The sequence below is a fragment of the Xenopus laevis genome, chromosome 8L, assembly GCF_017654675.1.
Source record: "Xenopus laevis strain J_2021 chromosome 8L, Xenopus_laevis_v10.1, whole genome shotgun sequence".
NCBI lineage: Eukaryota > Metazoa > Chordata > Amphibia > Anura > Pipidae > Xenopus > Xenopus laevis.
Genome location: NC_054385.1, coordinates 120,663,676 through 120,807,854, shown reverse-complemented (window position 1 = coordinate 120,807,854; position 144,179 = coordinate 120,663,676). Strand labels below are relative to the sequence as shown.

Genomic DNA, 144,179 nt, shown 5'->3' with positions numbered 1-144,179 from the left:
CCGCCCTACCAGGTCCAGTAGCAGGGAAAGTGGCACTATCCAGGGCAGGCAGGTCCTCAGGCCCGGAGGCCAGGGCAGGCAGGTCCTCAGGCCCGGAGGCCAGGGCAAACAGGTCCTCAGGCCCGGAGGCCAGGGCAAACAGGTCCTCAGGCCCGGAGGCCAGGGCAAACAGGTCCTCAGGCCCGGAGGCCAGGGCAAACAGGTCCTCAGGCCCGGAGGCCAGGGCAAACAGGTCCTCAGGCCCGGAGGCCAGGGCAAACAGGTCCTCAGGCCCGGAGGCCAGGGCAAACAGGTCCTCAGGCCCGGAGGCCAGGGCAAACAGGTCCTCAGGCCCGGAGGCCAGGGCAAACAGGTCCTCAGGCCCGGAGGCCAGGGCAAACAGGTCCTCAGGCCCGGAGGCCAGGGCAAACAGGTCCTCAGGCCCGGAGGCCAGGGCAAACAGGTCCTCAGGCCCGGAGGCCAGGGCAAACAGGTCCTCAGGCCCGGAGGCCAGGGCAAACCGTACAGAAACTGGCTCGGGAAGAAGCAGTCTTCTGCGAGCTGACACGGGAACGGAGTCTGGCTGGGCTGCTGGCACGGAGACTGGAACCGTCTGGGCTGCAGGCACGGAGACTGGAACCGTCTGGGCTGCAGGCACGGAGACTGGAACCGTCTGGGCTGCAGGCACGGAGACTGGAACCGTCTGGGCTGCAGGCACGGAGACTGGAACCGTCTGGGCTGCAGGCACGGAGACTGGAACCGTCTGGGCTGCAGGCACGGAGACTGGAACCGTCTGGGCTGCAGGCACGGAGACTGGAACCGTCTGGGCTGCAGGCACGGAGACTGGAACCGTCTGGGCTGCAGGCACGGAGACTGGAACCGTCTGGGCTGCAGGCACGGAGACTGGAACCGGCTGGGCTGCAGGCACGGAGGCTGGAACCGGCTGGGCTGCAGGCACGGAGGCTGGAACCGGCTGGGCTGCAGGCACGGAGGCTGGAACCGGCTGGGCTGCAGGCACGGAGGCTGGAACCGGCTGGGCTGCAGGCACGGAGGCTGGAACCGGCTGGGCTGCAGGCAGCTTTCGGGGAGCAGGCACAGGCAGCTTTCGGGGAGCCGGCACAGGCAGCTTTCGGGGAGCCGGCACAGGCAGCTTTCGGGGAGCCGGCACAGGCAGCTTTCGGGGAGCCGGCACAGGCAGCTTTCGGGGAGCCGGCACAGGCAGCTTTCGGGGAGCCGGCACAGGCAGCTTTCGGGGAGCCGGCACAGGAACAAGGTCTGGCTGGGAAGCCGGCACAGGAACAAGGACTGGCTGGGAAGCCGGCACAGGAGCAAGGACTGGCTGGGAAGCCGGCACAGGAGCAAGGACTGGCTGGGAAGCCGGCACAGGAGCAAGGACTGGCTGGGAAGCCGGCACAGGAGCAAGGACTGGCTGGGAAGCCGGCACAGGAGCAAGGACTGGCTGGGAAGCCGGCACAGGAGCAAGGACTGGCTGGGAAGCCGGCACAGGAGCAAGGACTGGCTGGGAAGCCGGCACAGGAGCAAGGACTGGCTGGGAAGCCGGCACAGGAGCAAGGACTGGCTGGGAAGCCGGCACAGGAGCGAGGACTGGCTGGGAAGCCGGCACAGGAGAGAGGACTGACTGGAGAGCCGGCACCAAAGCTGGAGACTGGAGAGCCGGCACCAAAGCTGGAGACTGGAGAGCCGGCACCAAAGCTGGAGACTGGAGAGCCGGCACCAAAGCTGGAGACTGGAGAGCCGGCACCAAAGCTGGAGACTGGAGAGCCGGCACCAAAGCTGGAGACTGGAGAGCCGGCACCAAAGCTGGAGACTGGAGAGCCGGCACCAAAGCTGGAGACTGGAGAGCCGGCACCAAAGCTGGAGACTGGAGAGCCGGCACCAAAGCTGGAGACTGGAGAGCCGGCACCAAAGCTGGAGACTGGAGAGCCGGCACCAAAGCTGGAGACTGGAGAGCCGGCACCAAAGCTGGAGACTGGAGAGCCGGCACCAAAGCTGGAGACTGGAGAGCCGGCACCAAAGCTGGAGACTGGAGAGCCGGCACCAAAGCTGGAGACTGGAGAGCCGGCACCAAAGCTGGAGGCTGGCGAGCCGGCACAGGAGCAGGTGACTGAAGAGCCGGCACACGAGCTGGAGACTGGAGAGGGTGCTGGGAAACTGTAGAAAAACTAATAAACTGGGGTTCAGGTCTGAGAGAAAAAGAGGGTGACCTGGGTTTGGCAGCTGCCACAGGAGCAGAAGGTTGTGGAGGAGACAAGGGCCCAAAAACTGGAAGTGGCCGATCTGACACAGGCCAGATAGCGGTTTGTAGTTCATCTTCATCCGAGTCTAGATCCTCCCAGTCCTCATCGAAGGCTGAATCCTCCCACTCATCATCGGAGACAAAATCCTGCCAGACATCATCAGTGAAATGGATGGCGTCTTCTGCCTTACCCTCTCCATCCCAAGGGAGTTGCAGTTTAACAACAGAGTCAGAAGGCATGGAGGGCTTTCCCAAAGGCTTCCTGTAGTTGGGCTGAGTCATTCTGTAACGTTCACAACTAGGAACTGTTGTGACCGAGGATAGCCACTCCAAGGGGAGTGGATATGGTGGACGCCCAGGGGTGTAGCCATAGGTAATAGTAGGCAAAAACATGATGGTGATGAAGTTATAGCAGGTTTATTGCAGACGGAACACAGAAACACAAAAGGCAGGAACAAGCAGAATGGCTGATCGAGGAATCCACATGGTGAGGGAAAAAAGGGGAACACAGGAACAAAAGTACTCACTCAGGAAACAAGGTAACAAGGTTTTCAGGAACAAGACAAACAAGGTTTTCAAGGTTCAGGTTCAGATTCAGGTTCAGGTTCAGGTTCAGATTCAGATTCAGATTCAGATTCAGATTCAGATTCAGATTCAAAATAGCAGGTCAGGAACAAACAGGATACAATCAATGACTCAGCACTGAGCAAAGCTCAGGGCGGGGTTTATAAAGGGAAGGTGATTAGGAAATGGGAAACACATGAGGGTAAACGAGGTGGGTGGAAAACACTGTGAACAGGCATATAACAGAAAACAATACACTCAATAGTTCAGAATCAGACCTGAGAGCCCCCAGTGGCTCAACAGGTAAGTGCTGCAAATAAGCAGAACAGCACTATCAGAGTTCAAGTCCCGGGCTGATCCTGACAGTATCCCTTTTTGCTGACGACTTATTGTTGACTGTCACACAACCCTTAACTACGTTGCCCAACCTTCTTCATATTATTCAGGAATTTTCTAAGGCCTCGGGGCTACGATTGAATCAGGATAACAGCGAATTTCTGCCCTGTGGCGTTCCCAAGCATACCAGCAAACTTGTTGAACTTAATTTTGGGTTTCAACTGAGAGAACACTACTTATCTTATCTAGGCATACGCCTCACTGCCAACCTGGAAACAATGTATAAACATAATTACCCTCAATTGTATAGGAAATTGTTGCACGAGTTACAGGAGTGGAGGTCTAAACAGATTTCTTGGATAGGGAGAATAAATTGTATTAAAATGATGACTTTGCCTAGGTTGTTATACTACTTTAGAACTCTGCCCATTGCTCTTGTGAGAAGGGATCTGCTCAGTTTCCAACAGAAAATTATGGCCTTTATTTGGGGGAATAAGAGACCGAGGATTAATAGACATATTATGTACCTTCATAAAACTAGTGGTGGTTTGGGGGTCCCAAACTTGCTTCATTACTATAGGGCAGCACGCTTTGCCCAGATCCCCCCCATACATGGAGGACCTCAAGCTCCTTTGTGGGTACTCATGGAGTCTGATATGATACACCCTTATTCATTGCAGAGCTTACTCTGGAATCCGAGCTCGGATATTAAAGTATGTAGAACTGTTTCCCCATTGACTTATACTATGCTGCAGTTATGGAACATTCTTAAATTCAAATATCGTCTTGCATCAAACCCTTCGGCATTGGTGCCATTGCACGGAAACATCTTTTTTCCCCCGAGCCGATCCGAGTCGGCCTTTACCTGGTGGAAAGACAGGGGGGTCCTTACCGCCTACCAGCTCACTGATGGATCTAAACCGCTGCCCATGGAGTCACTTATTCAGAAATATCAGGCGCCGCCAACTGAGACATACCGGGCAATGCAACTGTCACATTTTGCTTCACACTTCTGGCCCAAGAGTTTGGTCTCTAGAACATTTCTAGAGGTCATTTGCATGACTTCCCCAATGTGTAGACGAGTCCTATCAACCATTTACAGCCAGCTGAATCATGCTGTTACACCGGCCAAACTTCAGCACATGCTGGATTGGGAAACCGACTTGGGGACGACGTTTTCCCCGGAAGTATGGCTCAAAAGCTACTTAAGAATTTTCAAGGGGAGCTATAATGTCACCATAGTGGAAACCTCGCTTAAACTCTTTCATAGATCGTAGTATGTTCCAGAACGACTTCATCGTATATACCCCACCGTTTCACCTCAATGCTTCAGGAACTGTCCCGCTAGAGGGACGATATGGCATACCTGGTGGAGCTATCCTGTGACACAAGCCCTATGGCAGCAGATATCTCGGATATTGACTACACTCTTTTATACTCCCATTGATCCATGCCCAGAGGTTATGCTTCTTGGTCATAAACTGGAAGGTATGAATCCTTCGGCACAGCACCTGACTCAACATATCTGTATGGCGGCTAGGATTCATATTGCGGCACAGTGGAAATCACCCTACCTTTCCATAACTAAAGTCTTGGACAAGATTGAGTTCATCCATTCCAATGAACGTTTGAGATACCAAATTGATGGCCAACTGGAGAAATACACTGAGATCTGGGACACTTGGATTCTTCATAAGGAGTCGTTCCTATCCCTTTGAGTTAAAATGGGGCAATGGGCAGAGTTCACTCTACTTGAGTATGTGCTTAATTGATGTTCGAGGCATATGGCAACAACTTGCTCTAGAGATACCGAATGTGACATGTTTAATGGTATTTTTCAGATAGCCAGTGGATCATTTTACTTATGGCTCATTTCCTTTTCATGTTTATTTTTTATTCTTTTTTCTCTTTTTTTTTCTCTCCTTATTTTGTTTTTCTATACCTTTTCCCCTGTTAAGCAATATTTTGTACTATGCATCCATGTGTTGTGCACTGTGCTGTTTTCTATACAGTCCTTCGGGAAAAGTGAAATTTGACTTCAATAAAAAGAAAGTTGACAAAAAAAAAATATTGTTCAGATGAAGAATAACCTTTATCTTTGCAGGGGAGTCTGTGGCATTATAAAAAATATAATTTTTAATACTACATCTGTAAATATCTGAAACTATCAAAACAAGGATGACGAGGGCACTAACCACTAATTTTGAAACTAAACCTTATTCGTTAGACAGTGACATCTAGTGGTCCCATTTCAATCTGCACCTGCTGTGATTCTAATATATTATCTCTGGAATTATACAGCTGCAGATCTGTTGTTTTTTTAGTCAAGTGAAAACCATTCCCAGAACCCATTGGAGGAGCTAATTTCTGTTCATCTGAGCTAAATAACACACGTGCAGTTGCCAATAAGAAAAAAACATCACATCTTTGCTTTCATTTCCTAATATCAGTATCCCTGTGTTTTTCACATGCTAAAAAAGGGCATCCGACCCTTTCCTGAACTACCTGATGTATCTGCCGGCACAACAGTTTCTCATTATTAGGATTTATTGTTATAACTTAGAGAGATTTAAACTAATATATCAAATGGGGTTTAAAGAACAAGAGATATAGAATGGCAGGGGAGGGTCAGACAAGTCTGGAAACTATTGTCAATCTTCCTGTTTGCCGTGTTTATCTCAAGAAATAATAATAATATAAAAAAAAACAATAGGCAAAAAGCATATTCAGCACAAGCCCTATTCATTGCACTCATGTTGAACAAGCAGGTATACTGTCCCTTTAACAAATATAACTATTTAACAGATTTAATTATTTCAGTTTAGGAAGTAGAAATTCTAAACTGTAATTTTATTTCTATGGTTTTATGCACTTGTCTTGGGTGTGCGGATGCTCCCTCTAGTGGTAAATAGGGATAAAGCAAGGAGAAGCTGATCTCTGCTCCCTGTCACGGCTGTATTTCCACTGAGAAACAGATTTAAAATGATGTGGCTTTTCTAAGCATTTGTTCAATTCCTTAAATGATTCAAGATGAGTCTTAATTAAACATTAGGAATGCAAATAAATACAACTGATCAGACTCGTACAATAATTGCTGTAGTAAGCATGTAGTGTATCTGCTTGAATGCAAGTCATGCCGAAAACAGTATGTTGGACGTACAGTCTGTCCGCTCAAGGATAGAATTAGGGAGCCCATAAACGCTATGGAAAATGTGACTTAAGATCCCCCATTGGTAAACATTTCAATTTGTGCTGTAAACAGGGTTTTTTAGATTTAGGAGTTAAGGTCATTGAGGAAATCCCATCTCCCACTATCCACACTCAAAACCTTTTACAGAGGGACTATCGAGAGCTTCCTGATCAGCTGTATCACTGTCTGGGCCGGGAACTGCACTGTCATGGAGCGCAAGACCCTACAGAGGATAGTGAAGACAGCAGAGAAGATCATAGCTGTCTCTCTTCCTTCCATCACGGACATTTACACCACACCAGCATTATGGCTGATCCAACACACCCCTCACACTCACTGTTCACACTCCTGCCATCTGGAAAAAGGTACAGAAGCATTAGGGCCCTCACTACCAAACTGTGTAACAGTTTCTTCCCCCAAGCCATAAGGCTCCTGAATACTCAGGGACCGGACAGATCTCTCTCATACACACACTCCATCTGACCTTACTATATACCGCAACGTTACACAGCCACTGTACGCCATTGTATAAATAAATAGCCACTGGATACAATTGTTCTCTATGAGCACATCTGCACTTTATCATGTTCTTTATCATGTTCTTGCTACTGTCATATCACAATGATACACCCATAGTGATGGGCGAATTTATTCGACAGGCGCGAATTTGCGGTGAAAAAATTTGCAAAAAAATGTCAAAAACGAGACGTTTTGCGCAGATTCGCCCATCACTATACACCCATCATGTCTGACGTTTAGCATTATTTACTTAACATATTACATCTGCACTGTGCTGTCCTGTCTTGCACAAGTTGTATATTTTTGCACTTTTTGTCTGTTGTCCGGTACAACTATGTTGTGTGTAGCACCAGGGTCCTAGAGGAACGTTGTTTCGTTTCACTGTGTACTGTACAAATGTATATGGATGAAATGACAATAAACTCACTCTTGACTCTTGACTTGACTCTTGAAAAGGTACATACCCCTTTGAGAGGGAGAGATATGTTACGCTTATTAAACCCCCGTGAAGCATTCAGGATACTTACCTTGAATACCACATGGACTGAACACCAGATTTGATATTTCTCCTTCTGTATAAATTGATTGATTTTTGGTATATATTTCTCTGGTTTATTATTTCACGTTGGATAGTGATTGGATACTTTGTAGTTTTCCTTCAACCTTTTTATTTGGCACATTCTTCATTGTATCATTTTTGTAGGTATATAGGTATGCAATAGTATTCATGTGATTCAATGTATAATTTATTATCAGAAGTTCACCACTAGAGGTCATGTTTAGCCCTACGTATTTATAGCGACACTCTCATCAGTGTTCCTTTATGCTTATGATTAAAGATCGATTTGTACGATTTTCAGACCGTGTGTAGAGAGTCCCGACATTTTTCGTCCCATGGAGATCGGTCATTTGGTTGATAGGACAAGTTAAAAGATTTTTAACCTGCCGATAATTTCTCTGCGTGTATTGCCGATCGTACGATTTTCAGTGGGAGACTGTCACCAGCTTTGTCGGACATAAACTATCGTACGATTGCTGTCAGGGGCAGAACATCGTGTGATCTGTTCTTTTACTACTTTATTTGATCTGAATGGTTAGTGGCAGGTCGGGAGATGGGGAAGTCCGATCGTTCCGAGTATTCGAATGATCGGATATTTGCATCTATGGCCAAGTTAAGGGTGGCTGTGCGTGAAACGCGTCAGGCAACCATGCTGCGTGTCTTTTTTTAGTTGATCGGAATGGTTAGTGGCAGGTCGGGAGATGGGGAAGTCCGATCGTTCCGAGTATTCGAATGATCGGATCTTTGCATCTATGGCCAAGTTAAGGGTGGCTGTGCGTGAAACGCGTCAGGCAACCATGCTGAGTGTCTTTTAAATATGGATGAATAAAGATTTACGCTTTAAAATGACCCCGTGTGCGGAACTCCACCTTTTGTTCTTTTAATTAAACATTGACTTAACTGACATTATGATTTGGTATGTCAGCCAGGTTACCGGCACCACGTATGTGTAAGGGCAAAAAGTAAAAACAGCTATAACCTATAGGCAAAAATTTTGTCTGCCAGAATTTTGATACAAAATATATTAGAACATTCATTTAAATGTTTTTCATTTCTGGGAGATAATTCTTATAAAAGTCTTTGCATATGTAAAGGGGAACTATCACGAAAATTTTAATATAATCTAAGCTTAATCACATTGAAATAAGAAACTTTCTAAATACAATCAATTAAATAGTCTGTAAGTTTCTGAAATAATAATAAATAATAATATCTTCGCTATCCCTCTCTCAGCATCTGTTTCTCTTCATTATGTCTTCATGCAGCAGTTGGGTGTCAGATATTCATTGACAGTTAGATCCAATATATCTTATAGGGGGGCTCCTTTCCTAGCAGATGTATTAGAGCTCACTCAAATAACTGATTTCAGTACAAACACAATCTAACAAAATAACTGCCTTTTGCACAAATTCTGCATGTAGAGAGACATGATGTCTGGTGATTTTAAGTGAGCTCTAATACGTCTTCTAGGCATAAGGAGCCCCCCTATAAGATATATTGGATCTAACTGTCAATGAATATCCAACTTTCAACTTCTGCATGAAAGCAGAATGAAGAAAACCAGATGCTGAGAGAGGAATAGTGAAGATAAACTTGATTATTTCAGAAATGGTGCAGCATTTTTTATTGATTATACTTAGAAAACGGCTTATTTCAGCATGCTGAAGCTAATATTAAATTTACATTTTTGCAACAGTTTAAAATGTTGTAGAATAGAAAGGAATAGCCTGTTGTGTACTTTTTCTCTGTATATTTACCCATATGGATATTGCCGTATTGTTTCCGTTTCCTGGGAAAGAAGAAACGAAACTCTAATAGCAAACAAGCAGGCCCTGGTGCATTTGTGTTCAGTTTAAATTAGTCTAACTAAAAAAATTAATTGATGTAAATATCAGGTTAAAGGTATATAATAAGTGACTACCAACTGCATCACAGAGTATTTAATGTTTTTGATGTGGTCAGAACCAACTGTCTTTAGCAGTATATCACAATGTACCATCAAAGTACAGTACAGCTTGTCATCACAGCCTAAATAATGGACCATATTTGCACCTAGGGCTGATCCAACATAGGGAGGCTTATTTATCAAAATCAGACTTTGTGAATTTCTCACCAATGCCCTTATTTAAAAAAAAACTTGTATCTCGAAAATCGACCAAAACCTTTAAAAAAAAACGTGAGTGCATCTTAATCAAATTTTACTCTTTATTGTCAGTACATCTACCAACTTTAAATAATATGAGAAACTAGAATTGACAAATATTGCCCAGGACAACTCCCACTGACTCATATAATTCCAATAACTTATTAACTAACTCATTACCTCCATATAATTCCCACCTCCCCACTAACTCACCAGATTTTAGATGCCACATTTTTACATTTGAGGTTTTTGTGCTTAACAGATTATGTGAGTTCTAGCACAGGTAAAACCAAAATTTGAACATTAATGGTAAATGAGACCTCATTGTAACACTCTTTCTCATAGTCTATGTTAGCACTGCTGCCATGTAGGGTTGAGGTTGAGAACTGAGGGTTTTATGGGCTTCTCTTCAAGCTCCAAATACATACAGGCATGTTAATTGCCTACTGATAAAAAGGATCCGTGTGTGTGTGTGTGTATGTGTGTGTGTGTGTGTGTGTGTGTGTGTGTGTGTGTGTGTGTGTGTGTGTGTGTGTGTGTGTGTGTGTGTGTGTGTGTGTGTGTGTGTGTGTGTGTGTGTGTGTGTGTGTGTGTGTGTGTGTGTGTGTGTGTGTGTGTGTGTGTGTGTGTGTGTGTGTGTGTGTGTGTGTGTGTGTGTGTGTGTGTGTGTGAAAAAAGTTGCACAAAAGTTGGGCTGTTACGTTAAAAATAAATGAATGTAAAATGGATGAGGGTGCTATTCTAAGCACTTTTGCAATGTACATTAATTATTTGTTTTTTTTATACCAAGATATTAAGGGATACAAGTACTGTTAATATGAAAGAATTTTGTTACAACAGCGCCACCTGCTGGTCATTTTCTGACCAGTCTGACCACCAAGTAGTCAAGGAAGTTGTCATGAGAAAGAAAGAGGATGTTCTTCTGCTTAGGAAAGATTTGAGAAAGGTTTCTAATTGTTTTCCTAAGCAGAAGAACATCAGAGCAGTCTATTTCTTTCTCCTGACAACTTCCTTGACTACTTGGTGGTCAGACTGGTGGGACACTGACCAGCAGGTGGCGTTGTTGTAACAAAATTGCTGAAATTTCAAACTGGAGAGCTGCAAATTAAAAAGCTAGATAACTCTAAAACCACAAAGAATAAAATATGCAAAAATAATTGTCTTGGAATATTACTTTGTACGTTAATGTAAAGGTGAACAACTCCTTTAAGGCCACACACACAAAGACACATAGGAAAGAGAACAAAGTATGATCCAGATACAATACACCAGGACTTTAAGAATATGGAAAGCAGAGCAAAGGGCAAAAGTTCTAAACAAACAGTCAAAACTACAGTAAATGACAATGACAGAGATCAGTGGCGCAGAACTTTTAACGTAACAAACATTCTTCCAAAAGAGAGCTGGTATATAGATTCAGGAGCAACAAGTCACATGACAAACGACAGATACATCTTTAGAGAATTTGATCCAAATAACAAAGAAACTGTTTATGTTGCAAGGGATTGCGCATGGACTTCTTATATGTCACAATGCTACGGACGCAGATTGTCTATATCAATGAAGGATTTGCTGTATGTTCCTTACTTTTAACCGTGAGGCAGTTGGGATCCAAAGGACTCATCACAAAATTCCAAGGTGACAAATGCACTATATAGAATGGAGAAAAGGTAGTAGCAACAGCCAGAGTGGACAAGCTTCTATATCTAGTGATGGGCCAATTAGTTTGTCAGGTACAAATTTATACACAGTTATATGTGTGGTCCTATGAGAGCGCCCACACCAGGAGGTAACAGACACATAGTGGAAAAAAATTCACTAAAGGGCGAGCCAGAAAACAATCCGCCACACTTGTGCCACTTCGCCAGACGAAGTTTCGCTAGTGTTAATTTGTCAGCCCAACTATTTCATAGTGATCTTTCGCTAGTGTTTATTTCTGCCTAGCGAAACTTCCCGCTTTGAATAGGGCGGGTACATATAGGTCATACATATGTCTTTATTAGAGATATTGGTGCAAATGCTTGAATTGGCCACTTATTATTACACATGTCCAAGGAAGCAAAATAAAGACAAAAGAGATCCTCTAATGCCTGTAATGAAGACTAACCCTGGTGGTCTAGTGGTGCGGTGGGGACGCCCGCCACGCCACTCCTCTTCTCCTGTGCGCGGCGCACACTTCCGTGATTTGTAGGCGCATGCGCGCTGGCGTGATGACATCAGCGCGCAATGTCGCGAAATTTAAAATTATTAAAGGGACATTCCTACTGTTTCTCACTGCCCCTGATAGGATTTGTTTCCTGGTGGTTTCCTGAGCCTTGTGCTAGTACCTGTTTTGCCTGAATTCTGTTCTGAACTTCTGTGTTTGACCCAGCCTGGCTTTTGACTTCTCTGACCTCTGAAAACCTGACCCTTGCCTGAAACTTTGATTCCGCCTGTCCCTCCTGATTGACTTCCTGGTTTGACTCCTGCCTGTTGTTTGATTCCGATTCTGCCTCATCTCATCTGATTGATTACCCAGTTTTGACCCTTGCCTGCCTGACGATCCTTGCTATCTACCTGCCTCGATCCTGCCTGTCTGATCACAAATTTGCCTATTCCTGCTTGTACCGTGACCTTTGGCCTTAAAGACCCCATCTACAGTCGTGCCCCTCTGCCTATCCAGAACCCTCATCTTGCACCTCTCGTTTAAGTCCAGGTGGCATCCAAGTAAGCCGAGGGCTCCTCCCGAGTCCCAAAGGTGGTCACTGGTGAAGCACGAGCTGAGACCAGGGTGCCTGGTGTTTGTTCTGGTGTTGGGTGCTGACTGTGACAATGCCCTAGACATGAGCCCAGCCTAAAACAAATGTGCCATGCTCCTCAAATGGTTAAACAAAATTGTTAAAACAAAAATTTTGAAGGCAATCCTGCTTTAAAAAAATGAAGAAACGCCAGTATTTTTTACAACGTTTCCTGTATACAGGATATGATGTCACTGACATAAGATTGAGGACGATGTAGCTTCATCTTATCATTTCGGCAGGTCTAAGGGGTGAAGGAAACTCTGTCGAGAGAGGTAACGTCCTGTAAAATTTGCACTTTAGTGAATTTGTGGAGTAACAATCGTCTGCCTGAGCGAAAATTCGCCTGGTGATAGGGCGCAAAACTGCACTAGTGACGGTGTCTTTCACTAGCGAATTGTTGTCTTTACCTGTTAGTAAATTGGCAATGTCCCTGCTGATGAGATTTCTGGCAAATTTTCACTAGAGACTTCGCCTATATATTAAATCTGCCCCAATGACTTTTACAAATGACCACTCAAGATACACAATCGCATATCTAATGAAAAACAAATCAGAAGTGTTTGAGAAACTACAGGATTATTTGACAAAGGTAAGTAACAAATTTCAGAGAAAACCACTTGTGTTTAGCAGTGAAAATGGAGGTGATTCACAAGACACAAAGTAGAGAAATTCTTAAAAAAAACTTGGGATAGAGCATCAGAAGTCAATTCCATATTCACCAGAAGAGAATGTGGTAGCTCAAAGGAAAACTAGAAACCTAAAAGAAATGATCACAGTAATATAAAAAAAATATTGGGGTGAAGCAACAATGACAGTTACTTATCTACAAAACAGATTGTATTCCAAAACTGTCATGAAAACATCATATGAACTCTGGCATGGGGAAAAACCAGGTGTGAAACACAACAGAGTTTTTGGGTGCAAAGCATTTGTTTAGGTTATTTTATGTGACATTATCATCTGTGCCCACAAAAGAATTAGAAAGGTTTTCAGTGCCTCCTTCTTTAGGTGCAGGAATACAGTACAATCTTGGTTACTGATGTGACAATGATGAGTACGGAAGAGCACTGGGGCCAGCAAAAAAAAAAAAAATTATGGTGAATTATGACTTTTAAAAGTCATAATTATGACTTTAAATCTCATAATTATGACTTTAAAAAGTCGAAATTATGACTTTTAACTCATAATTATGACTTTAAAAAGTCGAAACTATGACTTTAAATCTCATAATTATGACTTTAAAAAGTCGAAATTATGACTTTAAATCTCATAATTACGGAAGTACGGAAGAGTACGGAAGAGCACTTGGGCCAGCAAAAAAAATAAATAAATAAATTATGGTGAATTATGACTTTTAAAAGTCATAATTATGAGATTAAAAGTCATAATTTCGACTTTTTAAAGTCACAATTATGAGATTTAAAGTCATAATTATGAGATTTAAAAGTCATAATTATGAGATTAAAAGTCATAATTTTGACTTTTTAAAATCATAATTATCAGAATAAAAATCATCCACAACACACTTTACGAAGCATTCCAAACAGCCAAAAACTAAAGCTGTGATTCAGTTTCCTCACTGAATGGATGGCCAGAATCTATAAGGCTAATCCTTGCTGAGACAGACCATTTACTGAACATAAGACCAATTCTTTGCTAATTCTGCTAAAGTGACCTTATAAATAACCATAACAGTTTGACACCAGCTTCAAGGTGTTTGGCAGGTAAAACAAGGGGTTAATATGTAATAAAAGTTTGTGCCAGGTCTAGTAACCCATAGCAACAATGAGTGCATACTTATTGATTACCTGTTTTAATTCAAATTGGTTTAGTATTAGACTGGGCTCAAACTTTGTGATTCTTTACCCCAAAAGTCACTGGAAGCAAATGTATTATCTACATTAATGTATGTCTATTCATTACTCTTTAGGATGAAATTATGTATTCACAGCTGGATTTACGTCACTTTCCTGACAGCACAAATGAAACAGCAGAAAGGCCAAGAGATGAGCAAGATCTTCGAGGTCCATATAATAAGTTATTCATAGACTACATATTCTCCCACTTGTGGTTTACCTCATACCAGATCCAAGAAATTAAGTTATTTTATAAACAATTTACATCTCAGTTTTGAATTCACCCATTGTTATAACAACATGTGTACTGGTTTTACCTTAACGGGATTCTGTCATGATTTTCATTATATCGTTTTTATACCTAAATTACAGTGTACATTGCAGATAATTCACTCTACCACATAAAATGTAATTCCTGAACCAGCAAGTGTATTTTTTTTAGTTGTAAAATTGGTGCATTGGCAGCCATCTCCTCTCTCTTCTGGGAGGCTATTGTTTCATCCCAAGGCAATAATCAAAGCCAGAATCACTACTATGCTCTGCTGCTCTTCACTTGAGATCAGCACTATGTCATTAGATCCACCACTGAGTATTAGGCTGCCTCTAGCTCTACCTCTCTCAGTCGGCCGGCTCCCTTCCCCCGCTCAGTCAGCTGATTGTATATGGGTGTTTGTGCTAACCACACTTGCTTTTTAGGCAAAGTTTTACAGGGCACCTTTGTTCTTGCTGTGTGATTCTATGTAGAAGGAGTGGGGGACTCTACCAAGTAAATATTTCCCTTACTAACCTAAAGGCATACTAATCTGGATAAAATGATTCTGATCTGATCCCAGGAATGTGAGTAATTTCTTTAAAACCACATACGAGCACTCCAAGCTGTACGGAGACAAATTGTGATATATTGTATTGATGTGGCTTCTGTACCCCTTGTATTACAGCAGAGATGTAGGAGACTGTTTATAGAAGCTGGCACAGCTCTAAACCTTCCCTTCTCACATCTGTGTTTAGAATTCTGATAGGGATTCAGTATAAAGTCAGACAACTGTTAACCTTAGGAGTTTATATGCTCTATATGTTTCAGTTATATGCCGGCCAGATCCCTCTGTGCTTCCAGTTTGCTCCCTCCTCTGTCAGTCGGGCCGGCCGGCTCCCTCCTCTACGTAGTTCTCACAGTTAGGCCCGGACACAAGTGGGGGGGGGTGTCAGGCCGGGTTGCCTAGGGCGCTTGGCTGGCCTGGCCCGGCCCGGCCCTGTAGTCTGGCAAGGTCCTACCACTGCTGGGACGAATAAAACGTAAAATACATTATCATATATCCACTATTTTTGATCCATGCAAACTCTTTCATTATTATGCTGTATAATAGTACCGAAACTACAATATAATATATTAATATATAATATTAGAACATAAAGAGAAACTGATATTTCACAAAATATGCTCAGAAGATGAGGACATGAACTGCTTTTTCCCCTGACATCACATCCCTGTCTTTCATCCCCCCCCCCCGGCTTTTCCCTGCCTTAACTCATTCCTTCTCACCCAATCACAGCAACATCTGATTCTATTCTGTACCACTTGCTGGTCGGTTTCCAACCACCAAGTAGTCAAGGAAGTTGTCAGGTGAAAGAAAGAGGCTGCTCTGATGTTCTTCTGCTTAGGAAAGGTTTGAGAAAGGTTTCTAATGCAGACGAAAATCAGAGCAGCCTCTTTCTTTCTCCTGACAACTTCCTTGACCACTTTATGGTCAGACTGGTGGGAAACTGATCAGTAGGTTGTGCTGTTATAACAAAATTAATTCATATAAACTACATGTATCCCTTCATATCATGGAACTAAAAAAATAAATAAATAATGAATTTACATTGCAAAAATTCTTAAAAATGTTTTTTGTGTGTAGTTATTCTGAAGTGCTCTTGTTTTCTCCACTTTTGGGGTCTATTACTAGGTGAAAATGAGACACTATACTCTGAAAGTCCGAATGTTTTGATGTCTAAAGGTCAAATTCAAAGTGAGGATTAATAAATTGATATTAAACCCAAGGTCTGCAGTGGGTTCTAGGCCCAGCGGAGCCCAGTGGATTACCTATAATCAATCCTGAGAGCTTGTGGGAAGATTCATATGGCAAAACTTTAAAAGAAATTCCAAAAACGAATCCCAAAACCCTGAAGAAAAAAAGGAGAAATACTAGCAAACAGAAAGAGAAAAAAGTTCCCTAATGTGACTCACATTTACTGTAAATAAAAGTTAGAGATAAGGGTCAGCTATAGTAATATAGCAAATCAGTTATATCAATATAAATAACAATTGAACAATTAAACAATTGTTGTTATTACAACTGCACCAGCTGCTGCTCAGTTTCCAACCACTTTAAGGAAAATGTCAGGAGAAAGAAAGAGACTACTCTGATGTTCTTCTGCTTAGGAAAGTTTTGAGAAAGGTTTCTAATTGTTTTCCCTAAGCAGAAGAACATCAGAGCAGTATTGCCGATCGTACGATTTTCAATGGGAGACTGTCACCAGCTTGGTCGGATATAAACTTTCCAACGATTGCTGTCAGGGGCAGAACATCGGCTGATCTATTCTCTACTTCTTTATTTGGTCTGAATGGTTAGTGGCAGGTCAGGAGATGAGGACATACGATCGTTCGTCTGATATTGAGGTAAATCTTTGCGTCTATGGCCAGTTTTACTAACCGAACTAATGATATCAATAACATGGACTCTCCCATAACCCAGTGTAGGCCAAGGCCTGACCAGCTTCACTCAGTCCATATTTCATTTATGTTATGAAGATATGGTTTCAGAGGCCTTACCTTCTTATTCTTCTTATTTTTTTTCTTCTTCTTTTTGCTTTGAAAAAGATTATGGATTGCTTCAGGCATCTCCACTTGTTGTGTGGCTTTAGCTACTTTCTTCGTGATCAGTGGTTTTCTGATCTTTTTCCCCCCTGCTTCAGGGGTTTTCACTTGTGATGTAGGTAAATTGTTGTTTAATGGTTCCTTCAATGAGAACAATTCAGTATGGCAAATCAGTTATATCAATATAAATAACAATTAAACAATTAAACAATTGTTGTTATTACAACTGCACCAGCTGCTGCTCAGTTTCCAACCACTTCAAGGAAATTGTCAGAAGAAAGAAAGAGACTGCTCTGATGTTCTTCTGCTTAGGAAAGTTTTGAGAAAGGTTTCTAATTGTTTTCCTAAGCAGAAGAACATCAGAGCAGTCTCTTTTTTTCTCATGCCAACTTCCTTGACTACTTGGTGTTCATAATGGTCAGAAAATGACCAGCAGGTGGAGCTGTTGTAACAAAATTAATTCATATAAACTACATGTATCCCTTCATATCATGGAATTTAAAAAATAAATAAATAATGAATATACATTGCAAAAGTTCTAAGAATTTGTTGTTTAGTTATATTGAAATGCTCTTGGATTCACCACTTTTTGGGTTTATTACTAGGTGCAAATGAGGCACTATACTCTGAAAGTCTGAATTTTTTTAATGTCTATGGCTATTTCAGCTTCTATTTTTCAAATATCTGACATTATAACAGCAGCAAACTAAGTAGAACTATAAAGATAAAAGCCTTTGATTATGCTGACCTTATTTATTTTTTATAAAAAAGATTAAATAATTTCCCGACATGTGATGAATGGCAAAAACTTTGCCCAGATATAGTTACCCATATAAACGAATACGATTGTTTGCTTTTAATCAGGAGTAAATTGCTACTTGCTGATTGGTTGCTATAGGTGAATAGACCTTCAGTAAACTGTGTGCCTTTAATTACATAACCCCATGAGCTTGTAGAACAAAACCATATTTAGTTTAAAAACACAAAAATGCAGACTGATTGTATATTGTTTTTACAATACAGTTATGGGACCCATTATTCAGAATGCTCTAGACCTGTGGATTAGTGACGGGTGAATAAATTCGGCAGGCGGGCAATTTGTGGTGAATTTACGCGTTTCATCACCATCGAAAAAATTCAGGAAACTGACGTGAAACTTCACCCGTGAAAAATCTGACGCATCGAAAAAAATTTGGGTGCACTGCACAATAGTCACGTGCATAAACATTGTCGCTCATCAAAATTATCCGGATGTCCATTTACTTTAATGCATTTGGCCAAAAAGGCGTGCGTATAACAATTGCTGCGGATGTCGAAATTGAAGTGGGTCAAAATTATTTTGACGCCCTTTGACTATTTTGACGCCCTTTGCATTTTGCGAATCTTTCGCGGTTTCACGAATTTCGCAGGAAATTCCCAAATTTTCCGGCAAAGCGAAACAGGACAAATTCACCCATCACTACTGGGCATTACCAGATAATGGATCTTTCTGAAATTAAGATCTTCACACCTTAAGTTTACTAGAGAATCATGTTAACAAATAAACGCAATCGGCTGGTTTTGCTTCGAATAAGGATTAATTATATCTTAGTTGGGATCAAGTACAAGCTACTGATTTATTATTACAGAGAAAAAGGAAATCATTTTTAAAAAGTTTAGATTTTTGGGCAAAAATGGGAGATGGACTTTCCGTAATTCAGAGCTTTCTGGATAACTGTTTTCAGGAAAATAGAATACAACCAGGGTCGAACTGGCCCGGAGGGACACCGGGAAAAAACATGGTGGGCCCCGATCTTCACGGGTCCCACCGGGCCAGATCCCCTCCCCAGATATTCAAATTCTGCAAAAAAACAGCAGTCCAGGTGGGACCCGTGCCCCCAGTCTGACCCTAAATACTACTGTCTATATCAATGTTAACTTTAAGAACTGTAACCCCCTGAGAACTCCACTGGCACCCAGGCATGGCACAGTAATGCAATTTCCATTCAGAACAGGCTCCGCTAAAATGTAACAATGTATAACAGATAAGATAACTAGGCCCTTTGTAGGTCACTATCTCTTTAAGCAGAAATAATTGAATAGAGATTCATAAATGTTCAGCACAAAAAGAACATAAACATAGAAAATTATGGCATAAAATAATTAGCAGAAATATTTACTTGCAGATAACATCCCATTGGCTCATCTAGTCAGACAGGGCCACGTTTTGCCCAACTGCATAGACGCCATTCGTGGCAATGCCGTGGTTGTTGTCACAATTTCAAAACAATGATTTCAAACTTATTTAAAGGAGATTTCTCACTTCTTAAAAGGAAACATATATAATTTCAATAGAACCTTTCAGAAGGATTATGTAAAACACACAGGAGTCAGAGACACAGCTATATATTCCAAGCAATAGAAATTAGAAAACTGTTGGTTGTATGTGCCTGATGTGTAATGTCCTACAGCGGCTGAAGATAAAGCTTTTCATTCAACAGGTTTCATATTTGCCCTGACTGGGATCCTTCTGCTATTTCTTGTGCTCTTGGTTGGATTATATCTTAATAAAAATAAAGCTGTTTATTAGTTAATGTTCATCTGCCAATAAAAAAAAATGTTATGATATTGTCATTATTCTGAACCAAATAATAATACATATTATTAATAATAATAATAATAATTTATATTAATTAATAATAATAATTATGGTTTGGATAGTTATAGTATATTGACCACTTTGGTACGCAGGCAGCAAGTCACTGATTTTAGAGAGTCTAAATAGTGATTGTCTAATAGTTCAGTGCAACTTTTATTAAGAACTTTTTAACACTGGGAACATGGCCTCCTATGAGCCTATGAGTAAGTGCCCCAATAGGCACGAAACGCGTTAGGTTTTTATGCCCTAATAAAATTTTCTAATTTTTTAACTAACTGCTTCTTTATTATTGGAGGTCCTCACTCTGTTTTGGAGTTAGGCAGCACTCAATCCAAGAGGGGTGGGTGGGTGAAGGCACCCACTAAATTACATGTCATTTTTGATCTGGCGCCCAGTACACTGAGCAGCATTCCCCAGAACACAAGTGCTTGGTAAATCAACACTAAACAAAATACTAAAATCACAGCCACAAATTTATCTTATTTACTATTTTGACTTGGAAAAAAAATCAGATCACGAAAAGTGAGACTTTTTCAGAGTGTTGCGCATCAAACTGACAAATTGGATCGAGGAAAAACCCGAAAAGTAAGACTTTTTTAGATTGTTGCATGACAAACTCGCATTTATCGCATTTGACGCCTGAAATGCTCAGATTCTCAGATTGTAGTCTGAAACACAGTGCAGACCACAATATACATGAACCCGGCAGGTTTGAGATGGAGTAATTTATGATTTGGACTTTTGGACCTAATATAGTATAATACTAGTGATGGGCGAATTTATTCGCCAGGCGCAAATTCGCGGCGAATTTGCGCGATTCGCCGCCAGCGAAACGCCCGCGGAAATTCGCGTCAAAAATTTGCCGGCACCCAAAAATTTTTCAGCAAAGCGAAACGGCGCAAATTCGCCCATCACTATATAATACATTTTGAAAAATGTAAGGTTTTTTTCCAACAAAATTTTCAAGATAACACAACTCGGCCAGCGGGAAACAGGGAAAAAATGGGAAAAACCCGGTGGGCCCTGGCTCTTGTGGACCCCGCCGGGCCTGACCCGCTCCCTGGATCATCACATGTGTGCAAAAATGCGTGGCAGAGGGCAGGGGTCTGGAGGGGGGCCTGGGACAGCAGTACCGGTGGGCCCCGGGCCCCCCCAGTCTGACCCTGCTTTTGCCCTTGAGCCCCTCAAATCATTTAATTCTTTACATATGTTTTGTCAGAGACAGTTGAAATTCAGAAGGCCACAGTGGTATCATAACAAGTGAAGCAGTAACAGTTAAAGTGGAATCTGTAATTTCTCTTAAGTACAGGGGGAAGTGCCTAGATGTTTGGTGGCACCTCTCTCACACCACAGAAGGAGTGTCTAATAAAGTGTCTAAAGGATGATCTTGTATCTAGCAAGTGGAAGCAGAATACTGCCGACATCAAGCAGAAGAATATGTTTAACTGCACCCCACAGATAAAACTTCTATGTTTAATCCAACTTTTAAAAGGTAAGAAAAAATAAAGATCGATAGACAGACAGATAGATAGATAGATAGATAGATAGATAGATAGATAGATAGATGGTCGATAGACGATAGATAGACAGACAGATATAGATAGATAGATAGATAGATAGATAGATAGATAGATAGATAGATAGATAGATAGATGATAGATAGATGATAGATAGATAGATAGATAGATAGATAGATAGATAGATAGATAGATAGATAGATGAAAGCTAGAAAGCTAGAATGATAGATAGATAGATAGATAGATAGAAAGATAGATAGATGATAGATGATAGATGATAGATAGATAGATAGATTATAGATAGAAAGATGAAAGCTAGAAAGCTAGAATGATAGATAGATAGATAGATAGATAGATAGATAGATAGATAGATAGATAGATAGATAGATAAAAGATAGAAAGATAGATAGATAGATAGATGACAATTAAAAAGATAGATGATTGATGACAGATAGATAGATAGATAGATAGATAGATAGATAGATAGATAGATAGATAGATAGATAGATAGATAGATTATAGATAGATAGATAGATAGATAGATAAAAGATAGAAAGATAGATAGATAGATAGATAGATAGATAGATAGATAGATAGATAGATAGATAGATGAAAGATAGAAAGATAGAACGATAGATAGATAGATAGATAGATAGATAGATAGATTATAGATAGATAGATAGATTATAGATAGATAGATAGATGAAAGATAGAAAGATAGAACGATAGATAGATAGATAGATAGATAGATAGATAGATAGATAGATAGATGAAAGCTAGAAAGCTAGAATGATAGATAGATAGATTATAGATAGATAGATAGATAGATAGATAGATAGATAGATGAAAGATAGAACAATAGATAGATAGAAAGAAAGATAGATAGATAGATAGATAGATAGATGATAGATAGATAGATAGATAGATAGATAGATAGATAGATAGATAGATAGATAGATAGATGAAATATAAAAAGATAGATGATCGATGATAGATAGATAGATAGATAGAGTCAGATAGATGGATAGAGATATATAGATTATAGATAGATTGTTGGAAGTTAAATACAGTATATGAACATTTTAACTGAAATTGTAATATTTCACTAAAATACTGCAGTACTGTTATAATGTTACAGACCAGTTATATTTTTTCTGACATAAATTGATGTTAAATGACACATTAGTTTAGGGAAATAAGAAATTACATTTGATGACATTTTTATTTCAATCCATTGAGTGATACCAGTGTCTGTAACAAGGAAACAAGCCAATGCTTTATAGGGAGAAATTCATCATAAATGTTTTAATCATGTGAAGCCAGACCTTACATACATGAATGCTGAACTTTTGCAAATCAAGGAAGCTCCACGAATGGCTCAATTGTAATTATTTATTTAGTATGTGTAGATTATATATTGTAACTTTATCAAAGATAGTTTTTTCACTCCTGGTTTTCACGACTGGTAAAATACTGATACATTCCAAACACAAACAAATAGGAGCTGAAATGTGTCCGTTCTGTCGAGAAGCTCCTTCCTTATCTCTTATAATGATCAACATGTGTTTGTTATCTCTATGCACTTATCTGTTATTGTGACATGTGCTGGCACTTTATAAAGGTATGTTAATTCTAATACTATGGGTGAAATGTAATAAAATTCACAAAGAGAACAAATTTGTTTTATTACATACACAGCACATCTCAAACTATAACATTTGCAGACACTCTCCTACTGTCATGTGCGGAGGAAAATGTTCATGAAGGCAAAATTGTTCACTTTGCAAACATTTATTCATATTGTGAATGGATTATGAACGATTTTTGTGTTAGCAACCAATATTACATTCCCCCATATATATATTATGCCTTTTCAAAAGTATGTAGACCCTTGACTGAGTCTCTCTTTTTTTTTTTTAATTACTGCTCAGTTAGTTTGTTTACTGTGATAGAGAAACACAAAATTATTTCATAGTTTAATGATAAATAAAAATCTTATGAAAGTATACGTTGTTCAGTCCCTATCGGTTAATATTATGTAGAGTCAGCTTTTGGAGATGCAACATCTTAAAATATCTTTATAAGTTGTGTCTTTGCACAGACCTTAATGTTCAAATAGTTGGACACTAGTGACGGGCAAATTTGTGCCATTTTGCTTCGCCACGAATTTCGTGAATTTCCCGCGAAATGACAAAACATTCGGGAAACCGCGATTTTGATGCCGGTGACAATTCGCCTGCATCATAATGAGTGCCAGCGTCAAAGTTGCCGCCAGCACCCATTAAAGTCAATGGGCATCAGTTATCGTTACCGTCATCAAACCCGTCGCCGGCTTCGAAAACCCGTTGACGCCAGCGTTGGAACGTTCCGACGCTGCAAATATTCACCAGGTAATTATTGCAGCAAATTCGTGAAACACGGAAATTCGCTGCAAATTCGAGTCTGGCGAATAATTTCGCCCATCAATATTGGACACATTCTTTGTTGGAAGTCATTGCAGGATTGGCCGTATGTTTGCCATTATTGTTCTCATAATAAAAATATTTTGTCCAAAACAGGTTATTTCTGTATTTTAGACCATGCAGTCTTCCTTCTTTTTTATCAAGATTATTCCCAGACGATAACAGTAGTCCTAAAGGTTGATGCTACCAGTGTTACACTTCATTGTAGGTCTGGGTCAACCATATCAAGATCTCTGCATAACAATCATGATGGAAAAGCAATTATTTTTAAAAAGACACATAACTTTTTAAAAATAAATAAAAAGAGAAAGAAAGAAAGTTTTTTGCCAAAGTTTTATGTTTGTTGTTGTTATTATTATTATTATGATTATTATTATATCCTCTTGTACTGAAGATGAAGGCATTGTACTCTACATGATGTACCCTGGCTGGTACATGTTTCCCCAAGGAAGAAATCTGCCCCAGGCTAATATTATGCAATTTTATAACTTTGTTGTGCTTAACAAATTGCTATCTCCCTTTAAATATAAATTTCTTTGACATTTAAGCTAAAGCAGTTCACTCCAAAAATGGAAAACCCATATACAGCAATACAGGTATACGGCAACAGATGTTTGAAGAGATAGCAACATCATTCTGGATTTTCTTTTCCCTATGGGTCAACTGTACAGGTATGGGATCTATTATCTGTAAACCCATTATCCAGAAAGCTCTAAATTGCAGAATGGTGTCTCCCATAGACTCCATTTTATCCAAATAATCCACATTTTTTATAAAGTTTTCCTTTTTCCCTGTAATAATAAAACAGGACCTTGTACTTAATCCAAACTAAGATATAATTAATCCTTATTGGAAGCAACACCATCTTATTGGGTTTATTTAATGTTTACATGATTTTCTAGTAAACTTAAGGTATGGAGATCCAAATTACAGAAAAATCTGTCATCTGGAAAAACTCAGGTTCCGAGCATTCTGCATAACAGGTCCCATACATGTATATCAGACAAGAACTTATTGTAGTTAGATAAATATATAAAGGTTTGCTGAAATGTGATGAGTATAGCCAATGACAGGCTGCTAATTTATATGATAGTGTTATATGTACAGACCTGTAACTGACTATGGATTCAGAAGTATACCACAAATATAATGTAAAAATTGCTCAGTTCCCCTTTCTTTCAGCGCCCCCCTACTTTTCTTTCTAAATAGAATAATAAATTACAAAAAGCTCTTGCAAAATATTTTAAATGTTAAAGGACACCTATCACACCCAAAATCAAACACATACAGTATTAACAATCTGACCAGTACAACAGAAACACGTTTAATCAAACTACATATATAGTTTTTTGAAAAAAGCTGCAGGTTTTAAAAAATCCCTTACTTTGTCAAATGGGTTCTTTCACTGAGGGAGGCCATACTGAGACTATAACAGAGACTATAATATGCAAATTTAAGGAGCATGCTCAGATTGTAACACTGCTTTGAGTATTCTACCCAGAATGCCTTGTTTTAATAAACTCCTCCACTAGAAGTATCAGGATATTTCCCTATCTTGTCCCCTGCTGGTGATGTCATTATGCAAATGAAGGGCACACACTAACTTCCAGCAGGTGGCAGCACTACTGAACAGCAGCTAACACACAGGTTTGGCTGAAAAAATAGCTTAGAAGGGTTGATAAGCAAGCAAGGAATTTCAACTGAGCATGTGCGAGATTTTAGAGCTGCAGTTGGCTGGGAAGATATAGGTAGGAGGAGCCAGTGAAATCCAAGATGGCTGCCTCAGCTAGAACTGCAGGGGAGATAGGGGAGATCTTGCAGAAGGAATAGTGAGCTGATCATTTACATTATACAAACAATTCTAACTGTTTTAAAAATCGGATTGCCCCTTGGGCAAGCAGGAGGTACAATATTGGAGCCGATGCCAAGAAGGTATAATAGGCAAGACAGTGTGAGGTTATTCTCTGTTAGAGATTAATGTGGGTGTGAAACACAGGAACAAGCCTGGGAAGCCTGAGCTCCACCAAGGAGAGTCAGTAAGAGTCATGGGTATGATATCCAGGATTAGGGGCCTGAGTGTGTAGTCCTAGGGGTATGTTCCACTCCAGAGCCCTGAAACCTTGGAGTGATATTTGCAATCTGATGATCCATTTTGCTGTTATTCACTTCTGCAGAATATTTGTGGGTTCATATCTTAAGAATTCTGCTACCTCATCTGTGTTGCTTCTAAGTGATTCATCTATTTACTTGCCAAATACAAAGTCAATGTTATTGTTAAGAACCACAGGAGCCCATTTATTATTACAGTTCAGCACAACCTACCTCCAACATACATGAAGGCTCACACCTGTATATTAATAGTCACATTTATACTTTGAATATTTAATTGTTAAAGTTAATCCCTGCTGTCCCTGAAGCAACTGCCTCCATTTAACTATAGACTTATATTAATGTCATACTAAGGGATAAATGCTTATATTATATTCTAATGCTCTTCTCTAGGTCACACCACTATCCCCTCCTCACTCAATGCTTGAGGGTTATGGTTATATCCTCAGGGCACTTTGAGATTTATCTGAGATTCTCCACTCATAGTAAGAAATAAGGGCACCCTGTAAAGATGACAGAGACAATTTGGTTGACAGTGGCAAATACGTATCTATCAGTTGCCTTGATGGATATGGTTCTTTGAATAGTTTAATCACAAGCAGCTTTGCCCCCACTAGTGTGCGACAGTTGCCCTACAAGGGACAGACACATTTAGGGGTCAAAAATATGGCGAGAAGATAGTATAAATGTCCTACAACTTGAATAACTTTAGTTTAGAAATATCTCATGACCTTGAAATATCAAAGACACTTCCCATATAGTATTGCATTTCTCTCTGCCTTTGAAATGAAAACATTGATTATAATATCAACATTTTGTGTAATCAGTAAGTCAGATAAGTCCTGATACAAACTGTGCATGATTAAATGAAGCAACAAACATTCTATTTTGCAGTATTGGAATCTCAGATGGTTCTACAGCAGCCTCAGGACATTGTGTTTGTTGATGTGGGAGGAACAGTGAGGATCTCCTGTGTGGCCAATCGAACCCTGGATACAGGAGGTGGAGTTTCCTGGTACAGAAGGACATTGAAAGTGGGAGAGGCGCCTGAGAGAATAGTGTTTTGCACAAATCAGTCTGACAGACATAAGTGCAAACTCTCATCTGATAAACATAAAACAGATCTGGAGATACACAATGTGCAGAGAAATGATTCAGGAGTATATTACTGTGCATCTAATTATGGGAGAATGATCTTTGCTAATGGAACAACTCTTATTGCTGGAGGTAAGTAGAGATGTCGCGAACTGTTCGCCGGCGAACTTGTTCGCGCGAACATCGGGTGTTCGCGCTCGCCGGAAGTTCGCGAACGTCGCGCGACGTTCGCCATTTTGGGTTCGCCATTGTTGGCGCTTTTTTTTGCCCTCTCACCCCAGACCAGCAGGTACATGGCAGCCAATCAGGAAGCTCTCCCCTGGACCACTCCCCTTCCCTATAAAAACCGAAGCCCTGCAGCGTTTTTTCACTCTGCCTGTGTGTGCTGAAGAGATAGTGTAGGGAGAGAGCTGCTGCCTGTTAGTGATTTCAGGGACAGTTGAAAGTTTGCTGGCTAGTAATCGTTTTGATACTGCTCTGTTATTGGAGGGACAGAAGTCTGCAGGGGTTTGAGGGACATTTAAGCTTAGGTAGCTTTGCTGGCTAGTAATCTACCTTCTACTGCAGTGCTCTGTATGTAGCTGCAGTGGGCAGCTGTCCTGCTTCTGATCTCATCTGCTGACTGCTGCAATAACAGTAGTCCTTGTAAGGACTGCTTTTATTTATTTTTTTGTTGTTTTACTACTACTACTACTACTACTACTACTATAAGAGCCCAGTGCTATTAGTCTAGCAGTGTTGGGGAGTGGGACTGGTGTGCTAATCTGCTGCTCCTAGTAGTTCAGCAGCACCAACTTTAATTTTTTTTTTTAATATTCATTTTTTTTTATTTTACTTTTTTTTATTTTACTACCGCTGTAGTAGTGTATAAGTTGACCTTTTAGGCATTATTTGCCCTGTAGGCATTATTTGCACACTGTTTTCTTCAACCCGCCATCGAGCTGTGTGACCTTGTTCACATTCTGTCTAAATATCCATAATATTACCGTCTCCAGAAAAAACACCGGAGTCACTTTTTTCAAGCAGCCATAATATATTTTACGTAATCCGTATCCACCGCTGTAGTAGTGTATACGTTGACCTTGTAGGCATTGTTTGCCCAGTTTTTTTGGCCACAGCCACTGAAGCACAGAGGCCAGAAAAAATATGCCATATAAATGCTGAAAATAGTCATTTTTTGCCATACGTTGACTCAACGTATATGGCAAAAAATGACTATTTTCAGCATTTATGTGGCATATTTTTTCTGGCAACTGTGCTTCAGTGGCTGCAACCAAAAAAACTGGGCAAACAATGTCTACAAGGTCAACGTATGGCGAAAAATTACTATTTTCAGCATTTATATGGCATATTTTTTCTGGCAACTGTGCTTCAGTGGCTGCGTCCAAAAAAACTGGGCAAACAATGTCTACAAGGTCAACGTATGGCGAAAAATGACTATTTTCAGCATTTATATGGCATATTTTTTCTGGCAACTGTGCTTCAGTGGCTGCGTCCAAAAAAACTGGGCAAACAATGCCTACAAGGTCAACGTATGGCAGTTGTTTAAAGAGAACAGTAGATTACTAGCCAGCAAAGCTACCTAAGCTAAAATGTCCCTCAAATCCCTGCAGACTTCTGTCCCTCCAATACAGAGCAGTATCAAGCAGATTACTAGCCAGCAAACTTACTATCATCTGTCCCTGAAATCACTAACAGCTCTCCCCCTACACTATCTCTTCCAAGCACACACAGGCAGATTTTTCAGATACATTTTTGCCCTTGATCCCCCTCTGGCATGCCACTGTCCAGGTCGTTGCACCCTTTAAACAACTTTAAAATCATTTTTCTGGCCAGAAATGTCTTTTCTAGATGTTAAAGTTCGCCTTCCCATTGAAGTCTATGGGGTTCGCGAACCGTTCGCGAACCGCTCGCATTTTTGCGCAAGTTCGCGAATATGTTCGCGAACTTTTTTTCCGACGTTCGCTACATCCCTAGAGGTAAGACTCATTTTACTTGTGCTTCAATATGAATTGTTGTTGTTGATATGCAGTTTTCATTTCTTTTTTTTTCTTTTTAGACAGTTCCACATCCGATAGTTCAGTTCACCTACTGGGACCTTCCCATGTCCTTTTACCCAAAAAATCAGTCCAGTTGGTCTGTGTCATACAAGAGGCTCAGCACATGGTCCATGTAGTTTGGAACATCTCTGGGACTAAACACTCAGGGAGAATGATTGCTATGGAACATACTGGTGGGACCTGGACATTTCTTAACTACATCACAGTTCCCCAAGACAAATGGAACCAAGGGGAGGATTTGATTTGCAACGTTTGGTTTAATTCCACTTCAATCAGTGTGCCAAGAAAAATAACTGGAAACGGTAGTAATGAAATCCTATCGGTTTACTAACCATTCTTTATTATATTATTAAAATTCCTCCTTGTGTTCATCTAATAATAAATATAGTACTAATTTATTTTTTACTTCCATTTTCTTTAGCTATTGCTAATTTAGTTTAAGCCTTGCTTAAGCTACCGTTGCCTTGTAGGTGTTGCATGGCAATATCACCATCTAAACTCCCCCTTTTGTGTTGGAGAATAGTGATGGACTAATCTGTCCTGTTTTGCTTTTCTGAAAATCCATGAAACGGCAAGAATTTGCAACAACCATTAAAGTCAATTGGTGTTTTTTGTGCAACTTTTTATAAACTCTGCACCTTTGTTTTAAATACATAGGGGTGAAGTGACTAACCCCGGTTGAAAATTTGCCAGCGTGATGTCATTTCGGGACTTTGCCGATTTACTAACGGGTGCTGGCGTAAATTCGTAAACGAAGGAGATAGACTCTAGTGCTACTGCGCACTCTAACATCAGGCGAATTTTCGCTCTGGCGAATGGACCTTACTACGCAAATTCACTAAGATGTGGATTTTACTGAATATTACCTCTTGCGCCAGACTTGCCTTCACCACCTTCACCACCTCAGACAAGGCGAAGTGCAATAGAGTAGATAGCAGTTCCTCAAAAAAAAAAATTTCTGTCCCAAAAAACGCTGGCGACTTTTCAGTCTTTCAGGGTGAAAGGCTGCAAAAGATCGTAAATTTTTTTTTAGGGTACCAGGCTTCCCCCTACATTCCCTAACATATGGCACATAATCTATGCACTGGGCTCATGTGTAGGGCAATATAACAACTCTATTTCCTTGTATTAAGGTTCCCTGGGCTTGTGTAGTATAATGTTTTAGCTACAACATAGACATCCATTGAAATTCCACTTCCCGCCTTATGTGAGTGAAGCCCCATAAACATTTATGGGCGTTTTTTTTTTTTGGCTGCAAAACCTTGCAAAAAATGTTGTCCATCACTATTGGAGAGGATTCCTAATGAATTCATTCCTTACTCTCTTTATTTAATGTAGGAATCTGTTGCCTAAACCAGGAAACTATGTAGCAGAAGTTTTCCTTGTACTCCACATTGTGTCAGCATAAATAAAACACTGAAACATATCTCGTAGGTGTTATAAAGGTTACAATTTAAGGTACATGGGTATGGTATTCAAAACTATCCATAATCTAGAAAATGCAATGTTTTCCTTGTTCTGCTTCTGTTTCCTGAAAGTTTCCAGAGCACATGGCCAATATGCCAGTAAGTGTTCCTTCTATATCAGATCTGTGCTGACGGGAGTTATCCTGCTGCTGTTGGCTCTGGCTGTACATCTCTCCTGGACGTGTCCTTGATCAGGTAATAGGGAAATCTATAGTGATGTGCCTGTTTGAGACTCTTTCATCCTAATTTAAAATGTAGTACCCAATGGAAATACAGCAAATTGGCAATAAGTGTATTATTATTGCTGCAATCATGTGTAAAGTACCAACGTATTCTGCAGTACTGAGCTTAAAGTAGAAGCAAACCCAAAAGTTAAAAAAAACCCTACCCCCCTACCCTACATAGACCCCGCCACAGCCTAAGTGTTACCCTGGGCAAATGCCCCTAATGTTTTACTTACCCCTCGGTGCTGATTCTGTGCAGCAGAGTTAACAGGCGCCATCTTCTTCTTTTCGGTAATCTTCTGAATGAGACTGGCGGAGCAGTGCATGCACAGTTGGAGCAATTGTCTGTTTCGGGACAACTGCTCATGCGTCGACACTCCCAAAAATTGCAGAAGCGCCGGTCTCATTCTGAAGATTACCGAAGCGGTTGAAGATGTCGCCCGTGAACTCTGATGCCTGAATTTGCACCAAGGGGTGAGTAAAGAGTTAGGGGCATTGCCCGGGTTAACACTTAGGCTGGAGGGAGGAGGAAGGGTGGTCTATGTAGAGTAGGGGGTAGAGGTTCTTTAACTTTTGGGTTTACTTCTCCTTTAAGGGGACATTACAACTGACATACAGACAAACTGAGCCATTGGGTGTAATGAGGGCTCTGTTTGTAACGATAACAAAATGACAGTTGATGCAGGGACTGTCACTAAATTTAGGCTTTAGGAACCATGTGGCCACAGGAATTAGATTTCCCTCTAGATCTGTACAATTCTCCAGAAACTGAGAAAAAGGGTTTCTGAATATTTCTGAGAATTCTGAGAATTGTCAAAACCAAGCAGACTTTCTGCTTTGGAAAAGCCACTACTATGTGGCTGGTCCAAAGGCATCCTGGGATGTCAGTGAGGGCCTTGAAAAAATTAACTAAACACTGAATTGCCTGACCAGCGGTTTTACTACTGTGTGTCAGGCCCTACTGTAAAAACATCTTCAGAGGGCCTGACACACTGCATTCCCCAACCCGCCCACCCGTCTGCTGCGCCCCACTCACCTTTTTGCTTTGCCCCGCTCACTCCCACCCAGCACCCTAGCAGCCTGCATACCCCTTCAATCGGCCAAAGGTGAGATAGTGGCTGGGGAGGGGGGGTTCCACGTAACTGTAGAAGAAGCAAAACCTGCAGTCTGGGCTCCCCTGTTCCCTGGGCCTCCCTGTGACTGTGGGGCCTGCTTCCTCTATAGTTATGCCAGGGCCGAGTTGTATTTTTTCCATGAAAATTTTCAAGGGTATTTTCAAGTCAAAAAAATAGATTTTTCTGTAAAAATAATTTTTTGGCGTTTTTTCTAGAATTTTTCAAGGTTTATTATACCCCGACCCTGGAAATAGCTCAGATCTGAAATACACCATCTTAACCTGCCGGGTTCATGTAGAAGCCAATGGCAGACGTCCCTTGAACCATTTGAAGATGTTAATAGCCTTCATGATGTTCGAGGTTTTTTCTGAGGGTTTTGCTTGAAAACTCAAACAGTTTGGATTTTCAGGTGGTTAACCCCGAACTCACTGCTTCCAGTTTCTTCTGAAATTGGAAACCATTCGAGATGTGAGTTCATGCGAGGGCTAAATAAGGTCACATAACTTTAAAATTTAACTTTTGATAAATAACTCCTTTACTATATAAGCAACTGTAATAATCTCTTAACTCTTTAGCACTGTGTTCTATAGTGTTATTACTGAGGGACAGCCCAATTTCCCTTATCATTTTATTGCCTTATCACAGCCCTCCTATTAACCATCATGTGAACATTCTTTCAAAGATCTGTATAATAATGAAGAAAAGTTAACAGGCACCTCATTATTATAAAATTGTATTTTTTACATTTGATATTGTTTTCGATTTATTCTTTAATAATCACCTTTCTTTTTTTTTCAGGGTGAAACCATATCCTCTGGATCTGCACCAATTCAATGACTTTCCAGTAACTTTCATCTGAATTAAAATGTTAAAATGTCAATAATGTTTCTTTAGTTGAGCATAAAATAGAAATACAGCATAAAAGGTCATTCACGTTTCACAACTGGGCAAAGTGCAAAAAAAGGCTGCAAACGACTGCTCTTGAAGAATGGCAATAGAAATCTGAGCTCCGTTTCAGAGGCATCGCTCTTTCCAAAAGGGACTGGAACAATGTTACACCACCCGTCTCTTGTTTTCCCTCCTGACTCCAAGATGGACCAAACCAGTCCCTGGATCAACTTTGTACTAAGAGATCATTTCAATAACCCTTCTAAAAGCTTTGTTGTTCTGTTTTGGACTTTTTTTTATTATAATAATATTCCTTTTAAACAATGTAGGCCCAAACTGCACCATGTATTTCTATTTTGTGTGTGTATACCATACATTAACTATGCTCAAAAGAAAAATAACCTTGCATAGAATAAAAGTTCTGATTGCAAATATGTTTCCTTTATCACCATTTATTACATCCCTCCCACAAGAGCAGGGTAATAGGAGTCTATGCAAACAAAGTCTGGCCCATCTCTTGTGTTCTTTATACACTTTCCTGTGACCATGGCATCACACTTCTCTGTATTATTTTGCATGAGGCGGACGAACGTTGGGTTAGGGAAAAATTCAGATAAAACATGCCAAGACATGACGATTCATCTAAAAAAGTATGAGGATCTCTCCTAAAACACATGCACAGACAAGGATTTTATATACTTTGCTATTGATTTTTTACCAAACTGTGTGACCTCCTGTTCTTGCGTGGGCCCCAAGGCAGATCAACCCCTGATAGATCAACCCAAGGAACTTCAACCCCTGTTAGATCTGACCAATTCTGGCAAGTGATATCATATGTAGGGCTCATTATTCCATACAGAAATCCACAATACTTAGACAACATAAGCATTGCATCTGGTTCAGTAGCACTTTGCATAGGCGATAAATGTATTAGGGCTCAAATACAAACTCAATGTTGTGAAATGTCAAAAAAATTGATGCAACCCACCACTTTTTTGCAACCTGCACCCTGCCTCCCTCCCTTGATGAACTGCTGCAGGTATTCAAAAGGGACAGGTGGGGAGAGGCTCATACAGTTTTCTCTGTGTGTCTAATGTGTATAATATTTTAACTACTCATTAATTTACACATGCATTAATTAAGATTAGTATTTTTTTTTAATATTTTGATATTGTTTTCAAATCTGTATTTTTTTAACAAGTAGACATTTAACATCTAATTGTATGTGACTGATATGTAATATCCTACAGCGGATGAAGATGAAAGATTTTATGCAACAAGTTTCATACTCGCCCTGAATGGGATCCTCCTGCGAGTTTCAATACTTTCAGTTCATCTGTACTGTGTGTCACGACCGGCACCCAATACCAGAACAAGTGCCAAGTACCCTGGTCTCGGCTCGGCTTCACCAGTAGTGTGACCACCTTTGGGCTTTGGCAGGAGCCCTCAGCTTACTTGGGTGCCACCTGGACTTAACGAGAGGTACAAGGCGAGATGTTCTGTTAGCAAAGTCTTTTGGACCAAAGGTCACGGTACAAAAGGATTAGGCAGAAGGATGGTCAGACAGGCTGGGTCGAGGCAGGCGGATATCAGAATCGTCAGGCAGGCAAGGGTCAAACTGGTTTGTCAATCAAGGGGTTAAGCTGGAAGAGTTGTCATAGCCTCGTAGGCAGGCAGGGATCAGGATACAGAATGCAGAGTAGTCAGGAAACAGGCAGGAGTCAAAACCAGATAATCAAACAGACAGGATACAGATCAGATGCAGAAGGCTCAGGAACCACTAGAAACTAAGTTCTATCACGGGCATCTGTCTGCAGTCAGAATGGGCCTTTTATAGGGGACAGAATTCACACCAAAAACGTGCCCATTCGCGACAAAATGCGCTGGCGCAAACACGCCAGTGTGTTTGCGCCGCGTGCGCCCTAAGGCAGGCAAGATGGCGCTGGAAGAGGTCCCCGCCGCCCCACTAGACCACCAGGGCAGGTAGGTTTTCTTACACTGTGTCTGGGTGAGACCAGGTAACAATAATTGGATTGTGTTATTTTATATAAAGTTGTGTAGTAGCAAATGTTCATTTGGCTCTGAAGAAATTATTATATATTATTTCACACCAAATTCAATTAAGTCACCAATTTTTTTGCAAAGTCTCTAGTGTTTTCAGAGAGAGATTGTTCCACTTCCATGTTCAGAGATAAGTCTGTGATGGGCGTCTGTTTTCAAAGTTGATGAAACCCGCTTTTAGCACCCAGAGGTTAATTACATGAATAACAATGGAAGCAGACATGCAGGTACATTTGATTCCTACGTTTTTCAAACATAAATTACACAATAAATATAAATACATTTTATTATGATGTTTTATGCACATTTCAACTATTCTTTTGGGTGAGGTTATAAAGTCACATTTGGATCCACTGTCATTTTCTCAAAGGAGAAAGTGACTACAGTTTACTTAACAGAAAGATCAACAGAATGATAAAGAACTGTATTTATCTGCAAGATCTGTAAATTTTATATATTAAAACAAAATATAATTTGCCCCCATTTTGGTCTAATAACTACTGTTACAAATTAGATTATTGAAGAAGTTATTCACATTTATCTGTTTGAGTTCTGACTTTGACATGTGATTGTAACAACATGAGATTTTAAACAGATGCTCTTGATTTTATGGATCTACTAACACAACTGTGGCCTGTCGAGTATCTATGGTTTGTATTATTTCTTTGCATACGAAAACATTTGAGAGTAAAGTCATTGTAACAGTAAGCAGTTTAAAGAGAAGGTGCAGATGGTAAAAGCCCATGATGTTAATGGCCATAACTGAAGTTTTCTTGGAAGAAAACCTTGATGCACATCTCTCATCAATGGCTTAGATTGGAGGATAATCACAGAATCGAAAAATTGACTTATTGGTCAAGATCCCAAGGAGGTGACACATTTACATTGATATCACTGCTATTAAACAATCTATATCAAAAAGAATATGTTGCAAATGAAATCTGAATTGAACTAGGTTACAAACAAGTGAGTCTGAATACATATTTGGACAGTTGGAGTTCCAGGCTTCTACTTGAGTTCAACAGGGAGGACACTGTTCTCCTGGACAGTATTTTTGGCTGGGAGTGGGAGTGTGGAGTCCTTTGCAGCTTCTGATGACCCTTCCTCTAACATGGGCACCAAGACCAGACTCTTTCTGGGTTCATCCCTTTTTCAGGTGTTTCTTGGGGCTCCCAGTATCACCCACTCTCTAGTAAATCAACTCCCAACCCCCATTGGTGACTGGGCCATGTGGTGTCACTGGTAAGAGGAATTAAGGCAAAGAAGTTAGAGTGCCTGGAAGGACTGCAGGATAACTCTTGATAAACCCTTGATAAAGGGCATTAATGCCATTAGGCAGTTAAATATGTGGGGGTTGCAGCAAAAATAATATATTCTCCATCTTTCTCCTGGGGAAAGGCGTAGAGACAAAATAACCTTATTAGCACTGTCATCTATTGTACTGTTTAGGCCACGGATGCCTACCAACTTCCCAGGAAGCAGGTTTGGAATATTCCCACAAGGATCACTCAGATCCTTATAGGGATAGTGTCATGGAAAAACATCTTTTTTCCCAAAACACATCAGTTAATAGTGCTGCTCCAGCAGAATTCTGCACTCAAATACATTTCTCAAAAGAGCGAACAGATTTTTTTATATTCATTTTTGAAATCTGACATGGGGCTAGACATTTTGTCAGTTTCCCAGCTGCCCCAGTCATGTGACTTGTCAGGCCCGGATTTGTGGCAAGGCCACATAGGCCCGGGCCTAGGGCGGCGCAATTTCAGGGGCGGCCCAGCCGCATTGGTAACTAGCACTAGAGACTCACGTCTGTCTCCAGTGCTGTTCCCAAGTGTTAAGATGTGGGCATGCGCGCGCGCACACTGAGGGGGAAGAGGACGGCACCTGGAAGGGGAGGGACATCGCTGGACAGGGGGAAGCGGAAGTGGAGGCGACAGTGCTGGACAGGGGAAGCGAAGGGGGCGGCACAGTGCTGTTCCCGAGTATTAAGCTATGCGAATGCGCACGCACAGAAAGCGGAAGGCCCTGGAAGGCAAGGGGACATCGCTGGACAGGGGGAAAGCGGAAGTGGATGTAACAGTGCTGGACAGGGGAAGCGAAGGGGACAGCACCGGCAGGGGCGATGAGTAGAACCGGCCTAGGGGCGGCAATTTTGTAAATCCGGGTCTGTGACTTGTGCCTGCGCTTTAGGATAGAATTACTTTCTGGCAGGCTGTTATTTTACTTAATTAACTGAATCATGGCACCAAGGAAGAGAACGAGTGTCTTCTTGCTTGCATTTCCCAATTATCATTCTATCTATAGCTCAGTGTGACTTGGCATTTACTATTAAAGGACCAGTAACATAAAAAAAATTAATTTTTTTAAAGTATTAAAAATATAATGCAGTGTTGTTCTGCACTGGTAAAACTGATGTGTTTGCTTAAGAAACACTACTATTGTTTATATAAATAAGCTGCTGTGTAGCAATGGGGGCAGCCATTCAAAGGAGAAAAGGCTCAAGTTACACAGCAGATACACTCTCTAGAACATGATGCTCTCTGTTATCCATTATTTATCCTGTGCCATATAGCCGTTTTTCAAGTTACACCATTGCTACTCAGCAGCTTATCTATATAAACTATAGTAGTGTTTCTGAAGCAAACAGATCAGTTTTACCAGTGCAGGGAACACTGCATTATATTTTCATTACTTTAAAACACTTTCAGTTTTTGGTGTTACTGTTCCTTTAAGTGCTGTTCTTAGATCTACCGGGCAATTGTTATCTTGTGTTAGGGAGCTGCTATCTCGTTACTTTCCCATTGTTCTGTTGTTAGGCTGCTGGGGGGGGAAGGGGATGATATCACTCCAACTTGCAGTACAGCAGTAAAGAGTGATTGAAGTTCATCAGAGCACAAGTCATATGACTGGAGGCAGCTGGGAAATTGACAATATGTCTAGCCCCATGTCAGATTTCAAAATTAAATATAAAAAAATCTGTTTGCTCTTTTGAAAAATGTATTTCAGTGCAGAATTCTGCTGGAGCAGCACTATTAACTGATGTCTTTTGAAAAAAAAAACATGTTTTCCCATGACAGTATCCCTTTAAGAAAAGACTTGCATGCCAAAGGAGACTAGAGGAAAGGCTGATTTGTATCTTATCCTGCCTGAGACAGTACATTTATAGAGAGTGGTTTACAGAATTGTACAGTAATCAATTAATATTCGATTTCATCTATGTATACAGCTAGACTGTTGAAGCACGGCAAAGACTGATGAAATGTAAAGATTACGTACAAAAGAAAAGATGGGCGTGGCTATTAAGCTTTTTTTTTTAAAGCTGCTCCCCTAGTAGATGCACATCTAGATTTCATCCGACAAACACAGAGATGTGTCTTATCAGCTTCCTTCTCTTCTCTCAAGGTAAGAAAACCTGAACCAACTTTATTTAATATTCTTGTTTGCATTATTTAGAAGCCCAGTGGTTTTTCTCCTCAAGTTTTTATTTTCATTGTAACCCCTGAAAACCCCCAACTCCTAAACAAACGTCATAATAATAACATAAACCAAAGCAAAAAAAAAAAAAAAGAAGTAAAGAGGTAAAGGGAATGGAATTTGGGTTAGTGTGTGTAGATAAACAAATGATTAGGCCAGTATAGATATTCCCTGTACTACACTGTTCAGCCTCTACTTTGCCGTACAGATAAATACTATACAAGGCCAGTATGGCTATTCCCCCATAATAAACACAATTTATTTGAAAAGATTAAATGGATCATGACCCTTCAAATGTTTAATCCTACAGATCCCTACAATATATACTGTATAAGATTCTGTAGATTCTGTGTGTAATCACTAATAATAAACTTTTATTTCAGCTTGAATGGCTGCCCTCATGGGCTTTAAAGCAACTTTTTTTTTTTTACAGCATATTAACTATGGTAGAGTTTTTGAAGCAAACACACATTATATTTTAATTACTCTTTAGGGTAAGGCCACACGAGGAGATTCGGGGAGATTTTGTCGCCCCAAATCTCCTTGTGTGGACTGGCCCTTAATGTTTTGGTGTTAATGAAAATGACTTGTTTAAAAATCAGTTGACATTTAAGGCGAAGGTGGAAACTCAGCTGCAATGGTTTGGGGCAGATTTATTGAGGATCAAATTTAAAATTTTAATTTTTACATTAGAATTTGGAGTTTATTTTAGTGTAATTCTTCTAGGGAATAGTATAAATTTGATTCGATTTTAAAAAAAAATTGAATTTTGAAAGTTATCATGTACTGTCCCTTTTTAAGAATTCAAATTTGACTATTTGCCATCTAAAACCTGCCGAATTGGTGTTTTGGGCTATGTAGGACCTCCTACAATCAATTTTAAAAATAAACATTTTTGGTGTGAAAAAACTCGAATCGAATTAGATCGAATTCGATTCGAGTTTGCAGGTCGATCCTATTCATTTTTTAATAAATTTCGATTAGTAATTTTTTTTTTTTGAATTTCGAGTTTATGGAAGTTTTTAGAAACTCCCATAAACTCAAAATTCGACCCTTGCTAAATCTGCCCCTTAATGTATGAATTGCTGGCGCAATATAAATCTTAGAGTTTCTTAATATGTAGCGGTATTTCAATGAAATATATCCAGAAAAACAGGTTTGAATTTTTGTGGTGGTGTATGTATAAATGATACAGAGAATCATTTTATCCTTTTTGTTTTTCAGCTGTGGCTGTTCAGATGACTCTTTACCCAGTTGAGGACATTGTATTTACTAAAGTGAATGGCACTGCCAAGATCTCTTGTTCTTCTGATAAAGAATTAAATAACATCAGTAGATTTCTGTGGTATAGAAAGACTTTTGCATTGGGAGAACCTCTAAAGACAGTTGTGTCGTGCACGGGCAACAATAATCCACATAAATACTTATGTAACTCTGATGCAAACAGAACATCACTAGAGATATTTAATGGGCAAAAACATGACTCAGGGATATATTACTGTTCTTCATTCGATGCTATCGCTGAAAAGGGGATACGTTTAATTGTGGGAGGTGAGTTTAATGCCTTTTCTGCTCACACATGTCAATGCTTATCTGATATCTTTAAGGAGACCATGTTGATTTTAGCAGGATTGTAAATTCACAGTGTTTATTTATTAAAAATGTTGACCCCTTCTTTAATTATAAATACGTGTTTGCCCTGTTTTGCTCATCTTGTTGCCAATCTCCTTGGTTTGCAGGAGATCCACTGATTGTGCTGCTCATTAGGGCTCGGAGCACAACCATTTGCAAATAAAGTAGCTGTGTATTTACATTGGAAGAGCCAGCAGAGAAGTGTGTAAGAAGGTGCTCTGTAAAATGAGCTTGGTGCAAGTATAAGTAATAAATAATAATTAGTGATGGGCGAATTTATTCAGCAGGCGCAAATTCGCGGCGAATTTGCGCGATTCGCCGCCAGCGAATAAATTCGCCGCCAGCGAATAAATTCGCGAAACGCCCGTGAAAATTCGCGGCAAAAATTCGCCGGCGTCAAAATTTTTTTTCTTGAAAAAACGGACGCCGGCGTCAAAAACGGGCGCCGGTGCCGTTTCGCGAATGTTTCGTGAATTTCGCGAATTTTTTGGCGAAGCGAAACGGCGCAAATTCGCCCATCACTAATAATAATATCAAAGGCTATTGTCATAATATCAAAGGCTATTGTGATACTAAACTCTATAGTTAGTATAGGTATGGGTATATAGAATTTAATTAAAAGTAGGGATGGGTGCGAGTATGGATGCTGGGTTTTCATTTGCAGGGGTTGAACCTGATGGACTTTGTCTTTTTTCAATTTAACTATGTAACTATGTAAATAGAGATATACACAGGGGATCATCAAGGTGTTATTGGGGCAGATATTATGTATTTTATAATTTAGGTAGGAATTAGGAAGATGAAGGGTCTGAGCTTTAAATAGGAGGAGTAGGAAGTGTACAGCTAGGAAGCAGGCAACCTCCCACCCTCCTGCCATAAACAGTACATGGGTAAGGAAGGGATAATGACCATGGGAGAGAACCTGTTCCAGCACAGTGATGTGATGGGGCTGCCTTACTGAGTAGCTGAAAAAGGGAAAAAAACAGCTTATTTCAGAAATGGCACAGCAGCTTTCTCCTTAAATGGAACCTACGCAGGCTAAAGCTGTTCCTACATCAGTACACTTGATCCCTACTCTGGGATGCACCCAGGATTCTAATACGATCTCGTACACCTAGGGGTATATTTATCAAAGAGTGAAGTTAGAGATCACCACAGCCCTCTAGAGTGAAATTCCGCCTCTCTCCATTCATTTCTATGGGATTTTTAAAGGGGTATTTATTAATGGGTGAAAGTGAAAGTTCACCCTTTCATAAATACGCTATTTAAAAATCCCATAGAAATGAATGGAGTGAGGCGGAATTTCACTGTAGTGGACTGTGGTGATCTCTAACTTCACTCTTTGATGAATATACCCCCTAGTGTGAACTATGACAGAGTTTATCCTAAACCTTAGATAAGGGGCCACTTAGCTGGCCAAACCTTAGGGGATTGCCTAACAAAGGGCAACTATTTTATCAGTCCCCTACACAAAGATTTTAAGTTTTATTTGATTTAGGATTATCTGGTAGTGATGGGCAAATCTGACCCATTTCGCGAAATGGCAGAAATTCACTGAAATGCCTTATAGTCTATGAGCAACAACATTTTTTTTTACGTAATAATCTTTTTCACCCATTGGAGTCTATGGGTGTAATTTTTATCACTAAGATCTGTGATATATTATTGTTTTGCAGAGCTGAGACTAAGGGTAGGCAGCAGAGGTGCCTTTCTAGGATTGAGTACAGGGTGGGGAGACCAACATTGAGTTCCCTTAAACATTCACACTTGAGCTGGCTATACACATAGCAATACAATTGTACACATTGTCTTATCAATCTCTCATGACATTTCTCAACATTTTAGATGGTTCTACTTCTCATCCCACTGTCCATCTTCTGGCTCCAAACCCAATTCCTCTTGATTGCCAAACCATTCATCTGTCCTGCGTTGTTCCTAGTGTGTATCAAAGGATCCATTTGATTTGGAACATTTCTGGGACTCATCATAAGGGCAACGTTATTGCTATGGAAGATCCTACAGGGACTTGGAACTTTGTTAACCACATCACAGTTGACAGAACACATTGGCACAATGGGAAATTGGCTTGTGAAGTTCACTTTAATTCCACTGTTATCAGTGCTCACCTTGTCATTGAAGGTAAAACATATTAGATTTATGATTATAATTGGAAAGGGAGAGTGAGAGAGAGTGAGAACGAAAGATACAGTATGGTAATGAGAGAGAGAGAGAGAGAGAACATTTGAATTTTTGGAAAGTGATTGCTTGTATTTAAATTATTTGGTTTTAATGTTATTTCATTTTTTTCTCTCTTCTTCTGATTTATAAAATAAAACCACTACATTTGGCAGAAGATGTTCGTTATCTCTGACTCGAGTCTTGATTGTCATTCTCATGTTATTTACAATAATTGCTGCCCATCTCTTATGGACATTTAAATGACCTGATACTTCTTGCTAACAGGCCCCTTGCACTTGTTCATATCCTTTCTTATCATTTAGCTTTTTGATTAGAAGAATGGATATGACAACTATATTAATATATACACAATAAAGTCTCTGATGCTTACAAGTAGATACTTCCAGCTGACATAGGAAAACAAATTCTTTGGAAGACAATGAGAGACCAGCTGGACTACAGAAGTAAGTAAATTAAAGGTGTCATATCAATACCACATGGGAATATACGGTTACTTTAGTATAAAGACAATTTTTGTGCTTCTCCTTGAACATCAGTGTCTGTGGTTTCATTTTGTTTGTCAGATGTGAGAGTTCCAGGAGGTATTTAAGTAGAAATGACAAGGGGCTGAGAGAAATATGTGTGATATGACCACACTATATAAATCTCCCCTGTGCTGACCACTTGAGGCCCATCTCCTGCTCACCCTTTCCTGTGTCACTGGCTTTTTCTCTGATGGTTACGTGAGCCAGGCCGGTACAGCTACTAAACTTTAGCTTATTTGTGTAAAAAAAAAATCTGGAAGATGACTGTACTGTTGCGATGAGAGACCCAAATGTTTTTTGACAAATAAAGAGATATGGTAGGTGTCATCCATCAAAGAATAGATTCTTTATTTTAAATATGTTTTAGTCATACAGCAAAATATAAGTAACAAATAAGTAACGGGTAAAGGTTGGGGAGGCCCATTTATCAACAGTTTTAGAGGTTTTTGAAACCATGAATAAACTCACTTTCTCTAACACCACGAATGTCATGGTCTCCAGAAAAAGATCCAAATTTAAAAAGCACGAAAAAAAAATTCAAATACCTCTAAAATATCTACAAATCTAAGCTTTTCGGACAATTATAGTGAAAAAAAAATCAGAAAACCTCTTAAAGCCCAAATTGATAAAAAAAAGGTCCAATAGGAACTCCCATTCACTTCTATAGGACCTCAACAACTGTTACCTGGTGAATAGTGATGGGCGAATTTATTCGCCTGGCGCGAATTTGCAGCCAATTTGCGCGATTCGCCGCCAGCGAATAAATTCCCGAAACGCCTGTGAAAATTCGCGGAAAGAAAATCGCCGGCTTCAAAAATTTTTTCCCGAAAAAACGGACGCCGGCATCAAAAACTAGACGACGGCGCCGTTTCGCGAATTTCGCGCATCACTACTGGTGAATTTTTGTATTACAGTTTTTTGGATTTTTACACTTAAATCAAAATTTTTTTCAATTACAAATTTTTAAAGATTCATGAAAAAAAAAGAAATTTGAATGTTAGCAAATAGTCCCATTAATCACAAGTAAAAAAAACTGTTGTGAAATGTTCACATATTTCTTATGCTTTTCCGGTGTTGCTTTTAAATTACTAAGTTGCAGGTCTTTGCCATAAATTTTTCATCTATTGGCATTTTTCATTGATTAGCAACTGTAACTACTTGTAGAAAGCAGAAGGACATGAGTTCTTTTTAGCTCAACGAGTTTTGGGACAAAAACAGTGGATTGGATTGGGGGGGAGTGGAAAAATACTTTTATGAGTTATGTTCGGAAAGTTGCATAATGTCTGGAAATGTGAAAAAAGTCTACCAATGGAAGAAGAATGTTATTTTATTAACCTGAAATACAATATGAAGTTTAATAAATGTGCCCCTTAGTAGAACTGAGGTCCATACATAAATGCCCTGTGTTGAGAGCATAGTTGAGCTTCGTGTTAAGCTTTCTGCCATTTTCCTTCCTAGACAAGAGCTGCTACAAAATACACAGTTGCTTAAAATACACAGTTTAGCCAACAAAAAAATCTGCCACTAGATGTTGCCTTTCTCCCATTGATGCAATTTAAATCAGATTTAGATCCTAACATACAACATTTATAACCCATAGCAACCAATCAGCAAGTACCATTTATTGGTCACCTGTTTAAAATCAAATATCTTATTGGTTACTATGGGTTTCCTGAGCAAACTTAGTGCATTGTATTACATATGGGGAATGGAGTGGTATTTAGCCTTTGAATGATGTTGTTCTGTGCTTTAGTTCTCCAATTGGAAATGTAAACTATTGCTAGGGCCTCACTTACTCTAGCAACCAGGCAGTTGTTTTAATGACAGAATGGAAGATTTGAGTAGAAAGGTAAGTGATACAAATCAAAACCATAAAATTAGCTTCAGGATAAATGCTTTCCTTTTACTGATTTCAGCAACCAAGCAGAAGAGATACAGAAGGAAAACCTGTCTCCTTTTTTGACAAAATGATAATATATAATAACAAGGTGTCTAAAGAGTCATAAGATGTAACATACAGTATGTTATACACGGATAAGTGGAATGAAAATCCTTCGATCGAACGATTAAAATCCTTCGATCGTTCGAATCGAACGATTTTAGCGGGTGTTCGAAGTTCGCAAACTGTCCGCGAACGTTCGCATTTTTTGCCGGTGTTCGTGAACGGCGTTCGCGAACACCAAATCGGCAGTTCGCTACATCCCTACTAGGGACAAATTCCCTAACCTGCGAAAATTTGCCAGCGACGCCTTCGCACACATCGCTACACTTCACCAGGCGAAAATTCGCTCAGACAATGCTAATTTACTAAAATGCAAAGTTGCGTCCAGGACACCGAATGCTGGCGAATTTTCACTAGCGTTACGTCGGCAATCAAAGTGAAGATGCGCTAGTATTCAATTATGCGAAGCGCAACTTCATTAGAGGTCTTCACTTTGCGCACGGCAGGAAATTATAACGTTTAATGGACGTATATGTTGCAGCAAATACATTACATTAAACAAGTCCAGGGAACCTTAATAAAGAAAATAGAGTTGTTATATTGCCCTACACAGGAGCCCAGTGTATAGTTTATGTTCCATATGTTAGGAAATGTATGGGGGAACCCGGTTACACAAAAAAATGTAAGGACTTTTGCAGGCTATCACTCTGAAAAAAGGAAAAGACACCAGCAGTTTTTGGGACTTTTGCACTAAAATTTGAGGAAGTCCTATACACTCCATTGCACTTCACCTGGTCTGAGCTGGTGAAGGCAAGTTTGGCAAGTGAAGTATTGGAAGGCACACTCGGAAGTTGCTGGCTTAATGGTAGGGTAGATTCGCACAAATGTGTAGGTTAAAATCCACATTTATTAGATGCAATTTAAAAACATATATCACTTCAAAAATAATGGAAGGATAAGGCAGGGGAGTGCATGGCTCTACGCGTTTCATGACTACACTGGTCACTTCTGACAAAGTGACCAGTGTAGTCACGAAACGCGTAGAGCCATGCACTTCGCCCTTTAGCAAATCTGCCCCTTAGGCTGGAGGGAGGAGGGAGGGGGTCTATGTAGGGTAGGGGGGTAGGGTTTTTTTAACTTTAGGGTTGAATTCTCCTTTAAGATTTGCTTCTTATCTAGCAACCAATCAGCAAGTAGCATTTACTTGGCAGCTGTTTAATCGGATTGGCTGCTTTGGTTTACTAGATGTGGGAAAACTTAAAGAAAACATTCAGTGTATAAATTAACCTGGGTAAATAGATAGGCTGTGCAAAATATTTTTTTTTTCCAATATAGTTAGTAAACCAAAAATGTCATCTATTACAGGCTGGAGGGTCCTTATGTCTAAAGTAATAGGCAGAACCCAACTTCCTACTTATCTGTCACCAGTCAGTAACCAATCAGTGACTTGAAGGGGGCATATGGGACATTTTCTTCTATTCATCCAAAGATAGTTCAGCTCTGGTGTAGGGGATCGGGCCTGGATCACAGTTCTTGATCAAACTCATCCCACAGATGTTCAGTTGGGTTGAGGTTATGGCTCTGTGCGGGCCAGTCAAGTTCTCCGACTCCATCCCCTCTGAATTGCTTGGGTCATTACTGTCCTGAAAGAGGAAAGAGCTTTCCTGAAAGTAGGAATGTCAAGAATGTCATTATACTTTTAAACATTAAAGTTTGAATGTTTTATGAGACAAGGGGCCCTAGCCTACTGCTTGTCAGGCCTGTTAAGCTGGACATGTATGGTCAGATTTGGTTGGAAAGTTTGACAGATTCTGCGTATGAATGGCCAGACGTAGAGTGCTCCGACAGATAATCCTTTTGGACTCTATGGTGAAAAAATGTTGTTGGTTGGTCAAAAGGAAGGAAAGAGCTGATTCGTTCTATTAAGGCCAGTTCTTCTCACAAAATCTGTAAGTTCAGCCCATGGGCCTATCGGTCCGATAACATGTAGGTCGGCATAGGCGGATTTTAATTAAGGCTTGGGAAGGCTAAGCCTTCCCAAACCTTTGGCCATTGTAAATGTACCCTACCTTGTCTGAAATATTGTGCTGGAGAAGGTTCTGACTAAAAATCAAAAGCGATTAATGTAGCACGGGCACTGGCAAAGTTCCGTGGGAAGGATGTGATAGAGAAGTGATGAGTAAGACAGTAATAATCAAGCCTGATATACTCCACCTTGCTGTCTCAGGAGTTGTTCCTTGGTTCCTAGGCTCAGAATCTATTGCTCTTCCCTGCCCTGCTTCCAAGAACAATTGCCCGGCCAGCAGAGGGAGGGGTTACACGGAGCTAAATCTACAGTGCAGAGAAACTGAAGCTCAGAGCAGCAGAAGGTGTGGAATATTACCTATTAATAATAATCATCCTGCTATTCATGCATTAAATGTGGCTGCATTTCTTCATATATGATTTTGTTGTATATGTTTGCGGATTTCTAGAATACCAAATACTAATACAGACACAAGTCTAAGGTTGAGACAATGAGTCTTTTGTGGCTGTAAGAGTTAATCTTGCTAGGAAGGGAGTGTGGGGAGGCAGGAATATGAATTCTACTGGGATTTATGGGGGAATGTTTTAGTTGGAGGGGTTATTTTGGAGGCTTAAAAAGTTTTGGAAATGCAGCAAATGAAGTGTGCTGAAGTGATGTGAGGGCTGGGCCTGCTGGTCCCTGTGGGACAGAAAAAAACGTAACTGGGAGCTGAGTGTAGTCTAATATTAAAGGGCACCTGTTGGGAAATAATATTATAGCCCAAGGTACGGGCTAAGAGAGCCCACACTCCGTTTGAGGGCATTTGTTTTTTTTAAATTCCCCCCCCCCACCAGCGCAAGGCCACCAGCAGCAGGAGGGAGCTCCTGGTACGAGCAGCAGGGCTGCCATTAGAAATCACGGAGCCCCATACAACAATACAACACACTGGCGCCCAAGCCAGATCCTGCCCCAAGATCACACAGACATCTGCGCTAAAAAAGTAACCCCCCCCCCCCACACACACACAATAAAAAGCTATTGATGGTCAGGGCCCCCTTATAAGTTAAAAAAAAAAACATTGGTGCCAGGGCCCCCCTTACAAGGTAAAAAAAAATTGGGGCCCCAACAAATATTTTTTTTAAAAAAAAAAACAAAACATTGGTGCTAGGGCCCCCCTTACAAGTTAAAAAAAATTGGAGCCCCAAAATTGGTGGCAGGGGCCTATAGAATATTAAAATAATACATTGGTGGCAAGGGGATTAAAAAAAAACCACACAAATTGTTCAGTAGAATTGAACTTGTGGCTTCGCCTGCTTTCGTGACTTCGGGTCTTTTCGCCGCTTCAGGAGTTCAGCTTCGGCTGGTTTCGTGGCTTTGTGTCCTTCGGCTGTTTGACTTTTCGGCACTTCCGCATTTCGGCTGTTAGGTACTTAGAAAATGGCCGCATGACTTTGGCGCTCTCAAGGGGGGGGCAAGTGTCCCGGGCATGAAGGTGTGCCCAGCACTGCTGCAGTTTTGAAAGAGCTGGGCCCCCCTTCATGCCCGGGCACTTGTCCCCCCCCTGATGGTGGCCCTTACAATCGGGCCATGTTGGGGAACATGCATGTGCATAATGAGCGAACTTACTCATTATGCATGTGACTCTTTATGTGCATGCTCTATGTACGACATGGTCGCTTACACTGTGAGCTCCCTCCCGTTGCGGGTGTCCATCGCTGGCAGAGGGCAATTTTTTTTAAAAAAAATTAGTAACCCCCCAACCGGAGTGCAGGCTCTATTAGCCCGCACCTTTGGTTGGGGATAATATTTTTGCCCAACAGGTGCCCTTTAAGTGCTCAAACAGAGGGAAAGCTATGAGACTAAATGAAGATGAAAAAGTATATTTTGTATTGTAAAAATGTATTTTATATCACCTTGCCGTGCTACAAAGTGCATCTTTCTTTTAAAAGGGTTTAAAAAATGTTGTTGTACTTTTAAAGTTAACACCATTTATGCGTGACACAAAATTATAAAATAATTGTTGTTAAGTCTATTGTTGACTTATTGCATATAGATACTTAATTATTTTTTAGCCTCCCCAAACAAAAAAATCACCATCCGCCTATGTAGGTCGGGCACATGTAGGTTCATGTTTATTCACAGAACATGCAAGGCATTGTAACCTAGTACGTTAGGTTGAAAAAAGACACATGCCCATCAAGTTCAACCTTTTAACTCTATTTTAATCTGCCTAGCTGCTAGTTGATCGAAAAAAAGGCAAAAAACCCATTTGAAGCCATTTGTGTGAAATGGAATCCAGACTGGAGGAGAGGTGACTAGTGTTACAGTGTTACAATGTTAGTAAGGGAAAGGAGAGGCAACACGAATAGCTTTCACTTGCAATTATATTTACTTGCTTGCAAATTCTCTCATTATTTTTTCAGTATTATTCTGATCTTGGCAATATTAATAGAAGACAAACTTTACATTTTTTTATCTATACTGAAATTGCCCAGGGCTTCATGAATTCCATCTTATTCCAATAAGCACCTGTACTTACACTGTCAAGTGAGACTAAATATTGTACAAATTAAATTATTCAAAGCACAGAATAATGTACCTGCATAGGAAATGGTCACCCACAAACAGAACCGTTTAGTCAATCATTATAATTCTTCATATTTTTGTTTTCTCTTTGGTTACCTTGCAAGGTTTGTGGGTTTTCTTGTTTCCGTTAAGGGAATGGAAATTATTATTTGACAAAACATCCTGTCTGCTAAATGGCCACCGGCATATTCTAACATTACAAATACAGCATATAGATTATCAGAAGGGGAAGGGAGGCCAAAGAATTTCAGTATGTATGGGGCAGCAGAAGAAGGTTTTATTGGATAAACATTTAGGGGCAAATTCATCAAGGGTCGAATTTCGAGGGGTTAAATCCCTCGAAATTCGACTGGGGAATAGAATCGAATAGAATCGAATAGGCAATTCGGGCGAATTTACGCGCTGGCGAATAGTCGAATTGGCGAATATTCGCCAGGCGAATAGGCGCTCGATCGAATATTCGCTCAAAGGATTTTCATTCGATCGAATGCCTTTTTATTCGATCAAAAACTTGGAAAACAAGCCTATGGGACTTTCCCATAGGCTTTTAAAGCAATTCGGTAGGTTTTAGGTGGCGAAGTAGGCAGTCGAAGTATTTTTAAAAGAGACAGTACTTTGACTATCGAATGGGCGAATAGTCGCAGCGTTTTTGCGCTCGTTCCAGTACTTCGACTATCGAATGGCGAATAGTCGCAGCGTTTTTGCGCTCGATCTATTCGAATCATTCTACTCAGGCGAATTTACGCCAATTCGATAATCGAGGAGCACAAAAAACGACTTGAAATTCGAAGTTTTTTTACTTCGAATCCTTCACTCGAAGTTAGTGAATCGGTCCCTTATTGTTTATGTGCAATGTTAAGTAACTTGCCTGTAAAAAGTGCTAAGCCTCAATGACCCATCTATTATCAGAGAGAAGCAAGATGGGTTCATCGATTAGGGACGTCAGCATCCCAAGGCCTAAATTGAGAATTTGATAAAGTAAAATTTAGTGATAGTGTATTGCTATTAATTGAGGTCTGTTTTTAATTGTATTTCTCAGGACATTTTCCAGATAACGGATCTTTCACAATGATTAGAAAATAATTAAAAAATTTAATAAACCCAATAGGCTGGTTTTGCTTCCAATAAGAACGTATGATATCTTTGTTTCAATCAAGTACAAGGTACTCTTTAATACACAGAAAAAAAGGAAATCATTTTTAAAAATCTGCATTATTTTGATAAAATGGAGCCTATGGTAGGCGGCCTTTCCGTAATTCAGAGCCTTCTGGATAACGGGTTTCAGGATAAACAATCCCATACCCGCATCATGTATCAATATTAGAGATGGGCGAATCGGGCGCCGACAATTAACGTACGCCCATTGACTTAATTGTGCATCAAATTGTCCTTTCGTGAATTTTTAGCGAATTATGCTGGAAATTCGTGATTTTTTTGGCAAAGCAAAATGGGACAAATTAGCCCATCACTAATCATTATTTGGTTTCAGCAAATGACCCTCATTTGGTAGCCTGCCTTTCGTTAGAACATTGTGTATAGTGAAATGTTAGCAAATTTGCACGATTCACCGCTGGCGAATAAATTCATGAAATGGCCGCGAAAATTCGCTGGCTAAGATCCGCCGCCTAAAAAAAATGGACGCCGCCGCATTTTCGCAAAAAAAACGGACGCCGGCGTCAAAAATGGACTCCAGCATCAAAAACGTGACGCCGGCACCATTTCGGAAATTTTTCACAGTTTCGCAAATTTTGCAGGAAATTCGCTAATTTTCCTGCAAAGCAAAACTGTGCAAATTCGCCCATCACTAATTGAGTGCATCAGTAGTTCATCTAACTGTGTCCACCTATGCATTTCCAGGAATAGTTGTGAAATACAATGTGTGAAGTGACCATAGTATTACGATGGCTAGTTTTCTCCTGCAACTATAAAACACAAGGACACTAAATAGACATTGATTGCCAAGGGCCATAATGCATTTGTAGTGATGGATTTGCTACACAACATGCAAAAGGGCAAAACATTTGTTGTAGAGGGGAAAGAGTCTGTTTGTGTGTGCCAAATGCTTCAAATAAACCTGATCTATATGTACATGGCTGCATTTAAATTTAAATATCCAATATTTTAAAGAAAAAAAGGACATTTTACATTTACAATTTAAACAATTGTTTCTCCTACTCAGTGTAACTGATTGAGTCACACCTTGGATTAACTGGACTTGGATTTTTACTAGTACTGTAGGTGTTCTTATATGTATCACTAGGTAGATGCTAGGGAGCATTTTTTGCAATACGGCTGTCAGGGAGCTTGTAGCTCTTTACCTTCCCATTGTTCTGCTGATGGGCGGCTGGAGGAAAGGGAGGGTTGGTATCACTCTAACTTGCAAAGCAGTAGTAAAGAGTGACTGAAGTTTATCAAAGCACAAGTCACATGGCTATGAGCACCTGGAATACTAACAACATGTATAGCCCCATGTCAGATTTCAAAATGAAACATTTAAAAAAACATGTTTTAAAAAAACAGATTTCATTGCAGGATTCTGCTGAAGGAGTGCTAGTGGCTGATGCATTTTGTAAAAAAAATGTTTTCCAATGACAGAATCCCTTTAAACATATTCCAGTACACAGAGATTCATGCGTAATTACAAATTGCTTCTCATGCTTAGTGCACAGCCTTTTGTCGTTTCCAGATTTTAAAAGACCATGAAAATGGAGAAGAAGGTCAATTTATCTGACAGAGCACACACCCAAAAATGTAAACAACAGAGCCTTCTGCTGGTCATTTTCCAGTCAGTCTGACCAACAAGTAGTCAAGGAAGTTGTCAGGAGAAAGAAAGTAGGGATGCACTGAATTCAGGATTAGGTTAGGGATTCGGCCTTTTTCACCAGGATTCGGATTTGGCCGAATCCTTCTGCACAGCTGAACCGAATCCTCATTTGCATATGCAAATTAGGGGCGGGGAGGGAAATTGAGTGACTTTTTGTCACAAAACAAGGAAGTTAAAGATGTTTACCCCTTCCCACCCCTAATTCCAATATGCAAATTAGGATTCAGATTCAGTTTGATATTCTTCCGAATCTTTCACAAAGGATTTGGCCAAATCCAAAATATTGGATTCAGTTCATCCCTAAAAGAAAGAGGCTTCTCTGATGTTCTTCTGCTTAGGAAAGATTTAAGAAAGGTTTCTAATTGTTTTCCTAAGCAGAAGAACATCAGAGCAGTCTCTTTCTTACTTCTGACAGCTTCCTTGACTACTTGGTGGTCAGACTGGTGGGAAACTGACCAGCAGGTGGCGCTGTTGTAACAAAATTAATTCATATTAACAGTACATGTATCCCTTAATATCTTGGAATTAAAAATAAATAATGAATGTACAATAACACCCTCATCAATTTTACATTCACTTATTTTTAAAGTTTACCTATCCTTTAGTAAATCTGCCCCTTAGTGTAAGTCCTATGCATTAACTACATCGTTTGCAACCCAAAACCCTGTATAGAATATACTACATATATCTCTTTTAAAGTATAATGTTAGGCTAATAAAAAGCAAATGAAAAGAGGCCATGATGTAGCCCGGCCCCCTCTGATAGAGTAGAAGGAGGAACTTCAGTCTCATTTCAAGTTCTGGTCGTCTAAGGAGCAGAATACTGAACAGCAAGTGAACTGTGGTATAGATGATGCTCCTTATTTCTTATAATCTAAAGATGAACTTGATCAATTTGCTGATATTATCAACAGGTACGTCTTATTGTAGGCTTATTATGGCTAGCAGTATACAATATAATTCAGATAACTGTGTATTTCTACTCTGATCATTAAAACTAAGAAAACCCTGCATATGTTACTATAACCGATCTGGGCTTTATTGGTCACATTGTACAATTTTTCTGTGCAGTTTGTGGGATTTACATTGTGTGTATGCATTTAGTTGGGTTTTGTGTAATTACTTACATTGCTGAGATGTTCTTGTAAACGGAACGTGACCTTTACAGAGACTTTCAACTAATAATATAAACAGTTAGCGCAAAGTCTGTAGACCAAAGGTGTTAAACCCATGGTTCTACATCGGCCAAGAATTATATAGACCAATTACAACTTTCCAAAGACTTGAGAAGAGAACCTGCTTACATCAGAGAAAGGAGGTTGTATCTTTCGCTGTTACAGTGAGTTAGGGAGGCTGAAGCAGTTGAACTGCAAGATACTGTGGATAGTTTCAAGAACGGGCTGGATATCTCTTTAGCTTGTGTTGATCCTAGGACTAGTTTGATGGATATTTTATGGTAAGGAAGCATTTTCTCCCCTACATTTCACAGCACATTTAAGACAGCCCCAGAGGTTGTATTGTTCTTTTCCATCCTTTGCATGAGCTGTAAGGTAACTAGGAGTTATATTAACTTAATAGTGTCTTTTTTTAATGACTGTGTAAGCACAACTTTTTACCAAAAGACAAATCCTCCAGTTTTTGCCCCATATCTAGTTAACCGTTGCCTCCAATGTGTTTAAAGCTACTGTTGTCTTTCTGGCAATAACAGACTTTATATGAATAGGGTGTATTTATGTATTTAGCACTAAACTTGTTTGTCAACTAGGGCTTTGTGTCCAAAAATGTTACAAACTAGAGGTTTGGAAACTATTTGTGTTTGTGGCAATACTCTCTTTATAATGAAAGCATTAGCAGTGACACTGATTGTTTTAAGTTTCAGCGTTAGTTGCCCAATTCGCCCCGCACCAACCTCAGGAATTCCTGTTTGTTCCTGTTGGAGGGAAAGCCAAAATCTCTTGTGTTTCGAATGGAACGTTGTTAAGAATTTCCTGGTACCGAAGAACATGGAGGGTTGGAGAAAACCCTGAGCTTGTTCTCGACTGGGGAGAAGTGAATAAAGGACATAAATATCATCACAGAGAGGATAACAGCAGCCTGGAAATATATGATGTGCAGGAGGAGGATTCTGGGATCTACTATTGTGCAGATCTACATATGTCACTGTCACTGATCTTCTCTAAAGGGACAACTCTCATTGCTGGAGGTGAGGAATTCTGTTCTTTAGCTCAGTCACATTACAAGTGTAAGGCTATAATAAATTGGAGTGGCACCTTTTCTATAAGCTTTACCATATATCTGCCCAGATAAGAGTGAGCCCTCACAACTGAGTTATTTATCCTTTGATATGTAAAATGTATTATATTGTAAACCTCAATATCTACAGAACAATTTGATTTCTGCAGTGTTCCTGTGTATGCCTTATAGGAATGATTGACATTACTGATCTAATGTTCTTTTCACCTCTTTTTGAATAACTCCTACTGCAGTAACTTTGACCAATCCGTCATCCAGCATTACTGAAACAAACTTTGCTTTGATAAGAGGTGATATGCCTTTATAATACTAATAATATTAATACAATAATTGTTCTAGAGAATTATTTGCCCTTTTAGGGCCTTTGCCATATAGTAAAACCAAAGAGCTGAAATTTAACAATATTCAATTTCATTTATTGTCTAAATTCTTCATCTCTGTTACCATCTCTATTTATTACAGACAGCTTCACTGCAAACACTTCAGTCCACCTGATGGTTCCTCCTTCTGCTTCTCTTCCAAACACCTCAGTGCAACTGGCCTGTGTGGCTTCAGCTGTTCAGCATATGGTGCATATTACGTGGAACATCTCAGGGACTTGCCAGAAGGGCAGGATCATTGCTATGGAAGAACCTGGTGGCACATTGACTTTCCTCAGTTATATCACAATTCCCAGAGACACTTGGTACCAGGGGATGAGTTTGTCTTGTCAAGTGAAGTTTAATTCCTCTCCCACTGCTGTCCATAGACAGGCTACAGGACTAGGTAATACAATTTGTAACGTTGAAAGCCCATTCAGGCATATGAATTCATGGAAAATATAGGTGTTTGCTTTACATATTTTTCTAACAGTACTGACGTGGCCAAAATACCATATAATATACTCTAAAGTAGACCACCAATGGAATAAGAATATTAAGACTTTATATTGAACTAAAATATTCCTATACTGTTCATCACTAACATCAGTCCATGCCTAAATGAAGCTTACAATCTAAGGTATCCACTACATCCACTAGGGTCAATTTTGTCATTAGTGTGGAAGGACACAGTACCTGAAGTAAACCAGTGGGATAGCACTCAACGTGATTTGTTTTCCGAAGACGCCTGAAGTTGCCTCACAAGAAAACTTTGGGCAACTTAGAAAAATGAATCACGCCGAGTGCCATCCCGCCGATGATTTGCATTTGAGCCGGCGGGAAGGCAGGGGAGGCAGTTTTGGGAGGTAAGTCATCTTAAGAAGAGGAGATTTGTCGCCAACGGACTAATCTCCCTGAATTTGCCTGTGTGCCCTGACCCTAAGTCTATATATAGCCTACCTAACTGTTAGTTGATTCAGAGGAAGGCAAAAAAAAACGCAATTTGCCTCAGAGAGGGAAAATACCATTATTTAAAGGAACCACACTCTCAGCCTGCATCTTTTTACTATTAATATACCTGAAAAACTTTTTGGGGTTAGTCTTAGCTTCTGCCACAATGCACGTCTCATTTTTAATCTTTTCCTTGTGGATTGCTATTTTACAACATTTATGATAGTGTTTATATTTGTTAAATGCAGCTTCTGTCCCCACAGACTTGTAGTTTTTGTTAATGCCTTTTTCTTTATTCTTATTAACTTCTTTAATTTTATATTACGCCACATAGGGTGTTTCTTGGGGCTGGACTCTGTGTGAAAAGCTCCACCCATAAGGCTTCAGCCCCTCTGATGTTTTCTAACAGCACCTCCTCCTTTATATTAGCTTTTAAACCCTGCCTAACAAACAGACATACCTTTCCTTCTTTTGTATTGCCTCTGTTCCTCAGAAACAAAGTATAGCAGCTGATATTACCTGCCCAGTTAGTGCCCTGCCTGGAATCAAAGTTTGGACCCCATGATCGTGCCACCAACACAACAACTAAATATATAGTAAAGTAAAACAGTTAGAATTATTAATAATTATCTGGTAGTACTAGATGGGTAGTGTACTGTTACTGGGGTAGTTTTACATCTCAAAGTCAAGATGAATGGTCATATTGTATATTATAATCTGATGAGATTTCAAAAGAAGCCTCTTCCTCTCCTCATTGTGTCACACATTCTTCCTGCCAGATACACTGCAGCAGCCTCCATACTAATTCTTAGGTAATAGTCTCGTTAGCTGACAGATCTATCAAGCACTTCCCTCTCTTATTCAGAATTCTACAGTTTCACCACAGTTACCATAAGATATCCAGACAGCTGACAGACTAATGTCTGGTTCTATTATTACAACATGAGCATAAAACAGTTGCAGTACAATGGCTGCCCTATTTACAACATAAGAGATAGAAGAAAAAGTAATTTACAAATGGCGGACTGACAAGCACCACCATCTTTTTGCTCTTTGCTCCCTGCTATGACCACCCACAAGCACAGGTCTTTGTTCTTCAGAATGATGCCCCTTAGTGCTCTAGAACTTGTATCCGGGGACACGAGTAAATTAACCATAAATAGTTTTTTGTCACTTACCATATAACTTAAGATATTTTTCAATTCTAAATATACCAGAATTCATTTTTATGGTGTACCCATTAATTCATTAGCAACCTTTTGTCAATTTATGATATTGTTTTCAAATTTGTGTGCATGTTTATTATATGTGCAGTTGTCTATCATGTAATTGAAAGTCACTGATGTGTAATGTCTTACAGATGCTGAAGATGAAGGTTCTCATTCAACATGTTTCATACTTGCCTTGACTGTCTGTCTTCTATTGTTTCTGCTGCTTTCAACACATCTCTACTGGGTCTGGAGGAGACCAGGTAACTGTTATTGTCACAGACCCACTGCAACCCGATCAGGAAATATTTACTGGCCAGCTGTTTAAGACAAAGATCCAATTTATTGCTATAGGTTACTAGATTTGGGAAAATGTTGTACCTTTTTATCCTTGTTGAGATACAGTAGATATCAACTGAAGTGCATCTTAATGATTTTGGCAACTGGAAACATCACAGATTGCTCAAATGGCTTAAAAACTGATGATTAACTCACTTTTATTTCATAGATTTGCTCAGAATTATAAATTGTGAATAAAGTTGAGAGATAAGTTGTCATTACGAGTAGGGTAGGAGGTTGGGCAATTTTTAATAAATGTGCCCTTTTGTTTTTATGCATAAAACTTGCTCTGCAACTTGATCTTTTTTTTTTCAGTAAATGCAAGAAATGCTCCATGGAGAAGAGAAGCAAACCCACAGGTATATTTAATAAGCCCTATTCTGCTACTGCTACTGTCTCCGCTACAGAGAGCAGGTACACTAAGGGGCATATTTATTATGCTGTGAAAATCAAAAGTCGCTGAAAAAACTTTGTAAAAAGCAGTTTAAAATAAACGGCAAGTTTATGAAGGTTTACACTATGCGAATGCCAAGATTTGCTGTCGTTATTTTACATTTCTTCCAGGGGAAATCACTCGAAGAAAAAACGTGTAACAATTTTATGCCGTTTTTCACACCATTTTTTACATGTTGAAGCCTGACGATGTTTGGTGTATTATCCAGCTGTTTTATACACAGCATAATAAATATGCCCCTATGATTTGGAGTTCCTCCACCCAGAGTCAGGGCAAACTGGGCCGTGATACCCCCCAGGAACTTCTGTGATCCACAATCACACACAGAGGAAAGGTTGATGGGTTTATTTGCAGTGCAATGTGATATACTGTATACAGCCCAACATCCAGCGGCAACTTTACATAATATATTGGTTTTATCTCTGAGCTGCTGGGGGGGGGGGGGGATTCCCATTTATGTGGCTGTTGCTTCAGAGTCCTCAGAAGAACTCACTTTGGTAAATAGAGCTTGATTTTCTGCCACTGAGGGTTCCCTAATGACTTTAATCCAAGTAATATCTGGGAGCTTGCAGCAACTTGCTTTCACTCTGCCGCTTCTCTCTCTTAGCACTTCCTGCGCAACACTTCCTTCCTGTTAGCTCACAGGGGTTAGGACTCCTCCCCTTCCTTGCACAGAACAACATAGAGGAGAGACAATTACACACAACTACCCTAAAATTATATATATATATATATATACAGTACCAGCAATCAAACCAATGTTTCCAGTAGTGCACGATCAAAGGCAGGCATGTATATAACACGATGGATCAGCACACACTGTAATTTTGTGAAGCAATAGTGTTTATTTCATACAAAACACATTTTAATCCGACGTTTCGGTCCCAATTGAAAAAGGTCCCCAGGTGGGACCGAAACGTCGGATTAAAATGCTATATATTGTATATATATATACTGTACTTCACTTTATCTTGCACCTGGGTATAGAGCTGAATCTGCTACCCTTTTGGGTGATGATACGATGTTTCAACTGCATTTTAACTATTCTTTAGGATGAGATTTTATATTCACATCTGGATCCACGGTCATTTCCCCAGAGAAGGCAGTAACTACGGTGTATCAGGATGATGAAGAATCTTATTTAACGGCAACTTTACTCAATAAAGGATTGATTTCTCCAGTTGTGGTTGTCTAATTACTGCTGCACATTATTTCATTGTAGAAATAATAATTACATGTTGCCAATGCATCTCCGAAGAAGAATAAGGGAGATTTAATATGATGCAGAACTGTATATAACTGGCAAATACAGTAGATACAGTAGTGTTAAGAAAGGTTCGGATGTCTTTTTAGCAAGAAAGGAATGACTAGGTTACTGGTATTAATACTGTGCCAATGCAGATGCGGTACTGGTTATATAGCTACCATAAAGATTCTCTTCTGATGCAAAGGAAGCTTTAGATGGGGGTGTTTGGCCTTCATGGGGGTCCACAGATAGGGGCAAAGCGGGTAAAATTACCAATGAGAACTTGCAATAAGCTAATGAAAGATTTACATCTTGTCAGGTCAGCACCCCTTCAAATAATGGCCAGTCCCAATGCCTATTCTACTGCTCAGAGCAGCAGTCCGGATTTAGCTCTGCCACTTCCCTCTGTGAGATGCTCCCTGCTCCTCAACTGTGTCAGGAATGAGAGAATTAGGGTAGAGAATCTCCTTCTGCTGAATCAGATTCTTTCCCAGAACAGATGAGTGTGAATCGGTTGTGTTTAGCTTAGAGTGTACAGTAAATGCCAGTGTATGTGTGTGTCAATGCGTGTGTGTGTGTGTATCTATGTCTGTGTGTAAAATGAACTGTTAGTGTTAGGTGTGACAAACCCTGTGTGTGTTATGGAGACTATAAATGAACCTGTGTATAGTTGTGTAACTACATTCATTATTGAATCTTATAGGTACAGGTTGGCTGTGGGTTTTGCCTACAACCATTCTCCCTGTGCATTTGCCACAAAGCACATTAACCCCTACAGTTCCTTGTCCTGCTGCTCCATTGTGTCCCCCACCTATCCATGGCCTCACTCTACCCCCACACTCCCCTCTCTGTCTCTAATAACCCTCTGCCTCACTCTATATATTTGTATAGATAGAAATATCTATAATATTATAAAATATATTTTTGCACCTCACCCCCCTCTTCTGCTCCTGTCCTGTATTCACCTCATTGTTTCTTTTTGGATGACTCTTATCTTTTAACCCTTCTGCCACACTGGGAACAAAGCAGATTTCCCCTAGATTGAAATAGAATTATAAACATAGATTTTATACTAGTGACATTTTGTTGTGCACAAACTCTTCCTGCTATTGTTACGCTATTTTATGTACAGTAGAAACCCCATTTTCCATTTTTCAGGGGACCGGAAAAAATGGCATAAATTCAGGGAAATGTATTATGCATTACATATGGTGGGACCACTAAAAATGAAATAACATATGGAAAACCTTAAAATTAGGGTAAGTAAAATGGAGGCTTCAGTGTATTTATCCAGCTGCAACTAGAACTCTTGAAGAAATAACATTCTACAAAGAATTTAGGTTGATGCCCACTTGAATGGGGAAATAGGAAAGCAGTACCTGGGTTGAATGGGTAAATATAGGCAGATGCCCTGATCAAATTCATTGTTCTGAGCCAAAGAGATTGTATGTTCCCACAAAATTAAGTCTGGGGATAACATCAGTAGTCATTTAAGGAACAGCTTTAATGAAAAAGCTTAAAGAGATATGGACACGAGTAATTAAACTCTTTTTTACATCTATCATAATATTGCCATTGAAAGCTACTTATAACTTTGCCATAAAGTATTTGCACAATATTTGTACATAACAAATTGTCTAATTCTGGGCAGTGTCATTCTGTGGCTACTAAAGCAAATAAAGTTCTGTCTTGTATAAAAAGGGCATTAACTTAAGAGATGAAAACATAATTCTGCCTCTTTATAGGTCCCTGGTGAGGCCTCATCTGGAGTATGCAGTTCAGTTTTGGACTCCAGTCCTTAAGAGGGACATAAATGAGCTGGAGAGAGTGCAGAGACTAAGTGCAACTAAACTGGTTAGAGGGAGGGAAGACTTAAATTATGAGGGGAGACTGTCAAGGTTGGGGTTGTTTTCTCTGGAAAAAAGGCTCTTGCGAGGGGACATGATTACACTTTACAAGTACATTAGAGGACATTATAGACAAATAGCAGGGGACCTTTTTACCCATAAAGTGGATCACCGTACCAGAGGCCTCCCCTTTAGACTAGAAGAAAAGAACTTTCATTTGAAGCAACGTAGGGGGTTCTTCACAGTCAGGACAGTGAGGTTGTGGAATGCACTGCCGGGTGATGTTGTGATGCTGATTCAGTTAATGACTATAAGAGGGACTTGGATGATTTCTTGGACAGACATAATATCAAAGGCTATTGTGATACTAAGCTCTATAGTTAGTATAGATATGGGTATATAGAATGTATGTGAGAGTAGGGAGGGGTGTGTGTATGGATGCTGGGTTTTCATTTGGAGGGGTTGAACTTGATGGACTTTGTCTTTTTTCGACCCAATTTAATTATGTAACTATGTAACTATGTGATTACCTGTCTGATGCCTCTTGTTCCTGTATGGGGGGGGCACATTTGTGCAGCAGGAGTCCGTTAGCAGTAGAAACTTTAACTGACAGACTGAGATGGGACAGTCAGGTTGGCAAAACAGGCATGTTTAGAAACTTCAACTAACAATTACTTACAAAAACAAACCTCTCAGCAAAAAACGATCAACATGACATATAGGTAACTTTTAATGTACATTCATATTTTAAAAAGTAATTTTTTTAGTGTCAGTATCACTTTAAGTAAACAAATAATATAATGGGGGAAATATAGAATTAGAATGCAGAAATATGAATGATAATTGCACCATTGTTGGCCTCTTAGGTGAGATATACAATAAGTCTAAAAGTTTAAAGAGAAGTGCTAAAAGTCCATGAAGTCAGTGACCACAACTGATGTTTTAGGTTGGTCTGAGGTTAATCTTGCAATGGAAAAAATGATTTGCTGGTCAGGACCCCATGCAGGTGACAAATTAAGGGGAACCCAGATTTTACAGCAACTAAACAATATTTTTTAAATATTAATTGTCATATGTCATAAAAGTCTCTGCCTGTTTGAGAGCTTTGAATTACATTTTATTTCAGACTGTATCCAACACGAATATGTGTACAGCCAACAAATTTGCACATTTTTTAGGGTTTTCGGTTGAGAATTTCTCGACAATGACAAACTCAGGAGGTTTCTATTGAGATAGAAATTATTGACTCCATTTCGGAGTTCCCAGCCCTTTATAAAAGCACTTGGTTTATGGCCTTTTACTTGAACGTGTTTACAGCAATGCAATGTTCCCAAAGTGAAATGAATTTTAAAATATAAACATACACTTTTGGGGTAGATGTATTTCTGGCACTCCTTTCTAGAATCAGGATTATACCATCCTTGCTCACCTGAAACGTCTCCAACTGGGAGCGGCTGCAGGGAATCCTTTATAGCTTCCAATGACCTTGCTTTTGATTTGCTCAGCAAGACAATGATTCTCATGTGTCCTCAACCTTTTTTTTTCCAACAATAATCAGTTTGCTTGGGATTGCTGTGAAAAAATTCCTGTCATCTCATGAATGGATTAGGTAAGGGGGACCAAACAGTTCCTAAGCCCCTTGGAGCAGGTTGGACTATTCTCACAGGGATCCCTCAGATCATTTTGCATATATTTACATGCCAAAAGTAATTGACTGTAAAGGGAAAACAGGCCAGGTCTAGGTGTTTATTGTACTATTGATATAGGAGTAGAGATCTTGTAATAGTCAGAGCTAGGTTCAGGAACTTATCAGATGGACATGGATAGAGAAGATCAGCATAGAAACATGGATCAAGAGTGAGTAAGTGTTTGGAAGAAGTACACAATGGAACTATATGGGACACAGAAATGACAGGGAAATGACAGGTTAGGTCTAGGTATTTATTGTACTATTGATTTAGGGATAGATCTTGTATTAGAGTTAGGTTCCTAAATTTTAGGCAAAGTTAACTATCATGATTGTACTAGGCCTTGTTGAATGTTATGTTAGAAAAAATGTGATAGTTATATATCTTAAGGGTACCTCATCACTAGTTGTGAAATACTGGCATCTACAACATGGAGCTGGCCACTGCTCCTGTATAAATTATAGCAAAAAGGGAAAGTTGTGCTCACCACTAAACAATTTTAAACCATAATGTGGAGGTGTAAAACAGGTCCAGCTCCATGTTATAGCTCCAATCATTTCCCAACTACAATCAGGTAATCCAAGTGATGACCACTGAAAGTACAACCATTTGGGGTTTTAACCTAAAAGAGCAAAGCTGCGGGTAAAATGTATAATAGAGCAGTAGGATTCTTAATGAATCAGATGAAAGTGAGTGTAGACCTGGCCAGACTGGAGTTGATTTTTTACATAGTTAAATATATGGCAAAAGATAGACAAACAATCCCTGTTTTGTTTAAAGGGGAGGGCATTTTTTAGTAGCTTAATGCAAAAAATGTGTTCATTTCTTCAGCTCCAGCTTGATAATAGACAAGTGCAATGGATGGCTTTTCTTTGTATGAATTTTGTGGTCAAACCCTTGTTGCACCACATCTAATGGTTTAAAAATGGTGAGCACAACTTTCCTCATTTCCGAACATGACATTTTATTACACTTAACCATAATACCCTCTAACATGTACTCTCTAGGACTTCTCTGTGAAGAAAATTATAATTACCCTTGTGCAGTACCAGTAGGTTAGTGAGGGTTCATGTCAACTAACCCAAGTTTGCATATCACCTTGCTACTTTTAACATTTCTACCTAAGTAGGATCAGGCAGTTAACAAGTTCATGATTTTTTTTGCCCAAATTATATTATGTGACTGCTCAAACGAAGGCACTAAGGGGGAAATGAACAGGCGAAAATTCGCCAGCGACGGCTTCGCCGCCTTTGCCACACTTTGCCACACTTCGCCAGGCGCAACTTTGCATAGACAACGCAAATTCACTAAGTTGCAAAGTTTCGTCGCCAGCACCGAATGCTGGCGAAGTTGCGCTAGCATTACTACACCAGGCATAGCAAAGTTGCGCTAGCCTTAGATAATTTGCCTAAGCCTATCACCCTGTAAATATTGCACCTTGTCTGTTCTGAGGTGGTGAAGGCAAGTCTGGTGATAGAGGTAACGTTCAGTAAAATCAAAAACTTAGTGAATTTGCGTAGTAACGTTCTTTCGCCAATGTTCGTCACTTCGACCTTCAGTAAATTTGCCCCTTTGAATGAAGGAAATGAACTGGCTTGTGTAATGATGGAACATATAGCAGATGATCTTTAAAAAAATAAATGATGTAAAAATGATTATCAAAACTTTGACATATCTGGGAGAAAAAGGGGTTCTGGTGGATTTTTGGTTCTCTAAGGAAAAAGTAGTGTGTCTAATAAATAAGTACCAATGAATTGAAGGGAAAGTGAAGCTTTGAGTAAGAGTTCTAAAATCTGTGCCCCTTTAATGACAGATAACTTGAGTCCAGGCAATGGTTGTGCTGGGTTAAATATCCAGCTCAAGGTATAGGGATATAGATAGGGGCAACATGCAAAAACCAGGCCACATAAATGTATCCTGATGATTCATAGCCTGTTCCTGTAAGAAATCTGCTTCTCAAGTATATGCAAATAATTTGTAAATTTGTAAAACCTCCCTGTCCAATTACCAAACCACAGCAAAAATCTGCTATATTTCATCACACTTACCCACCATCACTAAGGTGTTTTTGTTCAAAATATGAAATTAAGCTTCCTCTCTAATAATATCTTTAATGCTCCATTAGTCCAAATACTGACTGATGTTTCTCTGCCTGGTTAAACTTTGGTATAATTTTTCATCTTGGTAGTGCTCCTTTTGTGTGGCTTATGCATTTACCTCCTGGTTATGAATTTAAAGCAGAAGGTAATACTTCTTGCCACTGTAACCCTATCTTGGCCACCACCTATATTATATGATATACATCATCAATATCTTACCATCCACAGGTCCTGAATCCCTTTTGCTAAATGAAAGGGCATTGGAAATTTCTTTCCATGGCAGTGCCTCCATCTAGGGGGATCCTGGGATACACCTACAGGTGGCCCCACTAGGAACAAATGATTAACCAAACCTCACACAGGCCTCACACAGATGGGTTAGGCATCTGCAGCGACTCAATTCTCAGGCAGGGCTCCCAAACTATCCTATTTGAGCATGACAAACCTGCTTTATGCTTCAGGGTACAGCTCCTAACACTATCCGAAGTGTGAGCACATCCGAGCTTCAGACCCTCCTGGTCAAGCTCTCCAGGCTTTGGGGTCCGTACCCCAAGCTCTCCAAAGGCTTCTCATATCCTTAAGCCCCTACATCTTTGCTCAATTCATGCAGATTGGAAAAAAGAGACCGACCACATGGTAGCTCAGCACAACAGTGACACCTTCTGGCCAAATCCGGAATCATCCAGGGCACACAAAAGACTCACTCCCCCTTAGATCTTATTCTAAAGCTCTTCTAGGACTTGGAGAATAACAAAAAGAGACAGAATCTAAACTTGGAATCAACTGACTCCACCCAACAAATAAGGTTGCTGGGAAGGGATGGCCTGCTAGCTGCTCTACTAGCCCACTGGAAAGACCACAGAACCACAAACCTAAAAGTTCCTGGTTTGAATCCCAGCAGAGCTTTTCCTTATCTCCCTCCCTCACAATGTGACTTCCAGGCACCTAAACACAACTTTTTATAGCAATTAACTGTGCCATGGGCAGAGCCACCCTCACGTGTGTCCAACTGAGAGGTAAAGCTGCGTGCAGAGCCACCCTCATGAATGCTCAGCAGTCAGACAGGATCACAAGCAGAGCCACTCTCATTAGTACCCAGGGTTCAGGCAGGAACAGAGACAGAGCCATCCTCGTGGGTGCCCGACTGGCGCTTGGGTCAGCCAAAAGTGCTCCAATAGTAGCTAATGCTCAAACAATGACTGTTAGAGGGCTGGCCTATATATGTAGGTCAGAGTCAGCCCTGATTGGTTGACTCCACCCAACTAAAAAGGTTGCTCGGAAGGGATGGTAAATACTAGGTGAAAGATAGTGAGCAAGCTTACTAGCTGCTCACCTTACCTACTGGAAAGGACACAGAGGCAGAAATATTCCTGGATTGGATCCCAGCAGAACCTTACCAGCAGCTTCAGCATACAGTATGTTGCAGTCTGTAGCTAGGCCATGTCTTGAAACTTTCATTTAAACACCTGCTCTATAATTCTTGTGAGTATTTTATTAATGCACTTCTTGTCAGTACAAATTAAAATTAAAGTGGTTACTCAAAGTATTATAATCAGTGCTGCAGTAAAAGATAGCAAATAGACAGTATCAGTAGTTCCATTACAGTGCAGGGGGAGTGTCTAGATGTTTGGTAGCATCTCTCTCGCAGTCCAAAAGGAGTGTCTAACAGAGGATGATCTTGTATCGGGTCAATCTATATCAGAACACTCCAAACAACATCCAGTCTGAAGAATATGATTATCTGCAATACACAGATGAAGCTACTCTGCTTAATCCTACTATTTAAAGGTAAGATAAACCTGAAATGAAAAGAGAAGGATAGGAAGATAGGTGGACAGATAATTTATTACACATTAAACATATTATGTTGGCTTTGGAAATGTTAATATTTCAATAACAGATTCAAAATATGGTTATTTCTATATATACTTAGCTCTTACATAGATTAAGGTGAAATTGCAAATTAGGCTTGTTTCAGTTGTAAGAGAAAGGCTACAGGGATTTCTAGAGATACATTTTGAAGATTTACCATTGAATATTGCCAATTGCCAGCAAAGAGAAGACAAGTCAATGCTTTATAAGTAGAAATTATACATTTTGAATGTCTTAAATTGTCATATTCTGTAATAATGTTTGTGTTAATGCACCTCGAAGAAGCTTCACAAATTAGAATTATTTTTTATATGTTAACTAAAATCATATTCTTTTTATGATTGCCAAATAATTTGAGAGAGCTGGACAATAATCACTATTTTATTCACTTGGTCATAGGCTTCTGTTTTATCTGTTCCTTTAGCTGAAGATCTGGGGCTTTCTATTTTGTTGTTTTATGACCAATAAATATAAAATGAGCTGTAGCACATAGAGTGACTGTACTGGCACCAAAAACTTCTCAAATTTCAGAAGCACAGGCAGGCACATTGGAAAACATTTGTAGGGATGGGCGAATTTTTTTGCCTTGTTTCGCCGCGAAAATGACGCCCATAAACTTGCATTTGTAAATAAATGAAGAAAGAGATTTATTTAGAGATAACCTTTCATGTGGGAAAAAATAGTCTTATACATTTTATGTCTGAACATGGGCAGAATCACAGGTTTTTGATGGTGACCATGTTGAGGTAGAAAATACTTAAGACTATTTTTTCCTGTCTGCTCTTCTGACATTTGGCATAAAGGTTTTGCTGCCAGTAGCTTGAGTCACTTGTACTGTATAATTATTTACAGTATATATTTATATACATATATATAAATTATCTTCAGACCAGCACTCCCTTTAAAAACTTAGTAATTTATTGTTGCATAGTATCAAATACCCGACATTCCAGTCCACATTTGGACCTTTTTCAAGGATCCTTGAAAAAGGTCCAAATGTGGACCGAAACGTCGGGTATTTGATACTATGCAACAATAAATTGGTCTGAAGATAATTGATGCATACAAAATTACCGTACACCCCGCCATAAACAGCAGCTTTGGAGTGCGGATACTCATTGGAAAGTATATATATATATATATATATATATATATATATATATATATATATATATATATATATATATATATAATATATATATATATATATATATATATATATATATATATAGATATCCATTGGTAGAAAGCAGCGCACACTGGAATTTTTAAAAGTTTAATTTATTTATCAAATTTTAAAAAATATTTTACATGTAGCGATACATGTAAAAAAAATTTAAAATTTGATAAATAAATTAAACTTTTAAAAATTCCAGTTGCGCTGCTTTCTACCAATGGATATCTGAATAATTGACACGGCAGCAGCACCTGGTACTTGATTATTCGAAGGTGTGCGAGAGACTTATTTTGTTTTTTATATATATATATATATATTTATCTGATCTGTTTTAATGTAACCAAATAAAATTATACTTTTATTAAATCCCAGTGTGCACTCATGCTTCTCGGACTTATATATATATATATAAATATATATATATATATATATATATATATATATATATATATATATATATATATATATATATATATACACACACAGGTATGAGAACCATTATTCGGAAACCCACCGTTATTCAGAAAGCTCTGAATTACGGAAAGGCCATCTCCCATAAACTCCATTTAATCCAAATAATGCAATTTTTTTTTCTGTTTAATAATAAAACAGTAGCTTGTACTTGATCCCAACTAAGATATAATTAATCCTTATTGGAAGCAAAACCAGCCTATTGGGTTTATTTAATGTTTACATTATTTTTAATTAGACTTAAGGAATGAATATCCAAATTACAGAAAAATCCGTTATACAGAAAACCCCAGGTTCCAGGCATTCTGGATAACATGTCCCATACCTGTGTATATATATGTATATATATATATATATATATATATATATATATATATATATATATATATATATATATATATATATACATATACAGAATAATAACCAGGCAACCACATGAGTATCCTCACTCCAAGGCTCAAGGCCCGATATACTGTATCTTTAAAGGTGGGGTGCTCAGTCATAACGTGTATATACAAAGTATCTTCCAACTGGCACACCCTTATAAAAACGTTGTCTTTTTATTAATATAGCATTGTATCAGAGTATGAAAATAATAAAATAACACAGCGTTGTGGACAACCTGTAAATGATATCCTTAATTAGTGCTTTTCGTTGTCAATGATGTAGACAAAAATGAAGACTTTTAGAAGTCTATATAGTAACATAGTAAGTTAGGTTGAAAAAAGACACACTTCCATCAAGTTCAACCTTTTAAGTCTTTATATAACCTGCCTAACTGCCAGTTGATCCAGAGGAAGGCAAAAAACCCCATTTGAAGCCTCTCCAATTTGCCTCAGAGGGGGAAAAATTCCTTCCTGACTCCAAAATGGCAATGGGACCAGTCCCTGGATCAACTTGTACTATGAGCTATCTCCCATATCCCTGTATTCCCTCACTTGCTAAACACTATCCAACCCCTTCTTAAAGCTATCTAATGTATCAGCCTGTACCACTGATTCAGGGAGAGAATTCCACATCTTCACAGCTCTCACTGTAAAAAACCCCTTCCCAATATTAAGGCGGAACCTCTTTTCTTCTAATCGGAATGGGCGACCTTGCGTCAGCTGGAAAGACCTACTGGTAAATAAAGCATTAGAGAGATTATTATATGATCCCCTTATATATTTATACATAGTTATCATATCACCCCTTAAGCTCCTCTTCTCCAGCGTGAACATCCCCAATTTGGCCAGTCTTTCCTCATAGCTAAGATTTTCAATACCTTTTACCAGCTTAGTTGCCCTTCTCTGTATCCTCTCTAATACAATAATAATAAGTCTATGGGCAACATTTTTGTTGCTGTGATTTTTTTTTAAGCAAGATATATTAGAGTCTATGGGTGATTTTTTCTTCCTCCAAAAATCAGTGGGCATTTACATAAGATCAGATGATGAACTGCAATGTTTGGGCATGAGAGACCCACCAGTTGTGTCATATTATAAAGTGGTGGTTCACCTTTGGGTAAACTTTTGTATGTATGTATGTTATAGAATGGCTAATTCTAAGCAACTTTTCAATTGGTCTTCATTATTTATTTTTTATAGTTTTTTAATTATTTGCTTCTTTATCTGACTCTTTCCAGGTTTCAAATGGGGTCACTGACCCCATCTACAAACAAATGCTCTGTAAGGCTACACATGTATTGTTATTGCTACTTTTCATTTCTCTCATATTCAAATTCCAGTGTACCAAGCAACCGGATTGCTGCAATTGCAAACTGGAGAGCTGCTGAATAAAAATTACTTAAAAACCACAAATAATAAAAAATGAAACCAAATGCAAATTGTATCAGAATATCACTCTCTACATCATACTAAAAGTTAACTTAAAGGTGAACAGCCTGTCATGGGAAAAAAAATTTTTTCAAAATGAATCAGTGTAACGTTCTGTTACCTGGGATCCCGTAGGAAGATGGCTGGTCCACGGAGGACTGGTGGTAAAGGGAACTCCTCTACTCCTCTGGCTTTCTTTTTTTTTTAACAATTCTTTTATTGAAACAATTGTACATGCAACCAACATCACTGTTACAAACACAATTTTTTGTACCGTTTTGTACACGTACCATGCAAGCATTTTGTTACAAAATAAAACATAAACTAAAAAACAATTACACGGTGTCATTGTCATTCTATAAATTCTTGCCTTATTCCTGCATTTGATTGTGATTTCTTTGCCATAGCTTTAGAATTAGACCCATGCAGTTCCATCACAGCACATCAAGTTAACCATAAGTGTAACTGTAACAAGTATCGAAAACTGCCATTGTTTCCCGTCATGACTCAATTTAAACACATAACTCCTCTGGCTTTCTGCGGCGGAGACAGCAAAGGAGCCAAGCGTGTTACCAAAGCGTAGTACAAGGGATCAGGCAAGAAGGTAGTCAAGTTCAGGCAAGGTCAGTTCCAGAAGTCAGAGAAGCGAGGTACCAAAGGATCAAACAAAAGCGTAGTCGAGTTTCAGGCAGAGGTCGGTTTCAGGCAGCAAAGGAAAACAGGCAGAGGGTCAAACAGGAACACGGACAACCAGGACTTGAGCGGAACAGTAGAAACTGAAGCCAGCTTGGGCAATGAGAGAAGGAAGAGGAAGGTATTTAAGGGAGCAGGAACCAATCAGGAGCAGGTTGAGGAAGGACAGGCACATTAACAGCCAATAGGAGAATAGACGCACCATTATGAGGTCATTACACCTAAGTGTTTTGGCGGGAGCGTCCGTGCGCCTAAACTAAAGCACGCCGGCGTTCATGCGCCGGCGCCTAAGTTGATGCGCGCCAGCGTTTAGGCGCTGGCACAAGGCGGATGTTACAATCAGTTAATAGTGCTGCTCCAGCAGAATTCTGCACTGAAATCCATTTCTCAAAAAAGTAAACAGTCACATGACTTGGGGCAGCTGGGAAATTGACAATATGTCTAGCCCCATGTCAGATTTCAAATTTTAATATAAAAAAATCTGTTTGCTCTATTGAGAAATGGATTTCAGTGCAGAATTCTGCTGGAGCAGCACTATTAACTGATTCATTTTGAAAAAAAAATTTCCCATGACAGTATCCCTTTAAATAATTTAAACTAGGATCTAATGAACATAAAATATGAAATAGTGAACTAATTTGCTGGCACAGCAGAATATTGTATTGCAGGCTATTCTTATTTTGTGTAACCAGTGCATAGTGAAGCATGATGAGCCCTGATACAAACTGTAGTAATAAACATTCTATTTTGCAGTGTTGGAATCTCAGTTGGTTCTACAGCAGCCTCAGGACGTTGTGTTTGTTGATGTGGGAGGAACAGTGAGGATCTCCTGTGTGTCCAGTGAATCTCTGGAGTCTGGAACTGGAGTTTCCTGGTACAAAAGAACATGGAGAGTTGGAGAGGCGCCTGAGGGAATAGTGTCATGTTTAAATCAGTCTGACAGACATAAGTGCAAACTCTCATCTGATAAACATAAAACAGATCTGGAGATACACAATGTGCAGAGAAATGATTCAGGAGTATATTACTGTGCATCTGAGTATGGGAGAATGATCTTTGCTAATGGAACAACTCTTATTGCTGGAGGTAAGACTCATTCAATGTGTGCTTCATTTGAATTGTTATTGAGATGCATTTTTCATTTCTTTTTTTTCTTTTTTAGACAGTTCCACATCCAATAGTTCAGTTCACCTACTGGGCCCTTCCCATGTCCTTTTACCCAACAAATCAGTCCAGTTGGTCTGTATCATACAAGAGGCTCAGCACATGGTCCATGTAGTTTGGAACATCTCTGGGACTAAACACTCAGGGAGAATGATTGCTATGGAACATACTGGTGGGACCTGGACATTTCTTAACTACATCACAGTTCCCCAAGACAAATGGAACCAAGGGGAGGATTTGATTTGCAACGTTTGTTTTAATTCCACTCCAATCAGTGTGCCAAGAAAAATAACTGAAACAGGTAAGATTCTCAACAGGTCACTTATTAGGATATAAAAGATGTTAGTTATGTTTTATTCAGAACTTATATTTCTCCTTTAAAGTAGAATTAAAGCATAACCAAAGAAGTAGCTAGACATGTTGTACATTATGTTTTGTGCTTCTGTACCAGCCCAAGGCAACCCCAGTCCTTTAGCAGTAAAGATCTGTGTCTCAAAAGATGCCCCAGTAGCTCCCCATCTTCTTTTCTGCTGATTCACTGCACATGCTCTGTGCTGCTGTCACTTACTGAGCTTAGGGACCCACTCACAATATACAGTACACATAGAATAGAAATGTCACAATATAAGGCTGATTAGTAATTAGTACAGATAATTACTAGATGGCAGCACAGAAACCAGTGCAATTAGCATCAGAATTTAATAATCAGCAAACCTGTAGCATCAGCTTATATTACAGGGGAAGCTCATTTTCTGCTGGATAATTAGTGACGAGCCCTAAGCTTAGCTTCTCAACAGCCAATCAGAGCCCACTGAGCATGTGAGTGTCACAGACACTTTCCAAGATGGTGACCCCCTGTGACAAGTTTGAAGTCCTGGATCATTGCTGCTATTGACAAGCTGAAACTTTAGCCTCGTGCAATAAGCTCAGTATATAAAATATGGCATTTTTAGCCATATTCATTTTGAGGGTTTAGTTCTCCTTTAACACTAAATTGTTTATTTTGTGTTTAATATCATATATGATTGTAATGGAATTGTTTGTTTCAACTGAATGTATTGTGTGGACTAATCTGCCATCAATTGAGTTAATGATATGATTTCTGCCTGGACAGCAAAAGAATCATTTACATCTGCCTGTTCTTCCTTTCTGATCCCTTCTCTGACTGTTGGTCTGTTGCTTCTTTTGATCCTCCCAATACAACTTTTCTGGAGACAAATATGGCAAGGTAAAAAGGGTGTATATTGTATTTTATCCATTAAAGTGGACCCGTCACCCAGACATAAAAATCTTTATAATAAAAGTCCTTTTCAAATTAATTATGAAATCCAATTTCTTTTTTTATTAAAGCATTCATAGCTGTTGTAAACTCATTTAAAAATCTCAGCTGTCAATCAAATATTGTCTGCCCCTCCTCTATGCCAGTGGCATAGAGGCGGGGCAAGCAATTACTTTCACTTTCTATTCAGCACTTCCTACATGTCACTGCTCTCCCCACATTCCCCCGTTCTCTTTACCATTTAATTGTGTAGCCAGGACATGGGGATGGACATTAGGTCCCCCATTCTGGTGCACAAACAAGATTCTGAGATGATATAAGACTTGTCTTAATAACAGTGTCCACAAAATGGCTCCTGCCTGATTGTTATAACTATGAATTCCCAGACTGATGGAAACAAGATTCAAATAATTTATACAGTGTAATTAAAGTTCATTTTGCTTGACTAACATGATAAAATAGGATTTGAAATAATTTTTTTGGGTGACGGGTCCCCTTTAAGTTTAGATTTAAATTATACAAAATAGCATCAATCGTGACTCTTCACAGTTTAAAATGAACCATTTATAATTAAAAAAAATAATTTTCCATGCAATTGTCAATTCTTCTATTTAACTGTAGATTTATTAGGATCTTTTACAATTAACCAAAGCTCGTTTATAGATAGATATATTTATACAAATTATACAAACCCCAAAGAGGTACATTTTAATCTTAAAATTACAGTTATTTTTAAATAAACCAGGCCTTTTACCTACTATTAGTGATGGGCGAATTTATTCTTCAGGCGCGAATTCACGGGGAATTCCTGCGATTCGCTGCCAGCGAATAAATTTGTGAAACCGCCGCAAATGTGCAATGGCGTCCGAAAACGGACGTCGCCGTCAAAAACTAGACTCTGGCACCGTTTCACAAACTTTTCGTGGACTTCATGGGAAATTCGCAAATTATTCGGTGAAGCGAAACACCACAGATTCGACCATCACTACTTACTATCTGCTCCAAGTACAAGTCAATGGTGCCATTACAAAGAAGGTGCTATACAACTATAAAAACTTTTAAAAATTACATGTAGACATTTGGACATTTTTTTCATATTTTTCATGTTATTTCATAAATTAGGGGCAGATTTATCAATGGTTCGAAGTGAAAATTAGAATTAAAAAGATTCGAATTCAAGACAATTTTTGTGTACTTTGACTAGGGAATAGTCCAAATTCGAAAATCGAATATCAAAATGTATCATTTTCTGTCTCTTTAAAACTTCGATTTCGACCATTCACCATCTAAAACCTGCGAAATTGGTTTTCAGCCTATGGGAATTCGGCTAAATACGGACCTATTTGATTAAAAGCGGACCTACTCGACCAAAAAAAAACTTCAACTTAATTTTGGTTGGTCTTTTTGGATTTGAATTTCAAAGTTTTTCAAATTTGAAATTCGACCCTTGATGAATATGCCCCTTATATTTGACTGTACCACCTTGAACAATAAGTAAAAATTTTTACCAGCTTGAGCTTCTTTATTCTTCTGTTTCCCATAGAAAATATTATGGGTAAACTAATACTGTAGTTTTTCAAATTTGAAATTCAACCCTTGATAAATCTGCCCCTTAGTATCAAACCTCCTTAAAAAGGAATTGAACTCATAAATGAATTAATGTAAACTTACTTTGGTTGCTTCCGTGAGAATGTTGGCAAGTTATGTTCATATTCTAGTTTTAGAGGCTTTTGCAGTTTACTTTATGAAGAGCTTGGTTCAATCCTAGGTCAGACCCTAGGGTTAAGTGACTGTGCTAATAGAACAAAGTCTGCTAAGGGTAAAATAGAAAATATTTTCGAAACTACCATAAAAAGAAAATGTACGTAACTTTCAAAAGTGCTTGGAGATCCATTCTGAGTAAGTTTGCATTAATTTGTTTTTGCATTTAAAAGTAAACTTTAAAAACATCATTAAATACAACAATACAGTATTTGGTGCTAAACAAACTGGGTACTGTCATAGCCATGGAAATGCACTTCCAAATAAGATAGGGGCCTTTTTATCATACTGTATAAAAGATTGGAGATAAACATCACCGGTGACGTCGCCCTTAGCAACCAATCAGCAATTAGATTTCAACAGTCACCTACAAGTTAGAAAACAAAAACAAATCTGATTGATTGCTATGGGCAACATCTCGGGTGATGTTTATCTCCTTAAATAATAAAAAGGATTACATTTGCCCAGGAGCAGTAACCCATAGCAAACAATAAGATGTTTTCTTTTCAACAGGTGACAAGTAAATCCTACCTGCTGATTGGTTGCTATGGGTTACTGCCCCATGGCAAACTTTTATTGTCTTTTATTACATAACCCCGTTAGTCTAATAATAGTGCAATTTGGCCTCAAGTGGGAATAACTGAGCTGATCCAATTTAAAAGTAAGCAGTTGATCACTAAGCAGAAGTACAATCCCAGACTTGCTTCATGGATTGTTTTGCTCATTTATTAAATTATAAAGTAATATTCTGAATTTAAAATAATTAAATAACTGTGTGCCCAGCCTAAAAAAATAAAAAGACACTATACAATACTGTATTGATAAAATAGCATCTTTTTTTTTAATTTCAGGGATCAAAGGAAATAAATCTAATAGGAAAAACATTGACATTGAAGAGGAAAGAGATTCTCAGGTACTGATACATATTTCCAGAATAGTGCACTCAATGAGCCATTATTGTACCCTGGAAAAGCCTAGCAGATATAAAGCCCACAGAAAGAGAACGTTGTGCCTTTTTCTGCAAGCAATCAAGGCTTCTATATTTGCTTTTCCATGTTTTGTAGCCGGTTACTTGTTTCAAATATTAACATTATAGAAAAACTGAGGAATGACAGTTTGTAAGTTACACAAACATAAAATCTTAGATTCACCAAGGTATACATAGTTACATAGTTACATAGTTACATAGTTACATAGCTAAATTTGGTTGAAAAAAGACCAAAGTCCATCAAGTTCAACCCCTCCAAATGAACTGAAACCCAGCATCCATACCCACCCACACTAACACTGACCCCTCCATACCTTCACATAAATTCTATATACCCATATCTATACGAACTATAGAGTTTAGTATCAGAATAGCCTTTGATATTATGTCTGTCCAAGAAATCATCCAAGTCCCTCTTATAGTCATTAACTGAATCAGCATCACAACATCACCCGGCAGTGCATTCCACAACCTCACTGTCCTGACTGTGAAGAACCCCCTACGTTGCTTCAAATGAAAGTTCTTTTCTTCTAGTCTAAAGGGGAGGCCTCTGGTACGTTGATCCACTTTATGGGTAAAAAGGTCCCCTGCTATTTGTCTATAATGTCCTCTAATGTACTTGTAAAGTCTAATCATGTCCCCTCGCAAGCACCTTTTTTCCAGAGAAAACAACCCCAACCTTGACAGAATACCCCAGGGATCCCCAACCTTTTGAACCTGTGAGCAACATTCAGAAGGAGTTGGGGAGCAACACAAGCATGGAAAATATTCTTGGGGTGCCAAATAAGGGCTGTGATTGGGTGTTTGGTAGCCCCTATGTGGATTGCCAACCTACATTGAGGCTCTGTTTGGCAGTACACCTGGTTTTTATACAACCCAAACTTGCCTCCAAGCCTGGAATTCAGAAATAAGCTCCTGCTTTGAGGCCACTGGGAGCAACATCCAAGGGGTTGGAAATCAACATATTGCTCATGAGCTACTGGTTGGGGATCACTGGTCTCCCCTCATAATTTAAGTCTTCCGTCCCTCTAACCAATTTAGTTGCACTTAGTCTCTGCACTCTCTCCAGTTCATTTATATCCCTCTTAAGGACTGGAGTCCAAAATACGACTTTTATTTTTATTAATTCATTTATTCATTCAGATGTCAAAAAAGAAATAATAATGTCTTTCACTATGCCAATAAATACAGTTAGATAGTAAGTAGCTAGTAAATAATTGCAAATTATACTGCCATGGGCCTTTAATACTTTTAAGATCCATAAAAGATACCAGACACAATGGCAAGTGTAGCGGGGGTGACCCATGAACGTTATTACGTCAAATATGTAACGTTTCAGGGCGTGCCCCTACGTCAGTCTGACATCTTTGATGTAATAACGTTCATGGGTCACCCCCGCTACACTTGCCATTGTATGTCTGGTATCTTTTACGGATCTTCAAGTGGGAGAGGCGCAGACCTCTCTAAACAGCACCGGGCTTAAGCTAAAGGAGAGGAGGGGGAAAGAGGACCAGTGTGGATCCTTTAATACATTGACCAAAGAAACCAGAAAAGATTTTCTCAAATGGCAGCACTTACCCTAAAGAGAATTCATCAACCTATAGTACACAGAGATGGGAAGGCAGGTTTATCAAAATTTGAATTTTCAGTGTTTTTTTAATTAGAAAAAAAACATGAAAAACTCATCAAATTTGAATGCTTCTGATGTTTTTACATTTAAGTTTCTTAATTTTCCATTATTGATACATTTTAAAAATGTTGTGGTTGCAAGAAAAACGAATTGAAATTGCTGCTTTTCACCTCAATTTTGTCAAATTATGGAAGAAACATCATTTTGAATTTTAGTAAATGGGTCCCTCAACAAGCAGAATAGCTAGATCCCTAACAAGTCCTGGTCATTTCACCTTGTTTTAGATAATACTCAATTTTACAAGCAAGCAAGCACAATAGGGACGTAAAATGTGGACTGGTCCCTCCTCAACTAGCTTATTTTGTAACATATTTTTATTGAAAAAAATAACTGTTGTTTAACAGTGAATGAGACTGAGTCACATTATTAATACTAAATAATACAAGATAAAAAGCAGAAAATAGCATATTTAGCTATCAGCTAATAGCTATCAGATGATTAACAGCAAATATCTATATGGTTGTTCTGCGTTGGTAGCATACAATGAGAGTCAAAAGTGTATTTTGTCTCATCCATATCTAAATGCTCTTGATTTACCGTTGGCCAATATACTTATAAATAATTAAAGTAAAAAGAGAATAACAATGAAAAAACAGGTGCTATTGAGGATATAAAATGGAATTCTGAGCAGTTAACTGAAAGGGGAATAGCCAATAAATGGTGTATCAACTCAAAGTTCTAAATCCAGCAAGGTTGTCCATACATCTATTAAATGTTGGGTATTATTTTTTATCGTAACAATTCCCTACCCAATAATCCTGATATTTCAGGGGATATGATTGGGCAGAACCAAAATATACAGGGAGGGTACCAATCTCTCCACAGTTCTTCCAGCATAATGGTGGATGATCAAGAAATAGAGAATGCAATTTTGCTGGATTATGATACAAAATCATAAGAATAATTAACTTATTCTTAGCTGGCGTCAGCAGTTCACAACTGCTGCTACCCAATTTCATAACAACCTTCATATTTTTAAAACTTGTCTGAAAGTCAAACTAAAATAGAAAGAACCAAGTTTAAACATGTTAGACATACGCCTCACAAGGTATTTTTACTGATGTGTTAAAATTAACAAAGAGGGAGGTGTTTTGACTCCCACCGGTCTGTCTAATGGCATCACAGGCTGCTCAAAATGTTCCACAGGTTTTGGCAAACAGGACTTGACATTTCATTTTTATGAGGGTTTAACTAAGGCCAACAACACATATTATATTCTACTCTTTATTTGTGTGTAGAGGAATTTAAGCAAATGTTATTAGATGATGTTGGGATACATGCTGTACTGTAATATGCAATTCTATATGTAACAAGGATTATTGGTGAAATTTATCTTTTAGCAGGGAATTGTTTATTGTCAGCTGGAACTCCAAGGTGTCCCTCTTGGCAGAAGATGTCTTGACAATGAATCAACCTAAACTGGAAACAATGAAACAAACTAAAACTGGAATACAAACTGAGGCCGATTAAATGACCAAACCCTAATGTTACAGAGTTGAAGAGTTAGGTGGAATCATTTTACTGCAATAAAAGATAAGAAATTAAGGAAAATCTAAACAAGAATTGAAAAATGTATTTTTTTACTGAGCTTTATTCCTCCTCAACATACGTAGGTGTCATACTCTAAAATAATGAATGATGTAATAACTTACAGAATATATGACCAGTCTGCCCTAACAGGATTTCATAAAACAATGTGACTCAGCTGTTAAAGACAACATTTTATTATAAGAATCTAGCATTATTTATAACATAGTCTGATCACATAGTAGAACTTTCTCACCAGTGTTGTGCTGATTGGTTCAAGACAATCACCTGTCTCGTGTTCCCTGGCAACAGAACTTCCTCACAGCATCATAAATACAAATTTTCCAGACTAGTGTAGATGAATTAAAGCTTCTTTATTTACCAAAGATTAAAAGTGCATAATGTCCTTACTACTGACGCGTTTCGTGCCCATTGGCACTTCCTCGGAGTATATCTGATCTGATCACATTGGTTAGAAATTGTAAGAAAAATAGCACTGGGCGCACCTCCCAACAAGGCTGAGCACTTCAGCAACATGGCGTGTTCACAATGATGTCAGCATGCATGGATGTAGACGCCTGTGTCACAATGACATGCATGTGCACACGTTATGATGCTCGGTGCATGTGCATTCCACTTAAAAGGATGCCAATGCCTAGATCCATTGCCAGTGAGTGTCGCCTTGGTGAAGAGACTGAACACTGATTGCAGTTCCTGTTTTTCCTATATTTGATCCTGACTTTTGCTTCCTGAACTGTCCCTTGCCTGTCTGACCTGCCTTTGCCTTTTGATTTGGTTTTCATGATTGGTTCCCTTGCACTCCTACCACTCCTCCATTAGGACTCACTCCTGTTATCACCTCCAGTGATTGTTTCTTCTCAGTGGTAGGTGTAGAACACTTCTACAAACTCTTCTATCAAGCCAATCTGATAGAGATCCTGTCTGAACCCTGTTTCTTACTTCACTGTATTAGTTTGAGCCAATATCTCTATTAAGTATAAATAAAAAAATTAAGTTTAACAAAGTGAACTATATAACTTGTCTGTCCAATGTCTTATTACAAAATGAGGTGTATTAACATGAAGTTGGTACTCTCTTTACTGCTTGAAGGAGAACTAAACTCTATTAATAAAAACATCTAAAAATGGCATATTTTATATACTGAACTTATGGCACCAGCTTAAAGTTTCAGCTTGTCAATAGCAGCAATGATCCAGGACTTCAAACTTGTCACAGGGGCTCACCATCTTGGAAAGTGTCTCTGACACACTTATAACACTGTAGGAGTTATAATAATTTGCATTAATGGGGAAGGCAAACAGTTTGTGTGCAGTTTTTGTACCATATTCAGAGTTTCAAGGAGTAAGGATTATCTTTATTTCTCCAAGGGTAACAGTTCTGCAGAGCATTGGAGCAGTATGGCAACAGAGCTGGGTGTAACTGGGGCCCACCAGGTTAGGAGAGAATGTTTCTGGACATCCTTCTGCCTGTCCTTGAGGGTTAAAATAAAAAGTACATTTTTGCCCGAGAAGAACGTGAGGGGGCCTAACATGCAAAATGGTAGAGACAGTCATAGCCTATCCCTTTCCCAATCAAATGGACCAGATAGAGTTCCCTTAAGTAATCCCAATTACATTGTGCAGCCAAAGGTGAGTCCCATAGCTATATACCCCCTGCCACGTGCCTTCTTCTTGTAATTGTGAATCCCACCCAACCTGCTTAGGGGCGCCAGCCCAAAAGGGATCCTTCCATCTGGGGAATACTGAGGGGACACTGGGACTCACCACAGAGCCTGTAGTTGGGGGGTACGTTACCAGTTTTGAAAGTTCTGGAATAACTCCCCTTGGTCACTCACATAGGTGTTATAGTCACAGAAGTCCAACCGCTTCTACTATCTTTGCCATTTCACATAGCCAAACCCTCATCTCCAGATAAACCAAGAGACTCACATCTCAGCCAGAACAGGGTCCTCTCTCTGGGATCAGTAGGGATCTCCCCGGAGTCCTGGAGTAATCCATGGGTCACTGTAGAATTCAGACGGTGTACTCATGTACTCATGGTGCCTTTTCAGTCCTGGGATCCTATGCCACCTTTGTAAGCCAGAAAGGGAGCAGACCCTATTTTAAACGCATAGCAGGGTTTCATTCTTTCTACCAACCACATAGCAGCTTCCAATAGTGGCCAATCACATGATTGGCTGGGGGCGGGGCATTATTCTAAACGAACTCTAAATCATTTAGTTTAAATATCATTCAGAATGTGCATTTAAAGGGTTAAATCATCCCATCGCACATATTGTGGTGCCAGGTTGTATTTTTTTCGGTTTCTAAATTAGTTTATGTATTTGTTCATTTCTAATACTATTCTAATCTGCTTGCTAGGGTCACCTACTGTAACAACTACATAAGTGTTGTTAGGAAAAACAGTAGTAGTTATCATGCGGCACAAAAATAGGGTCAATGATCAAACAATGAAGCTAAGCATTATCATCATGCTATGTTTGTTTTGAAAACTTCAATTACTTTTCTCTGTGTAGCCATTGCCATTAGCTGATATTAATGTCACTGGGGCTCATTTATGAACACTGGCAAATTTGCCCATGGGCAGTTACCTATAGCAACCAATCAATGATTAGCTCTTTAAAGTCAGCTGCAAGTAGAACAATGAATGCAGCAATTTGATTGGTTGCCATGGGTTACTGCCCATGGGCAAATTTGCCCAGTGTTGATAAATGACCCCCACTGTGTCTATAAGTGTGTCTCAAACACCTAAACATGTTTTTTGGCAATTTTTAAGTATACTGGGGCCTAACACAGTTCACGATGGCTCTGACGAGTAAGACCCACATGGTGATATGGCTAAACATACAAGTGAAATCAGGTCACCTTCCACCTACAGATGTGACTCACGTAGTTCTGGTAGAAGAACTTCTTCAAGCCAATTCAATCCACCAAGGTCAAAAGATGACATACATTCAGACCACATAAATGTCAATCCCGTAGGCGATGACGATAGGCAACAAGGCCACAGATTTAGCTCTGAAGAAAAGGTCCATACATCCTATTCCCAAAAATCAGCCTGCTGGAATGAAGTCAAAGCATCTATGACTGAGCAGTGTATGCAGAAGCAATGATGTCATCAAAAAAAGGTTTAACGACTGCAAAAGGATAGTCAAACAAGAAATGTCGGAAGAAGCCCTTCAGTCCAAATAACTGAAGGAGGACCATATCAGCCTGTTCAGTTCTCTGCATGGAAATCGTAGCTATAATCTGGGTAACTATATAATCTATCGACCTAATCGAACTATGTAATCTATACATCTATATATATCTAAGTAGTGCCTAATTTCTATGTTAAGGGAAGGAGGGGGAGGAGACAGAGAGAAAGAGAGGTAGATGAGATGTTTTTTTTGAAGGTAAAGTTCCATTAAATCAAAAACTCTGCAAATGCATAAGGAATATCATCAAGATTTTGTGAACATTCTGCCATTTGCTTTTGGATGACATGCTGTCTTTTTTTACAGACCAACAACCGAAAAAACAAGCACCGCCCATGGGACAATCTTGTGCTATAGCACAAAAAAGCAAACTTGGCCAAAGAAAATAGCACATTGTCTAACAAGTCTAACAAGTGACACTCATTATCCAACAGAAAAATAAATTGACCATCATCCTAAAAATGTAAGACAAGATCAAAAAGCAACTTGGCAAGCACATCTTCTAACACTTTAACAACAGATGCTGTTTCAAGTGACATCCAACAAAAAAATAAATTGGCCATCATCCTGAAAATGTAAGAGAGGATCATATTGCCAGGCACCAACCATCTTTTCCTAACTGGCACACCCATATAGTGTTTATAGTGCAACAATACCCAACGTATATGTTGGTAATAACCCAACAATACCACCACCACGTTATGCTGTTCCAGCAGCTACACATCATGATCTTTTTTTTACACACTTACCATCCACACCGAAATTCCAATGTGTCTCCTTATATGTGGCCTACACAGAGGCCTTTTTTGCAACAAATAAGTGAAGTAGAATGTGAAGAAGAAGCACAATCCCATGATGATGCTGTATTTTCAGAGGAGCCAGAGGAGAATCAGGAATCATCTAAAGATGACCATTCTGAAGGTGCGCTGGATCCATTCCAAGGGGCCCATTCACCAAGCTCGGGTGAATGAATAGAGGGAAAAAAGCTCGAATTTCGAGTAGTTTTTTGTGCTCCTTGACTATCGAATTGGTGTAAATTCGCCTGAGTAGAATGATTCGAATAGATTGAGCGCAAAAAAACTGCGACTATTTGCCCATTCGGTAGTCGTAGTACTGGATCGAGCGCAAAAATGCTGCGACTATTCGCCCATTCGATGGTCGAAGTACTGTCTCTTTAAAAAATACTTTGACTGCCTACTTCACCATGTAAAACTTACCGAATTGCTTTAAAAGTCCCATAGGCATGTTTTCCAAGTTTTTGATCGAATAAAAAGGCATTCGATCGAATGAAAATCCTTAGAGCGAATATTCGATCGTGCGCCTATTCGCCTGGCGAATATTCGCCCATTCAACTATTAAACTATTAAATTCGCCAGAATTGCCTATTCGATTCTATTCCCCAGTCGAATTTCGACCCTTGATACATCTGCCCCCAAGTGTCCCATAAGGCATTTCAATCTTTCAATTATTCCTACAGTATGTGCAGACACAAATAAGATGCCATAATGAAATGGTGAATTTGCATCATACCAGAAATAGAGACATTTTTAAAGTACGCTTGCAGCTACTAAAAATGAAAAATCAGAATTATGATTTGGACGCAACACTGAAAAAAATGGAGCACATTCAAACTGAACTCCTCAAGCAAAATTTGACCACACAACAACATCTGTTGAAATTAGTCGCTCACTGGCAGATATTGCTTCATCAATGAGTAAGCTTGTAGAAAACACTAATAAAAACTCTGAATTAACTCCCATATGTAGTGTCGACAAAACACACCAACCACTTGTGATTTTGTACTGTATGTGAACAACGGCCAATGTTTGCGCCAACAAGATTACCCGTGTTACACAACCGGCTGAGACAACAAAGTGCTATAAGCATGTCCCACTTCAAATATTCCCAAAAAAGGGTAAAAAAAATCATTGTTAAACACACAGTATAAAAACATAATTTTTAAGGGTTTGACAACTTTATTATTGTCCTAATATGTCTAATTTGTTATGTGGATACAGTATTTTGGTTGTGTAACATTTGCAGCAAAGCGTCTTATTTTATTTGATGCCAATAGTCAGGTGTTAAGTGTATAAGTGGATATCATTGTTTTTTTTTTGTTTTTTTCCACACAAGCCACAACAAAAAGGGTAAGGATTTATTTATTTATTTACAAACAAAAATGGTGGCAAAGATTAAAGGCTACAGTGATGAAATGTCACACAGACACACACACACACACACCCTGTTGGTTTCTAACTGAACATTTAACATATAGCTTTGATTTTAACACCTGCACTATTTATATCTTACTGAAATGTCTGGTTGCTAGGGTACATTTTACTATAGCAACCAGCCTGTTTGAATGAGAGAGTGTTATGTGAATTGTAGAGGGTGTTATAGAAGGAAGATGTACCCTCACATAAAAAGCCATTTACTGCATGTTTAGAAGCATGGAATGTGCAAATGACATGTGTGCAAAAAATAAACAGGGCCACACATCAACATTACAATGATTCTGCTTGAAAAAAAAGAAAGAGCGTATATTGATATATCAACTACATCAAATGAAAATGAGCATGTTCATAGATGAGGTAGCAGACACATGACATTTGTAAGCTAAATAATGAGAATGTCATGTATGAGAGCCTTTTCAATGAACTTACAAGAGAAGTGTCCAGGAATGGTTTGCTGATGGACCTGGTTCCCACGTTGGCCTGCATCTGCGGGGTGGACAGGAGGATCTTCATATTGCATCACATTGATATATTTTTGAAGGTTTGTCTTGATAACTTTAGAATGTGACCAATAAGCTCTTTACAAGTTGACTTTCAGTCTGGTGTTTTAATCACTGGATGGTTGGTAGGGTAAAAAAAATGGTGATGCAATACTAGTCAAGTGCAATGCACTTACTTATTTCCAAAAAACTAAACATGAATGAAAATGTCAAAAATAAAAATAAGGCAAATAGGTGATATATTTTGAATCAATGTATTTTGTACAAACATGAGAACATGTGAAAGTTCTTTAGTTGTTGAAATACATATAGGCGTGTAAAGGCCTTTAAAACACTTGCAATAAAGCGCATGTGCAAGACTAGAAGATGGAAAGAGGACAAAAAGGCTTTAGCTACAGGAGTAAGAGCATTTCACCAGATCAAAGTGGGGTAAAATAAACCAGAAGATGATGCAAAAGACTTCAGGAGTAGTGAGGGGCGAATTTATTCACCAGGCATGGATTTGAGGCAAAATTTCCGCATTTAGGAATCTGCAAAATTTTTCGTGAAACTGCTGCAAAAATTTGCTGCTGAAAAAATGCTCTACGACAAAAAAGTTGCGTGCGTATAAAGTGATGCTTGTCAAAATTATTCTCATGCCCATTGACTTTAATGCATTTGGACAAAATAGTCGCGTGTGTAAAATTTGTTGTGCATGTCAAATTTCTCTTTCGTCAGAATTATTTTGACGCCGATTGACTACAATGTGTTTTGTGAATTTTTCAACGTTTTGCGGGTTTTTTTTGGAGTTTCCCAAATTTTTAGGCGAAAAGGAACAGATTCGCCCATCACTATTCAGGAGATAATTGGTTTCCGACTGAATTGAATTGTGAAAAGTAAGCATTGCTGGTACTTTCAATGGGCTGTTGTGAAAACATTGGTCATGAAAAGACTTATTGGTTAATGCGATAATTGTTATGCGCAGGGAATTGAATTGCAAACATACGAAAAGTAGCATTTATCATACGAAAAGTATCATATCGCATTGAATTGAAAAGAGCCCATTATTTGAATACTAGTTGTCATCTGTCATAAAATGTGTAAGTTTGACTTTTTTTACTGACAGTCTCCGGCCATTTTATGGCTTCAATTTTATATTTAATTTCAGACTGTTTCCAAAATGAATGTGTGGATGGCTAACAAATCTGGGGTTGAGAATTTCTTGACAAAATGACAAACTCAGGAGGTTTCTATTGAAATAGGAATGATTCACTACATTTTGAAGTTTCCAAAATGGAATTTGGAATTTAATTGTGTGGTATCTCCACCTAATAGGTGCTGAGGAAAATAGGATACAGAATGAAAAATAATCATAATACTCAGGGCATCTCACTATGAAAAAAATATCTTGGTATTTAGAGTTCCAGGTTTCTTCTCCTAGCTAAGAATAGTAGGAGCAGGATCATCCCTGCCCATCTGTAAAGTTTGTCTGGCTGGGAGTGACTGAAGAGAGTCCGTTATAGTTTCCAATGGCCCTACCTCTGATTTGGGCACCAAGGCCAGGTCTTGGACCTTTCCAAGGTGTCACCTGGGGCTTCTTGAATCCTAGAAGAAGTCCCACCTTCCAATCATCTCCACTTTAGAGACTGGGCCATGTGATGTCACCAGTGAGTAGAACTAAAGACACAGGTGTCAAGGTGCCTGGGAGGAGTGCAGGAAGATCCAAAGGAATGGGGATAAGTTTGATTTGTTTTTGTTTGTCTACATAGTGCAAAGCTAAGGTGACAAAATAGACAACCAGTAATCAGGCTCAACTCTGGAAAAAAAACTGCATATATTATAGTGTATGATAAATTGTAAGACATTCAATTTGTTGTGCAAGTTTAAAAAAAACATTTTTGTGGGTTTTTTGTTATATGCGGTCAGGAAATAAAATCATTATCATTTGTGCTTGGTGCTAAATGTGTCATTGAGTGTGATAGTGGGTGAATTCTTCTCTTCAACACTAATCTATTTACTTGGCATGAAAACAAAATGGTCATTTAATGCACAGGTTAAGGGGTACCTAACAGTTCCTAAGCCTATTGGAGCAAGTTAGATTGTTTTGCATATGTTTACATGACAAAAGTAAATGAATGTCAGGACAGTGTAAAATATGAAAGAGAGTAAAGGGTTCATGCAGAAATATGGAGCAGATCAGATGGACATATATATATAGTAGATCAGCATAGAAACATGGATCAGGAGTGAGTAAGTGTTTGGAAGAAGTAACAATAGAACTATATGAGACACAGAAATGAAGTAATTGACAGGGAAATTACAGGATAGGTCTAGGTATTTATTATACTATTGATTTAGGGATATAGATCTTGTATTAGCCAGAGCTAGGTTCCTAAATTTTAGGCAAAGTTAGCTATCATGATTGTACTAGGCCTTGGTTAATTTTATGTCAGGGAAAGTGTGATATATATCTCTTAAGGGGTTCCTCATCACCTCACTGTGACATAATGGCATCTACAACATGGAGCTGGCCACTGCTCCTGTATAAACTATAGAAAAAGGTTGAGCTCACCACACAATTTTAAACCATTAGGTGAAGGTGCAAAACAGGTCCAGCTCCATGTTGTAGCTCCAATCATTCCCCAACTACAGTCAGGTAATCCAAGTGCTGACCACTGAAAGTACAATCATTTGGGAGTTTTAACCTAAGAAAGCAAAGCTGCATGGTAAAAATGTATTATACAGCAGCAGGATCCTTAATGAATCAGATGAAATTGAGTGTAGAATTGCCAGACTGGAGTTGACTTTGCTGTAGTTGGCCAGCTTGAATATACATGGACAAGCAATCCCTGCTTTGTTTAAAGGGGAGGACATTTCTTAGTAGCTTAATTCAAAACATGCCTTAATGTCCTTGATAATAGGCGAGTGCAGAGGACCGCAACATCAAGTTTTGACAACTTATAATAAGAACTCTTTACAATTGAGCTCAATGCAAGAGTAGGAGTACTAAAAAAACTGGCTATGCACAGATTACTTGAGTCCAGGTAATGGTTGTGCTGCTGGGTTAAATATCCAGTTATGATAAATATAGGGGCAAAGTGCAAAAACCAGGCCACATAAATGTGGCCTGATGTTTCGTAGCCTGTTCCTGTAAGAGACCTGCTTCTCAAGTGTATGCAAATAATTTGTTTAAAGCCTCACTGTCCCGTTACCAAACCACAGCAAAATCAGCTATATATCATCACATGCACCCACCAACACTAAGGTGTTATTGGTCAAAATTCAAAATTAAGCTTCCTCTCCAATGATATTTGAAATGCTCCATTAGTCCAAGATACTGACTGATGTTTCTCTGCCTGTTTACCCTTTGGTATGATTGTACATCTTGGTAGCTCATCTTTTGTGTGGCTTCTGGATTTCTATACTGTTATGAATTTAAAGCAGAAGGTAGAACTTCTTGTGACTCTATAGTGAGCCTTAGCTTCTGTGTTTTTGTAGTTTCTATAAGAAATATAGGTGGGTGGATGTAAGTTACATGTAGGCTGTGCTTCTCTGCCACCCAGGAAAGGCAAAGTAACTGTCCAGTTGCAGCCACAGATTTTATTCTAAAGCTCTTCTAGGACTTGGAGAGCAACGAAGAGAGACAGAATCTAAACTTGGAGTCATCTTAGGTTCAGGAGGGTGCAATGAAGTCTGGGTTTTGTATATCAGTCTTGTTACTAGAGAACATGTAGTTAGTACATTACATGTAGTTAGTGTAAAGAGTTAAACAGAACCATGGAGAATAATTTGTATATGTCAATACTCAATTCAATTATCAATCAGTTTATTCAATCAATTTGCAGAAGAGCAGCGTCAGCACATGTTGCAGTCTGTAGCTAGGCCATGTCTTGAAACTTTCATTTAAACACCTGCTCTATAATTCTTGTGAGTATTTTATTAATATCAGTACAAGTTGAACTTCAAAAGGTTATAATCAGTGTTGCAGTAAAAGATAGTAAATAGACAGTATCCGCAGTTACTTTACAGTGCAGGGGGAGTGTCTAGATATTTGTCTCGCAGTTCAAAAGGAGTGTCTAACAGAGGATGATCTTGTATCGGGTCAATCTATATCAGAACACTCCCGACAACATCCAGTCTGAAGAATATGATTATCTGCAATACACAGATGAAGCTTCTCTGCTTAATCCTACTATTTAAAGGTAAGACAAACCATGAAATGAATAGAGAAAGATAAAAAGATAGGTAGACAGAATTTATTACACATTTCCCACATGTTGGCTTCTGAGATGTTAGTATTCCAGTAACATAATTATGATACGGTTTTATATATATATATATATATATATATATATATATATATATATATATATATATATATATATATATATATATATATATATATATATTTTATACTTAGATCTGACATAGATTAAAATGAAATTAAAAAATTAGGCTTGTTTCAGTTGCAAGAGAAAGTCTACAGGGAATTCTAGAGATACATTTTGAAGAATTACCATTGAATATTGCCCATTGCCAGCAACAAGAAGACAAACCAATGCTTTATAAGGAGAAATTATACATGACGGATTTTGAACGACTTAAAACGTCATATTCTGTAATAATGTATATGTTAATGCACTTCAAAGAAGCTTCATGAATTATAATTATTTTATATATATGAACTAAAATCATATTCTTTTTATGATTGGCAAATAATTTGAGAGAGTTAGACAAAAATCACTATTTTATTCATTTTGTCACAGACTTTTGTTTTATCTGTTCCTTTTTCTGAAGATCTGGGGCTTTCTATTTTGTTGTTTTATGACCAATAAATATAAACTGAGCTGTAGCACCTACTGCGACTTTGTACTCAAGCTACTGGCACCAAAAGATTCTTAGCAAATTTCAAAAGCACATGCAGGCACATTGGACCACATTTGTAAATAAATGCAGAATAAGATTTATTTATTATTTATTTAGCCTTTTCATATGGAGACAATAGTCTTATGCATTTCATGCCTGAACCTGGGCACAATCACAGGTCATTATATATAATAAAATAAAGCAGAGCAATAAAGAAATATACTATCGATCACCATATTTTAATATAATGTAACCACTTTTTGCAGCAATAAACCGTGTCTTTTGGAGTAAGTAGGACTTGCTTTGCACGCAGTTTGGAATTGATTTTTTCCAAACCAATCAAATTCAGGCATTTCAAAAAAGCTCTTTTCTGTACTTGATCTACCTTTCTAGCATGGATAAGAGCAAATCTGAAACAATCTGTATTTTTTAACATATAGTAACTGTTGTTACAACTCAGTAAATATATTGATCTCCAATACATCAGCCCCATTGGTTTTTAACTAACAATGAGCACATAGAGTGCTTTGTAAATATATACATATTTTTCATGACCTCTTTCATTGAGGGAAATAATAACGATGACCGAATGTGCCCCATTTTCTTCACCGAAAATTTTGTGAAACTGCTGTAAAATTCACAAAACACGGAACAATTCCTGATACTGTATGTATTAAAGTCTATGGGCAACTTTTTTTGTCTTGAAATTTTGAAGCAAAGAATATATTAGAGTCAATGGGTGACTTTTTTTCTCACTAAAGTTGCAATAAAGTCAATGGGGCAAATTTACTAACCGGCGATAATTCGCCAGCGCTGGCTTCGCGAACATCGCAACACTTCACCAAGTGTAAATTCGCCTGGACAAGTTGCGCACAGGGTACCAAATGCTGGCGAAATTACACCATCAAAATTATGCTCGGCAGTCTGAAGTTACGCTAGCATTGACTAATTAGCATACCGCGTGCAGTTAAAGTACAATGGACGTATATGTTGCTGCAAATACATTACACTACACAAGCCCAGGGAACCTTAATAAAATTATATAAAGTTATATTATAATGCCCTACACATGAGCCCACAGTATAGTTTAGGTGCCATATGTAAGCAAATGTAGGGGGGAAGGAGGGTACCCCAAGAAAAATTACGATCTTTTTCAGTCTATCACCCTTTAAATAGGAAAAAACGCCAGCATTTTTTGGAACTTAAAAAAATGTTCAACTTTTTTTTATCTACTCTATTGCACTTTGCCTGATCTGAGGTGGCGAAGGCTAGTCTGGCGATAAAGGTAACGGTCAGTAAAATAAAAAAAAAAACGATCTTTCGCCTGACTGAAAATTCACCTGGCTTTTGAGTGTGAAGTTTCGCCAGAGTCTATCTCCTTGGCGAATTTTTGCCAGCATTAGCCACTTCGCCGTTTAGTAAATTTACCCCAATGAGTGTTTTTTTCTCAAGTTTTCTCTCACTCCAAATGCTTTTAATGAATGGGCATTTTTTTTGCGTTTTTTTCAGCAAATTTTTTTTTGCTTCAAATTGCTGCAGTTTCATGAAAAAAATCTGCCAATGGTAAAATGCAGAATTTTGCAGCAAATCTACGTGTGCCGAAAAAATGTGCTCATCACTATTAAATAACAAAGCCTACACTTAGGGGTAGATTTATAGCGCTTGAACTGTGATTAAGGAGGGGTTTTTAATATGGAAAAATTCACTGAAAATGGAATTCAGCTCTTCTTAGTTTAATTCAGACTATACATGAGCATTCATTTACTCTAAGTCCAAAGCTACACTATCCCCTGTACCAATACATAAGATCAAATGATGACCTTCAATGTTTGGGCATGAGAGACACACCAGTTGTGTCATATTATACAGGACCCACAGTGAGGGCAGAATGTTAAGGCTGAGTAAGGTAACCTACATCTAGATTAATTTATATAATTTAAATTATGATCTAATTAACTTGAAATACGAAATAGTGAACTACTTTACTAGCAGTGCAGAATATTGTATTGAAGGCTATAGTTTGCTTATTTTGTGTAACCAGTGTACAGTGAAGCATGATGAGCCCTGATACAAATTGTACATAATTAAAGTAATAAACATTCTATTTTGCAGTTTTGGAATCTCAGATGGTTCTACAGCAGCCTCAGGACGTTGTGTTTGTTGATGTGGGAGGAACAGTGAGGATCTCCTGTGTGGCCAATCGAACCCTGGATACAGGAGGTGGAGTTTCCTGGTACAGGAGAACATGGAGAGTGGGAGAGGCGCCTGAGAGAATAGTGTTTTGCTCAAATCAGTCTGACAGACATAAGTGCAAACTCGCATCTGATAAACATAAAACAGATCTGGAGATACACAATGTGCAGAGAAATGATTCAGGAGTGTATTACTGTGCATCTGAGTATGGGAGAATGATCTTTGCTAATGGAACAACTCTTATTGCTGGAGGTAAGACTCATTTTACTTGAGCTTTATTGTGAATTGTTAAATGTTGATATGCAGTTTTCATTTCTTCTTTTTTTCTTTTTAGACAGTTCCACATTTAGAAGTTCAGTTCACCTACTGGGACCTTCCCATGTCCTTTTACCCAACAAATCTGTCCAGTTGGTCTGTATCATACAAGAGGCTCAGCACATGGTCCATGTAGTTTGGAACATCTCTGGGACTAATCACTCAGGGAGAATGATTGCTATGGAACATACTGGTGGGACCTGGACATTTCTTAACTACATCACAGTTCCCCAAGACAAATGGAACCAAGGGGAGGATTTGATTTGCAATGTTTGGTTTAATTCCACTCCAATCAGCATGAAAAGAAAGATTACTAAAACAGGTAATAATAATCTATTTAAAATATCTATTTGTATCCCCAGTGAGTAGGATCTTTGGGGTGCTTCAAGTTGTATAATTGCCTACATGATGAGTGTGATCTTTAAAATGCTTAATGGTGTGACCCTTGTAGTTACTGGAATTTTGTTCTTCATCAGGGTTTGTCTGTCATCTGTAACCTCAAAATGTGTGCAAAGATGCTTGTGTAAAGTAGAAACACTCGTATGACACAACCTAGCAATACAATTATCTCCACTAACATTTTCTTAATATGTTTTTCTTTCTCATTAGTGATGGGCTAATTTGCAGCGAATATGCACGATTCGGCACCAGCGAATAAATTCGTGAAACGCCCATGAAAATTCGTCTGAAAAAATTTGCCGGAGTCGGAAAAAATGGACGCCGGCGTAAAAAAAACGGGCGTTGGCGTCAAAAATGAGACGCCGGCGCCGTTTCGCGGATTTTCTGGCGAAGCAAAACGGCGCAAATTCGCCCATCACTATTTCTCATTTCTTTCATTCCATTTTCCATTCCCCCCCCCCATAGTGTGTGGGAAATATATATACCCATATTTACCGATACTGTCAGTTTCATAAGATTCTTAACTGAATGTATTGTGTGGACGAATTTGCCATAAATTGGGTTAATAATATGATTTCTACCTGGACAGTGAAGACAGCAAAGAAATCGTTTACCTCTGCCTGTTCTTCTTTTCTGATCCCTTCTCTGACTGTGGGGCTGTTGCTTTTTTTGATCCTCCCAATACAACTTTTCTGGAGACAAATATGGAAAGGTAAAAAGGGTTTATATTGTATTTTATCAATTAAATTTAAAGTATACAAAATACCATCAATTGTGAATTTTCAAAGTTTAAAATTAAACATTTATAATAATAAAAAAAATCATATTTTCCATGTAATTGTCCATTCTTCTCTTTATTTCTATTAACATGGCCTTTCACCTACTATCTGCTCCAAGCAAAAGCCAATGGTGGCATTACAAAGAGGGTGCTATACATTTGTATATTTGCATGCACCTTTTTAAGAAGTGTTGACTGTCAAAGAGCATTCAATTATAAAAATATACTTTGAAAATTACCTGTAGAGATTTGGGACAATTTTTCATGTTCATAACTTAGCATCAAAACTCCTTAAAAGGGGATTAAAACTCAAAAATGTAATTAATGTAAACTTACTCTGGGTGCTTCTCTGAGAACTTTGGCAAGTTACATTGATTTTCTAGTTTTAGAGGTCTATGAAGAGTTTGGTTCAATCCTAGGTCAGACCCTAGGGTTACGTGACTGTGCTAATAGAACATAGTCAGCCGGGGGTAAAAATAGTAAATATTTTCAAAACCACTGTAACCCACTTTTGACAGAGAATTTCTCTGATGCAGTGCCTCCACCTAGTGGGATCCAGGGATGCACCTACAGGTGACCACCCCACTAGGAACAAATAATTAAACACACAAGTGTGGCAAACATATATAACTTTATATAACTGAAAGAGAAAAAAAGGAAAATTGGGAGTACATTTAAATATCTTCCCTACCCTGTGGTACCCATGTGGTCTTCCCAACCCGTGGCACAGTTTTTACCCAAGATACAGTTCCACACTCCATTCTGGGTGGACAAACACAGTCCCAATCCCAGGAGCTCTTTATTCCCAAGGTAGCACTGCCTGCCCCAAATACCTCCCCTTTGGAAAGAGGCAGTAGCTCTCACATACAGTAGCAGGTTGGCAAGCAAAACCTGTCCTCACACAGGGGACACACACTGAAGCCTTTCAATGCCCTTTACTCAGGCAGCTGGTTCAGGCATCCATGGTATGCAATCTTCAGTCATGGCTCCAATACTCATCCAGAGTGTAAGCACCTCCAAGCCTCTTTCACAGGAATCCATTCACATTCTCTGCTGCCTCAGAGTTCCAGACCTCAGGCTACAGTCATAAAAGAAAGCTATTAGAAGGCCCACACCCAAAACATAAATGTGAGGTGCAATACTTACGGGACTCCACAGGAGAGTCACCAAGGTATCCAGAATACAATGAAAAAAGTGAAGATTGCACACTCAAGATGTATAAGAAAATAATTTATTGCATCAAAAAAAAACTTACAAAAATGGCCCCATACAGTCAGGCTCACAAATAATTATTAGGGTCCAGGTATCCCAGAGCCCACCAAGGGCCTCACCACCCATGTGGCTTTTCTCCATATCCTGGGGCCTCTGGCTGCAAGAGTACCAGCAGAAATGAATCCCACCACCCTGAAGTAAATAGAGAAAAAACTTTACTTTTTAAAGAATTACTCTCCTGGCCAAATATGGAATCTGCCAGGGCACAATGCCCTGGGGAAAAGCACTCACTCTCCCTTCCATATCCAATTTAGCTCCAACACTTAGCTGGCCATACCAGGGGATTTCCAACCATGTGAGAAATTCAGACCATAGGGGAACCACAATAAAAAGAAAATTTATGGAACTTGCAAAAGTGCTTGGAGATCCATTCTGAGGAAGTTTACATTAATGTATTTTTGCATTTAAAAGTGATCTTTAAAAACATCATTAAAAACAGCAATACAGTATTTGGTGTAAAACAAACTGGGTACTGTCACATACATGGAAATGCAGTTCCACATAAGAATATGGACATATTTACCATGCTGTATAAAACATTGGAGAAAAACATCACGGTGATATTTCCCTAAGCCACAAATCAGTTTGCCACCTACAACTTAGAAAACAAAAGCAAAGATCTGATTGGTGGATTTGGGCAACATCACTGAGATGTATATCTCTGAGGTTTTACACAGCATGGCAAATAGACACCATAGTCTCATAATAGTGCAATTTGGTCACACACAGGAATAACTGAACTGATCCAATTTTAAAGCAAGTGGTTGATCACTAAGCAGAAGTGCAGTTCCGGACTTACTTTACCAATGACCCCTTTGATTGTTTTGCTTATGTATGAAATGATAAAGTTATATTCTGAATATAAATAAAAAGCATGAAAAATCTGGTGTTGTGTGCCCAACCTTAAAAAAATAAAGAGATAATATACTGTATTGATAAAATAGCATATTTTTTTTAATTTCAGGGATCAAAGGAAATAAATCTAATAGGAAAAGCATTGACATTGAAGAAAGGGAAACTGATTCTCAGGTACTGTAAATATTTTCAGAATAGTGCACTCATTGAGCTACAACTGTACCCTGGAACAATCTAGCAGATATAAGGCCCAGAGAAAGCAATGAAGGCTTCTATATTTACTTTTCCATGTTTTGCATCCGGTCACATATTTCAAATATTATTATAGAAAACCTAAGAAATTATAGACACATTTGGGACTTTAATACTTTGACCACAGAAACCAGAACAGATTTTCCCAAAAGGCAGCACTTAGTTCAAATAGAACACATCAACCTATAGAACACAAAGATGGGGAGGCAAATTTATCCAAATCGGAATTTTCAAGGTATTTTTGATTAGAAAAGAAAACTCACCAAGTGTGCTGACAATGTTTTTACATTTCAGTTTCTGAATACATTTTGAAGTGTTGTGTTTATAAGAAAAACAAATTGAGATTGCTGCTTTTCACCTCAATTTTGGCAAATTATGGGACAAACACAATTTTGAATTTTAGTAAATAGGTCCCTCAGCAAGTAGAATAGGTAGCTCCCTAAGTCCTAAGTCCTTAAAATCTCATCTTATTTTATATAATTCCCAATTTGACAAGCTTTTGACAGCAAGCACCATAGGGACATGAAATGTGGACTGGTCCCACCTCAAGTAGCTTATTCTTAGCTGGCTTAGCTGTACACAACTACCTTCATATTTTCATAACTTGTATGCAAGTAAAACTAAAAGGAAATAATCAATCTTAACCATGTAAGAATTACGACTCACTGATGTGGTCACATGTAAAGGCAAAAAAATAAGATCCCATTTTTACTTTCTTTAATGAAAAAGAAACATATCTCCAATATACTTTAATTAAAAAATGTGTACAGTTTTTATAAGAAACCTGACTGTATGTAGTGAAATTCTCCCTTCATTTACTGCTGTGGATAGGAATTGTCAGACAGTCCCTAACTGCTCTGCAGGGAAACGATCATACTTATGAACAGCAGGGGGAGCCCCGCCTTACTTACCAGCCATGCAGAACTCAAGCAGCTTTGTTTATGACGTCCCTAAGCAGCCCAGACCACACTGAGCATGTGCACAGTCTTGGTCTTGCAAAGATGTTTAACAAAGTTACAAGATGGTGACCTCCTGTAGCCAACTTTGAAAGCATAAATCATTTGTTTGATTAGGCTTGTGGTGCAGTAAGTTCATGTTTATATTTAGTTTACAAAATACAGCATTTCTAGCCTTATTCTATTTTAGACTTTACATGCCCTTTAACCAAGGGAAATGTGTTTTGACTCCCACTGGTCTCTCTAACAGCATCTCAGGCTGCTCAACATGCCCAATGTTCCACAGGTTTTGGCAAACAGGACTTGACATTTAATTTTTATGAACGCAACACCTATAATATTCTGGGCTTTTTTGTGTGTAGAAGAATTTAAGCGCAGGTTATTAGATGATGTTGGGATACATGTCTGTACTGTAAAATGCAATTCTATATGTAACAAGGATTATTGGTGAAACTTATATTTTAGCAGGGAATTGTTTATTGTCAGCTGGAACTCCGAAGTATCCCTCTTGGCAGAAGGCATCTTGACAATGAAACAACCTAACGGAAAACAATGAAACAAACGAAAACTGGAATACAAACTAAGGTCAATTAAATTACCAAACCCTAATGTTACAGAGTTGAGGTGCTTGGTAGAATCACTTTACTTCAATAAAAGAAATTAAAGAAAAATCTAAAGAAGAATTGAAAACTGTGTTTTTTTACTGAGCTTTATTCCTCCTTCAACATAGGTGTCTCACTTTTAAATAGTAAATTACGTAATAATAGTACAGTATATATGACTAGTCTGTCCTGCCGGGATTTCACACAATAGTGTGTCAGTCAGCAATTAAAGACAACATTTTATATATAAGAATCTAGCATTTTTTTTTATAACATAGTCGGAGCACATAAGTTAGAGATTGTAAGGAAAGTACCACTGGGTGCACCTCCCAGCATTGCTTAGCACTTCGGTGCTTCGGTGCTGTACATAAAACTTTCTTCAGTATTGGAATGGACTGTGGCCATTAGTTGTATGTGCACCAGATATTCCTAATTGACAGAGAATTGGCACTGACTCAGCTAATCTTGCAAGCTGGTTTCTGTGCTGCCATGTAGTAATTATCTGTATTTATTACTAACCAGCCTTATATTGTGACATTTCTATTCTATGCGTACTGTATATTGTGAGTGGGTCCCTAAGCTCAGTAAGTGACAGCAGCACAGAGCATGTGCAGTGAATCAGCAGAAAAGAAGATGGGGAGCTACTGGGGCATCTTTGGAGACACAGATCTTTACTGCTAAAGGGCTGTGGTTGCCTTGGGCTGGTACAGAAGCACAACACATAATGTACAACATTTCTAACTACTTCTTTAGTTAAACTTTAGTTCTACCTTAACACATAGGTGCCCATATACTTAGCTCGAGTGAAGGAATAGAAGAAAAAATACTTCGCATTTCGAATGGTCGAATATGGCTACTTCGACCATCAAATAGGCTACTTCGACCTTCGACTACTACTTCGAATCGAACGATTCAAACTAAAAAACGTTCGACTATTCGACCATTCGATAGTCGAAGTACTGTCTCTTTAAAAAAAACTTCAACCCCCTAGTTTGCCACCTAAAACCTACCGAGGCCAATATTAGCCTATGGGGAAGGTCCCCATTGGCTTCCTAACAATTTTCTGATCGAAGGAATATCCTTCGATCGATGGATTAAAATCCTTCGAACGATTATTCCTTCGATCGTAGGAATAGAGCTAAATCCTTCGACTTCGATATTCAAAGTTGAAGGATTTACATTTGGCAGCCGAATATCGAGGGTTAATCAACCCTCGATATTCGACCCTATGTAAATCTGCCCCATACTATTCTGGAAAGGCTTTCCACTAGATACTGGAATATTGTTGGTGGGATTTGTTTCCATTTAGCCCCAAGACCATTATTAAGGTTGGGCACTGATGTTGAGGATCAGGCCTGAATCAGCTTTCCAATTCATTCCACAGATGTCGATTTAGGTTGAAGACAGTGATCTGTGGGGCCAGCAAAGCTCACCCACCTCCATTTCAGTAAACCCATTTTGTATGAATGCTGCTTTGTAAAAATGGGTATTATAGTGCTAAAACATTAAAGAGCTTTCTCTAAACAACTGCTACAAAGAATGTCAAGTGCACACTTGCTTTCACTGGAACGAAATGATGGAAAACCGCCTAATTGCATAATTATTCTTCCACCACCTCGTCATCATTACAAATTTAGATACTTATGAAAGTGTAAACTAGAGCTCACCACAGGAACTTTCTGCCACTCTTAATTCATTCCTTTGGGATTTTTAAAGATTTATTTATCGAATGGTGAACTCTAATTGTTACCCATTGATAAATAACTACAATCCCTTACTACTCCCTGTTTTAAATATACATCTCACACAATTAAGATACAGTTTTCAGATACAGTTTGATATATTTTACCCCCACAATGCAGTGTGTTTGCAACCAGATTCAAATTGTGGTGAAAAAGGGTGGATTATATCATTTCCACTGGGTCAAATTAAGATGCCATTCTTTTGGTCCAAGTCAGGTGTTTACTGATGTAGAACAATATGGGAACTGTGGAACATGTCCCACATCCAGGGTGGCAGGAACCACAGGTCAACATCAACAGATGCATTTGCGCACAATTCTTCATAAGAGGCTGGATGGAACTTAGTGTAACTTTATAAAAATGGGGGTCACTTGGGGTTATACTGTAAATGTACATCTAGGGGGCCAATTCATTAACTTTGAGTGAAGGATTTGAAGTAAAAAAAACTTTTTTTGGCTACTTCGACCATCGAATGGGTTACTTCAACCTTCGACTTCGAAACGAAAGAATTCGAACAAAAAATCGTTCGACTATTCAACCATTCGATAGTCGAAGTACTGTCTCTTTAAGAAAAAACTTCGACCCCCTAGTTCGCCACCTAAAAGCTACCGAACCCAATGTTAGCCTATGGGGAAGGTCCCCATAGGCTTGGCTAAGTTTTTTTGGTCGAAGGATAATCCTTCGATCGTTGGATTAAAATCCTTCGAATCGTTCGATTCGAAGGATTTAATCGTTCGAACGAACGATTATTCCTTCGATCGTTCAATCGCAGTTTTTGCGCAAAATCCTTCGACTTCGATATTCGAAGTCGAAGGATTTTCATTCCCAGTCGGATATCGAGGGTTAATTAACCCTCGATATTCGACCCTTGATGCATCTGCCCCCTATTGTGTTTTCACATTCATAAAGTAGTTCACAAACCCCAAAATGTCCAAATATTGTTCTGTTCCTCTGCTCTTCTCTACTGTACCACCACAGTGTTAGTTTGGGACAAGCAAGAATGACAAACAAGGGAAAGTTGTGCTCACCACTAGTTTTTAAAATCATTAGGCGGGGGTGCAATGAGGGTGTGACCACAAAATACATATAGACAAATACAAGAGTCCTCTGCACTCAACCCATTATCAATATATTTAAGACAGAGACATTTTGTGCATACTGCTACTGAAAAATGCCTTACCCTTTAAACAAAACAGGGATTGTTTGTCCATATATTGCAATATATTTAAGCTGAACAACTACGTCAAAGTCATCCCATATCTGGCCAGTCCTATGCTCAATTTTCATTTGATTCATTAAGAATTCTATGGTTTCATTATACATTTGGGATGACTTTGATGTAGTTGGCCAGCTTAAATATATTGCAATATATGGACAAACAATCCCTGTTTTGTTTAAAGGGTAAGGCATTTTTCAGTAGCAGTATGCACAAAATGTCTCTGTCTTAAATATATTGATAATGGGTTGAGTGCAGAGGAATCTTGTATTTGTCTACAAGCAAGAATGACGACAGTTTTGATATGGGGGTAAATCTAAGAAAAAGGACATTCACGTTTATCACACCAGTCTAATATTCTCCTGGAACTTTGTGCATCCAACCATTTCAATATTAGAAGAGGCACAATTCAGGTCACCACTAGTGATGGGCAATTCTCGAGCGAAATTCGCCGCTAAATCGCACCTGGTGAATAAATTCGCCCATCAATAGTCACCACCTTGGTCTGTCCTTGTTATGTTTCATAAGGCTGAGACATTCCCCCTGATCAAAAATACAGCTCATTTTCATGTAACCACTGTTACCATAAAATAAATACATAAAATGACATCATAGCAGTAACTCTACTTTTTATACATGAAAATGATTAAATGGATTAAAGAGACGCTTCCGATGTATGATGAAAGCTATTACAGCTTCCCAAGAAATCTTTGACTCTCTGCCTTATAATGTATAACTTTAATTGATATAACAGGAAAAAGGGGAACCATATTAGACTATTCTGGGCAAGACAACCATAATGGTGACAGGCTTCTCAAGGTGTGGTTTTTGACAGAATGGAAAGATTTGGTTTGCGACAAACATCCTGCCTGTAAATAAACTACTTTTAATCAACATGAAAAGGCGAGGTTTCAGAACTATGTTTATAAATAGAAATGACAAGGGGCAAAGCGCATTGTGTGAGATGAGAACTCCCTATAACCTCCAGCCTCAAACCCATTCCTGTTGACCACATGTAGAATTTTAGAAGCTTGTTGCTAAACCAAGATGTACAGGGATCTGCAGGTCCACAACAAGTAAGAAACAGAGGAGAATAACAGTAACAAGTGCAGGGGTGCCAGATGCATTGCATAATACACACAACAGTCCTAAAACGTAAATAAATATAATAATATTTGCATCGAGGCCATATAAGGACAAACATTTTACTGGAGTAGTTACACAGACAGAGAGGTGAAGAAGAAGAATTGGTTCTTTCTGTCTCACTGGGCTGGGAGAAGTGCCTCAACCCTTCTAGTAATACTGACACTTTCCTATGAATTTTCAAAAGGAACCTATCAGCGCCACTTAAATATCATGTTACCTTAAAGGAGACATATAGGATAAATGAAACCACCCTCATTATGTAGGTAATAATGTCTATTATGTGGTGCTGGTTTTACTTTTGGCTATAAATTAACATTTTGTTTCAGATAAAGGGTGGGCATGTCCTAACAGTTCCTGCCAGAAGCACAGTAGGAGGGGGAGAGCCAATCAAAGCCCTGCAGACACACAAGCAAAGACAGGCTTCAGTTCCCTATCAGGTCGGCCTAGCTGCTGATTGGTTCCTGTCCTACAGTGCAGTGTGCTGATTGTCACTGGCTCCCCTGCACAGCCTGGAAGTGAAACAAATGGGTGGGATTAGTAGGGAAAATTTTCAATAAAGTAACTCAAAACAAAACTTTTTAAAGGAGAAGGAAAGGCATTGTACACTTGAAGGTGTCAAATGTTAGGCAACCCCAAGTGATTGTACTGACTTACCTGAAACCCTGGGCCAGTGCAGTTTTCTGCTGATAGGAGCCCTGGGTTATACCAGTGAGCACCACGGATCACTCCACTCCCGTCTTCTTCTTTCTTCGAATTTCCCGGGGGAAAAACAAGTCCGCATTTTAACGAAATAGCCAACTTTTCCATTAACGTTCTACTGCACTTCTGCACTTCTACTGAATTATGGATTAGTAATGATGAGCAAATCTGTCCCAATTCGCTTTGTTGAATAATTTACGAAATAGCCAAAAAAAACAACAACTGATAAATAGTGGAGTGCCACTCGAAACGTGGCCTACTACCCTCAAAACTAGTGGAAGAGTCAACTTTGTAGGGAATATCAACATTTGTGATGTGGTAAAGATTGCCATGATTTTGCACCATGTATTCTAACTTCAAGTCTTATATTCTGCCATGTTTAGTCTGTTGCATGGTTGATTAAAACTGTCTAGCCTTATATGTTTCTGTTTCTTAGTAGCTTTCGTGTCTCTCTATGACTGGCCTTTGCATCCTAATCTTTTTTTTTTAAGCTCTAGTATCAGAGTAGCCAAAAGCCCTGCTTAGAGAATGTGACAACTTCACTTTTAAGAGACATGTTTCCATGTAGAATGCAGGCCAATGGTTGTTCAGCACCACATCATTAAACATGATTTTTTTTTGTTATGGTCTTTTATGGTCTGTCTTATTGTTCTGTGTTCTACCCTACTTGTAGTCATAATAAAATTATTTTGTTTTTAACAGTATAAGTGTACTTTGTCTTTTCTTCAATTGGAGAATAGAATAGTAAATTCTTCTAAATTTGGTGGTGCAGATTAGTATTTATTGTTTAGATACACACTTTCACAATCAACATTTGTTCACTTTGCTCAGCCTGCCTGTGGGTATATACATCTCCTTTAGAACTGTATAAGTGTGAAAGTGTGGGGTGCAAGGGTTACAACCTTTTGTATTTTGACTACCTAGACTTTCTGGCATTAAATGAGCAACATTGGTTCCCATGTAGTCATGAATCTTCTTACTTTTCTCCTCTTTGCAAAATGTAAATACTGTGTGCAGACAAATGTGAAATGTGTTAATGTAATAAAATACCTAATTACTAGGATTTAAAGTAATAATATGTCACTCTGTTTAGCTAATCATCCCACATCACTGTGTGTCTCTGTAAATCTGCTACCTCATGTAACGACTCACCTCCCTGGTGGTCTAGCGGTGCGGCGGGGACGCCCGGCGTGCCATCGGCGGGGACACACGCCGCTCCTCTATCTCCCTTCAGGCGCCGGTTTCTTAGGGCGCACGCGGCGCGCTTCTGTGAGATTTAAAGGCACAGTCGTGCTGGCGTAATGACGCCAGCACGCATTGGTGCGAAATTCAGCGTGCATTGTTGCGAAATTCAAAGGATTTAAAAGGCGCATTTGGGCTTGTAATCATTGCCTGTTATAGGAGTTTGTTCCTGGTGCTTCTGAGCGTTGTGCTATCTGTATATCTGATTCTAATTTCTGTTGTGACCCCTGCCTGGCTTTTTGACTATTCTGACATCTATATCCTGACCCCTGTCTGATATCTGACTTCGCCTATTCTGAATCCCTGCTGATTGATCTCTTGGTTTGACCCTTGCCTGCCTGACTCCGTTTTGTACTCTGCCTGCCCCGACCCGGCCTGATCTGACTACGATTCTGCCTACGCCTTGTACCGTTACCATCCGCCCAAAGACTTTGCATTACAGTCATGCCCCTTTGCCTGTTCAGAACCTCTCGCTTGGCACCTCTCTTAATAAGACCTGGCGGCATCCGATTAGCCGAGGGCTCCTCCCGAGGTGAAAGGCGGCTGTTAAAGGCGGAACCAAGAGCCGAGAACAGGGTGCTTAGCATTGGTTCTGAATTTAGGGTGCCGACCGTGACACCTCACAATTGACCCATAGAATCAGCTTTTTTATTATTATTATTGTTGTTGCTGTTTTGTTATTATTATTAATAATAATAATAATGATAGTAATAATAACAACAATACTAATCATAATAATAATAATAATGCCTTCTCCTTAAAGGGGCTGTTTAACTTTAAATTAACATTTAGTATGATGTAGATTTAGTATGATGTAGATGATTGGCTTTCATTTTTTTTATTTGTGGTTTTTGAGTTATTTAGCTTTTTTTTTCAGCTGCTCTACAGTTTGCAGTTTCAGCAATCTGGTAGCTAGGGGGCAAATTACTCTATAAACCATGCACTGATTTGAATAAGAGACTGGAATATGAATAGAAGAGGGTCTAAATAGAAAGATGAGTAGTAAAAGATAGCAATAATAAAAAATGTGTAGCCTTACAGAGGATTTTTTCTTTTTTAGAATGAGTCAGTGACCCCCATTTGAAAGCTGAACAACGTTGGAAGAAGAAGGCAAATAATTCAAAAACTGTAAAAAAGAAAAAATGAAGGCCAATTGAAAAGTTGCTTAGAATTAGCCACTCTATTAAATACAGTACTAATAGTTAACTTAAAAGTGAACCACCACTTTAAGGGAGCAATATAAGTATCTACTCAAACCTTGATCAAAAGGCTGGGTATGAGTTCAAAAGCAAAGTGCTACGCTAAGGGGCAGATTTATCAAAGATTGAGGTGAATTTTCGAAAAAAAATTGAATTTCGAGCTATTTTTTGTGTACTTCGACTAGGGAATAGTCCAAATTCGATTTGAATATAAAATAAAATGATGCCTTTGGAAGAACCTGGTTGGACATTGACATTTCTCAACCATTTCACAGTTCCAACTGACACCTTGGATCACGATGAGAGTTTATCTTATACAATTTGGTTTAGTTATTCTCACATCTGTTTCCCTAGGACAATAATTAGAAAAGGTAAAGTTTTGCATGACTTTTAACTTTTACATATGAAACAAAATTGAATGAGTAAGACAATCAAACCATTTACAATAAAGAGGTAAACCCAGTATTATGAAGCTAGATGGCTGTAAATTGGTATAAATACATATCTAGTGTTATTTTTATGTATGTATGAAACCTGTAAAATGAATAAATACATTATAGTGGCATGGGACCAATACTGGGATTTGTAGACCCTTTTACAGAGTTTTGCTAGCAAAGTTTAGATGAAATTTTTTTTAGTAATATAATTGTTTTATAGAGTTTATACCACTTAAATCTGTAGAGTGTGTACATTTGCTAAAACATTTGCTGATATCTAATAAGCAGCAATAAAAAGATGATTAGGGTAGATAATCTGTGGCTTGGGTTAATTGTGGTTGAACGTTTCAATGCTGCACACAAGAAAATTGTTGAGAATGGCTGACAAAGGAACACTGAAGACATTACAGAAACGGAAGGTTAAAAGTAAAGAGACAAAGGATAAATGTCATTGTAAAATGATGCCATGTTTGCATTGTATTTTAGGGGAAAATACCCAGGTGGGTACTAAGGGGTAAATTTATCAAAGAGTGAAGTTCCGCCACTAGAGTGAAATTCTGCAGCTCACAAATCATTTCTATGGGATTTTGAAAGGCGTATTTATCAATGGGTGAAAGTGAAAGTTCACCCTTTGATAAATACGCCTTTAAAAACCCCATAGAAATTAATGGAAAGTGGCGGAATTTCACTCTAGTCACTTCACTATTAACTTCACTCTTTGATAAATATACCCCTAAGTGTATAATTACACACTCGACTGTTTGTTGGCATTACGTAAACATGGCTGTAGATGTCTAAGTAAACTATTGAATATATGAATTCTATATATGCATATGATTTAAAAACCTAAACTAACGTTTTTGAAATTTGCAGTCATGACAGGAACCCTCACTTTATAATGCATTTCTGTATAGTGCACATGGAGCATGGGGTTTATTAAAGCACCTATTTATTCTTGCCAATGTCTACTTCTAAAGGTGCAGCTAATGTAAAAGAACCCAACCAATATTGTCCCCTTGCACCCGCTCTCATTTGTCCATGAATTTCTTTGAGAGTCAGAGAACATAATTCGCCAAAAATTTTTTCTGTCTTGGAACTCAACACTTTTGATTATGTCAACTCAAAATCAGAAAACTGCAACATTGCAAGTTCCACATGTTTTTATCCCAGTTTGGTCCTTTGGTGTCACCATTACACAAGACACTCTATACTTAAGACACATTTACCATTGACATTGAAACATGAAATAAAGCAGACACAAATGGGACTCATTTATCCAGTTTCTAAATGGTATAGGTATGGGACCTGATAATCATCATTCTCGGGACCTAAGGTTTTCCAGATAGGGAATCTTTCCCTAATTTGGATCTCGATACTTACTTCAAAATAATTATTTTTTAAACTCAGTAAGATTATTCTGCCACCAGTAAAGATTAATTATATCTTAGTTGGGATCAAATACAAGGTTCTGTCTTATTATTACAGAGAAAAAGGAAATCATTTTTAAAAGTTTGAATTATTTGATTAAAATGGAGTCTGAGGGAGAAGACCTTCCTATAATTCGGAGCTTTCCAGATAAAGGTGTCAGGAAATGGCAAGTTTCAAACGCTAGTGTGTGAGTTGTCTGGCTGGTGCACCTTCCCGTTGATCAACTGGGGATTTTGGCTTTGACTGCAGTCAATACTCTACTTAACCATATCTTCTCTCCACCTCCACCTCTAATCTCGTTAAGTTCAGGCGCAGACAATTTAGTAACTAAGCCCCTATATAAACCAATGTCTGTCTGCTAGCTATTGCTGGATTATTGACTTATATTAGTGTTCTAGCCACTGATCCTGGTTCCTTATTGCCTTGATCCTGGTTCCTGATTGCCTTGATTGCTTGCTGCCTGCCCCTGACCACTGGTATTGTCTTCAGGTTGTATGCTTTATCATTCAGTATTGACTTTTGATTTCATCATTGTCAACTGTTTCAGTTGTACATTAAATCTAGTTCTGAGTATAACTAAGTATTCTTAGTTCTTCTAACACCCAATATGGGCACACCACATTGCCAAGCACTTAGGCTCCAACCTGCTAACCCTAATCATGACAAATGGATCCCATACCTGTACAAGGTGAACAGTCATATGTGACGATTCACATCGTCTATTCACATATGCTATTCATACTATTAATCTTTCCAGTTGTCACAGTCCATACTCCTTTTTTTTACTGGAGTTTCAAGGAATTAGGTACATGATGGACAAACACTACTGTGAATGCTAGAGAGGTGGAAACAGGGATGCAAGTTTATGGATCCACAGCCATAACATATAAACAACTGACACATTTTGTGCTTAGCATATTTAAGCCTAAATCATAAGTCTAAGTATGACATGTGTCAGGTATTAATTTTTTTCAGTTTAGATCCAATACATTTTCTTTTATTTTATCATTACTTTCCACCTCTCCAGAATCCTGAAAACTAGAAACCAAAGTTCTAAATGAAACATTTGTATGTTTGTTGGTGACATTGTATAAGGATGGAAGCCCAGCTCAAGAGTTACTGCAGTTCATGCCAGGCTCATGTTCTTTAGGCATGCTGCATTGTAACCAGATATGGGTTAGCTGCTTTTCCATACTATTTATTTAGTCATATTGCTGCTATACAAAATCTTTAAATCTACTAAATGAACCTATTAAAATTTGATTTATATGTTTATTCATTACAAAGGTTTGAGACTCTAGTTAAATCAATCACAGCTAAAATCTTCAGTGTGAAAAAAAACTTTGAGAATCTTTTTGGGTACTGGGCGTGACTATGAATCTTTCAGTGCTCTTAAAGCTGTTCCCCTGTGAGATGCACATCTAGACTACATCCGACTGCACAGAGATGTGTCTAATCAGCTTCCTTCTCATCTCTAAAGGTAAGAGCACCTCTCTGAACCATTCTGATAGCTCATCTGTCACAGCTATAGGCAAACGTAGATTCATAATATTTTAGTAAAATGGTTTGAAACCAGCATTTTTTTTCAATGACAAAACGTAACATAGACGGCACTTCTGGACAGGATTTAATATAGCAGGTTGCTGGACAAAAGACCTAACGCGTTTCGGGATCAAATCCCTTAATCATAGGTTAACCTTTTTTTTCCTTACATTTTTTGTGGACCCCAGAACACCACTAAACCTTAAGTAGACTTCTTCATGATATTTTTGGCAATTTCATAAACCATTCTTATTGTAACTGAGCTGATAAATGGCAAATAATAATAACACGGTTATGCATTTTCAATGCAAAAACAAATGGTTGCTAAAGGAGATGGACTTGGTGGTTATTCTGTAGTTAAACAATTGTGAAATAGTATGCAGAATCAAGAATGCTTATTTTTTCTTTACATGGAATGTATTAGATGGTATACTTTTGAACTTTTTTAAAATGAGCGCACATTCTATGCACATTACCTAAAGGAAATTATAGGGAGCATTGCTAGTTACTGCACCAAACAGCTGGAGTGGTTATAGTTCAGGGAGGTAATGGGGAAACTTGGGTCCTTTAGATCTCATTTAAAGTAGTAGACAGCTATGCCCTATACTCCTCTATCTCATCACTACATCTGATGGAGTGTCCCACCTTGTGCAGAATGAAGGAATATAATTACATGTGGGGGATACACTCTTAACATATGTATAAACTGCTGGCTGCATACAAATCCCAAAATTCCTGAATGCATAACTTATTTGTAGAGATATGGCCATTGGATCTTTGATGGTAGGGTTACAGCCTGTTCCAACCACCATGTTTTCTATCTCTTGTTTATAAGTGTTTATGTATAAATGATACAGAAAATTGCTGCTTATTTTGTTTTCCAGCTGTGGCTGTTCAGTTGACTCTCTACCCAGTCGAGGACATTTTATTTACTAAAGTGAATGGCACTGCCAAGATCTCTTGTTCATCTAATGAAACATTAAGTAGCATAAGTAGAATTCAGTGGTATAGAAAGACTTTTGCATTGGGAGAACCTCCAAAGGCAATTGTAATGTGCACGCGCAACAATAATCCACATAAATACTTATGTAATACTGATGCAAACAGAACATCACTAGAGATATTTAATGGGCAAAAAAATGACTCAGGGATATATTATTGTTCTTCACTCGAGGCCATCGCTGAAACAGGGGTACGTTTAATTGTAGGAGGTGAGTATAATGCCTTTCCTTCATGAATATATTTGTCATGGTTTTCTTAAGTTGGTGTTAAAAATAAATACAAAATAAATTAAATGTAAAAATCACAACCCAACAGTTTCGTGATAACATTTTATGGACTTCAGGCTACAAAAAAACTGATATCCATGTACCCATACCAAGTATGTAGAAGTATTTTTATGAAACCATTAATTGTAAGATCTGTAATGGGATGCGATACTGGTATCTTACAAATGCAGAAAACAATGCAAACATTTTATTTTGTTGAATAAAACAAAGTTGTTTCCTGTTTGTGGGACATGCAGTATTCCAAAGTAGCCATTTGGTAAACCTAGCATGCACACTTCCATGTGTTTGAAGTCTTTTGGTGAGATTTAATTTGTTTTACTGACAATAAACACTACAGTAGCTTTTAAATATATGAATAAAAACATCTGATAAAGGCAATACAATGATTCAGATCAACTCTGTGTTTTTTGTAAAGCAAAAATTCCTAATTTAGTGGTTTAAGTAACCTCTACTTACAAGCATGCAGTTCAAGTTCATCAATCCATATACACAGTATATTAATTAGACAAGGTATTTAACTGGTGTGTGTGTGTGTGTGTGCGTCTCATTATAGAATAGAATTCAACTTAGTGCATCAGAGGTAAACTCCATGACTCCATGGTCATCTTAATGACAGGTTAAAAAATACTTCACCCTTTCTATCTATGAAGATTTTTATTTATCCAGGCCATGATATACCATTTGGATCTTCATACCATACAAATAGAAAATTATGTACACATTATATAAACCGAATAGTCCAGTTGCTTCAGACTAAATTCTACTAGATAAATCACCCTTTCCACTGGTGTGCAAGGTTGCTGTTTCCCCTGCTCACTTTGCCAAGAAATTCTAGACAATAAGGAATATTATGTGAGTCAAAAATTGAATTTTGGCAGGACAGTCACAGTTTAAAATACACTATCCTTTATACAGTAGAAACCCCAATTAACTTTTTCAGGGGACCAGGAAATAATTATGTAAACTCCGTGAAAATGTAAAATAAGGGAAATTTGGTAAATCAAGTTATACTTCAAGTACTGAAAGGATATTAGCACAAGAGTTTTTTTTTAATACAAAAGAATACAGGATGTACTGTGTTAATGGCAAGGGTTAACACAACATTAATGTTACACTTTGGGGGTGGGGGTGGCAGTAATGTCAAAGCAAGACCTCTCTGACAGTCACATGTACAGCCTAAAGCAATAAGTGAGTGCATGATGGTATGAGGTGCAGATTAATTGACTGCTTACAGGCAGAACCATGGCAAAATATGCACCTGGTTAGTATTTTAAAGCCTTTTATTTCACTAATAATGAAATTCACCGGCACATACAGCCACTTTTGGGAAAGTAAATTCCAGGAAATGTGGGAAAACTTAAAAGGGTACTTAAAGTTGAGGTGTCAGTGTAATATGTGATACTCAGAGTTCCCTGTATAACTCAGCCTGCAGCCTTGTGTCTTTATATGGTCACAAAGCCCCTCAGTGACTTCTAATATCCTTATCATTTACAGTAGGGGGTACATTATCCCTTATAATACATGAGTGATACTCAGAGTTCCCTGTATAACTCAACCTGCAGCCTTGTGCCTTTATTTGGTCACAAAGCCCCTCAGTGACTTCTAATATCCTTATCATTTACAGTAGGGGGTACATTATCCCTTATAATAAATGAGTGATACTCAGAGTTCCCTGTAAAACTCAGCCTGCAGCTTTGTGCCTTTATATGGTCACAGAACTCCTCAGTGACTTCTAATATCCTTATCATTTACAGTAGGGGGTACATTGTCCCTTATAACACATAAGTGATTCTCAGAGTTCCCTGTATAACTCAGCCTGCAGCCTTGTGCCTTTATATGGTCATAGAATCCATCAGTGACTTCTAATATCCTTATTAGTGATGGGCGAATTTGCGCAACGGCGCCGGCATCTCGTTTTGACGCCGGCGCCCGTTTTTGACGCCGGCGTCCGTTTTTCGGAAAATTTTTTTGATGCCGGCGAATTTTTTCCGCGAATTTTCGCGGGCGTTTCGTGAATTTATTCGCTGGTGGCGAATCGCGCAAATTCGCCGCCAATTCGCGCCTGGCGAATAAATTCGCCCATCACTAATCCTTATAATTTACAGTAGGGGGTAGATTATCCCTTATAATACATAAGTGATACTCAGAGTTCCCTGTATAACTCAGCCTGTAGCCTTGTGCCTTTATATGGTCACAGAACAACCCCTCAGTGACTTCTAATATCCTTCTCATTTACAGTAGGGGGTACATTATCCCTTATAATACATGAGTGATACTCAGAGTTCCCTGTATAACTCAGCCAGCAGCCTTGTGTCTATATATGGTCACAGAACATCTCAGTGACTTCTAATATCCTTATCATTTACAGTAGGGGGTACATTATCCCTAATAATGCATAAATGATACTCATAGTTTGCAATATCTTTCATCTTTTGTGACAACTCTTGATATTTTTAGATGCGTCTACATCAAATACCACCGTTCATCTTCTGGCTCCAAAACAAGTATCTCTTGAGATACAAACCATTCATCTGACCTGTGTGGTTCATTCAGTACAACAAATAATCCATTTAATTTGGAACATTTCTGGGACTCATCATAAAGGCAACGTTATTGCTATGGAAGATCCTACAGGGACTTGGAACTTTCTTAATCACATCACGGTTGACAGAACACATTGGCACAATGGCACATTGGCTTGTGAAGTTCATTTTAATTCCACTGTTATCAGTGATCACCTTGTCATTGAAGGTAAAACATATTAGATTGATGGATATAATGAAAGAGCAATATACATATACAGTAAGTAGAGAGATAGATATAGAGAGATTTGATAGATTGATAGATAGATGATGTTGATTTTCAATATTTTCCCATTTCTCTTGCTTTAGAGATGAAAAGATCATTTGGCAAAAGATGTTCCATGTATCTGATTCCAGTCTTGACTGGTATTATAGTGTTACTTACAATACTGCTTGGCCATCTCTTGTGGATTTTTAAACAACCAGGTACTGTGAATCTTGCTAACAAGGTGACTGCTTCCAGCCTTATCTGCTGTCCTTCAGGGATGGTGGAAGGAGCTGCCTGTACATCTCACTTAACCTATGCAAAATAGATTGGTATCTGGGGAAAATGCCAATAAAATCCAATTCAGCAGTATTGTCCAAAACATATGTTTCTCTCTGGAGTTAGTGTTAGATACTGCACCATGTAATTCAACAGTTCCTGGAGGGGTTCAGGTGGAGAAGAACCTTCTTCAAATAAAAAATGGCTACTGTATATCCCCAGTGATAGATAGAAAACAATTTATAGGGATGATTCTCTGTCCATAGAAAACAAAGGTTTGTGCTACTGCCACATAAAAATAAATGAATGTGGTACCACTTAATGGAAAAGTAATAAATCAAAAAATACCAAATGAAGTAAAGAATGAAGGAGAAAACACTCACAGTTCACCTCAGTCCCAAGGTGCAAAGTCAAAATTACTGTGTCCAAATGGAATGTGAGGGTCTCCAAAAAATACAAAAACAAATGTAAAAAGTAGAAAATGTATTAGGACATGATATCTAACGCGTTGCGTGCCTGTTGGGGCACTTACTCATAGGATGATGAATGAGGTGAACTGTGAGTGTTTTCCATGATCCTATGAGTAAGTGCCCCAACAAGCACGAAACGCGTTAGGTATCATGTCCTAATAAATTTTCTATTTTTTACATTTGTTTTTGTATTTTTTGGAGACCCTCACATTCCGTTTGGACATAGTAATTATGATTCTCTGTCCGCCAACCATGGTGAACTTACCCTCTGTGTACGGCTGCGTTTTGTTTTTATTCTAGCTTATGTTTGTTTATCATTCACACCCCTACATAAAGGGCCTATCATTTGTTTATGCAGGTAGTGAGAAATATTGTAGGCTTTATTCATAGAATCATTTGCAGTTGTAGAGATTTTGATAAATATTAATTTCTTCTGCTTCCTACACGTCTGATATACTTTCTCTTGATTGGTAGGGTGGGAGGTCAGTGATCCCTGATACTTACTGCAGTCTATGACAAGGTGGTCAAATAGTCCCTCATTTTCCCATAAACTGAATGTTTAATCATTAGTGATGGGTGCATTTATTCGCCAGGCGCGAATTTGTGGTGAATTTGCGCGATTTGCTGCCAGCGAATACATTTGCGAAATGCAAATTCACGGCAAAAACGGGCACCGGCGTCAAAATCGAGACGCCGGCACCGTTTCACGAATTTTTCGCCGTTTCACGAAATTTGCGAATTTTTCGGCGAAACGCCGCAAATTCGCCCATCACTATTAATCATTGAAAACCAATCAATCGGTTTCTATGAGCGTTTTGAGGTCTCATTTTCTATAGGTGCTAGACAATAAAGACCTGAGTGAAATTCATGCCAAAAGGACAGATCAGTGATAACATAAAAAATGTTGAATAAAAATCACAATACACAGTAAATTCATTATTGTATTCTTTTTCAGGTCCAAAGAAAACCGAGCGAGAGACCACTGTAACAGACACTCAGGTACAATCACAATTAAAACAATAATTTAAAGGGGTCATTTACAAATGCACCCCAAGTGCAAATTCTCTAAAACAGACTCCATGGAGAGCTCATATTGATGGAATTGATTAGGGTACTGTCCAACCACGCCTTGGGATCCCTGCAGCTACCACAACATTTAAGTGTGTTGCACCCATTTACACAATCAGCTGTAGGAACCCTGAAGCCACCGCCAGATCTAGGGTTATATTTATCATGCTGTGTAAAAAGTGGAGTGAAGGACTACTGGTGATGTTGTCCATAGCAACCAATCAACAATTAGATTTCAACAGCAAAGCTATGATTAGGTGCTATGAGCAACATCACCAGTAATGTTTCACTCCACTTTTTACACAGCATGATAAATATAACCCTAGATCAGGGTTCCTACAGCTGATTGTTTAAATGGGTGCAACACACTTAAATGCACAGAATTGGATGCAAATGTAATTTAGAACATATAATCTGAAAGTGAAAAAACCCCCACTATAAAATTTTTAGAAGTGAAGTTGTATCTGATTGGTGTCAAACCATAAGCACAAATGCATACATTTTTGACACATCAAGTGCATTTGCAGTGGCTACTATTACCTGCGGCATAAGTATGGGGCTGGGCTTCCTGTTGGTACGCCACTGAATATACGGTACAATTATTGGAGAAACACCACATTTTTGGTAAAAAAAAAATAAAAAATTACAATATTAGTCTCAAATTACAAATTGTAGGCTGCATTTATTAAATGACCCTTAGATCAAAAATATCTATGATTAGCAGGAGGAGCAAAGCTATTTAGTAATGTATACGAGAATAGTATATGTATATATCATTTATGTTAATATATGCTCTTATGTGTGGACTGTATGCAAAGTACATAAAGCTCCATAGTATGTCATTATTATAGGAATAAAGGCTAAATCGTGCCAAATTTCCATTTAATTTTACCTTGTTTTATTATTTAGGATGGAATAGTTTATGCCGAGCTGAGCATGGGCTCACTGAATCCAAAAATAAATAAATGAAGACAATATTTATGGAAACTCTGGTTTTTGGACTGGAACAAGATACAATACTTGTATCTTCATAAATGGATCTTTACCAGAAAAACGTGGCGAATTATAGGGCAAAATAACCAGACGTGTTTTTCACGCTTTGTATTTTTTCCCAGGTTTGTAAACGAGGTCTATGGAACATTAATGATATCTCCTGTAAAATATTAATTAGCACTGCTGAGTCAATATACTTATAATTTGCATAGCTATATATTTATTTCAAGTGTGCTAAGAAAAAAAATATACTTTTAATGGAACTATTGACAGTTCACAAGTAAGAGGATCAGAACTAAAAGTGTGTGTTAAAATCGAGGAGTATGGTGGAGAAAAATGAAGGAGATAAATGATAGTGTTGGCCACTCCCCATTTTAAACCACAACAATGGCACTAATCAGTATATACGGTATGTTTGTTCCATAGTGTGTTGTTTTTATATGTATTAAACGAATATATTTATGTTTGCATTGCACAAACAATAATAATTACATTATATCTATGTACTGCTGTATATTAAATAATACATCCATAAAACCAGTCTGATTATTTTATGTTGAACCATTTGATACTAATCATTTCAATAAATCAGCAGTGAGCCTGAAATAAAATGAATCTGTGTGCAGGGTTCAGAATGCAAAGACATGGTTGGTTGCACCCATTTTTAGCAGGTTGCACCCTGTCCTTCACATAGTAAACAGCCGCTAGTGTGACTTTCCTCTGTGCTGAAAACAGCAGCCTTGTTACAAGGTAAAATCAATTAGACTTTGCTTAGTTTATCATGTCCAGTTTCAGTTTGATGTCAATACAGTTTCATTTACAATGGAAAATTACTTTTAACTAACATCCTGTCATGTTACTCATTCAAAACACATGAACTGCTGGTCAAAACTGGTAACAACGGACGTTACTATTTAGAGAAACGAACCTCTGTGGCTTGGCTTGTTTGTCGCTACCATACAGTATTAGTTCTCCCCATATAGTTATACTGTCAGTGCTTAAAAACATGCAAACGTTTACTTATATTCAGAATATGAAAACACTACAGATTTAAAATGTATAATATACAAATATGGGACCTGTTATACAGAATGGGGTTTTCCGGATAATGGATCTTTCTATAATTTGGATCTTCATACTTTAAGTTTACTAGAAAATCATGTAAACATGTAGGGGCCACTACATTCACTAACTTCGAGTGAAGGATTCGAAGGTAAAAAACTTCGAATTTCTACGTTTTTTTTTCGAATGGGCTACTTCGACTACGACTTCGAATCGAAGGATTCGAACTAAAAATCGTTAGACTATTCGACCATTCAATAGTCGAAGTACTGTCTCTTTAAAAAAAACTTCGACCCCCTAGTTCACCATCTAAAAGCTACCGAAGTCAATGTTAGCCTATGGGGAAGGTCCCCATAGGCTTGCCTAACTTTTTTTGATCGAAGGATATTCCTTCGATCGTTGGATTAAAATCCTTCGAATCGTTCGATCGAAGGAATTATCCTTCGATCGAACTATCTGCGCTAAATCCTTCGACTTCGATATTCGAAGTCGAAGGATTTTAATTCCTAGTCGAATATCGAGGGTTAATTAACCCTCGATATTCGACCCTTAGTGAATCGGCCCCTAAATAAAGCCAATAGGCTGGTTTTGCTTCCAATAAGGATTAATTATATCTTAGTTGGGATCAAGAACAAGCTACTGTTTTATTATTACAGAGAAATAGGAAAACATTTTTAAACATTTGGATGAATTTATTATAATCGAGTCTATGGGAGACGGCCTTTCCGTAATATGGAACATTCTGGATAACGGATTTTCGGATAACGGATCCCATACCTGTATATGACTTTTTAAATGCAACGCCTCAAACCCATTTCTGCCAAGCTGGGCAGGCTCCCAATATCAGTCTGTCACCGTTATAGGCTGCATTGTTTGAGCAGGACTGCTTGCTTTTTTCTTGAGAGTTTTATGCTAAAATTATGGAGTTTATTGGGATCCAACAACTTAATAAAGGCATGCAGATGTACAGTATATGGATCTAGTTTGGTAACATTGACAAACTCTTTCCAATTCTCTATACCGTCTTGCTTGACATTCAAAAATTGAATAAGGCTGCCCTGGATACCTTTTTAAATTTGGAGGCTTTTACGTATATCATCCTTTATCTCATGGGTGCAAAGGTAGGTAGAACTTATTTTGAGGGTTTTAGGGACCTCTCCCTTACACCTACCCACTGACCAATTGGAAAAGGGGAAAAAATATATATTATAACCAAAGTCCATACCATACCATTTTTATTATAATTCAGCCTCTGTGGTCACAGTTTTAAAACCAGCCTACCAATGATAAACAAGAAGGAGAGTAGCAACCCCCATATTCATTGAGAAACAAGCTATGCAGATGAACAAAGTTGTCTTTGTGGTATATCCTAAAGCAGGGGTGTCCAAACTGCATGCGGTTATGAATGCGGATATGAATGCGGCCCAGCTTGAAACACTCAGTTCCCGAGGAAATGTCATAATAGTATAATAATTAGTCTATTTACTGTAATATCCAGCTGTCCCATATTCCAGTGTATAGTTCCATCTGGTTATCCAACTGGTATTGCAGTTATTTTATGTGTATTTTCTTTACTTCTACAAATCAAAAGTGTTTGTGTATCTCATGTGTGGCCCCAGACATTTTTTCTTTTTCCAATGTGGCCCAGGGAAGCCAAAAGTTTGGACACCCCTGTCCCAAAGCTATAAGAAATCTAGAAACATATGTTTCCGTATAAATTATTTTTAGTACAGAAATATCAATTAGTGACACTTTTAGTCATGTAGAGCAGAAAGTCTCAAAAATAATATAAAAAAAAATAGCTCCTTAGTAATCCAGAAAACTAAAACAGAAAAGGAATAATAAATAATGCCTCTTTGCTAAAGGCCTTTCAGTGTGAGAAATAATGTTAAAAGCTAGTAATAAACCAAATGATGATAAACCATGAGATATATGTAAATGTATATAACCTACAATGTGTTTGTTTGAGTCACTTTCTCCACCACAACTTTTTCCATTAGTGACCACTGTGCAGAAATCACACTAGCACCTTGCAGAGCTATTAACACATATTTCCTGTTTACCGCTTTAATATCGTAACGGCCCTCTTCCTTAGATGGCTTGTGTGATAATCGAATGGTTAGTAGGTGCAAAGTTCTGCAAAACTGCTAATGGCATTGCATGAGATTGTGTGAACAATACACGTTTATTCATGATCCTTCAGTTGTGGAGAAACACCTAAAAAAGAGTCCTCTGCACTCAACCCATTATCAATATATTTAAGACAGCGACATTTTGTGCTACTGCTACTGAAAAATGCCTTACCCTTTAAACAAAACAGGGATTGTTTGTCCATATATTGCAATATATTAAGTGGTGAGCACAACTTTCCCTTCAGTTGTGGCACATGCACACTCATTCAAAATCCTTCCATGTAAAGGGTTATTGGGAAAGTATCAAGTTGCTGTATTATGAAAGTGCTCATTTACAGTAGGTCAGAAAATAAAGTAAAAGTCATTATTTACATTTTTTACTGTACAAAAACCATCTGTTCTCCAACAACTTGAGTAGCAGTTCTAAGATGTTTATGCTTAAACCACCCTGAGACCCAGGCTATACACTGTAGCTCCATCCTCAGCATATGACAACTTTGTCTCCTCCGATAATAATGTTCCTATCTAGCAATGGAGCAAGGTGAGATTACAGGTTCCCAAGCTGTGATGTTAGAAATAGACCTGAACAGAAGGCCACGCCAGGTCTGTGTCAACTACCTCCAGAGTAGTGGTGTGGAATAGATTTAGCAAGAAGATAAATGATACAGCACCTATACTGTACATGAAACAACCCCTCTACGACTCTAGCTGGTCTTAGTTGCATAGTATTTGGGGTGGAGTATAGGTAATTTAAATAGGAGTCAGTTAGTGAGTTCATTCATTTTGGAGTGAGAAAGTTCCCACCCACCTCCTATTTGGAACCCATCGTGTTAGTTGTAAATTAATTATGGCCTGGGTTACTAGGATACAGATTTAGGTAAAAGCTGAGTATTCTGGTGGTTTAAGGAAGGATTAATCGTTGAAGCCCGGTATCACAGCTGGGCTTTGGGTCCCTGCAATAGAGATGGTCAGAGTTGGTCTGGAGGGCTGTCACAGGGTCCCCTCCCGGGAATCACTGGGCCCCCTCCTGAACTCCAGCCCCCTGCCCACCTCCACAAACGCACCATGCATGCACGTGCAAAAGACGCAATGTGCAGAAGACGCACCGTTGCGTTAACTTTCTTTTCTGGGGCAGCCTCAGAGAATGAATAGGGAGAGACTTAACTTTCCCTAACATGGGAGTGCGACAGCTCCTTTTTCTGAATGTTGTTTTACCTCGTGTATTTTTCTATGTAAAAACTTACCTTGATTCCGGCCTTCTGATTGGTCGATTCAAAAAAGGGGCGTGGCTTCGCAGGAAAAGCTGCCAAAGCCGGCTATATAAAGGCAAGCCGGACGAACGCTCTTCATTCTTCACCGGCAGCCGACGCGAGAGGATCGATTGGAAAATCCCACCCACCCACCCTGTTATTGTATAACATATAAATGTAATTAAAATATATATATATATATATATATTGTCGCAGCTGTTAATTGTTGATGATAGAGAAAGTGTCATGTGGAGGTATGCTCCTGGCTAGGTGGTAAATTGGCGGGGCTTAATGATATTTGTTGTTAATCTTTAAGGCGGTCCGCTGCAGAGATCTGATGCAGAGGCTGGCTGGGAAGATATGTATGAGCAGGTATTAGTATCATTAGCAATGGTTAATGTTCTGATTGATATGATGTTTAATAAACAACAGCTGCAGCCATTCTCCACCATGTATGTGTCCGTGTCTATAATTTGGGTTGTTATGTTATAATTGGGTTGTGCTAAGCAAGTAATGCTGTCTGCAACTCCCATGCACCATGCGCACATTTATTCAGTGGGACATGGTTTCTGGTTCCTCTCAAAGAGCAATGTGTCTCTTTGAGTTGTTATGCTATATATAAATACATAAATATATATTTATATGCTACATATATATGTATTTATTGGGCATGTAATGCTGCCTATCCACCATGCTCGAGGACAGAAGCGGCTGGTGGCCTGGTATGGTTGTCACGCACCTAGTTTGGTCCATTGCCAGGGACTTTTGAGCTGCTAAGTTACATATGACAAATGTCAATATAACTGTCAATATTTTTGTCAATAATATTGTTATTATGCACTTGTTATTTTTTGTGTTGTAATAAAACTATGGCCAATATAAATTCCAACAGAGAGAGGCAGGTATTTGTCAAGAAAATTACTTATGTTGAATTATCTAATGTATTTTATTTGGTTGTCTTCATTGTTTATTTTTTATAAATTTTTTTAATTATTTGCTTTCTTCTTCTGACTCTTTTCAGCTTTCAAATGGGGGTCACTGAGCCCATCTAAAAAACAGGTCTCTGTAAGGCTACACATTAGTGATGGGCGAATAAATTCGCCTGGCATGAATTTGCAGCGAACTTCAGCATCTTGCCACCAACCAACGAATAAATTTGGGAATCTCCCGTCAAATTTTTTTGATGCGCGTCAACAATATTCGGACACCCATTGACTTTAACGCCAGTGTCAGCTTGGATGCAGGCGCCAATATCCGATTTTCACGATTTTTCTTGAAAATGTTTGATTTTCATGATTTTTTTTTGTGAAAATGTCCAAATTTCACAAAATATTTGTGAAAGTGTCAGAATTTCACGATTTTTTCGTGAAACTTTTCGATCTCACGACTTTTTCGCAATTTTTCGCCAATTCGCGAATTTTGCGGGAAAATCACAAATTTTTCAGCGAATCTAAACGGTAGAAACTCGCCCATCACTACTATACATGTATTGTTATTGCTACTTTTTTATTACTCATCTTTCTATTCAGGCCTCTCCTATTCACATCCCTGTCTCTTATTTATATCAGTGCATGGTTGCTAGGGTAATTTAGATACAGGTATAGGATCCCTTATCCGGAAACCCGATATCCAGAATGCTCCGAATTACGGAATGGCCATCTCCCATAGAGATCCAAATAATCCAAATTTTTAAAAATGATTTCCTTTTTCTCTGTAATAATAAAACAGTAGCTTGTACTTGATCCCAACTAAAGGTGGCCATACACGGGCCGATAAAAGCTGCCGACAGACCAAGTCGGCAACTTATTGGCCCGTGTATGGGGCCCCCCAATGGGCTTCCCCAATCGAGATCTAGCCAAAAGTCAGCCAGATCTCGATCGGATGGGACAAAAAATCCTGTTGGATCGTGGCCGCATCTGTTCGTTGATCCATAAAGCCTCCCCGATATTGCGGGAGAGATCCGCTCGTTTGGCGACTATTGGAAGCAAAACCAACCTATTGGGTTTATTTAATCTTTAAATTAATTTCTAGTAGACTTAAGGTAGGAAGACCCAAATTATGGAAAGATCCGTTATCCGGAAAACACCAGGTCCCGAGCATTCTGGATAACAGGTCCCATACCCATACTAGCAACCAGATTGCTGAAATTGCAAACTCGAGAGCTGCTGAATAAAAAGATAAATAATAAAAAATGAAAATCAATTGCAAATTGTCTCAGAATATCACTCTCTACATTATACTAAAAGTTCATTTAAATGTGAACAACCCCTTTAAAGGAAGACAGGATAGAGAATGTGGCAACTTGTGTGCAAATCTTCCAAAATAGTTTTAGATTAATTAAAACTTGAAATACTTGAGGATCATATGATGTAAGTTTAAAGAAAATTCCAAAAAAGCCTTTAGAGGCAGCCTTGGAATGAAAAAAAGGTGGGCAAGCATTAATATGAATAATCTGTGTATTTATAATTACTATATATGGTTTACATACAACATTGCTCAGCCTTCTGCTTACAATTGCCACCTACTTCCACTTTCACTTGTGCTCTATTACTAATTCTTTCCTTATTTATCTGTTGCAGATGTCTACACCCCCCCCACCACCACTATCACCAGTGTAATAACTATTCAACCTTCAAACAATATTTCAGATATTAAAGAATGTAATAATTTAATTTCAGTGAAATCAAACAGGAAATGAAAACAAGTTTGTGTATTTAATAATGAAAGCATGTATTTTTAAAAAAATCTAGGGGGGGTGGTGGAAGCACTCTTAAGGCTAATACAAAATATATTTAAGTATAATGGAAGTGCTACTTACAATGCACTTCCCTGGTCCCCTGTCTCATAAGTAATTCAGTATAAATGCAAATGCATATGTTTACAAAACAGGGGTTTTTAGTTACAAAGTTATGATCATAAAGTTGAAAAGCCACCATACCACGTCAAGGTACACCCCATATGGCGGTCCCTAACTTGCTTAACTCAGGTCACAATATAAAAAAGATACTTCTCTGCATAATAGCATTACCTGTACACAATGTGTGTTGTAAGTAGCACTTCCATTATACTTAAATATATTTTGTATTAGCCTTAAGAGTGCTTCCACCACCCCCCCTAGATTTTTGCATGTATTTTTAAAACCCAGTCCTTTAGAAGAAATACCGTATTTGTTCATTACAGTTTCTACATGCTACGTCTATTTTCTACTTCTAATTCTACATCTAATTTTGGAACTCACTATATTTATACCTGTATATTTTTTTTCCTTTTCAAAGGAGTGAAGAAAGGACTTGTGGTTAAAGAGGCGTACTTGCAAACAAAACCACAACAGTTAGAAAATATAGATAAGCTAGAATGTTGTGTCAGACACTGACCACCTAGAAACTGCTTTATTTTAAAATTGAATGTTTATTGTTTCGCCAACCATAGAGATAGTTTACAGCATATACAGGATACAGCAGATGGAATCACTTTGGACATAGCAAGGATCACAGTCAGACAGAAGGGACTCCCTTAGGATATTGCAGATAGGTGTACATCAATTCCCAGTTAACGGACGTTGCCAGTGAGGGGATCGGGATCGATCAGGTAGGGTACAGGTAGTCCTTTTCTAACCTAGATGCCTATCAACTGAGTTCCCTGCTCTAAAGGCAAGCAGGCCTTGTGGGAAGCTAATTCCTTCTACAATCCTCGGTGGAGCGACAACTGCTCTTTATGCTACACCTCTCTGTCTTACTCTCCTAGAGAGTCTATTACAGGAGCTTACTATGTTAGCTGTTCCTCGTTCACGGGGTTACCTGGTCCCCGACTTAAGCACCAAAGGTGTCAGGTTCCTTTGGGGTTAATGACTTACTGGGGCCTATGGTGATCCCAGGCTCAATGGGGATTCACCTAGCAGCAGCACCAGGAGCCAAAGAGGAAGAGGAAACTACCTGCACAACACTATATAGCAGTGTGGCAGGGGAGTGTCATTACACTCTTTGTCCAATATGTGAGGGTGTTACACTTAACCAGTTAGAAGGGCTTGGCCCAATAGCAAGGGAAAAGAGAACTACATATAAAAAGTAGGGGGATTAACTCTATAGAGATAGGATATCCTATAGGTCCCTACAATATATTAGATGAAAGCAAATAAAACTGAATTGTCAGAGGTCAGACCTCTGATGAAGTGCCAAAGTGAGGCATGAAACGCGTCAGGTGACTAGACACAGCATGGTTTAGTTAAAGGTCTCTAGAGTGATACCTGTTCTTGTTTTTAATGATTACTTGGTAATAAAGTTTTTTCATTGATTTTCACCCGTGGTTGTAACGGCTACTTTCTATTGGGACAAATATTTTTTGTTTTATTAAGGTTCCCTGGTAGGGATGGGCGAATTTTTTCGCCTTGTTTCGCTGAAAAAATGACGCCCATAGACTTGTATGGAGCTGTGTGTCAAAATAAAAAGACGCGCGTCAAAAAAATTTCGCCACGCGACAAAATTTTTTTGACACCCATTAATTTAATGGGCGACGGCGAAACGAAACGGCTCAAATTTGCCCATCCCTATTGCCTGGACATTTGTAATAAAAAGTGGTTACAAGCATTTGCACCAACATCTCTAATAAAGACATCCATACAACTTTAATGTACCCGCACAATTCAAATTGACCTAAGTGTAAGATCACTAGTGAATTTTTGCTAGGCACAAACCAACGGTAGCGCATCTTCAATATGAAGTGCTCTCACTGCCAAAGTAACGCCCAGGTTGCAACTTCACATATTAGTGAATAAGCGTAGTGGTAGCAAATTTGCGCCTGGCGAAGTGGTGAGGGGTGTGTGAAGTGGTTGCATGATTTGAGAACATTGCAGCAAAAAACTGTGGCCACTATTTTTCCCATTAAGTTTTTCTAAGCTCAAATTTTTCAATAGAAAAATATTTTGAATACTTAAATGGGAAAAAAAATGTTGAGTTGGAACCATTAAATCTACAGAGCCCAACACTGTTCCTGTAGAAGTCAATGGGAGGAGTATTTTCTACATTAAAGCTTTTTTACAGTATGTAACCACAAGTACAACTAAAAAAGAATGGAATTTGAATTTTCCTTGAAATTTCGTTTTCCGTCTTAAACGTAATAACATAAAAACCTTAATTGGGTTTCATCAAAATTTCTTTTGTTCATGATACAGTTTAAAAAAAAATGGAGAAGAAAATCAATAAATCAGCCTCCCCATTGTTGCATTGTTGAGTGCAGAGGCCTGTTACTATTTGCATAAAGTGAAACCCAGGACAGTGCATGCTGGCAAAGGGTGCATGACAGGGGCGGGACAAAGCTGCCTGGCAGGGGATTAGAAATGGGTTTAGTGACGTGGTTGTGGGGTGGAGTTGTAAAGGGATGTGTAGCACTAACTGCTAAGGAGGGCATCCATTTTGGAAGAAGAAAAGGAGTCCCACCCTCCCTCCCTTGTATTAACCCTTTGTGCTAGTTGTCACACTTGTGGCCTGGGTTAGTGGGGCACAGGATAAGTTGATGTGGAATGGTGAGTATTGGGCTGACTAACCAAGAGGTGATGAGAGGGAATAGCCCGTTGTCGCAGCTGGGCGGCGGGTCCCTGGCAATGGGGAGAGTTAATTAAGTGGAGTTTTTACCAAGTACCAAGTTGGTTAATGGAACTTGGTTGGTGGTGTTCCTCTCTAAGAGCAGTGGTCTCTGGGAGGGTATGTTGTATTGGGGGTAGCATGCAGTCCTGCGTACCCATCATGCTAGAAGGCACAAGCGGCTGGTGGCTTAACGATTCCATGCACCTAATTGGGTCCATTGCCAGAGGCCTGCAGAGGATTAAAAAGTTAATGGTATATCACTGTTCATATTTGTATGTTTATAATGTTGTTAATATAATTGTTCTTGATATATGTGTTATCTATTGTTAAATAATCTGTTGTGCAATAAAGCTCTGGACAAAAAGACTCCAACAAATAAAATGTATGGTGAGCGAGTGGATTATTCCTAGGCTAGTTTGGGGGAAAAAGGCAGATATTTGTCCCTGCCCATGTCATGCCCCATGAAGTTGTCAAACTGCCAGACGATGGCAAAAAATGGCAGATTGAAGCTTTTTGCACACTTGTTGGGGCATTGTAACTGAGCCCTATAGTCTTCATGTATCTTGACAGATTTATCAAGCTTACAGGGTTGCTGTTTGATGATTTTGCTTCTCTGGTTCCTAATAAATATTTATAATGTGATTTTTTTGTTGCAGAGTGGTATGTAAGCTGAAGAACTGCAAAGCAAGCAAAAGCCACAATGGTTTCAAAATATGTCATATTATGAAAAAAAAATATTATTAAAAGATGAAAATGAGATTCTATCATTAAAAATGTAAAGAAAATGATACAATGATACCGGGTATTCATGGGCCAATGTCAAACTAGCCCTTTTTCCACTAGCAATTCACTACTTATTGAATTCAAACACTTGATAATGAAAAATAAACAAGTTAGACTGCATTGTGAATGGGGTGATGCATGGAATTTGTTTTGGATAAATAACTTAACTTAAATAAACATATTTTCAAACATATTTTCAACAAGAGGGGTCAAGGGGAGAATGAAGCCCCCAAAATTTTGGGGGGGCGTAAATGACTCATGTTTTGGGACTTAATATGACTAAAGGGTCAGCTGGCCCTTTGGGGCCCATATATTGCCTTGCTTGTCTAAGGGATGGAGGGCCCAAGGTAGTACTGATTCAAATCAATCAGACTCCAACTGAAGGGTGGGGCTAGGCTATTACTGGATAAAAAATAATAAAACAATTGCTGTCCAGAGCTCCTTAGGCTTAAAATGTGATGGGCCCCCTACTGCAGTCAGTGCTTTTGGGGGTCCTGTTTGAACTATATAGAAAAATTCAGATTAAACCAGTTAAAAATACACCATGCTGGGGTTTGTTTGGAGGGGTTGAACTTGTTGCACTTTGGTCTCATTTCAACCCAATTAATTATTTATGTAACTATGTACTGGGGTTCATTTGGAAAGGTTGAAATTGATGGACTTTGGCATTTCAAGCCAACTTAACTGTGTAATCATGAACAGTTTATATAAAACCCTGCACAATATTTGAGCACCATAGGGACCATAGATGAAGCACTGGCATCTGTACAGTTGACAGGTCCAAGCCCCAGGCAGGCTATAAGTACAGGACACCCCTTGCTTGTGTCACCAATTCACCATTGTGGCAAGCACTGGATTTTGAACATGGTGCATGTTGCAATAGTAACACTAATTAATGACAGGGGTTCAAGTACTTAGTTGGAAGGTGTAGTGTTATAGGGGTCAATTGTTAGGACGTCAGTGTGTTAAGTGCTAAATAGTGTATATTGTGTATATTGCCTTCCTTGATTTAAGTATTGCCTCAGGAAGCCATGGGTCCTTGTATTTACCACCTACCCTATGGTCCTAACAGCCGTCACTTATTAATTATTTTAACAATAACCAAAGTAGCAAATCGAACCCCTTAGTTCTTATTCAAAAAAAAATTTTGCGAAACAGTGCTGGCATCTTGTTTTTGACGTTCATTTTTTTTTTTGGCGCCGGCAAATTTTCGCTGGCAAATTTTTGGCCCGGTTTTGTGAATTTATTCACCAGCGGGAATTCGCCGTGAATTTGCGCCTGGCAAATAAATTCATCCAACACTATACATCACAAATGTTTGTGATTTAGTCCTTTGATTGTTGCTAAAACATAACTGAAGGCTGTCCTTATCATCCATCTAATCCACTCACCCATGAGGCTTTCATTTCTACTGGATGTTCTGAAACAAAATTCTTTTTATATGTGGAAACCCTGGAACTTTTTATTTATAACAAAAATGTCCTCACTTCATAATTTCAGCACATGCATTTTGAAGAGGAGCATCATAAATAAGAAGAATACATATGTATATATTTCGTTACTAAGTGCTACCCTATACACATCACTTTACATGCACAAACAGGAAGATAATAATTGCTGCCATTCCTAATGAATTGCTCAAAGGATGAAAAGGTCGGCACTCCGGTTGGTTTGATTCCAACAGGTCACTGACCAACATCACCTGACGCGTTTCGGGAGGAACTCCCTTAATCATAGGCCTATTATTATGCCTACGATTAAGGGAGTTACTCCTGAAAAGCGTCAGATGATGTTGGTCAGTGACCTGTTGGAATAAAACCACCTTTTTATCTTACCGGAGTGCCGACCTTTTCATCCCTTGAGCAATTAGTATTTCAGTGGGGACGCTGATGGCAGAGCACCCGGACCTTTACAACTAAAGAATGGAGCTACATGAAAAAGGACACACAGGGGGTGAGTTTGGAGCAGTCTGTTTTTCTTTTCATTCCCAATGAATGTTTTGAAGAGACTAAGGAAGATTTCCTTATGAAGAATTTAGGTATGGACTAGGCAAGAAGGAGCAAAAGAAGAATATTTAATATGGGGAATGGCGGTACATGTTGTTGGTGTGAAGTAGCTCTGACAGGGTCTGGAGGAGACAACTAGTAACATTAGAAGTTTAGAGATGTATTGAAGTGCTGAGGAAAGGAGGTTTTTGGAGATTAAGAGTTTTTCTTTAACTGTAAGATATATTAGGGGGGTGGACCAGATTCTATCTAAGAAGTAGTTATTACAAGTAGAAAGTAAATGTGGTTTTCTTAAATGTTGGTTTTGGGAAAGTGTACTATAATTTTTGATGTTTCGGATAATATGTTTTTTTATATATATCTGAAAATAATCTGATTTAGGTCCAGTCAGTTCTCACTAACACATGCTTGTACACTCAGCCCACCCATTACACCAGGAAGCTCTTGTTCATGCAAATAACAAAAACTGGTGTTGTCTAATCTAGCGAAGAGAAAAGATGCTTGTCTGGGCTCTCGTTGTTTGCTTAAAGTGTAAGTAAGCCTCTTTCTTATTTATATTGATTCTTTCTGTACTTTATTATGTAACCTTGGAATTATATACTAAATATCATTGGTGGTACAAAACCTAGGTTATGAGCATAAAGATCTTTTTTTCCTTAAGGTAACACCACTGTCAGTGTTACCTTAAGGAAAAAAAGATCTTTATGCTCATAACCTAGGTTTTGTACCACCAATGATATTTAGTAATACCACTGTCATTTTGCATTAGTTGTTTCATGTCAATTGTTCTGAAATATTGTTGCTTTCATCACAGAGACTTTTTTCATCACTTGTGCTCTAAACTGATAAAAAATACAATATTACCTTTTTTTAATACTTTGAATAAATATGTAACTGATATATGAAAACATACTTAGAACCTTTTCCTTAAACTCTTGTATTGACTAACTATTATCAAAGTCTATTCCCCGGACAGAACAATATGCTTCTGTACTAAAAGTTTGAGATATAAATAGTAAGATAAGGTATTCGTTATTCGATATACAGAAAGCTCCGATTTACAGAAAGGTCATCTCCCATAGACTCCATTTTAAGCAAATAATTCAAATTTTTAGAAATGTTTTTTTCCACTGTCATAGTAAAATAGTTACTGCAATTGATCCCAACTAAGATATAATTCATTCTTATTGGAGACAAAACAATCCTATTGGGTTTCTTTAATTTTTAGTAGCATCAAAATTTGGCGATCCGAACTACAGATAGACCACTTATCCAGAAAATCCCAGGTCCCAAGCATTCGGGATAACAGGTCCCATACAAGTACTTTATTAAGCATATCTTTTTCATTTAAACCATATTATTGTTTACCTATCTCTATCTTCTTTTGCAATTCTGACACTAGGGGACAGATTTATCAAGGGTCGAATTTCGAAGTACAAAAAACTTCGAAATTCAACCATCGAATTAAAAAACTTCGAATTCAAATATCAAATTTTTTTTCAGTTTATCAGAATATCGAAATTTGGTAATCCTGCGGTCGAATAAAAATCTTTCGATTAAATCCTTCAGATCGAATGATTCTAAGGATTTCAGCGATCGATCGAACGATTTTTATTCGATGTGTAAAGACTTAGAAAATGATTGTAGAAGGTCCCCATAGGCTAACATAGCACTTGGCGAAGTATTGAAGTCGAAGTTTTTTTAAAGAGACAGTACTTTGATTATTGAATGGTTGAATATTCGAACGATTTTTACTTCGAATCAAAGTAAATTCGAAGTCGTAGTATCCTATCCGATGGTCCTATCCTATCCAAAAAATTACTTTGAATTTTTTTACTTCGAAAATTCCCTCGTATTCACTTTGACCCTTAGTAAATGTGCCCCTAGATCTGTGCAACATGTATAAGCACATTTTAATTTTGAAACCTGAATATTTTTGTTTGTCATTATGATGTGAATATGTTGATTTTTGTACACCTATCTGGACTGGATTGCATGCAAGGTATATTGTTGTTGCCATTTTTAGACACGTTTATACTCGTCCCTAATTGTCACACAGCTGGGCTGTAGTGATGGGCGAATTTGTCCTGTTTCGCTTCTCTGCACAAGTTTACAGGAAATTCACGAAACTGCAAAAAATCCGCGTAACAAATTGAAGTCAATGGGTGTAAAAATTATTTTGACGTGCCTCAACCAAATTTTTATGCGCGTGACTATTCTGATGCGCACCCAAATTTTTGGATTTTTTTGCCGTCGAATTTATTTGCTGACGGCGAAACACGGAAATTCACTGCAAATTCGCGCCTGGTGGATTTATTCGCCCATCACTACTGGGTTGTACTTCTGATGCTGGTTAACAAGCAGTCCTGTGGTCTCTGCTGTACACAGACCATACTCATGTTTATATACAGTACCTATCTCTTTTTAAATTATCTAAAAATTCATTGATAGTTCTAATAATATTCATAATTTCGTATCTCTTGTGTGATGTACTATGGACAAGCCAGATGCCTGTAATTCTCTAATATTTTACTGTGCAGGTGTCACCGCATTCGATTTTAATACTCGAACAAAGGATTTGCTTCTGTTTGAACAGCCTGGTGGCTCAGTTACTATGACCTGTAAAGGACTCCAGTTCTCTGCCCAGTGGTATAAAGAAGACAGAGAAGGACAATTTATTGAGATCCCATTTAGTTTTTGTCAGTCCTTTGGGACCCCCAAAAACCATAAATATTCCGCTGATTGCAAATCAAACTCATTCAATACATTGACCATCAATAACATGTCATTATCAGATGCTGGAATTTACTATTGCACTACAGCAGCAATGGACCCCAAGTTCGATATTGCAAAGATCTTGATAGTTACAGGTAATGTTTTTATGTTACAAGCAGAGGGTGATTAGTGATGATAGTTAGTTTAGGGATGAGCAAATTTTTCCTTCATTTTTCGCTGTGAAAATGATGCCCAGAGACTTGAATGGCGCCAAGCGCCAAAAAAAAGAATATGTGCGTCAAAAAGATGGACATTTCAGCGATTATTTTTCAAACCTCGATTTTTTCTGTTCTGAGTTTTTGGGAAAAAACTCAAATATTTCATAAAAAAAAAACCCCTCAAATTTTCAGAGATTTGTTATACCCCAATGCTGCAAAAAGCCCAAATCTGAAAATCCGCCATCTCAAACCTGTCGAGGTCATGTATAAGTCAATGGCAGATTTCCCTATTCCAATTTGAAGTGTAATATTCAGGTTTTTAAATTTTTTTTATTTTTTTGCATGTAGGCCTCAGCACCACATTCAAAAGACATGCATCAATTTAAAAAGTGCAGAGCAGCTTTCGCCTGATTTTTGCTATTTACATCCTCCCTGCACTTGGTCAATCAGACCTCATATCTTTGTATTCTTCCAGATCCTTTTGTGGAACCAACCATCTCTTTATTGGGGCCAGTGGAAGAGGAGGTCACAGATACTGGATCAGTCATACTTTTATGTGTTATACGTGGTTGGTCTGACAAATGGAATCCAGTTCGATGGCACCTTCATGGGAAACAATTAGAGGGTCTGGACTCATTAGACCTTGATGGTAGTTATTGGAGCCTGATTGTTGTGAAGAAGAGAGATGCTCTGTATTATAATATTTCTTGTTCGATTGAAGAGATTTCCAGTGAAAGGGTCTATAATGCCACATTTCCTGCAATGAAAGGTAAATACTGTGTAGACCACACATTACATGCATGCATGGGAAGGATGCTCTTTGTAGGAAATCCTAGCTGATTCCACCACTGTTTGACCAACACCCTGAGTAACTATAGTTACTGCTACTTATCCATGGGTTTGGCATATTATTTTGTTACTCATTTACAAGGTCAACCACCCCTTTGAGTTTCATCAAAGCTGTCTGACATAATGCCTATAATGTATTAAAAATGATAATGACTATAATGTATAAAACAAATTAAAACTAAACCTCAGGCAATACCACTGATGGCAATGCCCATGATGTTGTCCAGTTGAGGGGATGTATATGCATTTACATGAAAAACCCAAAATTAATTTATCACATTCATTTACCAAGACCATTGGAAGTGTAAGAGCACCAAAATGTGCAAAGGACTTTAATATATATAATATATAAATGTTAATATATTGTAGACAATATTAATATTGTATAATATTATTAGCAGTAGTAATTGTGAAATAATAATTTCAAACAAGTTATTTTTTGTTTAAGGTAGAATCTCCTGTTACGTTGTGGTGTATATTGGAATAGCTTTTGTTTTCCTCCTGCTGCTTATACACAGAATCATCCTCATTGGAAGGAAAAACAACTTCTTAAAAGGTAAAACGTATTCTGCCTATTTTACATTTGTTTTCCGTTTAATGTGCCAAAGATGTAAAATGTATTATATTATGGAAATGCAGGGAAGGAAAGGTTAAATCACTGGGGGTGATTATAATTAGTGATGAGCGAATACATGCGGCAGATGCGAATTTGCTGCGAATTTCCTCATTTCGCCGCTGGCGAATAACAAAAAAAAATGGACGCATCAATATAAAATTGGACATCGGAAAAGTCGCTTGCGTTAAAACTGCTGTGCATCAACACTATTCGGACGCCTATTGACTTTAAAGGAGAAGGAAAGGTTAAAACTAAATAAGCCTTATCAGAAAGGTCCCTCTAAATATACCAGTAAACCCCCAAAGTAATGCTGCTCTGAGTCTTCTGTCAAAAGAAACACTGCATTTCTTTCCTTCTTTTGTGTACTCATGGGCTTCTGTATCCGACTTCCTGTTTTCAGCTTAAATCTCCTTGCCCTGGGCAAGAGCATGCTCAGTTTGCTCCTCTTCCCCACCCCTCCCTTCTCTACTGTAATCTGAGCCCAGAGCAGGGAGAGACTCAGGCAGGAAGTGATGTCACACCACATTAATACTGCAGCTCCTATACTAAACAAACAGAGAGTTTCTTGAGCTTTTTACACAGGTATGCTAAAATATTCTACAGAATAAATATAGCATTCTAGCTTGCACTATTGCAGCTAATCTATTGGCAATAAAATGCCTCCGTAGCTTTCCTTCTCCTTTAACGCTGGCATAAAAATTGGCGCGAATTGACATGGGCGGCAAAATTCGAGTTTCACTGAAGAAATTCACCCATCACTAATTATAATCCCTTACCTGACACCCTAGGTTGGGGCTCCTGAAAACTGCACCTCTTTGGGGTACTTTTCAGCGGGCACCACAAAGCAATTAACTTTTTGTGTGGATGCAGATGTGCAGTTGCGTGAAATGTTGAACTATAATTAAAAAAAAAAACTTTTTCACTCTACTATGCATGCCTTCACCTGGGGCCAATAATGAATGAAGAAGTGGAAGAAGAAGATTGCTCCATGGTAATCACTGAGAAGAACCCCAAGGCCAGTTTTCTAATTACAGTATCTGATACCGGCCAAGGGTATCAGGCAGTTATACATATATAATCACAGGGGGGGGAGGTACCTACGAATTGGCACAAGTAGTTCAGAGTCTGGCAAACGGGTTTCTGGATATACATCAAAACGTATCGATGTACAAATACTAGTACAAGGAGTAATGAGAGTCCTGCTTGTTAGAACTTCTAAAAGAAGAAGATGGAAGTCAAGTTCCTGCAGGTATAGTTTTGGAAAAAGTTTATTTATCAATCTTTAGTTAATAACAAAATAATATTATTCTCATTCTCAAAAAAATAATTTATATTAGTTAACTAAGTGACTGTTGCAATTATGATGTATGTGAAAAAAAACAAAAACTTTTTCAACACTGGGAGGCATATTTATCAAAGGACAAATTTTGAATTCATGTTTTTAAAAACTCCCATGAACTTGAAATTCGACCAGTCAAAATTTATAAAAAAAAATCGAATTTGTTAAACTCTGGTGAATAGGATCGACCCGGAAACTCAAAACGAATTTTAATCAAATTAGATTCGAGTTTTTAAAACTCGATTCGAGTTTTTTCTTAAAAAAAACCTCAAAAGTTAGGAAGGCTGCAAAGAACTCCAAATTGATCCCAGGATGCTTCCCATTGACTTAAACAGCAATTCGGCAGGTTTTAGGTGGTGAATAGTCGAATTTGAGTTCTTAAATTGAATTAAAAAAAGTGAATATTTCCCTAGTCGAATTTGACAGTTTTGGCCTTAAAAAAAACTTGAAAATTAGAATTTCAAATTAGAATTTTCAATTCGACCCTTGATAAATCTGATCCTAAATGTGTTCATCTGCATTGAACCTACCATATCAGATGTTGAAACAGCACCTTAGTAAGGAGCTGCTTTTACATAAGAAAAACTATTAAAATGCACATAAACATAAGTGATAAAAATAATCGTCAAATAATTTTTTTTATTCTTTTCCAGGGAGTGTTGTAGAAAGAAATGCTGAGACGGTACGTGTGCTGTATACTGTTTATTATATTATGTAAGGGAGGGAAGTATAAATTGAAAATATAAACTCTGTATAAGTACTAGTGGTATAAGTAGTAGGAGGTTACTTAATTTTCCCATTAAAAGCAAAACGAACTATGGTGGAATTTAGGATCATATTTATTCGGAAAGTGGGATGTACTGTTTCCTTTAGCATTTTCTATATAGGAGATTATTTATTAAAGTAACAATCCGCATGTTAGAGACACAGATACTGTTAGGGCATTGTTTTACAAACTGTGGATTATTTCATAAACTGTAACCTTTATATACCAAACAAATATACCACTAACATGTAGGGGCAGATTTAATAGGCTCGAGTGAATAGTTCAAATCCAAAAATATTCGAATTTCGAAGTAATTTTTTGGGTACTCAAATGATTCGAACGACTCAAAGTAAAAGTTATTTGACCGTTCGACCATTCGGCCATTCGACCATTCGATAATCGAAGTACTGTCTCTTTAAAAAATCCTTCGACTCAATATTTCGCCAAATAAAAGCTACCGAATTGAATGTTAGCCTATGGGGACATTGTAAGTAGGTTTTGGGCATTTTTTATGATCCAATAAAAATCATTTGATCGGTTGCTTAAAATCGTTCAAACGTTTTGCGCTAATTCAAAATCAAAGGATTTTACTTGAGGGTCGAATTCGAGGGTTTTTTTAACCCTCGAAGTTTGACCCTTGATAAATATGCCCAGTAGGGTGTAACTTGACCAAAGTCAAATCCATGATTTTATTTATTTATGATGAAAATAACTGAAATTTTTTGGATTTTACTCCCATATCTCTTGATTTTTTGGGTTATTGCCCAAACAATATATATATTTCTTTAAAAATTCATGTTTTTTTAGTTTTTTGTAATATTTATTGTGTAAAAGACTCTAATATAAATAAATGGGACCTGTGCTGATCCTATTGAACTTTTTTTAAAGCAATTCATAGAGGTTTTTGGATTTTTTTAACTAGTAATTGTCCAAAAAAAACCTCTACATTTTACATGTTTTTGTACTTTTATTCAGATTAGGTTTGACACAAAATGCTTTATGTCTCCCACAGGTTATTTATACAGAAGTGAAACAAAGTCAGAATCAACATGATGAAACATAACCAGTGCTCCAAATGAGAAATGATCCGCTGTCTGCTTATATTTGCCTGGATATATTATAAATCATGTTGTATTTAATTCTCTATATACAGTATACTCTGCTCTATTGATGGGATATTTAACATTTTAATAAAGCTTTACATTGCATTGCAACCCTTGTATTATTAATGACGCTGTTATGGTATTTCAAACCACAGTAGTAGATTCATTCATGAACCACTATGGAAGGTAAAAAAAACAGACATACCTTGCCCCCCACCCTCACTTGTATATTGAGGTTCTCTTTACACTACTAGAAAGGAACTTTGAATGAAGCAGCATGCGGGTTTAATGCCAGCCCTGGGTTTCCTGGTCTTTCCTTAATTTAGATCTTCATACCTTAAATCTACTAGATTAAATAAACCCAATAGGCTGGTTTTGCTTCCAATAAGGATTAATTATATCTTAGTTGTGATCAAGTACAAGCTACTGTTTTATTATTACACCAAAAAAAATTGGATTATTTGGATCAAATGGATTCTATGGGAGATGGCCTTATGGCCTTTCTGTAATTTAGATCTGGAGGTCTTTCCATAATTTGGAGCTTTCTGGATAATGGATTCCATACCTGTACTATCAAAGTCATATCATAGTTTTTTTTATCTTTTTTTCATAACTATATTATGATCTTCTAATGATTTACCCCTTTGCCTCACTCATTAGGGCTCAATTACTTAGGGGAAAGCTGCATGCAGAGTGCAAATAATGCCCACAATCAATCTTTTTTTCACACTTTGTCTTACTCCTGATTAGTGATTGTAGTTGCGAATTTGCGGCAAATTTCCACGTTTCTCCACCGGCAAATACATTTGCGAAACTGTTGCAAAATGTAGCCAGCACCATCCTCATGGCAGACAGTAAGGTCTTGAGCAAGTTGTAAGTTTAAACCCTTGTGAGACCCCCCTTTCTACTTTTAGATTGTACAGTAAGTCTTACAGAGTTGGACTGGAGGGTCCAAGGCCCACCAGGCCTCAGCCACAACCCCCCCTCCGGGCCCCCTGCATGTACCTGTTGCAGTTGTGATCGGGAGGTGAGATCAGGGGGCAGCTCGAGCCTGTGCAGACAATAGGCATGTGCGGGTCTGGGTCAGCAGGTCCTACTGGGTTTTTACCTGTGTCCCACCAGCCCAGTCCAACCCTGTACTGATGAGGCCCCTCTTTACCTCCTATTTGTTAGTATTAGTGTCTATTCTATATGTTTGATATACTTTATATCGCCTTTTTTTGTACCTCACTGCATAATGTACAGTGTAGGCACTACAAGTCCTCATTAATGATATTAATAAAATGCACAATGAAGAAATTGGAAAAAAAAATGGAAAAGTGGAGAAAAAACCTGAAGGAAAAAGTGATACATGTGAATAGGAGAAAGTGGAACAGAGCTAAGAAATAGTGATCGGCGAATAAATTCGCCTGTCACGAATTCGCGGTGAATTTCCGCATTTCGCCACCGGCTAATAAATTCACAAAAATTCGCCTGTGTCAAAAAATTTTGGATGCGCGTCCGAAAAGTTGCTCTCATCAAAATCGCAGCGCGCCCATTGACTTTAACGCCAGCTTTAAAATTGATGCGAGTGACCTTTCGGACACTTGTCCAGGCGTCAATTTCGATTTTCATGGGGTTTTTTTTGCACATTTTTCGCCGTTTCGTGAATTTGCGGGAAATTAGCACATTTTTCGGTGAAACAAAACGGGAGAACTTTGCCCATCACTGCTAAGAAATGGTTATATAAACAGAAACAACATTCAGGAAGAAAAAGTACATGGGAAGAAGAAAAGAGAAGTGGATGAGATGGTCCATAAGGATGGTAAATATACATGTGCTGTGTCATCAAAGCTGTATTATTCGACCTCATATTATTCATTCATATGCATGTGTATTTAATAGGTTATAGCTATTTTTGCAATAAAAAGAAAACAAAACTTTATACTTTCCTAATCAATACAGTTATTAAAGTTCTGAGATTAGTTGAACTATATGGGGCACATTTAGTTAGCTCGAGTGAAGGAATAGAATAAAAAATACTTCGAATTTCGAAGTGTTTTTTTGGCTACTTCAACCATCGAATTGGCTACTTCGACCTTCGACTACGACTTTGAATCTAACGATTCAAACTGAAAATCGTTCGACTATTCGACCATTCGATAGTCGAAGTACTGTCTCTTTAAAAAAAACTTCGACCCCCTACTTCGCCACCTAAAACCTACCGAGCATCAATGTTAGCCTATGGGGAAGGTCCCCATAGGCTTTCCAAGGTTTTTTTGATCTAAGGAATTCGATTCGAAGGATTTAATCGATATTCGAAGTCGAAGGATTTAACTTCGATAGTCGAATATCGAGGGTTAATTAACCCTCGATATTCGACCCTTAGTAAATGTGCCCCTAGATGTGAATAAAAAGTAGATGTAAATAGCATACATCTTATCAGTAAAACAGTGCAGCTGTGGTTTAATGTATTAAGGTCACTTATAAACCACAAAACCATTTAGAACTTAAATGATACGATTTTAGATTTGCAGACACCCAGTGCAGCATTTAACAATAAAAGTCAAATTGTTTCCTTCTTCCACATACATTTACATTAGTAAAAGGTGAGACTATTTTTTTTTAAATTTTCTGTTATTTGCGGTTTTTCTTAACAAGTCTCTGTGGTTCCAAGTGCCATCAAAATATAACGTGTGTAGTTAAAGCAACAAAAGCAACAACTATGGCCTACAGACAGGTGCAAGATTTGTTTTACTTAGATTTTATCATAACTTATATATGTCGGAGAATTAGTAAGTATATTTGATGCACAAGATGCTTGTGTTCATTTTACAGGCACCATTGTGCTACAGCACAGATCCTTATCAACAAATTCAACATATTTGGGCCTGTATATTTATTTTTTTATTTTATTTTGCATCATACATACATACATATATACATATATTATATTGGGCCCGATTCAATTCAGTGAGTAAAAGTTATCTCAAGGTTTATCACATGAAAACTTTGACGGGATGCAATTCAAGGAGAAAAATTTTTTCTACTAATTCACTTTCAGTTTTTTTTCCCATAGGGGCCGACGCATCAAGGGTCGAATATCGAGGGTTAATTAACCCTCGATAATCGACTGGGGAATGAAAATCCTTCGACTTCGAATATCGAACTCGAAGGATTTTGCGCAAAAACGAACGAACGATTCAAAGGATTTTAATCCAACGATCGAAGGAATATCCTTCGACCAAAAAAATTTAGCCAAGCCTATGGGGACCTATTGGGTTCGGTAGCTTTTAGTTGGCGAACTAGGGGGTCGAAGTTTTTTCTTAAAGAGACAGTACTTCGACTATCAAATGGTCGAATAGTCGAACGATTTAGTCGAACTAGGGGGTCGAAGTTTTTTCTTAAAGAGACAGTACTTCAACTATCAAATGGACGAATAGTCGAACGATTTTTAGTTCGAATCCTTTGATTCAAAGTCGAAGGTTGAAGTAGCCCATTCGATGGTTGAAGTAGCCCAAAAAACACTTTTAAATTCGAAGTTTTTTTACTTCGAATCCTTCACTTGAGCTTGGTGAATTGGCCCCCTAGACTTAATTAGTGTTTTAATGTAATAAACCTGAATTGCATCTCAAGTGGAATATCGTCCATGAGTTCACGCGATAATACACAGGGGACCTGGGGAAGCCCATTTGGTGAAATGTACATTGGGATTGATGGGTGATAGGTGAGAATCCTTGTTACACGTTTGTGCCTCCCGGTGCCTTGAGGTCCACTGTTATTTTCCAGTCCTTATCGTATATGAAATTTGGTGTATTATGTGTAGGACAAAATACTTCCAGCGGACTAGGGAAATGATGTGAATGATTTAATGTTAATTAAGGAGGTTATTTACTAAACTCTCAGTAAAGTCGATAGAAGGTGCATTATCAATATTCAAATTGTAAAAATTAAAGTGAAGTAAAGCTTAACTAAAGAAGTAGCTAGAAATGTTGTACATGATGTTTTGTGCTTCTGTACCAGCCAAAGGCAACCACAGCCCTTTAGCAGTAAAGATCTGTGTCTCCAAAGATGCCCCAGTAGCTCCCCATCTTCTTTTCTGCTGATTCACTGCACATTCTCTGTGCTGCTGTCACTTACTGAGCTTAGGGACCCACTCACAATATACAGTACACATAGAATAGAAATGTCACAATATAAGGCTGATTAGTAATTAATACAGATAATTACTACATGGCAGCACAGAAACCAGTGCAATTAGCATCAGAATTTAATAATCAGCAAACCTGTAGCATCATCTTATATAACAGGCCACATGTCCGGAATTGTGCCACAAAGGCCCGGGCCTAGAGCAGTGAAATTTCAGTGGCGGCATGCCGCCCAGCCTCATTAGGAAGGCAGCGTTCCTGTGCTGTGCTCGCGTGTGTGTTGGGGTGGTGCGTGTATCACGGGCGCTAGGACCACAAGGCCTGGGGGCGCCACAAACACAAATCTGGCCTAACAGGCCAACCTAATTTTCTGCTGGATAATTAGTGACGAGCCCTAAGCTTAGCTTCTCAACAGCCAATCAGAGCCCACTGAGCATGTGAGTGTCACAGACACTTTCCAAGATGGTGACCCCCTGTGACAAGTTTGAAGTCCTGGATCATTGCTGCTATTGACAAGCTGAAACTTTCCGCTGGTGCAATAAGTTCAGTATATTAAATATGGTATTTTAAGCTACATTCATGTTTAGGGTTTAGTTCTCCTTTAATGAACTACTGTGATTTTAGTGCCAATCAATTTTTTTCAATCTTTTTAATGGCTCAGAATATTCTATTGGTTGAGAAAAAAAGAACACTAAGAATTCAATTGTAAAAAAAAAAAGGTTTTTTTCGTTGTTCTCTTGATAAAATTACTAAAATGACTTGTTATAAACATCAATACCATAATATTGATGACTTGATTAAAACCTATTATTTTCCATAAATGACTGAAATATCAGGGACAATGACATCATAACAGCACATAATATTGAGGTTTGATTATATTTTACCAATTTCCATTTCAAAATTGATTACTATTTCATATAGTTACTTAGCAACATGGTTAAGTCTGGTAAAAAAATACCAAAGTCCATCAAGTTCAACCCCTCCAAATGAATCCCACTGCATATATATAGACATACTTACACCAACCTATGTATGCACTTACATATATATAAACTATAATATAATATATACAGTTAGGTCCATAAATATTTGGACAGAGACAACTTTTTTCTAATTCTGGTTCTGTACATTACCACAATGAATTTTAAATGAAACAACTCAGATGCAGTTGAACTGCAGACTTTCAGTAGTGATGGGCGAATTTATTCGCCAGGCGCGAATTCGCTGCGAATTTGCGCGATTCGCCGCCAGCGAATAAATTCGCGAAACGCCCGCGAAAATTTGCGGCGTAAAAAACGGGCGCCGGCGTCCAAAACGGGCGCCGGCGTCGAAAAAAACGGGCGCTGGCGTCAAAAACGAGACGCCGGCGCCGTTTTGCGAATTTTTCGCCATTTCGCAAATTTCGTGCGAAATTCGCAAATTTTTCAGCGAAGCGAAACGGCGCAAATTCGCCCATCACTAACTTTCAGCTTTAATTCAGTGGGTTGAACAAAAATGTGAGGAACTAAAGCCTTTTTTTAACACAATCACTTCATTTCAGAGGCTCAAAAGTAATTGGACAATTGACTCAAATGCTATTTCATGGGCAGGTGTGGGCAATTCCTTCGTTATGTCATTATCAATTAAGCAGATAAAAGCCCTGGAGTCAGGGCCGGAACTAGGGGTAGGCAGAGTAGGCATGTGCCTGGGGAGCTGGGGGGGCGCCAGGCGTAAATTCGCTTAACATTATGTGAGTAAGTACAGTAACTTACAGTTCTTGTCCAATAGTCAGAACAGCCTGTATAACTGGCCCACTGGCTGCAGAGGACTTGACCTTTTCACCAAAGTTTTAACCCCACTTAGGTGGTTAATCCATACCTCAAAGTCGCCAGCAGACTTGGCACAGGAAAATCTCCAAAGTTATTTTTCTTCAAAGAGCCATTACCCAAACTTCCCTCCCCACAACTGCAGTTAATTAGCAATGTGGATTATTCAAAGCATCTGTAATTCTCTTTTTATTCTGAGCCTCATAGAACAACCTGAGAGATATGTACCTTCCTTCCAGAGTTCTCCCAGACACAACGCCACACTACATATACCAATATCTTTACTAAGGGGCCCATTCACCAAGCTCGAGTGAAGGATTCGAAGTAAAAAAACTTTGAATTTCGAAGTGTTTTTTGGGCTACTTCGACCATCGAATGGGCTACTTCGACAATCGACTTCGAATCGAAGGATTCTAACTAAAAATCATTCGACTATTCGACTATTCGATAGTCAAAGTACTGTCTCTTTAAGAAAAAAGTTCGACCCCCTAGTTCGCCACCTAAAAGCTACCGAACCCAATGTTAGCCTATGGGGAAGGTCCCCATAGGCTTGGCTAAATTTTTTTGGTCGAAGGATAATCCTTCGATTGTTGGATTAAAATCCTTCGAATCGTTCGATTCGAAGGATTTAATCGATCGATCGAAGGATTATTCCTTCGATCGTACTATTTGCGCAAAAATCCTTCGACTTCGATATTCGAAGTCGAAGGATTTTAATTCCCAGTCGAATATCGAGGGTTAATTAACCCTCGATTTTCGACCCTTGATGAATTTGCCCCTAATTAGTAGATTTTAGTATCGCAATAGCCATGTATATTATAATAAATGATCCAATTCACTCTGTAAGGCAGTAAATTAACTCTTAGGAGGTTGTTTACAAAACTCCAAATGCCAAACATCCAAAAAATCATGTTTTTTTAGTATAAAATCCGATTTTTTTGTGAAAAAAATCACAAATTTCTCAGAATTTATTAAACCCCAAGGATGAAAAAGTTTGAATCTGAAAATCCGGCATCTCAGACCTGTTGAGGATGAATATAAGTGAATGGGAGAAGTCCCAATGATTTTTTGATGTGCGTTGGGTTTCCTGCAATACCCTGAATTTTTCCGAGTTTGCGGGCAAAAAACACAAGAATTAAGAGATTTTGTCTGAAAAATCGTGAAAATCGGATTTTTTCTCGCAAAGCAAATTTTAGGTAAAATATAATAACAAATAAGGGTAAAAAACCTGAGCCAATTTCATTGGAGTTTCAAGCAGAAAATGTTGAGATCAATTTGATAAATAAGCCACTTAGTATGATATAGAGAGTGATATTCTGAGACAATTTGCAATTGGTTTAAATTTTTATTATTTGTGTTTTCTGAGTTATTTAGCTTTTTATTCAGCAGCTCTCCAGTTTGCAATTTCAGCAATTTGGTTGGTAGAGTACAAATTCCCCTAGCAACCATGCATTGATTTGAATAAGAGACTGGAATATGAATAGGAGAGGGTCTAAATAGAAAGATGAGTAATAAAAAGTAGCAATAACAATACATTTGTAGCCTTACATAGTATTTGTACTGTTCAGTTCAGTGTTCAGTGAACCCCATTTAAAAGCTGGGGGGAGTCAGATGGTGAAGGCAAATAACTCAAAAACTTTAAAAAAGAAAACATCAAGGCCAATTGAAAAGGTGTTTGGAATAGGCCATTCTATAACATACTATTTTTTGAATATTAGCAATTATTAAAATCCTGAAAAATTAAGTGTAGAGGTTTGGCAATCACAGAGCTAAACTCATTTAGTACTCTGGGATGAATAACATCGGTCCCAGACCTTTTTTTAACTTTTACTTTAAGGGGCCGATTCACTAACTTCGAGTGAAGGATTCGAAGTAAAAAAACTTCGAATTTCGAAGTGTTTTTTGGGCTACTTCGACCATCGAATGGGCTACTTCGACCTTCGACTACGACTTTGAATCGAACTATTCGAACTAAAAATCATTCGACTAATCGACCATTCGATAGTCGAAGTACTGTCTCTTTAAGAAAAAACTTCGACCCCCCTAGTTCGCCATCTAAAAGCTACCGAAGTCAATGTTAGCCTATGGGGAAGGTCCCCATAGGCTTTCCAAAGTTTTTTTGGTCGAAGGATAATCCTTCGATTGTTGGATTAAAATCCTTCGATCGTTCGATCGCACTATTTACACTAAAATCCTTCGACTTCGATATTCGATTTTAATTCCCAGTCGAATATCGAGGGTTAATTAACCCTCGATATTCGAGCCTAATCGATCAATACTTATATTATTAGATTTGGGTCTATTAAAAAGAAAGTCTTCATATTACTTGCTGCTATTACTAGAACTCTTTTCAATGCTTAATAAAAAGGTGATATTTAATTGCTCCCACTAATCAATTTTATCTTAAATGACATTTATTTCTAAATCAACCTTTTATATGGTACAGATGAAGCATCTGCTATGTACAGAATATGCACAGCAACATCCAATTGATGAAACTCTGTGTAAACCAAATACTTCTGTTAAGCTTTTATCATCACAAAATTGCTTCGTTTTATACATACTTGACATTTGTCTTGTTTTGGTATAACATCTACAGACATGTTGGCTGAATAGAGGATGCTTTTACACCATGCCGCCCCATATTTTTGGGGGGTAATTTACTAAAATTCAAATTTATCTCATATTTTATAAAAAAAAAAAAAAGCCACCACCATACTCACGTGCTCTATTTGACCTTATTTATTAATAAAACAACCCAAATGAATCGGATCATAGAAAAACTCATAGAAAAACTCGATAAGGTCGAGCAAAAACTTGCTCCGATTTTTTTTGCCTTTTTTCCTGAATGGCTCCATTTTTTTGAGTTGTTGCCCAAAAACCCCTGGATTTTCAGTCTAGACCTCACAAAGACCCCGATAACTTCTATTTGAGATTGATGCCTCTGCCATTGACTTATACAGGACCTCGACAGGTCTGAGATGGTGGATTTTCGGATTCTGGCATTTTGCAGTATTGCGGTATAATAAATCATGAAAAATTTTAGGGTTTTTTTCATGAAAAATCTGAGTTTTCTAGTGATTTCTTTCAAGTTTTTTCCATTCTGACTTTAATAAATAACCCCCTAAATA

General features: G+C 38.5%; 4 protein-coding genes across 4 annotated transcripts; all 4 read left to right on the top strand.

Moving 5' to 3' along the window:
* Positions 1 to 38,011: 38,011 nt before the first annotated feature.
* On the top strand, positions 38,012 to 58,604 carry LOC121397190. The gene is made up of 7 exons (XM_041573507.1): positions 38,012 to 38,077; positions 39,374 to 39,700; positions 53,734 to 54,063; positions 54,576 to 54,878; positions 56,784 to 56,894; positions 57,286 to 57,329; positions 58,477 to 58,604. The coding sequence occupies exons 1-7, from the start codon at positions 38,044 to 38,046 to the stop codon at positions 58,531 to 58,533; spliced, it is 1,206 nt and encodes a 401-aa protein (XP_041429441.1). The 5' UTR covers positions 38,012 to 38,043; the 3' UTR covers positions 58,534 to 58,604.
* Positions 58,605 to 88,625: 30,021 nt separating this feature from the next.
* On the top strand, positions 88,626 to 96,863 carry LOC121397336. Its single transcript, XM_041573970.1, has 5 exons — positions 88,626 to 88,872; positions 91,649 to 91,981; positions 92,064 to 92,366; positions 95,458 to 95,522; positions 96,807 to 96,863. The coding sequence occupies exons 1-5, from the start codon at positions 88,818 to 88,820 to the stop codon at positions 96,861 to 96,863; spliced, it is 813 nt and encodes a 270-aa protein (XP_041429904.1). The 5' UTR covers positions 88,626 to 88,817.
* A 10,852-nt stretch (positions 96,864 to 107,715) lies between these two features.
* Positions 107,716 to 115,159, top strand: LOC121397189. The gene is made up of 5 exons (XM_041573506.1): positions 107,716 to 109,020; positions 111,556 to 111,849; positions 111,990 to 112,106; positions 113,590 to 113,633; positions 114,612 to 115,159. Exons 1-5 carry the CDS (start codon positions 108,861 to 108,863, stop codon positions 114,669 to 114,671), a joined length of 675 nt encoding a protein of 224 aa, XP_041429440.1. The 5' UTR covers positions 107,716 to 108,860; the 3' UTR covers positions 114,672 to 115,159.
* A 12,751-nt stretch (positions 115,160 to 127,910) lies between these two features.
* Positions 127,911 to 135,224, top strand: LOC121396922. Its single transcript, XM_041572579.1, has 6 exons — positions 127,911 to 128,038; positions 130,048 to 130,377; positions 130,916 to 131,209; positions 131,738 to 131,845; positions 133,898 to 133,926; positions 135,023 to 135,224. The coding sequence occupies exons 1-6, from the start codon at positions 128,005 to 128,007 to the stop codon at positions 135,071 to 135,073; spliced, it is 846 nt and encodes a 281-aa protein (XP_041428513.1). The 5' UTR covers positions 127,911 to 128,004; the 3' UTR covers positions 135,074 to 135,224.
* Positions 135,225 to 144,179: the final 8,955 nt, after the last annotated feature.

Bases quoted from the DNA above. Each gene is read 5' to 3' on its own strand.
- LOC121397190 (XM_041573507.1), top strand. From the start codon at position 38,044: ATGTGTCTTATCAGCTTCCTTCTCTTCTCTCAAG. The intron at 54,064-54,575 runs GTGAGGAATTCT...TATTTATTACAG, and splicing joins GACAACTCTCATTGCTGGAG to ACAGCTTCACTGCAAACACT. The intron at 54,879-56,783 runs GTAATACAATTT...AATGTCTTACAG, and splicing joins TAGACAGGCTACAGGACTAG to ATGCTGAAGATGAAGGTTCT.
- LOC121397336 (XM_041573970.1), top strand. From the start codon at position 88,818: ATGATTATCTGCAATACACAGATGAAGCTTCTCTGCTTAATCCTACTA. The intron at 91,982-92,063 runs GTAAGACTCATT...TTTTCTTTTTAG, and splicing joins AACAACTCTTATTGCTGGAG to ACAGTTCCACATTTAGAAGT. The intron at 95,523-96,806 runs GTACTGTAAATA...TCTCTCTAACAG, and splicing joins AAAGGGAAACTGATTCTCAG to CATCTCAGGCTGCTCAACAT.
- LOC121397189 (XM_041573506.1), top strand. From the start codon at position 108,861: ATGTGCACGCGCAACAATAATCCACATAAATACTTATGTAATACTGAT. The intron at 109,021-111,555 runs GTGAGTATAATG...TGATATTTTTAG, and splicing joins GGTACGTTTAATTGTAGGAG to ATGCGTCTACATCAAATACC. The intron at 111,850-111,989 runs GTAAAACATATT...CTCTTGCTTTAG, and splicing joins TGATCACCTTGTCATTGAAG to AGATGAAAAGATCATTTGGC.
- LOC121396922 (XM_041572579.1), top strand. From the start codon at position 128,005: ATGCTTGTCTGGGCTCTCGTTGTTTGCTTAAAGT. The intron at 131,210-131,737 runs GTAAATACTGTG...TTTTTGTTTAAG, and splicing joins CACATTTCCTGCAATGAAAG to GTAGAATCTCCTGTTACGTT. The intron at 131,846-133,897 runs GTAAAACGTATT...ATTCTTTTCCAG, and splicing joins GAAAAACAACTTCTTAAAAG to GGAGTGTTGTAGAAAGAAAT.